This window comes from Conger conger, chromosome 15 (genome assembly GCF_963514075.1).
Source record: "Conger conger chromosome 15, fConCon1.1, whole genome shotgun sequence".
In the NCBI taxonomy this organism is placed as follows: domain Eukaryota; kingdom Metazoa; phylum Chordata; class Actinopteri; order Anguilliformes; family Congridae; genus Conger; species Conger conger.
The window spans coordinates 35586300-35730478 of NC_083774.1; the positions used below are offsets into that span (position 1 = coordinate 35586300).

At 43.1% G+C, this 144179-nt stretch overlaps 1 pseudogene; it reads right to left on the bottom strand.

Annotated features, from left to right (window-relative positions):
* Positions 1 to 35489: 35489 nt before the first annotated feature.
* Positions 35490 to 83321, bottom strand: LOC133111117 (uncharacterized; annotated as a pseudogene).
* Positions 83322 to 144179: the final 60858 nt, after the last annotated feature.

The following is a 144179-nucleotide window of genomic DNA, read 5'->3' on the forward strand; positions in this document are numbered from 1 at the left end:
AGCATTCTGTTGAGGGAAGAGAAAACAAGCACGGCTCTGAGGATTAGTGAATAAACGTGTTCATATCCGAGTGTCTCTGGCTTGGACAGCATTTGCTAATTCGGCCTTGGGTGATGTGTTTTATGGTCAGTGAGTTACGAGTTTCTGAAAACGTGTCAAGCTGACCTTTCGCTAAAGTGCACTGGAGCTGTGCCTGAATTTTGGCCAGAGCACCATTCCATCCTTATCCTCGCCTTGGGAAATTGCTGTGGATTCACATGAATCAAGGTATCTAATAGGCGCCGCCGCCCTATCTATATTTTAAGACTGTTAGTCCTGTCTCAGTGAGTTTAACTCCGACACAGCCCCCTATTGTCTTGACACAGGCAGCCATTTTGTCCTTGTTTCGTGCGCTGTTGGTTGGGCTAATTTATTCCAGTCTCAAAGGGAACCCTCTGAGGGGCACATCTGAGCAGCTCCACTGCCCTTGGATAGGTTTACTCTATACCTCTACACTTTAACCCTTTTGCGCTTAAGTTTGAAAATATTTCCAGTGGCCACACCGTGAGTTTATTTTCCATGTTAAAATAAAAAGCAATCTTCTTGCTTCAAAATTTGCAGAAAGCAGCTTAACTTAAAAATACATACGTGTTTACCAATTCTAACAAGAGCTCTGGGAAGCTATTATGTCTTTTCAACAAGTGTCCACATGTCACAAACATAATCCAGTTTTATCTGCCAGATCCTTCATTAACTCACTGACATCATGCACATTGTGATCGAAATTTAAATTTAAATACATTCATTGGAAAAATATTAAGTGAAAGAAACAGAGAGCTGTTCCATCTAAACTGCATAAAAGGACTCTTCTCAGTGACAGCAACATTAGCCAAATGTATTTGTATTAGGTTATTTATTACAGGATTTGCATGTGCATGCCTATTAGTGGTCCATAGACAATACCCTGTTTGTTCTTTGAAGATTGGCCAAGCCTCCTTGTCAAACATTTTAACTATTCATATCATGGTCCTTCCAATGAGGTGTCTTTATGAAATCAAATAATTACGTATGCAAACAGTGAAGCAAATGGAGAATCTTGGCGTAATTCAAGGCCATTTTCCAAAATCATACATTTGCATCTCATTTATATTCTGTAAATACTGAAAAATTATTCTGTCTACAGTGAATTATCGGGAATGCTTTTTATTTTTGTAAATCTCTTGCTTGTCATTTTTTATGTTTGAATTGTAAATCTGATTATCCTTAATCCAGAGCTTTCATATGAATGGAATATTGGCAATACAATGCAAAGTATTTTAGTCAAGTTTTAGGATTTAGTTTTAGCTGCTATGATATGAAATGCAGGAAAGATTTCTAAGAATTGTCCTTCTCAAATAGGGGCACCAGTTAATTCCTTCAGCAAAAGATTGATAGAGCCTTCTTATCAGTCAGTTATCACACATTACTTCCCCAACTAATCTACAAACATTGCCACTAATTAAACACAGGCAATGATTGACAGCAATGTTCCCACACTACCACATGCAGCGTTCAGTGCACAGAGCAGCTGACATTTTAATCTTGTTTCGCGGTTCCAGGTTTCCCCCCCCCCCCCTTAGCAATGAGAAGAAGACATGAATAAATGCTGAAATTGTTAAAGAAGTCTAATCATAAGAGTGAAAGAATTTGCAGCAGCGTGCTGTAAAAATATGAAAGGCCAAGTTTTTGCCCATCAATCTACACTCAATAATGACACAGTGAAAACATGTGTAATCTATGCAATGAGTTGAACCCTATCCCTGTGACTTCACTCATTCAAACAGGACCCATTTCCTTGTTTGAATCTACTTTATTGTGAAGTTCGCCGTGCACCTGGTTCACCGGAAGCATGCGTAATTGATAAGACCTCTGACGACTCAGCAACTCAGGGCTGCCCTCTGGTGCGATATTTAATTATTGATTGATTTTATTCATAGTGCCAAAATAAATTGAAAAAATGTAAACATAAGTACTCCTTGTGGGGTGTGCTACCTTTCTGATTTTCGAGTGACAGTATCTTTGAGATGCAGTTTGCTCTTAATATTTAAACACAACCCATGCATAAACAAGCCAAACAAGGGAAAGTATGTATGGATATATTAATTGAAATACATGTTTCATCCATTATTTTTGTCTTCACACCTCCCACTTGAGCTCCTGGTTACTGAACCCAAGGAGGTCACCCCAGTTCTTCAAGCTTCTGGCTGTTCTTCGATAGGAATTAAGATAACCAGACGCCTGACATCCCTAGGAAAGAATTGTAGCAGGGATTTTAATTGGGAGTATCTTGATCGCTTTACCATTTGTAGTTGTGGTCCCTCCTCCTTTGATCGTTTTCATGACCAGGACAGGGTAGCTGGGAAAGGTCCTCACATTTACATCCCTTACAATGCCTGTCCTATCAACATTGACGCTGACCACTCTGGCCAACTTGTACTGACCTCTCAGGGCATGTTGGTCAGCTAGCCAGACCACATCTTCTACAGCAACATTTCACTCCCTGGTATGCCACTTATTTCTCACAAACAGATTAGGACCAGCTAACTGGCATCACTTCTTCCAGAATTTGCTGACCTCTCTCTGAATACTCTGGAGTCGCTTGTATGGATAGCCTTCAAACTGGAAATCCCCTGGGTCACCTCTTGGGCTGGCTCGTCCAAGTAAGAGAGAATTGTGGCTTATGTATTCCACAAGGTCTTCCCGGCTTTGGGTCCTGGCATCTATAGGTCTTTCATTTGCCAGGTTAGCGGCCATAAAAAGAAATGTCTGGAATTCCCCCCATGTAAAAACTTCATCTCCACCAAGGTTACTCAAGGCCGGCTTCACTATCCAGACTGCTGCCTCTGCTGCCCCGTTCCTGTGAGGAGAATCTGCAGGGTGCATTTTCCAAGACCAATCCGTTCAATGCTTGGCTGCTTCCTCCGCTAGCTAAGTTACGTTCAGTTGATCTAGGAATTTGTGAAGCTTCTCGAGAGCAGGTTTGGCCCCAACAAAGTTTGTGCCAGGATCTGACCACAGTTTCCTGTGGTATCCCCTCAGTCAAGTGAATCTTTGATAGGCAAGAAGGAATCCTTCCGATGACTGGTCACTGACAAGATCAGTGTGTATGGCCCTTGAAGCCATGCAATAGAAGACAATTCCCCAGACTTTGAGTTTGACTGTTTTTCTTACCTCATCTTTCACTTCGTAAGAGCCGAACAGATCCATGGTTGTGAACTCAAATGGCGCAGCTGGGCCTGTTCTCTCAGGTGGAAGGTCACCCATGATCTGTTGACACCGTTTTGCTCTGATTTGTCCACCATTTTCTTAGCGAGTCTACAACTTTTTACCACCCAGGCTTTTTTCCTCATCCTGAGAGGAGTTCCTGCTACTCCCTCATGGTTTGCTTTGTGGGCTTCCTGTGCCAACAATGTAGACACCCATGCTTCATATGGTAAGATTGGCACTGCAGTTTTGTCTTCATTGAACATCTGAATCCTGCCTCCACAAACTAAGAATCCAGAGTCAACATCTCTGTATACTGCCAATCTGCTTAAAGTAGCGTCTGGAAAAGTTATACCTTCCTGAGCTACAAGAAAGAGGTCTCTGAGCGCATCCTCATGCTCTTTCACCGTCAGCACAGCTTCCTTGCTCTTTTCCTAGAGTGACACTGCCTCCCACTTTGCTTGGCTTCTGGCCTTACCCTTCATCTTCACCCACTTCTTGGCAGCTTGCCATACCCAGACGATGATCCTGACCAGTCTGGTCAGTCTGGTTACTGAAGTTTCTCACCTCCACAAGATGTTTTATTGCCCAGCCAGCAGGTGTCCTTGCAATAAGATGTGGGTTTGCTATGGCTTCATCCTCTTGACCTTTGCTTTTAGGTTCTCATGCAGGGTCTGCAGGTGGTCCTCTCTTAGACTTATTTTTGCTCGAGCTCTTGTTAATGCTACTGAGAATGCCTTTCTCTGGAGTTTGTTCACACCCTCTCTGGCTTGTGTTGCAATCTCTCTCGCTGACTTTTTAGGCCACTCCTCCTCTGGCCACTTCAGGAACTCTGGTCCATTTTGCAATGTGGAATCCTCTTTCAGATCTTCAGGAGTGCCTCCTCTTGTAATGATGTCAGCAATGTTTAGATCTCCAGGTATCCACCACCAGTCTTCAACTGGGCCAGCTTTCTGGATCTCGCCAACTCTATTCGCAAGGAAAGTTTGGTATCCATAGATATCTCTTTGAATGGCTCCCAAGACTGTTTGACTGTCAACTAGATGGAACTATCGCTTGATATTCATTCCACCGTACTTCTCAATAAACTTCCTGATTCTGGCTGCAAAGACTGCGCCACAGATCTCAGCTTTGACCGCTTCTCCTTTCTGATCCAGTGGTGTCAGTTTGGCTTTTGATTCCACAAATTCCTAGACTTGTGCTCCACCTCAAGTATATTACAGCTCCATAGGTTCTATCACTTCCATCAGAGAATGTGATTCCCCATGGCTTTCCTCTCCAGTCAGCTGGTGTAAGGCTCCTGTGAAATTTAACCTGCCCAAGTTGCACATATTCCTCAAACAACTGTATGCCTTCTTCCCATAGGCCCTCTGAGAGTGGTTTATCCCAGGTTAGCTTTCCACCCCCTCCTTCCTGGAATGCTTTCCTGACAAGGATGGCCCCCTTCTGTTTTGCAGGTGTCACTAAGCCAATCAGGTCATAAAGTCCAGCTATTTGGCTCAACAAGTCCCTTCTAGTCAGTGGGTTAGGTGTCACAAGTCTCACCACCTCTTTGAGAAGAGCCTTGTCTACTCTCATCTTCTTTTTCTTTTTGGAAAAGTTGATTGAGGTCATCAGGTAGAATTCAACCTCCTCCACTTGGTACCCAATGCCCAGGGCTTTGTTGTCTTCATCCCGCATCTGATTTGGAATAATCAAGGCTTTGCTTTCCACCATTGATTCTCCTGTCCTCTGGACCTCTGCTGCAGTTCCTTGCCTCCCACTTTGCCCTGACCAGACGCATGGTTTGAGTAAGAAGCCTCCAGCTCTTAGAATTTGCTCAACTCCTCTTGTGATTTTGTCCAGTTGTTTCAGGTCATTACGGAAGTTAAGAGGTCGTCCACATAACTATCCTCTTCAAGGACTCTGCATTCCTCTTTCAAGTGAGAAAAGATGGTTAGCCTTGCAGTTTCTCGCATAGCTAGCTGTGCAATCCACCCAGCTGGTCTGTCCCCAATGTTGACTCTAGTGATGGCATACTCATCCATCTCCTCATCCGGACTGTCCCTCCAGAGAAATCTGTGTAGATCAGTGGTCTCCAACCCTGGTCCTGGAGAGCTACTGGGTCTGCTGGTTTTCGTTCTTACCCTGCAATTAACGATAATCAACTGCTCTAATTTAATTAATTAACTCACCTCACCTGGTTACCTGGGTCTCAACAGGTGCTGATTTTAAGGTGAAAACAAAAACCAGCAGACCCAGTAGCTCTCCAGGACCAGGGTTGGAGACCCCTGGTGTAGATGCATCTCACGCTCCTCTAGCCACACCGAATTGTACATCTTCTTGATGTCACCTAGCGCTGCATGCACACCTTTTCTGAACCTTACCAGAACAGCTCTGATTGGGTTGAGAATGTCTGGTCCCTTCAGCAGAAGATCGTTCATACTCAGTCCCTTGTACTTCTGACTGCTGTTCCACACAAGTCGCTCTGGAGTTGTTACTGAATGAGGGTTTGCTGCCACCAAATGGCTCACATACCACACAGGTCCTTTCCAGTTACCCATGATTTCCTTAGTGAGTTTCATGGCTGGGCTTCGTTCAATCATCTCATGGACGCGTATGCAACTTTCCATTCTGGCTCTCTTTTGAGTTGTCTTTCAGTCCTCAGGAATGTGGCCTTCACTACACTTTTGTTGTTATTCATTATTGTTTTCAGGTGCAGTGGGTAGCACTGCCGCCTCACAGCAAGGAGGTCCTGGGTTCGAATCCCCTTCGGCCGGGGCCTCTCTGTGCGGAGTTTGCATGTTCTCCCCGTGTCTGCGTGGGTTTCCTCCGGGTACTCCGGTTTCCTCCCACAGTCCAAAGACATGCAGGTTAGGCTGATTGGAGAGTCTAAATTGCCCATAGCTATGAGTGTGTGAGTGAATGGTGTGTGTGCCCTGCGATGGACTGGCGACCTGTCTAGGGTGTATTCCTGCCTTTCGCCCAATGTATGCTGGGATAGGCTCCAGCCCCCCTGCGACCCTGATTAGGATAAGCGGGTTCAGATAATGGATGGATGGATGGATGGATTATTGTTTTCAAGTGAACTCTACGAAATGTATTTTCATTGTGCCCTGCATTATCTGACACAACTACCATTTGTTAGGTATGGAGCCATGACACAGTATAAACTGCCCTCTGCCCGATGTTGGTGACATAATTTTCTCATATTGTGACATTTATCCACAAGACTAACAATTTGAACAAATCATGTGTGTTATTTTTTTTACCAACACTGTAATACCCCACGCTAACCCAACGACGGAATTTAGCGAGGGCTGAAGGTATCAGCGTGCTCGTCCTTCTGGTGTTGCTGAAAGAATACTAATAGGGTTAAAAATTAGTGGCCCCTATGCAGACAGTCTAGATCAGCCAATAAACAAACCACGATACAAAGGCAGTAGTACCACTCTGCCTTCCGCTCTTTACTGGTCCGGGCTGACCCAGAATCTCCACAATAGGGCCAATAGATTCACCTTCGTTTATCTGACTCCATTTTAGAATAATATTTTTGATCAGTTGTCCACATTTAGTGGATGTCGTATTTATAATTTTGACTTGATCGCTATTGGAATCCTGTACTGAGAAGAACTCGCTGAACAATCCTCTGCTGGTACCACCACATGTCACATTGTGCGTAATGTGCACGTCTCACGAACTGACTAGCTATCTGTAGTCATCAGAGGTCGCAGGAATAGCTACTCTTGGGTATATCTGTTTACAGCCTAGGGACCCAAGCAGACCAACTTAGCTACGGCTGTGCTCGACATGAATGAACTACCATGCGGAGGCGAGGGATTTACCAACATAGGTCTATGGGTGCTATACGCCGTGATACATTAAGTGGAAATAATCATCCTCCCTAGACCAGTTCGAGGGGGTAAACCACGCATTCCCTGTATAACTTTGAGTGTCAGTAAGCGAAACCAAACAGATCAAGTTTTAACAATTTATTTTACCAGGCAGGTTACATACACGTAATTACACAGTAGTTCCAAATCAAAAAACATTACAAGGAAACCAAATTACGGAGTCTTAAAAGTCATACCTTGTAATAAAAGCTACATACGGGAGTCTGGCTACAGACACCCTGTACGTAGAAATTATGTGCACTGTGTGCACGGGAGGCTGATTGCATTCTCCCAGATTGCTTAGTTTACTGTCCTTAAATCCAAAATCTGGCCTTTGATGTTAACCCTAAAAATGGGTCACCCATCTGTAATTTGGAGCCACGCCTCCCCAGGAAACGCAGGGGGGTTGAGGCACATGGCTTTCACTGGGGCAGAGCTCCACACAGTCTCTCCTGGTTGGTTGTGATGTCCAGGGTTTGCTGTTGCAGAAATAAAACCATTGCACCAGTCGCACTGAAACAATCAGAATAATATCAAACATGAATATTATCTAAACTGACTTTGTCATGAAACATCCAATGCTGTACACATCATTTAGTGACTGAGTAAAGAGGGAGAGAGCAATGAAGGGGGGTTCAGGAGAAGGTCAGGCCCTAACAGGCCGTGCCCTCTGAAACCTTCCCGTGCCGTAAAGGATGTTGCCCCGTCGTAACGAGTTTTACGGCTGGAGGCCTGAGTCTTCCCCCACAGGCTCCTGCCCTTATGGGTGCGGAGATAGTGGGGGTTAATGGTGCAGGCTTAAATTACTTTACAGCCACATATTCCACAATACCAGAGGAAGCCAGCAAGCTGACCAGCCCTGAGTGATAATGCCAGATGTCCAGCCTTACAACACATTTTGCAAAATGCACTGTAATATGAAAATGTCTGTGCAGGAATGGGAGTGCTATTGTTTCCATAACTCGGAATCTCAGTGTTACTATTTTTATTTCATTATTTGTATTATTTCCTTTCTCCAGATGAAAGAAAAAAAGGTGTCGCCTTGTCAGAATTGATGTGCAGAATATAAAGCAAAGATTTGCAGGGAGAGTTTGGAATGGCACGGTTCTTTGTGTATAACAGAATCCAAACTGAACTCAAACTACCTGAAAATAGGCCTGGGGGGGAAATTGAGCAGATGTACGTCCACGTATTAACCTCCTCCACCACTGCAGCAGAGGAACGTTTAGGCATTAAGACATTCAGCATGCACTTATTAGATGTCCCTTTGGATGAAAGTGTCAAAGTGCCAAATAACATGTAATCAAATGCAATGTTTGATGGACTGATGCAACCCTTTGCTGTTGTCGAGCACAGGCACCCTTTGGCAGGAAGCAACTGGGAACACTGCGAATGGACAGCTCACTCAAAACTGTCAACCCCGCAGCGGTTTAACAGCTTCCTGCAAGCCTGGCAGTGTTGCTTTCTGACTCAGAACTTCACAACCCGTGGGAGCAAGTGGGTGTCATACAGCCAGAACAATGTTAAATCTGTTCCGTAGGAGTGGAGGTCTCTGATGGAATCTGGAGGACGTTAAATGATGACAAACTAAACTGTTGTGAAAAGCGAAACTGCCAGAAGTGTCGAAGCGGTCGTTAATAGCTTTAAGGACTGGTTCAACTAGGCATGTTGGCTTGAACACTTTTTTAAATTTGGCTGTGGAGTTTATCAAGGGTGAAACCATGTGTATTGCTAATAGTTTGCAGCAGATGGTGTTCATAACGGTATTGATGAGGGAAACAAACTTGACTTGCTTAGCAATTTAGGCTTACATTCTGAACGATTTCACAACACTGTGACTCATACACTAGGTTTGGGTTATGTTTTTACATTTGCTCATGTTATTAATAATATGTTAATATGAGATGAGAGCATGAGCTTCATACTAACCAAAATGATGGACAGGTGAGTAGAATGACAGGACACAGGAAGGAGGTACAAATATGGAGGGGGAAGGCAGCGACACTAATAGAATACAGACAAAATTAATGAAGGTGAGTGAACATGAAAGACAGACTGACAGAACACGGTGGCCACGGAGAGAAACAAAGAACGGAAACGCTAGGAACTTAGACATATGACTGAGAAGAGAAATCACGGATCATGACAACATATTAAAGAGGAGGAGGGAGTGTCGGGCTTTGGAGAGTGACCTTGTTGACTGACCTCGAGTAACATCAAGCCCGACTCCCGGGGCTGTGCCAGCACGACCTTGGTGGGGGGAGATCAGTTGCCCGAATATCTACCGTGACATCCCGCCCATCAGCTGCCTCTTTCATCCCGAGTGATGTCTCGTTACTCTGATACACGTCGCCCGTGCGCTTCGAGAGTTGTCAAGCCGGATCCTCACCATGTCGCGGTTCTTGTGTTTAAAGGACGTCATCTCTGACAACAGCATGGATTTTCCTTTGGCTTTTCACATGTGGAGTATGTGATTATTTCTCTTTAGGTCTCAAGTGTCGGAAACATCAAAGCTCTGGGCTCTTTAAAAGTACAAATGTCACTCACATCAGCCATACACACGGATAAACAGCTGCTTTTTGAGTTTTTGGGGCCTGTGCATTCTGTGTATAAACTTGTACTTATACAGTGAATATTTGGGCAGTGACACAATTATAAAAGGGCTGTATTGCTACAGGATTTCTACTCTATATTAATGTAAATTCCCTCAAATAAAAGCTGGTTGGTTTGAGGGTGTACTGAGTGAACCCTGTAGGAATTACAGCCTTTTAACCTTAAGTCCCAAGAGCGCCATATGGCACTCTCAACCGTATACCTTTTCAACCGATCAAAATTACAGCTATACTATTGCTCCCTTGGGGCTTCAGACTGAAATGTGTTTCGTTAACTGAGAATTTCCTGTCATTTACAAATTTTTGATAAACAATACTTCTGCAAATGGTTTAAACATGAACTGACTGCAGTAGCCTACACCTTTACCAACCTACACAAGCTTTTAAAAAGAAAACGGGAATACATTAAACAAATGCCCTAGTTCCACTGGCGAAGCAGGAATCCTAATACTGGTATGGGACGTGTACATACACGGCGGTGAGGGTCTCAGATTCAGACCCCTGAACTTATCGGCGCTTTCGCAAAGCTCTCAACTGGAGAGGGGCAATCTGCCCACGATCATGTGCACTACTTGACTTTGAGAAAAGTCAGCAACCACAGAAACTGTATTTGTAAGGTATGATTCCACGCAGGCGGAGAGGTTAATGTGTTATTCTGTCTGTTATTCTTCTCAACCTCGGAGAGGCTTGGCCCATATGGTGGTGTGTTGACCTTCATTCATAGAACCTGGGTCACCTATATAACCCTTCGTTTTAGTGCCTATATCTTCTCGGGTTCACCAATAAGGAATGTTAACATTGTGGGATTGCAATTCTGGTTAGAATGAAAAGCAGCATGCACAGGTTTCCCCCAGGACTGACTTTGAATTCCCTTGCCATTTACCATTGACCAACTCTTGTAATGTGTACACCTCTGAACCTCTGAACCTCTTTATGACGTTATGGCACTGCACATACTTTTCACACTTATTTCCAACATTCCGCCTTATGGGCCTTATGCAAATGCTAAATGGGTTGTGGGCATTTTTTTCAACATTTAGGGTGAATGTAGGAGTGGACACTAAGCCTGTTCATGTGATTTATATTACACTGATTTTCACCAGTGTTGGGTTAATCTTAGAGGAAACACTTACATATGGAGATAACCAGAAACAGGCATTTAGTGTGGGTTCTATACAATCATAAGTGTCTGGCAAGGCTTGGTGGGTAAGACTGGTGCGGTAATGTAATTTGATAAATGAATGAGATGTAATATTTTTGCATACTAATCGATTTTGGTGCTGAATACAGATTTACAACCAATTCAGAGTGTGAACTGTTTTTTTATCACTTAAAAACCTGTGTTTAAGGTGTTGCAAACTTTAAGGTGTTGCTGGACTCTATAGTTATATGACATTATACCCTTAGCCAGCAATACATAATTAATTTGTATCTTCTTTGCTTGTTAACGTTACTTATTAGTATCCAAATACTGTTTTACTTGGAACTGTTGTACTTGAAATTGTCCTCTGGTGTACCTTTTATTATTTCTGAGAGTGAAACCGGCAGATATTTTAATAAGCTGGTAAAACACTGAAGAACACTGAACAACCTTTAAAATTGTCCCGGAAGAAAATACAATTAAATCCACCGAAAAAAGGCCCTGTTGTACTAGTATGTACTTTGCTATAGTTGAATAAACACTTTGCATTTTACTGTGTAGCCCTGAAGCGTGGGGGAGGAAAGCCACCACAGTTTGTAAGATGGAAGTTGAATTAAAACGTTTTAACTGTTACCCTGGTCTGGCCTGGCCTGATTTCTCATTTGGCATTCTTAGCGTTTAAGCGAGTGCGAGTCTGACAGCGATAAATGTCACAGCATTGAAACAGCAGATTCTGACTGCTGCTGAAAATGCACCAGTTTTGTGAATAAAGGCTCCCACTCGACATTATTGCACTTGCCGTTGAAAGCAATGGATATAACTGGAGCGATTTCCTATGGATAATATGTGTCTGAACAATGTGTTCTTCTGCCTCACAATTTAAAGTTCAGGGGCTCACTGTGATAGTAGTGAGACGGGTGCGTGGGGGTTGGACCCAAAATGCACGACTCAGAAACAATAGTAATATAAAGACCCCTCAGGGCTTTATTCGGGACGAATCCCAGGAGAGTAGTCAACACAAGCAAAGTCCATACACGTAGATCCAGCCAAACAAAAAGTAAACAAACAAAAAGCACGGTGCCGAGGGAAGAGGCAAACTCGTAGTCGGTAGACGTGCAGGGAGGTCCGGTAGCAGGAGAGCTGTCAGCGGGGCAGATGAACAGACGGACGGCAGGCAGAGGCGTAGTCGTGGACGAAGCGGGAGTCGAAACCATGAAACAATCAGCGGGGCAAAAGTACAAAAACGGTAGGCGGGGACGTAGTCAATAAACAAACGAAGGTCACAAAACAGAAATCAATAATCGATGGTCAGTAAACAGGCGTGGATCGTAACGTGTAATCAAACAGTAAATAATGCTCAAGAGTTGCGTGGTAAACAGAGGCAGACAATTTCGCAGTGAACAGTTGCGCGACTGGGCTATAAATGCAGGTGTAGACAGGTGTAGACAATTAGTTAGAGCGTAGCAAGGAAATGGAAAACAGGTGCGATGGATGACAAGTTTAACAAGGAGATTAGTAATCGTTAGTAATAAACCTATCCTGCCCTAGCATTAGTAAATTAGTAAATGACATGCACGAGAAACGTAAGGTAACATGAACACATGATTAGTCTTGTTAGTTTCTACCCAATCCTGATCTAGCGTTAGTAGTTTTAGTAAATAGACAAATAGAAACACTAGGGGAGTGAAGGACAGAACGAGAGAGAGAGAGAGAGAGAGAGAAAAGGCGGAACGCAAGGTTTGCGGAAAAACATGTAAAAGTGTATGCATAACAACGACCAGTTAACGTAACAATAAACATGCATCGAAACATAACACAAAGCGAAACTAAGACGATAATCACTCAACATAACCAGGTAATATAATCGTAACGAAACATAACTAGACATGACGAGAAAATAAATCGTAACAAGAAATAAACTAAACAACATGACGAACCTAGACTAACATAATACATGATAAGACACTACGTGACTAAGACAACATGATTAAACATAAAACATGGCGAGACAGACCTGAAACGTGACAAGTAGTTCCCAAACTATGATTATGAAACTGTTTCTTTCTACATCTGTGTATTCTGCTACATCTGAGCGCATGATATATAAATGTTTTTCGGAGCGATAATGCATTCAGGGTCATGGCTGTTTTAACACACACAATAGAAACACTTGGAAGGCCTTGTGAAGCAGAATGATATTTCTTAAAGAATATCAATGATAATGGAGTCCTACCTGGCAAACGGGACCAAGATGCAGCTCTGAAAATAGCTAAGCTCCTACCACAGGAAAACTAAATGAGAAAAAAATGGTCAAACAATGGATGAGGACATTTAAGAAAAAAAAAGAAGCATTTTGCAAATGTTGTGTTAAAAAGCAATATACACTCAGTGAGAACTTTTAGGTATTTATTAGACTCATTGGTTTTCTGATGCTGTAACCTATCCACTTAGAGGTTACACACATTGTGTGTTCAGAGATGCTCTTCAACAAGGCCTGTGTCGAAGTGTCCCTGAGCAAGACACCTAACCCCCAAAAGCTGCTGACGAGCTGGTCGGTGCCTTGCATGGCAGCCAATTGCCGTTGGTGTGTGAGTGTGTGTATGAATGGGTGAATGAGAAGTATCAATTGTACAGCACTTTGTATAAAGGCGCTATATAAATTCCAACCATTTACCATTTACCATTTACACTGGCCACATCAATAGAGAAGTGATCTGCAAACACCTGGAAAGTGGCACTGGGTGTCTTGAAGTCATCAGATCCCTGGTGTTACTTCTCGATTGCGGTAGCCTTCCCCTGAATGCCCGACCCACCATAAGAGACTTCCTCAGATAGCCTGGGCTTCATGGAGAACGTTCCCGTATTGGTCGCAAGCTGGCCTGAGCCCCACGGCTTTAGGTTCAGGGCGTTCATCTTCCGTGCAATATGAAACCTGGGGCTGGGTTGTAGCGTAGTGGTTAAGGTACATGACCCTAAGAACAATGGGACATCCAGACATCAGCAACTATTAGTCCCCCACCATATCACATGCAGTTAGTATAATAGCGTTGTATAATAGTGCTTGTCAGTCAGAGCTGTTGGTGATGCTGTTGGAGTTGGTGAGGACACATTATTGATACTACCATTGTTATAAAACAATATGGAGAGCGACTGTTAATGTATTACACTAAGGATAAATACAGGAGTTTGGAGATTTGGCTCGTCCCAGTAAGAGCTGTGGGAACCTCTGATAACCTGGAGTTCTATATAGGAGATCTTCGTGGTTGTTTGTGTATTTATCTTGCTTCCTCTCAAGTCTTCTGCACAGTCTGCGGAGCCTGTGTTGTCAGTTGACTTAGAGGGTTAATGTGTTTCATGTATTCCCGTCTCTTTTTAAAGTAATCCTGCTTCGTCAGGTTAATTAGATTGTTAATGTTTTTGTGTCTTCTAGTGTTAGGGTCAGTATTCCTGCTTCGTCAGTGGAATTAGAGACGGGATGTCTTGTGTGTCTTCCGTTATCACTTTGCCGTTCCTGATCGTAGGTTGGTAGGCTATAACGCAGGTAGGAGCATGCATAGTTTTCTCCCTGGCGCCGTTTGCGTACCTACTTCCTATTCACCTTGTTCCTACAACCACTGTAATCAGTAGGGTTTCCCTGCCATTTGTTATTTCCTTGCTGAAGTCAGATTAGATTTCTCGACTGTTTTGATAGGTTGTTCTATTGGTTGGCTAAGTGCCAGGGAGTTATTTATTACCTTTTTTGTTTTCCCCTTCCTCCTCTGGGGTGTATCCCTGGTCTCTATGGATGCCCCCAGAAAATATTAGTGGTTATCTAACATTTTGTGGGTAACTTTTAGGACCCAATCTCTTTGGTCCTCCGACCCTGCTCCCTTACAGTCCAGCACTGATTACACTTGTGAATACAGAACAAAAGTGTATAAACAGTTAATCAGAATCAGAATCAGAATTGCTTTATTTGCCAAGTAGTTTTCACATACAAGGAATTTGCTGTGGTTTGTAGGTGCATGCAGACAACATAAAGAATAATACTAAAATAGAAACAGATATAAAATAAAGTAGAATGTAAATATAAATACAAAAAATATATATATATATTTACAATACAAGATGATTCTGAAGCAGGGTATGTTAAATATTATTAAAGTGCAAAATCTAAAGTCTATGGGGGCGGGATAAGAGTCTGTGACAATGGGGGGGGGGGGTCCCGGGCCTTGTTGTTGTTGATCACAGGGAGACAGTGCGTTGATGTAACGTGTCTATGGGGGTGGAGCAAGGGTTCTGTGACAGTGGGGAGTCCCCCAGGCCTTGTTGATGAGGCCAGCTGCAGATGGGAAGAAACTGTTTTTGTCGCGAGAGGTTTTGGTCCTGATGGACTGCAGCCTCCTGCCAGAGGGAAGTGTTTCTAACAGTTTGTGTCCGGGGTGAGAGGGGTTGGCCACAGTCCTTCCTGCACGCCTCAGGGTTCTGGAGGCATACAGGTCCTGAAGAGATGGCAGATTGCAGCCAATCACCTTCTCTGCAGAGCGGATGACACGCTGCAGTCTGTCCTTGTTCTTGGCAGTGGCAGCAGCATACCAGATGGTGATGGAGGAGGTGAGGATGGACTCAATTATGGCGGTGTAGAAGTGCACCATCACTGTCTTTGGCAGGTTGAACTTCTTCAACTGCCGCAGGAAGAACATCCTCTGCTGGGATTTTTTGGTGAGGAGATGATTTTCAGCTCTCACTTGAGGTCCTGGGAGATGATGGTTCCCAGAAAGCGGCATGACTCCACAATGTTGACAGGGGAGTCTCTCAAGGTGATGGGGGTGGGTAGGGCTGGATTCTTTCCGAAGTCTACAACAATCTCCACTGTCTTCACAGCGTTGAGCTTGAAGGACTGCATCAGGTCACCAGATGGTCAATCTCCCACCTGTAGGCAGACTCATCCCCACCAGAGATGAGTCCAATAAGGGTGCTTCAGGAGCTTGACAGACTGGTGACTGGAAGTGCAGCTGTTGGTGTACAGGGAGAAGAGCAGAGGGGAAAGAATGCAGCCTTGGGGGGAACCGGTGCTGATGGTCCGGGAGTCAGAGATGTGTTTACCCAGCTGAGGAAGTCTGTGATCCACCTGCAGGTGGAATCAGGCACACTGAGCTGGGAGAGATCCACAAACAGGATCCTGGCGTAGGTTCCTGCAGAGTCCAGGTGCTGTAGGATGAAGTGGAGAGCCATGTTTACTGCATCATCTACAGACCTGTTGGCTCTGTAGGCAAACTGCAGGGGGTCCAGGAGGGGGTCTGTGATGGATTTCAGGCGGGACAGCATAAGGCACTCAAAAGACTTAATCACCACAGAGGTCAGGGCGACGGGTCTGTAATCATTCAATCAAGTCCTGTGGTCCTTGGCTTTTTGGGGACTGGGATGATGGTGGAGGTCTTGAAGCAATCTGGTACGTGGCAAGTCTCCAGTGAGGTGATAAAAATGTCTGTGAACACTGGAGACAGCTGATTAGCACAGTGCTTCAGGGTGGATGGAGAGAGAGAGTCTGGCCCGGCTGCTTTGCGGGGGTTCTGCCTCTTGAAAATCCTGTTGACATCTCTACCAGTAAGGACAGAGGTGTCTCTGAGGTCAGTAGCTGTGGAGTGGCCCAGGCTCCTGCTGTGATGGAGTTGGTGGGGGAGGAGGGGGGCTGGAGCTGGAGCTGGTGGCTGGTGTCACAGGGGATGGTGTCCGGACTGTCCCATTGACCTTCGAAGCGGCAGTACAACTCGTTCAGGTCTTTGGCCAGGCGTGAATTGTTCATGGAGTGGGGGGTTTTTGTTTTGTAGTTAGTGATCTGTGAACCCTTTCCAGACAGAAGTCATTGGCTGAGAACTAGTGTTGTAGCTTCTCTGAGTACAATCGTTTAGCTTCTCGCACCTCCTTGCTAAACTTGTACTTGGCCACTTTAAACATGATTCTGTCCCCACTCCTAAACGCCTCTTCCTTCTCTGACCTTAACTGTCTGAGTTTGGCTCTGAACCAGGGTTTGTCATTCTTGTAACTCACCCTGTGCGTGATGGTACACGGCTGAAAACATGCCAGTCAGTGCAGTCCAAACATGCCTGAAGATCCTCCACAGCTTCACTGGTCCACTTCTTTGATGTCCTCACAACAGGTTGAGAGAGCTTTCATGTCTGCCTGTATGCAGGAATCAGGTGGACCATGAGGTGGTCAGAGTCCCAGTGCAGCGCGGGGGACGGCATGATAAGCACTGCTAGCTGTGGTGTAACAGTGATCCAGAATGTTCTTATCTCTGGTCGGGCATTTAATAAACTGTCTGTATTTGGGGAGTTCATGGCTGAGGTTTCCTTTGCTAAAGTCACCGAGGACAATAACTAAAGAGTCTGAGTTGGTCCACTCCACACACAGTATCTGATCGGCAAGCATGCGCTGTGCCTCCTGCACGTTAGCCTGTGTGGAGTGATAACACTGACCAGTATGAATGAAACAAACTCACGGGGGAGTAGAAGAGTTTGCAGTTTATGAAAAATGATTCCAGATCAGGAGAACAACGTTGTAGGATCACTATGACGTCGTTACACCAGCCACTGTTAATGTAAAAGCACAAACCGCCTGTCGTTTTGCCGGAAAGTTCTGTATCACGATGCGCTCTGAAGAGTTGGAAGCCTGCCAGCTGCAGCGAAGAATCCGGTATCGATCCACACAGCCACGTCTCTGTGAAGCACAAAACAGAAGATGAGGAAAAGTCTCTGTTTTTACCCAACAGTAGCTGAAGTTCATCCAGTTTTTTTCCCAGTGAACACATGTTAGAGATAAATATTCCACGTAACGCTGATATCCGCGTCAGCGGAGATGCTCAAGCACACCAGCGCGTCTTCCTCTCCTCTGGCGTTTCACTGTATGTACAAAGGTGAGCGCACCTTTGACCACAATGTTCAGTAGTTCCACAGATGTGGCGATGAAAGTGGGAAATAAATCCGTAGGGGTTGTAGCCCTGATGTTCATCAGCTCTTCTCTGGTGTACGAGCTCCCAGAATTGTCGCAAAACACAAAATTAACAAACAAAACAAGACAATACAATGTGCACTGACACACCGAGGCGACCGTCCATGGCGCCATCTTGATTACAAAACTCCTAAAATATATTTATTTGATTTAATTAATTAATTATTATCAAATATATCATAAATATATATAAATGTATCAATTAAACCAACCAAATTCTTTGATTGGCCTACTTGGACCAACCTCGCACAACCCACAACCAGATTCAAATTAAGAAATGTATTAAATTGTAAAACAGATCCACATCTAATCTAGAGATGGGGTTCAACTGATTTAAAACAATGAAGGTTACAGATATAGACAAGTAACAGTCACAAAATAATGAATGAAAGAAAATACTGAACCACAGCTTGTTTCAATTTCAATGGGGGGGGGGGGGGTCCCGGGCCTTGTTGATGTTGATCACAGGGAGACAGTGCATTGATGTCAATGGTCAAAAATCAAGAGACAGCCAAATATTCCAATATGGCCAGGGATGAAAAACGTACACCTGACCAAGGTGCAGGACTACAAACTTCCAACTCAGCCAAAAACGAAAGAAAGACCCTATTTTATCTACAGAGGTGAACTGGGGGCGGGACATCCCAGGTTCCCTTGGCCCGTGCATATTAACTAATGATTAGGGGGAGATCCTAGAAGTATTGATGTCTTTCTTTGTATGTGTTGATTCCTGCCTATACAATACAACACATGGATTTCTTTAAAGGTTTTAGGGGAATTAACCCTTTCCTAGTGAGCATTATGGTGACATTGAATGTTAAGGGCATTTGGGAGTGACAGCTATAGCTACTAATTAAATGTTTGTGGCCACTATGATGAGAGACTTGATCAGCCAGTAATTTGCTTTATTGAAATGTTTACATACTAACAATGGGACTTGAAATACAATAATCAAAACCTTACACCCATGTGCCAAGCCCCTATACCATTTCTGCATAAATACAAGCACATTCTGTGTTTCCAATCAGATCACACTTGTTGCAAAAAACTACACACAATTCTCTACTTTTGGCACAATTTTCAAAAATCGAATTCCTTGTATTCACATGGAAAGCACTACTATTCACAATGCTGAACACAGATTTTCAATTAGCAAACCTTGGCCAACCTCGGCCCCTACAATGTTGCCCATGTGATCACATATGACATCTTCTGCATCATAATTCTACCAGCATAGATGGATTGGCCAGAGCAGCTGGGATAACATTAGTGGTCCATAACTGGTTTGTTGCCCACCCCAGATTTTTCTATATTTGTTTCCCAATGTAAGGGAACTGTGAGGTACCCTTCAGAGGACCCAGGGAATATGCAAAAACATTGTCTTTATTCAGTCCAATTAAAAGCCAGGTAATCTGTAATGTTTCTGTATCTGTCCTGTTTGTATTTATGCTTATTCTTGTTATTTATTAATTTTTCATACATCCTTGGTTATTGTTTTCCATTACAGTGTTCTCATTTGTTATCCCGTTATGTCTGCGTCTGAATGTTTACCAGCCAAGTCGCTCCCCTGTCTGCATGTCCCACTATTTGGGTGTTTACGGTAGTTTCGGGTTTTCAATATTCCTTCCAAACTCGCAATTCTTACTTCCTGCTTCTCTTGGTAGTTAAATGTTTTAAAGCACTATTCTTACTAACTACGACTAATCTAGATATTGTACAGTACTAATCCAATTGATACACTTACTGTCTGTCTAGCTAACTAACTAACAGTCACTTTTATTGGGTAGTTAGAAGTATTCACGTAACTAATTCACTAACGCAATCTCTTAGTGTTTCTGCACTGTTCTATACCTCCGCCTCCCTATGCTATCCCTGATTACTTGCTTAGTTTCAGCGAAGTGTTCGCACCTGTCTCTGACTATCACTACGTCTTCAATCTATGCAAATGTCTACTCCCTAATCCGGAGCCGTATGTTTTACATGTTTGGTCACGTGCATCCAGTCCGCGTTTTTGTCTCCCTCCTGTTATGACGTTGTTACCCTATTATGTTTCCCCACCTGTTGTCTATTTGTTTAGCCCACCTTTTTCCCAGCCCTGCCTAGATTGTCACCTTCCCTCATGTATTTAAACCTCAGACTCAGTTTCAACCTTTGTCAGAATGTTGATCAGTTATAGTGCCAAATTACTTGTATGCCTATTTCTTGAGATTCCTAAAGACACCCTGTAAAAAAGGCTTTAAAAAACAACTGAGATAAAAAGTAATAATTTATTTTAGCAACCCAGAAATTAACCTCTGGGCTTGCCTTTTCCATCTCCTTTTCAAACTGATAGACACTTAAATGGCAGAGACAAATAGTTGCAGCTGTGTTCCATTTTAAACACCAACACCTGGCTCAAATAAATCAATCAACCAATTAAATTCTGTGACCAACTCTGTGTCACGTTTCAGGTCTGTCTCGCCATGTTTTATGTTTATTTATGTTTATTTATGTTGTCTTAGTCACGTAGTGTCTTATGTATTATGTTGTCTAGGTTCGTCATGTTGTTTAGTTATGTTTCGTTACGATTTATTTTCTTGTCATGTTTAGTTATGTCTCGTTACGATTTATTTTCTTGTCATGTCTAGTTACGTTTTCGTACGATTATATTACCTGGTTATGTTGAGTGATTATCGTCTTAGTTTCGCTTTGTGTTATGTTTTGATGCATGTTTATTGTTACGTTAACTGGTCGTTGTTATGCATACACTTTTACATGTTTTTCCGCAAACCTTGCGTTCCGCCTTTTCTCTCTCTCTCTCTCTCTTTCTGTCATTCACTCCCTAAGTGTTTCCATTTGTCTATTTACTAAAACTACTAACGCTAGATCAGGATTGGGTAGAGACTAACAAACTAATCATGTGTTCATGTTACCTTACGTTTCTCGTGCATGTCATTTACTAATTTACTAATGCTAGGGCAGGATAGGTTTATTACTAACGATTACTAATCTCCTTGTTAAACTTGTCATCCATCGCACCTGTTTTCGATTTCCTTGCTACGCTCTAACTAATTGTCTGCACCTGTCTACACCCGCATTTATAGCCCAGTCGCGCTACTGTTCACTGCGAAATTGTCTGCCTCTAGTCTAACTACGCAACGCTTGAGCATTACTACTGTTTGTTTACACGTTACGATCCAAGCCTGTTATCGACCATCGTCCATTGATTTCTGTTTTGTTGACCACTGTTTGTTTTTTGACTACGTCCTCGCCTACCGTTTTTGTACTTTTGCCCCGCTGATTGTTTCATGGTTTCGACTCCCACTTCGCCCACGACTACGCCTCTGCCTGCCGTCCGCCTGTTCATCTGCCCCGCTGACTGCTCTCCTGCTACCGGACCTTCCTGCACGTCTACCGACTACGAGATTGCCTCTTCCCTCGGCACCGTGCTTTTTGTTTGTTTTATATTTGTTTGGCTGGATCTTCGTGTATGGACTTTGCTTGTGTTGACTACGCTCCTGGGACTCGTCCCGAATAAAGCCCTAACGGGACTTTATTTAACTATTGTTTCTGAGTCGTGCATTTTGGGTCCAACCCCCACGCACCCCTCTCAGAACAATTTCGCCACTATGGACCCTGCTGACTCTACTGCCATGTTCCACGCCCTCCAGGAACAAGGAGCCATCATCCGGCAGCATTCACAAGGAATCTCCGAGCTTCACCTGGAGATTCGTGAACTGTGTGCAGAGATGAGGAGGCTCGCCGTTGCGGTCCTGCCACAACCACGGGAGGAACTCACCCACCCACCCACCCACTTCCCCGGCGGTCAACCCCTCGGGAGCCTGGCAATTCCGGGAGCCCCAACAACCCCCTCCGGAGAGGTTCGGTGGAGAACCCGAGAGGTGCAAGGCGTTCCTACTCCAATGCGAGTTTGTATTCAAACAACAGCCCCAGACCTACAACAGCGACGACCGTCGGATTGGCTATGTGATGGGACTACTCAAGGGGAGGGCGTTGGATTGGGCTACGGCGGTGTGGTCCGGGGATTCTTTCCCTCCTCGTTACCCAGCCGTCGCTGACGAGATTCGAAAAGTGTTCCAACACGCATCCAGCGACCAGGAGCCATCCCAGAGACTGATTGCTCTGCGCCAGGGACGGAAGACCGCGGCAGACCACTCCATCGACTTCCGCACCCTCGCGGCGGCTACTAGTTGGAACGATGCAGCTTTGGCGAATCTCTTCCTGGCCAGCCTGAGCGAGACGCTCCAGGACGAGTTGGCGCGACTGGACCCCATCACTCAGCTTGACCAACTCGTGCGCACCACGATCCGCCTGGACAACCGTGCCAGACAACGCCGGTCGGAGAGACCGATCCTTCCCGGCAACCCGTACCCCAGGCAGGGGCCAAGTCCTCGACGAGAGGAGCAGCAGTCGGAGGGATCCGAACCCATGGACCTGTCCCGGGCCGGTACCAGGGTCTCTACCGAGGAGCGAGCACGCCGCAGAACCACCGGTTCGTGCTTCTACTGTGGGAGGCCGGGTCACACCCAGGCTCGGTGCTCCTTCAGGACCAGGCGACCAGTAGAGGTGAGAGCAGTCGACAGGCATGAGGGTGCTGACAGAGAGAACCATCGTCCCACGCTCACCACGCTGTTGATTCTTCCCGACAGAACAACCCGGATTAACGCGTTGGTGGATTCTGGAGCGGACGCCAATCTCATCGACGAAGTGTTGGTGTCCGAACTGAACATCCCCACCCTCCCTCTACCCCACTCTGAGAATGCGCGGTCGCTGGATGGAAGGACTTTCTGCCGCATGACGCACATCACTATTCCCTTACAACTGATCATTTCTGGGAACCATCGGGAGATGATCCAGTTCCGCGTCATCCAGTCCCCCAATGACCAACTCATCTTGGGATTACCCTGGCTCTAGAAACACAACCCCACGATCAACTGGAGTTCTAATCAAGTTCAAGCCTGGGATTCTAAATGTCATCTGTCTTGCTTGCGTTCCGCTCCGCCACCAGCAGAGGGAGCACTAGCTCCACCACAGACTCCCAAGCCCTCCCTGGAAGGGGTTCCCACACCTTAACATGACCTGGGCACGGTGTTCTCCAAGACTCAAGCTCAGTCACTGCCGCCCCATCGACCCTACGACTGCGCCATAGAGCTCCTTCCCGGTTCATCACTCCCCTCTAGTCGCCTATACAATGTCTCCAGACCAGAAAGGGAGGCTATCGAGAAATACATCCGTGACTGCCTGGCTAACGGACTGATTCGCCCATCTTCCTCTCCCGTCGGTGCTGGATTCTTCTTCGTCCAGAAGAAGGATGGCTCCCTACGCCCATGCATCGACTACAGGGAGCTGAACAACATCACGGTGAGGAACAAGTATCCTCTGCCCCTGATGGACTCCGCGTTCCACCCACTTCACGAGGCCACCATCTTCACCAAGTTGGATCTTCGCAACGCATACCACCTGGTCCGGATCCGTGAGGGCGATGAATGGAAGACCGCCTTCAACACCTCTCTCGGACACTTCGAATACCTGGTCATGCCATTCGGCCTCACCAATGCTCCTGCCGTGTTCCAGGCCCTGGTGAATGATCTTCTTCGGGACTTGTTGGGTCGCCATGTGTTCGTCTACCTGGATGACATCTTGATCTACTCCACTAATGTCAAGGATCATGAAAACCACGTCAGGCAAGTTCTACAAAGACTTCTAGAGAAAAAATTATTTGTCAAGGCAGAGAAGTGCGTCTTCCACTCCGACACAGTTGAGTTCCTTGGGTTTATCCTTGAGAAGGGACAGATCAGGGCAGATCCCAAGAAGATTCTGGCGGTCACCGACTGGCCCACACCCACCTCACACAAGCAACTCCAGCGCTTCTTGGGATTCGCCAATTTCTACCGAAGGTTCATCCGTTCCTATAGCCAAGTAGTCTCTCCTCTAACCAAGCTCACGTCCCCAGCGGTGCCATTCCGGTGGAGCCCCGAAGCTGAGACGGCCTTCACCAAGGTCAAGAGACTGTTCTCTTCCGCTCCCATCCTGGTACACCCCGACCCCACCCGCCAGTTTGTGGTCGAGACGGATGCTTCCGACACAGGGGTGGGAGCAGTGCTCTCTCAGGTGGCGGCCGCTGACAACCGACTACACCCCTGCGCCTTCTTCTCCAAGAAGCTGTCCCCGGCGGAGAGGAACTACGACGTTGGAAACCGTGAGCTGCTGGCAGTCAAACTGGTGCTGGAGGAGTGGAGACATTGGCTGGAGGGGGCCAAGAAGCCGTTCATCGTTTGGACCGACCACAAGAACCTGGCATACCTCCAGACAGCCAAGAGGCTGAATTCTCGACAGGCTAGATGGGCGCTGTTCTTCGGGAGGTTCAACTTCTCTCTGACCTACCGTCCAGGTTCGAAGAACGTTAAGCCCGACGCCCTGTCCCGTCAATTCAACACCTGTTCTGAGCGTGAGGTCCCCGAGAACATCCTTCCTGCCTCCTGTCACATGGAAGATCGAGGCGGTGATCCAGAGGGCTCTACGGGAGGATCCCGATCCCAGGTCTAACCCCGGATTACGCCTATACGTTCCCTCAGCCGCTCGGACACAGGTGCTGCAATGGGCCCATTCATCCCTCCTTTCCTGCCATCCCGGCTTTACCCGCACCTTGGCGGTGCTGAAGCGGAGATTCTGGTGGAGTGCCATGATCCCCGACACCAGACGCTTCATCAAGGCTTGCACCACATGCGCCAGAAGCAAAGCATCTCACCAGGCCCCTGCTGGACTGCTTCAACCATTGCCGGTGCCCAGCCGACCCTGGAGCCACATCGGAGTGGACTTCGTGACCGGACTTCCCCTTTCTGAGGGTAACACCACCATCCTGACGGTGGTGGACCGATTCAGCAAAGCGGCACACTTCATCCCCCTGGCTGGATTACCCACCGCCCAAGAGACCGCGGATGTTCTGGTGAGAGAGGTGTTCCGCGTCCACGGACTTCCCTCAGACATCGTATCTGACCGCGGTCCCCAATTCATTTCCCAAGTCTGGAAAGCGTTCTGCGTGGCCCTCGGGGCCACAGCTAGCCTCTCTTTGGGCTACCACCCTCAATCCAATGGCCAAACTGAGAGGGCCAATCAGGACCTGGGGGCCGCTCTACGCTGCGTATCGGCCAAGAACCCAGCCGGCTGGGGCAAGATGCTTACCTGGGTGGAGTACGCACACAACACCTTACTCTGCGCCGCCACCGGGAAATCCCCATTTTAGGTCTCCCTGGGCTACCAACCTCCACTGTTCCCTGACCAGGAGGCCGAGATCGCTGTTCCCTCCCTCGCCATCCACATGAAACGATGCGCCAAGGTTTGGAGGGATGCTAAGGCCGCGCTGTTAAGCACGGCAGATCGTAATCGGCGTTTTGCTGATCGCCACCGCACTCCAGCTCCAGCCTACAAACCAGGTGACTCCGTCTGGCTGTCCACTAAGGACATTCCCCTCCAAGCCACTTCTCACAAACTGCAACCCCGTTTTATTGGTCCCTTTAAGATCAACAGAATCAGTAATCCTTCCTCTGTAAGATTGTCACTCCCTGCTTCCCTTAAAATTCACCCCACATTCCATGTGTCTTGTATTAAGCCTTTATCCTCTCACCCCATATGTCCCCCGGATCCCCCGCCACCTTCCCCCCGCATTATTGACAACCACCCTGCATTCACAGTTAAAAAACTCTTGAACATTCGTAAGAGGGGCCGTGGGGTGCAATACTTGGTAGACTGGGAGGGCTATGGCCCTGAGGAGCGTTCCTGGGTCGCTCCCAGTCTCATTCTGGACAAATCGCTCATCAAAGACTTCCATCGTGACCACCCTGATAAATTCCAAGGACCGCCAGGAGTCGGTCGTTAAGGGGGGGGTCCTGTCACGTTTCAGGTCTGTCTCGCCATGTTTTATGTTTATTTATGTTTATTTATGTTGTCTTAGTCACGTAGTGTCTTATCATGTATTATGTTGTCTAGGTTCGTCATGTTGTTTAGTTATGTTTCGTTACGATTTATTTTCTTGTCATGTCTAGTTACGTTTTCGTACGATTATATTACCTGGTTATGTTGAGTGATTATCGTCTTAGTTTCGGTTTGTGTTATGTTTTGATGCATGTTCATTGTTACGTTAACTGGTCGTTGTTATGCATACACTTTTACATGTTTTTCCGCAAACCTTGCGTTCCGCCTTTTCTCTCTCTCTCTTTCTGTCATTCACTCCCTAAGTGTTTCCATTTGTCTATTTACTAAAACTACTAACGCTAGATCAGGATTGGGTAGAGACTAACAAACTAATCATGTGTTCATGTTACCTTACGTTTCTCGTGCATGTCATTTACTAATTTACTAATGCTAGGGCAGGATAGGTTTATTACTAACGATTACTAATCTCCTTGTTAAACTTGTCATCCATCGCACCTGTTTTCGATTTCCTTGCTACGCTCTAACTAATTGTCTGCACCTGTCTACACCCGCATTTATAGCCCAGTCGCGCTACTGTTCACTGCGAAATTGTCTGCCTCTAGTCTAACTACGCAACTCTTGAGCATTACTACTGTTTGTTTACACGTTACGATCCAAGCCTGTTATTGACCATCGTCCATTGATTTCTGTTTTGTTGACCACTGTTTGTTTTTTGACTACGTCCTCGCCTACCGTTTTTGTACTTTTGCCCCGCTGATTGTTTCATGGTTTCGACTCCCGCTTCGCCCACGACTACGCCTCTGCCTGCCGTCCGCCTGTTCATCTGCCCCGCTGACTGCTCTCCTGCTACCGGACCTCCCTGCACGTCTACCGACTACGAGATTGCCTCTTCCCTCGGCACCGTGCTTTTTGTTTGTTTTATATTTGTTTGGCTGGATCTTCGTGTATGGACTTTGCTTGTGTTGACTACGCTCCTGGGACTCGTCCCGAATAAAGCCCTAACGGGACTTTATTTAACTATTGTTTCTGAGTCGTGCATTTTGGGTCCAACCCCCACGCACCCCTCTCACTCTGGTGGCTGGTGAAGGGCCACTCCTTCACACACCCCTTTGACTTTGATTTTCGAACTTGCCTTGCCCTCTTGTTTTGTTTGCCCTTCTGCTTTTTTGATTATCTGCTTTGTTTTAGTGACTTCGGTTTTTGCCCTCGCCCTTTTGTACTTTCGCCTGATTTACTGGATTTCTGACCTTTTTGCCTGTTTTCTTGACTATTCTTTTGCTTTCTGTCTTTGTCTTGGATCTCCTGGCTTACGAATTCGGAATAAATAACTACGTTTTGGATTATCCCCTGGTCTGCGTCTGGGTCCTCAGTGCCGTGCATACAGTCAATAATCTGAAAATCATGGGCTGAAGTACAAAACGGCTAGGCAAAAACAAAGTCGATGAAGGTGGAAGGAAAAAAGTCAAAATAACTAAATAATCAGACGGCAAACAAAACAGAAGGCAAACTCAAAGTCAATGGCGAAGGGTGTCGTTCATGAATCTCAAATGGCTTACAAAGAATCGACAACTGAAAATTGATCAACGTTCTGATGAAGTATCAAGCAGAGACTGGCGTTTATATACATGAGGGGAAGTGACAGACAAGGCAGGGCACGGGAGTGAGGAGGGCTGAACAAAAACAACAAGTGAAGAACATAATGGGGTAATGAAACAATAACAAGGGGGAAACAAAAACTGTACTGTGGATGCACATAGACCAACATGTAATACAGACGGCTCCAGATTAGAACATGGACATTTACACAGAGTTAGGAGATGTAGTGATAGCGAGAGACAGGTGCGAACACTTTGCTGAATCAAAGTAATCAGTGAACAGAGAGGAGGAGTTACAGAGCAGACTTGAAACCGGAGATAACGTTAGTAAATTAGTTTATGTATAAATCTAAATTACCCAAAATAAGTGACTGTTAGTTCATTAGTTAGGCAGACAGTAAGTGTGTTAATATAATTAGTACTGTAAAAAATCTATATTAGTATTTATTAGTAAGTATAGTGCTATACAACATGAACTAGCGAGAAAAGCAGGAAGTAAGGAAATGCGAGACTGGGAAGGAATCGTTGAAACCCGGAAATCTCCGAAACCACCCGAATATTGCAGCATGCAGACAAGGGAGTGACTATGGCTCGAAAACATCCTGACGCAGACATAACAGGGGATGACGAAATGCAGTAATGGATGATAAATAGAAAACCAGACATGATAATGAAAAATAATAAATTACATGGCAGGAGCGGGGTCGGAGGAGTTGGGTTCTAAAAGTTACCCACAAGACATAAGATAACCACTGATATTTTCTGGGGCATCAGTGACACTCTAGCTTCCACTTTATTCTGGTATGTGCTAATCTAGAACTCTCCCAGAATCGTGGCTGTCAGTGAATTAACCAATTTTAAGATCTGGAATCTTGATAGACGCCAACTTGAAGTTTGCGAGACCACCCCCACGCACGCACGCACGCACGCACGCACGCAATGGCTGACCCCCCAATGGCTGACCCCCCAATGGCTCCACTACAGGCTGTAATGATCTGCAGACCACTGTGAGCTGGCCCCTAGTTTCCTATGGCCAAATGGTGAATGAGGAATTTGTTCCCTGACAGGCACTTGTATAAATTGGCAACTGGTAATTCTAGTGACATTTTCAATTGAGGCTTTTGTTCTTGGGTCATGCATACTGTGTGCTGTGACATGTCATATTCAGAAATGTCAATGATTAGCACTGCCGTTTAAAGGATACAAATAATTACACTGACAAGGTAATTATTTTTCAAAAATCGAATTAAAAAAAACTAATGGACTGTATTACATTATATTTTGAAATAAAGTTAAATTGTGCGTGGGCTGGGTGTTTGAGAGGCCTGCTTTAGAGAGAGACCTGGAGAGACTCCCCCGAGTGTATAATTATGAATACACACTTCACTCAAAATCTTCACCAGGAAAAGTAGACATCATATGTTTAGCTCAGTGAACCAAGGACAAAGATCCCATGTAAATCAAGCCCATCTACAAAAACAAAATGATTTTTGGACCAGATGCTCATGCAAGCTCACGTTCTGATACACATATATTTGCACATACATATATTGTCCCTGATAATACATCAGCTATTTTTTTTATAGAATGACGTGTATTACCGTATTGCTTGAACTGGTGACATTTCCATAATGGAAGATAGCATTTTCACAGTGATAAGAGAGATAAGAGAATATGCATAGGGAAAGCATCCTTTGAGTTTGCATGGCATGTGGTAAATCTAATTTGTATGCCCCGACCATGTCAATGCAGCTAGCCAGCCTGCAGAGAGCAGAAAGATCCTACCCCCTGCACCCCCAACTCCTGGGGAGGTGAACATCAAAGGAGCACCCACATCAAACTGGAGACAGCATCTGGCAATCAAGTGATCCTGAAGCAAATTTCAGTGTTGCAGATGGCAACATGACAATCAGAGGAAGTGGGGATTCGAATTCAGAGCATGAGTACAGTGGAGTGCTTTGGACTGAAAAGCAGGTGCTGTACATGGACATTTGTCCATCCTTGAAGGTTTGACAGCTCAAAGCAGATGACCCACAAAAATGATGTGTTATGTAAATGAACAAAAATATTTTGTTAGGTTTTGTCCTGTAGCATTTGCGGATTAAACTGTCTCAGTCTAAATGTGAGCCTGTTATGTTAGGTTGCAGGTGAAGGACTGTTCATTTGTGAACAGACCCATTCCATGCCTCGTAGAATCAGCCTTTATACCAGGAACCTACTTTGCATTCATTAGCATTTACTACAGACGCACAGAGAGAGAGAGAGGGAGCAGTGACCTCCCTGAACGTGTACAGGTGGAGAGCGCTGCGATCCTCAGTCCGTATCCTCTTTTTAATGGCGGAGGTGTTAGAAGTGCACAAACAAAGCACCTTCGAATGTATCATTCACATTATTAACAGTGCGCCCCAGTCCTCCATCTCACAGATAGGTAAACTCCCAGACTACTGGGAGCTCATTCGATTAAAGAGACAGTTTGGGATGACATGGCTCAGGCAGAAAGAGCAGTCGCCTGGCAGTCGGAAGGTTGCCGGTTTGATCCCCCGCCCGGGCTGTGTCGAAGTGTCCCTGATCAAGACACCTAACCCCCATTTGCTCCTGACGAGCTGACCGGTGCCTTGCATGGCAGCCAATCGCTGTTGGTGTGTGAATGGGTGAATGAATTGTACAGTGCTTTGGATAAAGGCGCTATATAAATGCCAACCATTTACCATTTACAGTTTACTCAAAAATTATATTCAGGTATGTTTCCGTTTAATCAGAGTAGTGTCTATCTGTGGCAACGCCTACTGGTTAAGTACGCACACACCTGGACTACATTGTAAACGTGTGCTTCTTTCCACAGTAGGTGGCTGAGACTGAGGAACTGCTGTCACTGTGTGAGGGAGAGCTGAAAAGCTGCAGTTTGGTTTGCTTTATTTAGCCTTTCTCGTGAGGGAGACGGGTGTAGATTTTTGGTTTATTTTCACTCTCACGCTCTCTCTCCTCCTGGCTCCTGTGAACAAATTAAATGCTCATGCAATCTGGAATTTTCATATCTCCCTGTGTCCGGCTCTTCTGTCCCTCCCAGGGTGTGGCGCGGTTTGTGACACTATCGATCCAGATAATTGCAGGGTTGCATTTTCTAAATATTTGCTATTCCTCCTGGTAAAGCAGACCATATGGGGCCTTCTCCTGTGGCATAAAATCGTCAAAAATGAGTATATGGAAGAAAAAAAATCTTTCCAAATATAACGGTTAAGCACAAATAGCCACAGAATTTAATGTCTGCAAGGTTCCATTGATATAGTTTACTTCTACTGAAGTACAGAAACTATGCAGCAGGCAGACTGGCTACTATGTGAAACTTGAGTGGTGGTGACAGGATGTGGTGGGATATGTTTTTTAACTTGTTTGCAACTTCATCAAACCACATAACCAGTCAGAATTTAATGGTTGGGACCCGTTAATATCCCGACCGTGAATTTGTTTAATTTTGGAAATGAGAATTGAGCAGTGCTTCCAGCTGTCTCAGCACCTGCACGTTTCAGAGCTCGACTGCCGGCCTGGGACACATTTAGCAGTGCACTTCCTCCTGCCTCTCACAAGCAGGCTCACACAGACAGTGTCATCGCTCTGTATCCAGGGTTTCCTGTAGGGAAATCTGAATGGGGAGTTATTATGCAGAGTCTTTATTGAAATATGTGAATAGGTCATCAGAAGGGAATGAGGTATAATGCATTCTGTCCTCATGACTATTCCTCTGCGTTGAATTATATTATATTTGCGCATTTGCTCACGCTTCTCATGGGTACTTCTATTCCTGTGTGCCCTCGGCTCAGCGCAGCAGCCATCTCTATGGCGACCGGCGAGTTTAAACGTGCGTTTCTGGGTGCCGTGCCGATATTACGCAGAGACCGGCCCTTACTCCTCGCGATTCCATCTTTCACACAAATGTACATTTGCACAGTTTCCCCCGTTTGCTGTAGGATGAGATGCATTGTGTTTGTAAAAAGATTTCAGACTATGCAGTCGCCTTCATGTCTTTTACTTCCTAGTCCCCCATCCACTCTCTGCTTCCTGTGTTTTAAAAAAATGTGTTCACTTAACTACTTTAGTTGAATATACCATGTGGGGGATTTTTATTTTCGAATATAAAGCACCATTTTATATTTTTTTATTTTTAACAGACAGAAGCTATCTGTGTGCACTAAAGTACAAAATAATCTGAGAAAGAGATGCTTTAATTGACATTGCATCAATACTGCTGGTTTCCTGTTTCCTGCATGGTGAATATTGATTGGTGTTTTGATTGCATCCACATGAAAAAAGAAGGCAGGTGTAGAAACCATTGCAGAAGGCTGCAGGGAGCTGTTGTTTTGCATGGAGAGCCGGATCAATGGTGTTTAGCTTTATCGTCATTTGCTCTTTCTCCCAGAGCAATCCAATAACTGGGGAACACAGACATTATCAACTGGCTTTCTGGGTTTATTATCAGCGCTCTGTCAGGGCCATCGTGTATGACTCCCAGAGCGGATCCAGGACGCAGCCGTTCCTTCAAGTGACATTCAGCGAAAGGCAGTGTCAACACACGACTAATGCACCTTGTCAACACACGAGGCTCGGGGTGCTTGCTGTCCGACCCTCGCTGCACGAGCCTTTTCTGCAAGATCTGAACAGAGCGTTCCTTAGCAACGCCCCTGGAGGATCTTCAAGGGAGCCTTCACCCACCCCCCCACCACCAGAAAACACTTTGCAATAGACTCACACCCTCGGCTTATACATTGAGGCTCGGTGCCTGGCCTTTCTGTGACTAAATATTTGACAAATAAATGTCAAACATTTAAACTGAGACACAGGCAAAGGAGGCGGTGTGCATCAGATGCATAATGGTCCCTGGACCACCCCCTAAGAAGCCGATGCGTGGCCGTGTCTCATGCTGCAATGAGCTCCCGGACTGTCAGATCTGACGCTCTGGGTTCTCGGACTGCCTCTACGGTGTTCTCTCAGACCTGTGTTGTGAGAGCGGGGTGTTGTGCCCGTGTGCCTTTGTCTCCAGTATATGCTCCTGTCGCCCTTTGGAGTGGACTTCCCACCTCTCCTCTTCCTTTTTCTAGTCTGCATTCTCACACCGACTCTTCACCCAGTCTACTTTTCTCTTGTCCACACTAGTCCTCGGGTGCCAGACTTTTCCTCAGTTTTTTGTCCTCCAGTTTTTAAGATAGTTTCAGATCTGCCTAGTCATGATCCCGTAATGCATTCCAAGCACAGGAGAATTTTGGCCCTTTGTTTTTCATTTCCTATGCTTGAGCACAAGGCTCAACCTGGCACTTTGGAGCGGCTCCAAGCCATTTCTGCAAAGTCCAGCAAAGCCCCTGAAAGGCCTAAAAACGGCCAATGTGTAAATCAGGACGGATACGAACCCTATGACAGTTTGAGATTTGACGCACACCATAAAAAGCCATCCATTGTTATTGATTGAATAATTGAATGATTGTCTTATTGCGGGCTGAACACAGGAAATAGTTATGCAATATGTCATTAGCCCAGGAAGGATCTGAGCCACCTCTAAAGCCTGTCTGGGTTGGATTCAGCTCGTATCGGATTTGAATCTTTAGGTTAGGGCGTGACCCTAGTCCTGTCACCGAATTTGAACCATTTAATAACTTCTAAAAACAGGCAAGCAAGAGTCACTAGGAAGGTGTGCCGTAGAAGAACTGGTCACAAGGGTGGATAGTGCAGCGGGTTGATTGTGCATCATCTCCTGTGATGTCATTGACACTATAAGCATGTCATTCAAGTTAATAATCTTGTCTGAAATGACAAATTCATACAGTGCAAACCTAGCCACAATGCATTGGTACCAACTGACCTGCAGCTTGATTTACTTTTTTCATCTGAAATATATACAAATGTAGTATCTGAGTCGGCAACAAATTCATTGTACTTGTAAAATTTTTAAGTCACAAGAGGTTACATTAAAAAAGTAAGCCATCCTCCCTCAGACCCATTTAAATGAGGAGCAGAAGGTAAATACAGACCTGGGCACCACATTGTCAATGATAAATTTGCAAGCTTAATGCACCATTAAATGGCTTATTGTTTCATGTCCATTGTTTTCCAATTTGGGTGATATCAGTTCTCCGCCAAAAGCCTATTTAAAATCATTTAGAGAAAATGGTTGTTTCATGTGTAACCATGAAACTGTTCTACCACTTCTATCCTTTCTCCTTACCTTCACAAAACAATTACCGTTAAATGAGATTTAAAGTTCCCTTGGGGATAAACAGCCCCTTCAAAATCCTGATACATTTTGATCTTTTTCCCCCCTGGAAGGAAAGATTCGCTATTAATTTCCAGAGAACAGCTCTCAACTGTAAAATTCACTTAACACATTTGTGCAGTTACCTTGTTTATTTTGAAGATGAATGAATATCCAAGCAAACAACATGCCCCCCTTACTCCATGTACAGTAACGTAGAACAACAAATTAATTATACTGGAAAAAGTAAGAGAGTTGCAAAGGGGATCCCTGGAGCATTCTGTCTGGATACAATTTAAATCCACTCACATTTAACTGGGGACATTTAACAGTAAAGCCTGTGCATTTGTCTGTGTGTGTCTTCGCAGGACAAATAGTAAATCAGAGCAGAATAAATAGGTTATCGGCCATGCTGCATCCCAATTTAAAAAATGTTTTTCAAAAATGTGGTACACAGAGAGTGAACCCGGTTTCAGGTGAAGTTGTTTGTGCCACATCCTCCCGTTTATTTTTTAGAAGTGTTTTGGGTTCATACTCTTTGAATTTGTTGAGTTTATAATCTTAGCATCAACAGCAGGAATGCATTAAATGGCATCGTGAGTCAGTATGGGAAGGCGATTGGATTCAGACACAGGAGGTCCTGGACAAAGCTCAGGTCATCCCCTCAGACTGTGGTCATCTGTTCTGTATGGAGCTTTCTGTTCTTCCTCCTGGCAATTATCTACTTTTGGCTCAAGTCTCATAAATGTAATTTATTGTATTCACATGAAGCAGCCCATGTATGTTACCATCGGGGAAAATGTTTGTTTCAGAGCAGGCTGCTCTGTTCCTTGCCCACCCCAGATTTTCCAACATTTGTCTCCCACTATATTCACCATTTCTGAATCTAATTGAGGAACATTTATCTGCCTGGCCCTTCTACAGGCAATGGAGGAGACATGTGGTGATATGCCTATATTTGGGGGGGGCCTGACTGGGACCCACAAGGTCAGGTGTTCGATCCCCGGTCGAGCCACAATAAGATCCGCACAGCCGTTGGGCCCTTGAGCAAGGCCCTTGAGCAAGGCCCTTAACCCTGCATTACTCTAGGGGGGATTGTCTCCTGCTTAGACTAATCAACTGTACATCGCTCTGGATAAGAGCGTCTGCCAAATGCCATTAATGTAATGTAATGTAGAAGCATTCAAAGGTTGGATACGTCATGCCAGGAGATGCCTTCTGTTGCTTGGCCTGGGAAAACTGCCTGTGTGTCATGGGTTTCAGCCTGCTCAGCTACCTTCTGGGTGTTGCCTCCTGGGCTTGCTAGAGGGCACTCCCACCATGTTTTCTGGCTCTCCGGCAATTAGTATGCGTGATCATTTGCAGGGGTGTTCTCCCCTATTTAAGCTTTGCTTTCCCCTGTTTTGGGGCTTTTGTGTCACATTCTGCCTCTTCCGCAAAGCCGGGTAGACGTAGACGGATGACTGCTTTCCTTTTAAAATGAAAAGCTCATGATAGGCTCACCGACGCACCCAGGAAGGAGCAGAAGGCCTGCCAAAACCGGATTTCAAGGTAGGGGCTATAGTCAGATGGTCTTGGGGAAGGCCATGGAGCCAAAAAACGTGTTTCACCACCAGTCGGGTGGTCTTGGGAGCAGACGGCAGCCTGGGAATAGGGATGAGCTGCCTTGGAGAACCAGTCCACTACTACCAGGATAACGGTGTGACCCTCTGACACAGGCAGACCGGTCACAATATTCATGGTGATATATCTGTATCTCCACGGACGGCTTGGGACGGGCAATGGCCCGAGAAGACCGAGGGTTGGGAGCTGTGACCCCTTGTAACACAGGCTAGCGAGGGTGATCAGGCCCCAGCTTGTGTCTAAGTAACTTGTGTGGTCCACGGATCACCCCGCTCGACCCAAGCCATCTTGATGCCTTGATGACTCTGTGGCATCGGTGATCTTCTTGATGGCTCTCCTGCTGTGCAGTCTCTTGATCCCCAGCATCTTGTGTGCCGTGAAGAGGGACTGGCCCTTGAAGCCTCTGCACCTGGCCTCAATGGGGTTGCATTAGCTCCTCTTACTTGGTCCTCTTCCTCTCAAAGGCCTTCTCCATCCGGTCTTCCCAGGGAACAGTCAACTGCAGCAGGACCACTTGCCCTGTTGATTCCGACACCAGAACCATGTCTGGCCTGAGCGTAGTCCCTGCGATGGTGTCTCCCTAGGTCCACCTTCAGCTGCCAGTCCCATGTTGTTGCCAGGAGCCCCCCTGCCTAACTTGGGCCCTGTTTAGGCTTCTCCCCAGCCTTGAAAAAGGTGATGGAGTGCTTTGCTTGGTGGTTGCTGTTGCCTACTCATGGAGATCCCTGCACTGATGACCTCTGCAATGGCCCTCAGCACCTGGTCGTGGCGCCAGCCCCTCTCCCAGGCTTTTGGGTAGCAGCTCAGGATGTGCTTCAGTGAGCCTCTTCTGTGGCACAGTGGGCATGCTGGAGTATCTGCCAGGCCCCAGCAGAAGAGATTGGATGGGCTGGGGAGGACATCATAGGCCAACTGAGCCAGGAACCTTATCTTGTGTGGCTGAGCCTTGCAGAGCTCTGAGCACAAGATCGTCCGGCCCACTGCCTGCTCTCATCAAGTCCATACCCCCTGCTCCCGTATCCCTACTATCCTACCAGAGGGGGCTTCCTCCACTCCCGCATGGACCTCTTCCTGAGGCCTTCAGTTGCTGCCAAGCCCTGCATGTCCTGTTGCCACTGCTCCCACCAACACACTATGCCGCAGCTGTGATTCAGCCTGGTCAACTGCCTCATATACCCTCCACTTCCTACCTGTTCTCACTTCTATGCCCGCCGAGAAGACTTGTGATTTGTGATGTTGTTTGAGTCTCTATACACCCGCACCTCCCTTGCTCGGTTAACTATAAACTCCTCTGTCAGACTACTGAAGTCGTAGCTTGTTCTTCCTCCCATACAAGGCAATGCTGCTGAGGCTTTGTGGTAGGCCCAACCACCTGTGAAAGAAGTGGCCAACCTTCCACTCAAAGCCTTCGATGGTGGTCAGTAGGACATTGTAGACCAACAGTAGCCAGAGAAGTCGTGGCAAAATTCTGTGCTGGTAAATCCATGTTTTGAACTTGCCTAGCATCGCTTCCTCCCATTTTGTAATGGTATGGCGTGTCAGCACCCTATTATGGTCTGCTCTCTCCCCTTCAGAACGCGCTTCCAGCGACGTGGCCCTCCACAGCGACGGAACCCCACCAACCTCTGCTACCCCTCACTGACCCCCTGTGACAACTTCACAGTTGCAGGGGGGCTATGGAACTGCCAGTCTGCCACACGGAAGGCTGAATTCATTACTGGTTATGCCTCCCACCTGTCCCTACAGTTCCTTGCCCTCACCGAGACCTGGATTACACCAAAGAACACTGCCACCCCCGCTGCCCTCTCATCCTCCTTCTCCTTCTCACACACACCCCGGCCCCGGCCCTCTGGCCGTGGAGGTGGCACTGGCTTGCTGATCTCCCCTTCATGGAAATTCTCTGCGTTTTCCCTCACTGACCTATCCCTATCCACCTTTGAATGCCACGCTGTCTCAATTACTCACCCTGTTAAACTTTATATTGTTGTTGTTTATCGTCCTCCAGGTGCCCTGGGAAGTTTCCTTGATGAGCTTGACACTCTACTCAGCTCATTCCCTCAGGATGGCACCCCACTTTTCCTCCTGGGAGATTTCAACATCCACCTGGAAGCCTCCCAGTCTGCTGCCTTCTTACCACTACTTCACTCCTTTGACCTCTCTCTGCAGCACTCTCCCCCAACTCACAAGGCCGGAAACCTTCTCGACCTGATCTTTCTGAGGAACTGCTCCTCTTCTAACCCCACTGTTACCCCTTTACACAAGTCCGATCACCACTTCATTTCCTTCTCCATCCCCCTAGCCCCTCTACCTCCCTCCCCTTCTCTCACCCCCACTGTTGCTGTCCGATGTAACCTCCGCTCTCTATCACCCTCCTCCCTTACCCCCAGAGTCACCACTTCCCTCCCTCCTCTTGAATCCTTCTCCAAACTACTCACTGATTCCATGCTGCTTTCCTCTCTCTCCTCAGCCCTTGACTCTCTCTGTCCTCTTGTCTCCCGGCCTGCTCGATCCTCCCCTCCTAGCCCATGGGTTTCTGACCTTCTACGTTCCTCCAGGCCCAGCCTACATGCAGCTGAGAGGACGTGGAGGAAACCTGTCTTCCTACCAGTCTCTCCTGGCGGAATTCTCCTCTGCTATCACCAATGCCAAAAGAAATTACTTCCAAACAAAAATCCAGAACTCCACTTCTAACCCTCGTCAACTGTTCTCCATTTTCTCCTCTCTCCTCAGCACACCTCCCCCACCATCTCAGTCCTTGCTCACTGCTGATGACTTTGCGGTATTTTTTGACGAGAAGGTCGCAGATATCCGCAGCACCTTCGCGACCACCACCACTTCTATGCCTGCCTCCATTTCTGTGTCTGCCCCCTGTTTCTCCTCTTTCTGTCCCCTTACAGATGCTGATGTGTCTCGCCTCCTGCTCTCCCACCGCCCTACTACTTGTGCCCTGGACCCCATCTCCTCAAACCTCTTTCAGGCAAAACCTCCTCTCTGTCCTCTGGCTGCTTTCCCTCATCATTCAAGAGGGCCTACATCACCCCGCCCCTAAAGAAACCCACTCTAGACCCCTCCTGCATTCAAAACTACCGTCCGGTATCTCTCCTTCCTTTTCTATCCAAATCCATTGAACGAGCCGCCTCCAACCAACTCTCTTCCTTCCTCTCTCAGAATAACCTGCTGGACCCCCACCAGTCCGGCTTCAGACCTGGCCACTCGACGGAGACTGCACTCCTCTCTGTCAACGAGTCCCTTCAGGCTGCACGAGCAACCTCTCTCTCCTCTGTCCTGATCCTTCTTGTCCTCTCTGCGGCATTCGACATGGTCAACCACTCCATCCTCTTAGCCTCCCTGGCATCTACAGGGATCTGTGGCTCAGCCTTAGAGTGGATCCAATCTTATCTCTCTGGCCGGTCCTCCCAGGTGTCCTGGGCTGGAGGAGTGTCAACCTCTCGGCCCCTTGTTACAGGAGTCCCCCAGGGCTCAGTCCTCGGACCCCTCCTCTTCTCCATCAACACGAGATCCCTTGGCCCCGTTATCTCTGCTCATAGCATCTCCTATCATTGTTATGCCGATGACACCCAACTCTTTCTCTCCTTCCCCCTATCAGACACACAGGTCTCTACCCATGTATCCGCCTGCCTGAGAGACATCCAGAGCTGGATGGGCAACCACCATCTAAAGCTCAACCCAGGTAAGACGGAGGTGATCTTCATCCCTGCTTTAACCTCTCCCTTCTCTGATTTCTCCATGTCACTAGAGGATACCACAGTGACCTCATCCCCTAGTGCAAGAAACCTTGGAGTGGTGATGGACAACAGGCTATCCTTCTCCAAGAACATCGCTATGGTGACCCGGGCGTGCAGGTTCTTCCTGTACAACATCCGGAGAATCCGACCCTTTCTCACCACCAGCTCCACTCAGCTCCTTGTTCAAGCAATGGTCCTGTCCCGCCTGGACTATTGCAATTCTCTGCTGGCTGGCCTTCCCTACAACTGATCCAGAATGCTGCAGCCCATCTGGTATTCAATGTTCCCAGACATTCACATGTCACCCCCCTGCTCAGCAACCTCCACTGGCTGCCTGTTATGGCTCGCATCAAATTTAAAACTTTGGTGCTCGCATCAAAAGTTTTAATTGTTGTATTGTTGTATTCTAGCTGCCAACTGTGGTATGCTAGTTTGAAAGTTGATTGTACTCTTCAAGGGTTCTGAATTTCTGTATGTTTACACTGGGACTCGGAACTGTACTGTCCTCTCAGGTCCACTTTTGCACTTGTTCTTGTGTTTGATTTGCACTTTGTTGTACGTCGCTCTGGATAAGAGCGTCTGCTAAATGCCACGTAATGGAATGTAATGTAATGTAATGCCTAGCAACCTTGATATATCCACTACTGTGAGCCAGGTTCCCAACTCACTGCTGGTTGCTTGGAGTGCCGTGGTGTTCCTCAGGGTGCAGTCAATGGTCTTGTCCAGGCTCTTAACTGGCTTGGCAGATGTTGTGATGACTATCAGATCATCCATAAATGCTCTGATGGGGGGTTGCCGCAAACCTGATTTGGGCCTCTGCACTGCACCTCTGCTGACTTCCCCGCATGTTCATGGCCAAGGCAAACAATATCACTGAAATGGTACATCCAGTGATTATGCCCTTCACCAGGTGATGAAAGGCAGATGTTGCTGTTCCAGAGGTGATTCTCAAACTGAAGCAGCTATAATTGTGCAAAATGAGGTCCCTGATCTTGCCTGGAACATAGTGTCGGTCGAGTGAGGTTTCCACCAGTTTGAGTGGGATTGACCCGTAGGGATTGGCAAGGTCAAGCCACAGGGCTGCCAGGTCTCCTTTGCCTTCCCATGCCTCCCAGAGCAGCTTGGTGAGAACTCCGTTGTGCCCAATGCATCCTGGCACCTTCGGGACTCCCCCCCTTCTGCACAGAGGTGTCAATGTATGCATTCCTTAGGAGGAACTATGTCATTCATTGGGTGACAATACTGAAAAATACTTTGCCCTCAACACTGAGATGTTTCTGAACTGCTCGATGGTACTTGATTTCTCCTCCTTTGGAATCCAGACACCCTCTGCATACCGCCACTGCTGGCCCACCTTCCCTCTCCTCCAAATTACCTTGAGGATCTTCCATAGTCGCTGCAAGAGTCTGGGGCACCTCTTGTGGACAACATATAGCATTCCACTGGGACCAGCAGCTGAGCTAGTTCTGCCAACTCGGATGACCTCCTCGACCTACTTCAGGGTTGGCTCCTTGATGTTAAAAGCGAAGGTGGGTCCTGGCGGAGTTATTAAAGTGCTGTGTGGCCCACGGTCCTGCTCCCTTGCACTGCCACTGTAGGCCCACGGTCCTGCTCCCTTGCACTGCCACTGTAGGTGGTGCTGAGGTGCTTGTCAACCTCATCTTGAGAACAGGCAAGTTGGCCGCTTAGTTTTTGGGTCTGTTTCTTTCATTCGCCTCCCCATACCCTAAAGGGAATTGCTTTGGCAAGTAACAATCACCAGGGATGTAGGGTTTGAGTCCAGGAATCAGACACGAGTTGTATTTTTCCCAGACTTGGACCAGTTGTTAAAACTTTTTTATTCTTAGTACTAATCTCTATTCCCTCTCCTTCTGCTTTACTGCTTCATTGAAATTAGGCGTGGTCAAAGAAACTTTAACAAATCTGCTGAATCAGTTGACTATTCACTTTGAATTTGAATGAGAACACCATGGTCATGACACATTCAGCATGATTAATTCATGACCCGGTCCCACTACTGTCAGCTGAAGTCATAGTTGGAATTATCAAGTACATTTGACATTACAATATAATGAGGAAACTTAGAATTTAATGTGCAAGTGGCAGTGTAATGTAACCTAATATAACCCTAAATCTCTAAAATTGCCGATAAGTGCAAGCATTACACGTACGAGTCACTCTGGATTAAGAAGCGCAATTGTAATTAAAATGTTGAATGCAGCTGAAGGACAGAATGATTAAGAGGTAAGCCAATGGTGATGGGGAAGTTTGATTGGAGTGTGGTAGACAGTTAAATAGTTAACTTTCTCGAGTTTCTGAAAAGATTGTGTGCAGTGATGTCTGTAAGTATTTGGACAGAAGTTTAAAGGGATGTAATTACTACACAGTTCACTCTGTATGGATGCAGACTGTCAGCTTTAACTTCAGGATATTTAGGTCCATATGAAGTGAACAGTGTAGGAATTACAGCCCTTTAAAATTGTGTCACTGTCCAAATACTTACGGACCTTATGTATGCTGTGCAATGTTATATCAAATGCATAGAGGATAAAGTATATAATTTTCTGTGCACTATGTGACTGACCTTCAGGATACGAGAGATCACAGACTGGAATGTTCTGCACAAAACAATTCTGCAAAGTATCTTGTAAGAAATGCGTAAAGTATACTTGAAGTAATTTGGCAAAAAATAATTTTCTTAATGAAAAGGAGAAGCCTCTTTTGCCTCTATTTCCTGTAGGTGTATAAAATGTATTAATGATGGTATACTGAACAGTACCTATACTTGTGTGTGTGCGTGCATACATGCGTGCATGTGTAATATATTTCTATTTACTATTCTTCAAAAGAGAAATACTGCATTAATTGTTTTGAAAGAAGTAAAATGTGCATTATCCATTGATACGGATCAAGGAAGATCACCTGTTTTTCTTCAGTGTCACTGAAGATAGAAGCTTCTCCTTCTGAAATGATCCAATTACTGTTCTGGTTGTGCATGGCACTGAATTTCCATTTTTCCAAATGACCGTTAAATAAAGCTTTGTTCCGTGTCACTCATGATCATGTGCCAACTGAAGGAAAACTAAACTTGCACTTGAATCTTATGCTTCTGTCGTTTTTATTAACGAAAGCACAGCAAACAATCGGTTTAGACTGTTTTTTAATCCTCTGTGATAGTGTGCACTAGTAGAACAGTCTGAACTTAATTTAGTGAAAATTACAACCATAATTTTCATTGCCTCACTGGAGAAATGGCAATTTCATAGAAATAATTTATGAAAAAACTGCTTCTTTTTCCTGACTACAGGTTATTATTAAGATTAATTTTAATGCTTGAAGCAATTTCTGCTGGCTTACGGTTGTGATCACATCACACTACGGTTGTGATTCTGAGCTGGGTGGTGAGGACATTTGCAGATATTAATTTGATTTTCTGAAATGCCACACTTAATTAATGGATACCAATGTGTTTGCATTATAGAATCTTTGTAAAGTCTAATCGGCTCAAACTTGTAAATTACACATGGGCTTATATTAGCATTTCTTTTCTACCATTGTAGGGCTGCTCAATTATGGGAATAATTGATTGTCATGATTATTTAACATGATTACTCATTGACTTTGGGAACAACATGCATTTATCAAACTTTAGGTTTCCAAGACCATCTGGCAACCTCCACAACAAAAAGTGGGATGATGTGTGTGTATGAATGAGCAGTTTTTAAGGAATTAATGAAACAAATGTGAAATTACTATGTACTGTATGTACACATTGTTACATTGTACTTGTACTAATGTTGACCATCATAATGTGCTAACCGGCAAATTTATTTGGATTAGTTTGTTTAATCAATTTTTTTATTCACATTTGCCTACAGCATTTCCAGCCAAAAGAGTAAACATGGCATGCAAGTTAACTATAATTTCCTAGAACAAATATACAAATTCTAAATACATTCTGCTTTCTCCCTGTAGTATATTACTTGTAGTAATATACTATACATAACACGCACTATGAAGAACATAAGACACATAAAAACATAACCATAAGAAATGTTCATAAGTTTTGGTAAGACAGTGGTAAGATGAGTATGGGATTGCAGCCAGACCACCCCAAAGTCTGGTGGTATCAACTCAGTTTTTGGGGTTTTTTTTTGCAAATTAATTTTCTGAAATGGCTACATCCCAGTGTCCAGTTGTTGCAGTGATGTTCTCAATGTGGCGGTTGCAAACAAGCATGAGTGCAAACCTGCTGACAGTATCTTCCAAATAAAATAACCCAACTGAGAAAAGTAAGAAACTTGAGCTACACAATCAATGATCACTTTATTAGGTAGACCTGTACACCAGCTCGTTAATGCAAATATTTAATCAGCCAGTCATATGGCACAATTGGCAAGAAATGTGATCTAAGTGACTTTGACTGTGGAATGATTTTTGGTAGCAGACAGGGTGGTTTGAGAATCTCAGAAACTGCTGATCTCCTGGGATTTTCACGCACAAAGACTGTAGTGCGTGAAAGTCAGAGTTTGCAGAGAATGGAGTGAAAAACCAAAAACATTGAATGAACAGCAGTTCTGCAGGCAAAAGTGTGTTGTTAATGAGAGAGCTCAGAGGAGAAAGGCCAGACTGTTCAAAGCTGACAAGAAGATGACAGTAATGCAAATAACCACACATTGCAACAGTGTTATGCAGAAGAGCATCTCTGAACACACAACGCCTTAAACCTCTAAGTGGATAGGCTGCAGCAGCAGGAGACTTAATAACGTAGTCTAATAAATATAATACATAGTAAAGTGCTCACTGAGTCTGTATACATACATACAGGCAGAGCCCGTTCAAAAACATTTTTTTAAATCAGACTTGTAAACTCCTTTGGCAGCCCTCCTGAGGGACTGTCCCTGGCATTGCACTACTTCTGCACTTAATGTGTTGCACTGATGTAAAGTACATTTGTTTGTTTTACTGTAAGGGTGCGTGATGGGTATGGATAGGTTGTTCTTCTGTCTCTGTTCTTAGAGCCACTGATAATATGATGCTGTTCCCATAACTGATACCACCGGTTGCTACTTTGTCTGTAAATGTTAAAAGCATCTGCCTCAGATAAAATGGGCACATTTTAAACTCCTGGTGGCCTTGTTATCTTGTTTCTTTCTCCACTTTTAAAAAATGCTCTCTCCCCCGGTTCCCCATTGTACCGTCCGTGGCTTCAATCTATTTGCTGATCTGACAATGGCTGCACAATGACTCCTGTTCGCTGAAAATGAACAAGCGCTATTGGCTTCGTTAGATCTATACTCCCATGGAAGCTACACTGCAAAGTGGCAAAAGGAACCATTTGGAATCAATAGAACATTCAGCTGCATTTCAACGACTCACGGTAAGAGAGTGACCTAGCTTGGCCTTTGTTTTAAGCGAGAAAAAAATGAATATGCTATATTAATGCAACATATTTAAGGATCTTAAGATCCCTTATTACATTTACTTCACATCCATTCTACCCCTACTCACACCAGGCTGGCCAGTGGAGGATGCCCCTCCCAACCCTCTCCCCGACCCCCTAAGGCCAGGTTCCTCCCAAGATTTCTTCCCATTTGGGAGTTTTTTCTCTCCAAGATTTTAGATTTTGTTTTTCTCCCCACCAGGGAGTTTATTTTTAACCTGGCCCTTTCTATTTGGGAGTTCAGGCCTGCTTTTGGCTCTTCTTTGTGCTTCTCTGTAAAGCCTATTTTTCTGTAAAAAGCACACCACAACTAAATTTGATTTTATGTGAAGATCTGGGCTTTATAAATGACAGCTCAGAACTGTATGCTGTGTTAGTGTGGGCTTTATTCACTTTTAATAACCACAGTTGATGAATCAGCTGCTGGCAGGCGTGAAAGATGTCTTTGGTCCCCATCACAGCTTCTGACGGAGCCAGTTGAGGCGAAGTGTGAACTACGCAGGCAGGAAGTGGTGTGGTAAACGCACAGTGGCACAGGAGGTGCGGAGGCATGGCGGTCATCACCTTTGAAGTTCATCTCCCTTTAATGCCAGAGAGAACGCCAGAAAAGCTAAGAATGTTCACTCCTGTCTCTCCAGAGCCGGTTCTCTACAACCAAGTTGAGAAAGTGCCAGCCCACTTGCTTCTTAAGGGAGATCTCAGATCTCAGTCTTCCAATAGTCAGAAATCCAATAAATGTGTTAGATTCTAAAAGATGTATGATAAATATACTGGCTTCCAAGATGACTATTCTGAGTGGTTTTCAATAGGATGTATGAAAACAATGCTAGATTCACAAGTCCTATAGGACATCTGTATCGACACCTCGGCCCCTTGCCACAGGAGTTCCCCAGGGCTCAGTCCTAGGCCCGCTTCTTTTTTCTCTTTACCCTCGTTCCCTTGGCCCTGTGATCACTGCACATGGTCTATCCTACCACTGCTATGCAGACGATACCCAACTCTTCATCTCATTCCCACCATCTGATACACAGGTTTCAGCCCGTATCTCTGCTTGCCTGAGTGACATCCAGAGCTGGATGAACAACCACCATCTAAAGCTCAACCCAGGTAAGACTGAAATGATATTCATCCCTGCCATTACCTCTCCCCATCTGGATCTCTCCATTTCCCTAGGGGATACCACACTTACGTCATCACCCAGTGCAAGGAACCTCGGCGTGGTGATGGACAGCAGACTGTCCCTCTCCGAGAACATTGCGGCAGTGACCTGGTCATGCAGGTTCTTCCTATGCAACATACGGAGAATCCGCCCCTTTCTCACCCCCTACTCGACCCCGCTCCTGGTCCAAGCGATGGTTCTGTCCTGCCTGGACTACTGCAATTCCCTCTTGGCTGGCCTCCCAGCGTCCGCCATCAGACCCCTCCAAATTATCCAGAATGCAGCTTGTCTGGTCTTCAACCTTCCCAAATACTCACATGTCACCCCCCTGCTTACTTCTCTCCACTGGCTGCCTGTCATGGCTCGCATCAAATTCAAAACATTGGTGCTAGCCTTCCAAGCAGCTTACCTACAAAAAATCATCAGACCCTACACCCCTGCCAGACCTCTTCGTTCAGCCTCCACATGCTGCTTGTCATCTCCCCCTCTGAACCTCCACCTCACGCTCACGACTACTGTCTGTTCTGGCTCCACGGTGGTGGAACGAACTCCCCATTGAGGTCAGAACTGTAGAATCTCTCCCTACCTTCAAGCGCAAACTGAAGATGCACCTCTTCAAGCAGCACCTCTCCCCATCCCTCCCTACCTCCCTGTGAACCTTAATTGCTGTCTTTCTGTGATTTACTTTTTTGTGTATCAGTATTTTTTGGCTAGGTAAGCAGTGTTTGGCTAGTTAAGGGGTTTGGTCATACTTTTGCGTTGTTTGTTTGTTTGTTTGTTTATGGGTATGCACTTTGTTGTACGTCGCTCTGGATAAGAGCGTCTGCCAAATGCCATTAATGTAATGTAATGTAATCTGATAGCAATGCTGGCTTCCCTCGTGTCCAATAGACAGCGATGCTAGTTTATGGAAGGTGTTTGATGGGATGTATTATAGCATCGCCTCCAGAGCACCCCTGCCCCTGTATTTCATCACACTTCACCTGGTCCTTATTAAGCCCAGGTACCTTGGCATCCAGAATGTTCTTCCAGTTGAGGTAAGGGAAGACACTGAGGCCTCACACTGCCATTCAGATTGCCGCTCAGTGTGCGGACCAGAACTGTCCCAAACTATAATTATTATAATCTTGAACCGAAGAGGGGCCTTTCCCTGTACTAAGTCTTTTTTTAATACTTTAATTCTTTAGCGTGAGCGTAGCTCGTACAATGCTTTTTCCCTGTGACATGTAACCAGTCTTCCACTTTCTGCAAGGTCCACCAAATGGTTTTAAGAATTCATCATTTTTGAATGTGCTGTCCCAGCACTTTTCCAGGAGCTGTTTTCAACCATCACAGATACATTTCCTATGAGCCCCAGGATGACTGGAGGAGATGACGTTGCGTTAAAAAATATATATTTGCCAAAGTCAACTATAATGCCTGCTTGCTCATTTTAGAAAACTAATCTCACTTCTTTAGTTTTACAGAAGCTAATTTTACACAATTCCAATCTGGAAATGAAGTAATCTTGTTTGTCAATCTATATACTATACTACTACTATTTCTATAAATGAATAAAAAACGGTCTAACTAACAAACTTTTTTGTATGTATTGTGTATAGTGCAATGCAGTGGATGTTTTTGGCACAAAGGATACACCATAGATTGCAGAAGTTAATTTTGATAAAATCAATGCGACAGTTGTGGAAACTGTGTTTTGTGATTAAAAGTAATATTACATATTATTGTCTTGTTGTTGGACTCTATTTTTTGTGATACATAGCTGGCCTAATGTTAACAGTTGTCGGTCTAATAACGTGAGCTACTGTCAATTGTGCAATGTCTTGTAAATGGTAAATGGACCGCATGTATATAACACTTTTCCCGAATCGATTTGCAAGTGATGATTCTCATTCACCCATTCATACACACACTCACACACCAACGGTGAACATTCGCACACACACTCACACACCAACACTGAACATTCACACACACACTCACACGCCAACACTGAACATTCACACGCACACTCACACACCAACGGTGAACATTCACACACACACACTCACACACCAACACTGAACATTCACACACACACACACACGCCAACGGTGAACATTCACACACACACTCACACGCCAACACTGAACATTCACACGCACACTCACACGCCAATGGTGAAAAGCTGCCATGCAAGGCTTTAGCATGGCTGGAATGGTGTATTGACCAATCCGCTTCCAGGAGCGAAAATATCCGCTCTGTGATTACAAATCGTTTCATTACATTATTGGCATTTGGAGACAATCATCCCCTGGAGCAATGCAGGGTTAAGGGCCTTGCTCAGGGGCCCAATGGCTGTGTAGATCTTATTGTGGCTACACCGGGATTAGAACCACCAAGCTTGCGTGTCCCAGTTATTTACCTAAATCACTACCCTACAGGCCGGCCCATGTTTCATGTGGTTTTAAGAATTCATCATTTTCAAATGCGCCTTCCCAGCACTTTTCCAGGAGCTGTTTTGAATCATCACAGACACATTCCTAATGGGCCCCAGGATGACGGGAGGCTGTTCATTTCAAACCCTGGGAAGAGCTGACATTTGTCAACTGGGTGAGACACGTGTGTCTCAACCCCACCCCCATGTAGCTGGGGGTTCGATCTCGATCTGCCATGGCTCTTTCTGAACTGCGTTCCCCGCTCTGATATCCCCCAGTAAAAATGAAGCAAAACCACCGCATTCAGGATTACAGAGGTTCATTTTGGCTACAGAAGACGTGGAGGACTGCAGGGATTAATAATGCAATTGCTGTATCCCATGTGAGAAGCCAAGCCAATGTTACTTTTCTACCTAAATCACAGGACCACATTCAACTACGCACACGCACACACACACAATAAGCTTTATGGAGGGAGCAGCATCAGAGGTGGTCATTTCAGTGTTTTAGAAACACCTGACGGAGGAGGAGAGGGAAGCGGATAAATGTAAGTTTGAGTGCACAGCTAAATGAGCGCTGGCCCAAGGAGACAGGGCAGTGGACTGGGCAGTGCAGGAGACGAGTCGAGATTACTGGGGGGGATTCATGGGGGGATTCATGGGGGGATTCATGGGGGGGGGGCACTTTCAGTTCTCTTCAGTGCTCTCTTCAGTGCTCCCTGCAACTCCTCCTCTGTACCGCAGTGTAAGCCGGTCATAAGGAACATTTGGTCTCATGCGCTGGTCAGCTTGCTGACTTCCCCCCTCCTACATTGTTAGCCCCCACCATTGGCACACATGCCTGTGGGGGAGAGCTAGAGAAGGATTTTCTCACATTCCAGAACAGGAATATTGGAGATGGTATAAAGATGTTTCATGATAATCCCAGGTCAGAATATAGTGATGTTTGGTGTTATTCTGATTGGTTCAGTGCGACTGGTGTAATGGTCTAGTTTTTGTAACAGTCTACCTTTGATATCACAACCATTCAGGAGCCGAGGGGAAACTGGGCAAAAGCTGTCTCTAGAAGCCAGGTGTTTTAGCCCCCTGCCGGGTGGGCCTGGCTGTAAATTATAGATGGGTGACTCACTTTTTAGAACTAAGGCCTGGATTTCGGAGATAATGAGAAGAAACCAAACAGTCTGGGATGTCTCCTTTCCTTTCATTCACCCAAATCAGGTTTATCCAAAAGGTATATTACCATGAGAGGCACAAAGACATATTTACAGCATAATGCAGTTATCATGAAAACTCCCAACTACAGCATTCATAGATATGATGGGGCGGCCTGTAGCAGGAAGGGCTGCCATCTGTGAAGAGCCTGTGAGCTGGGGGTTGACCATTTGTGAGGTGGGGGTTCTGGTGTGTGTCAAAAGGGACAAAGGACAATACTGTTTGTAGTACCTTTTGAGGAGTTCCAGACCAGTGACGCCAAGATGATAAAGGAGAGATATATGGTGGGTGGATGAGCGGTTCCCGGGCAATTAGGCCATGTGGGCCATTAAAACTCCCGGGAAAGGAATGTGCCTAACATCTTATGGCCCCACACCTGGTCACTTCCAGGGGGAAAGACTCCGGGCAGTACCACAGTGCCCTCCTTTGGGCACTGCTGTCATTACCCCAGGGACTACTCTCTTGAATGAAAACCTCAAAACTGTTGTTTAGATGGTAAATAGACCCGGTAACACCTTGAAAACATTGCCCATGTGATCCTTGTATTATTGCATTAAGTCTTATGTAATGGTAACAGGAATTGCATGTAAAATGGATAATCAGGAGGGAAGTTTCATGATAACTGCACCATAACAAAACATTAGGATAATCTGTTTGGTATGGATGTGATCCAGTAAAGTCAACGAATCAGATGAGATACATTTCATACCAAATGGATTTTAATCAACCATAGTTTCAATAACTCAAGGGAAAACCTACACGTCCTCTCCTGGTAATCATCTCATTTTCCCTACTCAACAACCCCCAACGGTGGGGGTCTAAATTCCAGATTTGACCACCCCTCCAGGTTGATTTATGGCACTGCCGCCTGGTTTCAAACGTGTGATTTGGCATAAAAGCAAGGGAGACAGACCAATCTGGGAAGATCGTATTCGACTTCCCACACAACATGTCTTATGTAGGTATGCGTGTATGTAAGTATCGGGAAGATCGTATTCGACTTCCCACACAACATGTCTTATGTAGGTATGCGTGTATGTAAGTATCGGGAAGATCGCACTCGATTTCCCACACTGTGCATACTTTGTATATGTGTGTAGCGAAAGCAGGCTGGGTAAGATTTCACTCTATTCTATTTATCTTTAATTTGTCTATTGACTGTAATTGACTGTTTTATTCTACGCTAACTGCCTACCCGTCTGGAAATAAATTATTTTGTTTGTAACTTGCGTGATCTCCATGACTCTAATTCATCTTGTACCTTTTCAGCCTAAATTACAACTGAATATTGAGGGGGACAATGGGGACCAAGGACTGACCGATCGGCAGTCCCGTGGTACAGGTGATAGTTCTAAGCTGTGAGGCCAGCAAGTTTCTGCCACCGTAAAGGGTCGGCTATGCAAGGCTCTTGTGGTTTGATGTGAAGGGAACCCATGGGCGTTAATGCGCCGGTTTCTGTCGAACTATCTCTAAGGAGCCCAGTTAATGCTACGCCGACCTGGGCTCACAACTATCATGACTGTGTTGCATGTATTGTGTTGACTGGACCCTCAGCCTCTGAGTTCTACACCGAACTGAGAGCTTGGTACCCCTGTGATAGTTCTAAGCTGTGAGGCCAGCAAGTTTCGGCCAACGTAAAGGGTCGGTTAGGCATGGCTCTTGTGATTGGACGCGAAGGGAACCCATGGGCGTTAATACGCCGGTTCCTGTCGAATTAGCTCTAAGGAGCCCAGTTAATGCTGCGCCGACCTGGGCTCGCAACTATCATGACAGTGTTGTATGTATTGTGTTGACTGGACCCTCAGCCTCTGAGTTCTACACCGAACTGAGATATTCAGCAATAATGTTAAATCGCGAGAACATATATTGAGTAATAGTGGCGCAGGTACGAGTCGAGTGTAATCACTCCCGAGGTTCGCGTAAGTTGCACGCCCAAATTTCTAACTTATATATCTTAAATGGAGTCAGATCAACGAGTGGAACGAGAGTAACCACTAAGCTTTCAAAACGGCCCCGTTTACGAACGGAGAATATTAGGAATATTACTGATCTGTTTCAGGCCAGTTGTAAGCGGGATATGGGGCAGGTCAATCCATATCCGACCCGTGGCAACAGACCCAGTATATTCCTAAACATAATTGTGCTCTGTTCGTGTGCGGAGTTTGTTAATTAAAATCTTTCATTCAACAGCCAGGAAAGAACACGTCGTCCCTTCACCTCCAGCTATTCCCTCATTGGTCTAGCTGTGCAGGTTCTACAGCAGAAAGTGCTTCAGCTTTTGTTCACGTCACCTTGAAACCTATGTGTGTCCATTAATTACCCCTCTTTCCTGGTAGACAGGGGGTGGGGGTAGATGAGGGTGGGGGGTACAGGCCTGCCTCACAGCTTCTGCATAATTAAAATGTGCTTCTTCAAAGAGGAACATGAAATAATCATGTCTCAAGAACAGGGGGCACTTGGAAGTGTTCCCGCAGTGTGTGTTATGGATAAAATATAATATGTACTGTATGTAAGATATAACCTGTGACCTGCTGTGCATCAGAGGAGGTTTCTCGAAGACAACAGGTGAAGCGGCAGGAAAATAAAAGAACATGCATATCACACATATTTTTCTTTAATGCCAAATTATCATCACAGTGGCTGCTCTCTTTGTGAAGCCAGTAAGGCAGCAGTAAAGGTGGGCTTCAGTAGAGTTCCACTGTATGTGAAGGATGAGTCATTTTTGGAGTCAGAGTGAGTGTGGGGTGAGACGGATGAAAAGGCATTGGGAAGGAAACGAGCAGGAAAGTCAATAAAAAATCAATAAAATGTCATACGGGGCAACAAGGAGAGTGAGGGCAGAAAGGAGAACTGGGAGGAAAGAGCAGACCTGGGTCATTGAAAAACAACAAACATGGATAGGAGAAAGTTTTTGGCATTCATTGCTATGGTAATAAACTAGTGACATTGAAGTCGCAGAGAATGAAGATGGTGGTGCTCCCAACAAAATAGATTTTGGGAATTTCTGATGTGAAGGGAGACGAGATTCAGGGTATTTTGAAAAAAAAGAGTTTTGTGGGAGTGAAACATTCATAAAATTGAGCTGGTTAAGAAGGGGTTTAAAAATGGGATTTTATATATACAGTACTGTGCAAAAGTCTTAGGCACCTATATAACATTCTGTACAAATAAGATTATTTCAAAAATAATTCAGTGAAAGGCCCTAAATAAACATACTATACATTTTACATTACATTTTAGTAATTTGGAAGAATAGCTAAAAACGTCATCAAATCAATATTTTTTGTGACCACCCTTCGGTGTTAAAACTTCTCTGAGATAGCCAGCGCTGTCCTGCAGTTCTATAAGACAATCAGCAGGGAAGTTGTTCCAGGCATGTTGGAGAACACACAGTTCTTCTGCAGACATTGGTTGGATCCTTGCTTCTGATCTCAGATAGCCTTGATCAAGTTTTTATGTTAAAAAAAATATATATATATACACACGTGGACAAAATTGTTGGTACCCCTCTGTTAATGAAAGAAAAACCCACAATGGTCACTGAAATAACTTGAAACTGAGAAAAGTAATAATAAATAATACTTTACAGAAAATTAACCAATGAAAATCAGACTTTGCTTTTGAATTGTGGTTCCACAGAATCATTTTAAAAAACAAACTAATGAAACAGGCCTGGACAAAAAGGATGGTACCCCTAGAAAAGATTGAAAATAATTTGACCAGGCGGCACGGATGGTGCAGTGGGTAGCACTGCCGCCTCACAGCAAGGAGGTCCTGGGTTCGAATCCCCGTCGGTCGGGGCCTCTCTGTGCGGAGTTTGCATGTTCTCCCCGTGTCTGCGTGGGTTTCCTCCGGGTACTCCGGTTTCCTCCCACAGTCCAAAGACATGCAGGTTAGGCTGATTGGAGAGTCTAAATTGCCCGTAGGTATGAGTGTGTGGGTGAATGGTGTGTGCCCTGCGATGGACTGGCGACCTGTCCGGGGTGTGTTCCTGCCTTTCGCCCAATGTATGCTGGGATAGGCTCCAGCCCCCCTGCAACCCTGTTCAGGATAAGCGGGTTCAGATAATGGATGGATGGATAATTTGACCATAGGGACATGTTAAACTAAGGTGTGTCCTCTAATTAGCATCACAGGTGTCTTCAAACTTGTAATCAGTCAGTCTGCCTATTTAAAGGGTGACAAGTAGTCACTGTGCTGTTTGCACTTTGTTGTACGTCGCTCTGGATAAGAGCATCTGCTAAATGCCACGTAACGTAATGTAATGTAACGTAACGTAACATGGTGTGTACCACACTGAACATGGACCACAGAAAGCGAAGGAGAGAGTTGTGATACATTTGGGTATAAAACCCTGGCCCGCGAAAAGCGAGGCGGCGGTTGTTCGTGTACTCGGTTGATGAAGTGCATGTTGGAGCCATTGGGGAAACTTTGGGGTAAACCCTGAAACAGACTTACAGAATCAGGAGTAATTATCAGCCCGGCAAGCAGCTGTGTGTAACTCACCTAGTAATTGGTGCTAGCACGGTGCTCTCGCGGGTTATTTGTCTTTCTCAAGTTGTATCTTCAGTATCTATCGAAACAGCGGTTGAACAGTGATGCGGAATCCATTCTACAATAAACTTCTTTACTCTCCATAGACTCCTGTCTTGCCTGCCATTGCCAACTGACAAAGAACGTGTGCACGCTACTGGAAATCCCACATAACAAGGGCATGGACTTGTTACACTATCATAGCCAGCAATATAGGCAGAGCTAGCTAGTAACTGTCTTCGATCATGCTGTAACATTAGCTAGTATGAACAGTAAAGTTAGGCAAAAGTTGTCACCTATGGTTGGTTGGTCATGTGACTAGCTAGCAAACATATGTTTAGCTAACCGGTGTAGTCAGCAGCTATTGAAATAATCTTGTGATGGAGCTCCCCAAGTCCTAACCATAAATGTTACTAAATGAAAAAAAACAGACCCTCGATCACAATGAAAAGAAGTCTGACTTTCTTGTTTTTATCTTTGTTTTTTTAACGCCATTTTTTATATGGTGGTTGGTCTTTATTTTCTACACGTCCTGGAGCACCTGTTAAGATGTGATCATGAACACTACTATGTACCAACATATTGAAATAACAAAACAATGTACCCCCCAGCTTACAAGATTTACATTTTCATTTAAAAATGTTACTTTTGAATTTAATTCACTGATGATTATCTGCTTATATAAGTGTCAGATCTCGCAGACAAGGACCCAGATGCAGACCGGATGTAGCAGGCAAAAAGTGAATTATTTATTTCCAACAGGATCAGACAAGGCAGTCACTCAGAATCCAAAAATGAAAATCAAAAACCCAAAACTCAGAAAAATGCCAAAAAAACAGATGCAAAATATTATCAAAAAACTCACTCAGAAAGCTACCATAAACAGAAAATCAAAGATTTATCAAGCGCACATGGGAACAGAGCAAAAACGGGTAGAATCTCTCACCAAACATTCAGGCAGGATCTGGCAAGGGCTGAACAGAAGGGAAGAACTTAAATAACAGAGGGAGGCTACTAATGGGCAGGAGACAATGAGGAACATGGAGGAATCAATCAAAACAATGAGTATGCAAATGAACAGAAGGGGGCATGGCTAACAGAGGAAGGTGAGGGCGGGGTTCAGGACAAAGAAAACGCAAGTACATGGCAGGGCAGACAAATCCATACAAATAATACAGACATGAAAAATAAGTTACAAAAAAAAAATAAAGATAATAAACAATGATACATGAGTTCAGACCCAGATCATGACAATAAGTACACATATCATAAAATGAAATAGTAAGTGTTTATAGACAAGTTTAAAGCATTTTCAATCATGAAAAAACTGGTTTAAGCAGGTGGGTTTAATGTTGCGGCTGATTGGTGTGTGTAACACACTATATTTACTGATTACAGACATCTTTATATCAGGGGCCACTTTATCTAGCGTTCCAAACACACAGATATTTTGAGGATAACTTTGTTGTATTAAAAGGTGCTGATTTGAAAAGCTATAGCAACTGCATCTCTTTCATCTCTTCTCTTTTTGTGCTTTCTTCGTGGAGAAGGTGGAAAAGAATGTGGTTCAAGGGGTTCAAGGCTTGTTGGCTAATTCATTGAAGCTCTTGCTGCTATGATGTTTACATGTAAGGGCAATTATGTATTGGATAAGTAACAGTCTTAAACTATTTGCAGTTCTCTATTCTTTTAAAATGGTCAAAAATTAAAACTATATTAGTCATTAATGGTTTAATTTATTATGGCAAAAATAGCTGAGTTTATTCAGAACGCAAGTGGTATATTGTAAAATGCACATTTTGAAATGGTTTAATGGTTCTTAACACAAGATATCATCGGTCAGGGCAACCACTGTTTATATAGATAGGATTACGTTACCTTCCGGTAAAAAAAAGTCTAGAAATTCAACACAAAAACTGTGAGAGATAAAAAAAGCCGAAAAAGACAGGAAATTCACAGAAGCACCGAGAATATTATCTTGACCTATGCACTGACAAGGCTTCCAACACACAATGCATTAATACCCGCTATGGGTAGTGTAACTATGGTGGTCTACCATGTACCACTAACAACATGTACCACTGGGATGGCTGCTGAGGATTCAATCAAATATTCTCCTTGAATCAACAACCAAATAGATTATTTTCAGAGTAATTCATTATTTTCAGTTTTTGGGTTGATATATATATATATACACACTGCTCAAAAAAATTAAGGGAACAGTTAATCATCACAGTGTAACCCCAAGGCAGTTAAACTTCAGGGATATCAATCTGTCCATTTAGGAAGCACAGGTGATTGTGAATCAATTTTACCTGCTTTCTTTCATTTCTTCCCCATTCTGACATTTGGTCTGAAAAACAGCTGAACCTCTTGACCACATCTGCATTTAGTTGCTGCCACGATTGGCTGATTAAATATTTGCATTAACAAGCTGGTGTCAATGTATGCTCACTCAGCACTTTATTAGGGACACTATACAAATACTTGGTAGGGCCTCCCTTTGCTCTCACCGGCCTAATTTCTTTGTGGGATGAATTCCACAAGATGTTGAAAACATTCATTTGAGATTCTGTTCCATGTTGACATGATTGTAGCATGCAATTTCTGCTGATTTGTCAGCTGCACATTCATGCACCGAATCCCTTCAATCTCCTCTTCTGGAGGTGAAATGCATGCTCAATTGGGCTAAGGTCTGGTGATTATCTTAGCCAGTGTAAAACCTTCCATTTTTTCTCCCTAATGACATCCTTTGATGTGTTGGCAGTGTGTATTGGGTCATTGGCTTGCTGCATGATGAAGACCTTCCCAATTTGTTTGGATGCATTTCTCCATAAATTGGCAGACAGAATGTTTTTGTAGACTTCTGAATTCATCCTGCTGTTTCCATCATGAGTTACATTATCAATAAAGATTAGTGTGCTCACTCCAGAAGCAGCCATGCAAGCCCAAGCCATGACACTTCCTCCACCGTGCTTCATGGATGAGCTTGTATGTTTTGGATCATGAGCAAATCCCCTTTTAATCCACAATCTGGCCTTTCCATCACTTGATAGAGGTTAATCTTGGCCTCATCAGTCCATAAAACTTGATTCTTACTACTGATGAGTGATTTGCATCTTGTGGTATAGCCTCTCAATTTCTGCTCTCTAAGTCTTCTTCAAACGGTTGATACCTTCACCCCTGCCCTGTGGAGATTGTTTGTGATGTCACAGACTGCCCTGTGGAGATAGTTTGTGATGTCACTAACTGATGTTCCTGTGTTTTTCTTCACAGCTGTCACAATGTTTCTGTCATCAACTGCGGTTGTTTTCCTTGGTCGACCTGTTCGATGTCTGTTGCTCAGTACGCCAGCGGTTTCTTTGTTTTTCAGGGCATTCCAAGTTGTTGTACAAGCTATCCCCAATGCAATCCAATCGAATCCCCCTCTTTTGTAAGCTTCAAAACTACTGGCTTATCTCCAAGAGATAGACCTCTGGTCTTCATGATGGTTAATCTTTTTCATCTTTAAACACAAATGCAGTCTTCACAGGCAAAACCCAAGACTAAAACCAAGAGTGGACATTCAGAACTATTGATTGTTTAACCAATCAATCTAACAGGACACATCAGGGCAACAAGAAACACCTGTCAGTCACATGTTCCAATAATTTTTCTCACGGAAAAATTGTGTGGTCTGATACAAAAGTTCTTTCACAAATCTAGATAAAAAATACCAGGAATCTGGATCTGTCAACTCATGTACATCTTTTGACCTCAAAAGGGACTGTTTATTGTTAAAACCTTATGCACATTTTCTGCTCCTCAGAGATGGATGCATAAATATGACCTTAATATCCATGAGTTCATCTATTGTCTTATCCAGCCCAATCCCATCATAGTGACAAACTAAAAAATCGGATTGGTTTAACACGTTGGTGTAACATCAATGTCTTTTTTTTGCCCAAGAAAGATAACACGTCTGGTACCTCATATTAGCACTGCTCCTGTGTGGGTGTCTGTCTGTGTGTGTCAGAGGCACGGATGTTGTCAAGTGTTGTCGTCTATCCTTACACAACTTTTCAAACATGTCTGCCCAGATTTTCTGACTGGGTTGTGTTAGGGTGGGGGCTTTCCTAATTTTTTAGGAACCTATTTGTAGCTAGCCAGCAAACTAGTCAGTCTTTGCATCTGTTTATAGCAATACATGGTGACAGTAAAAGGTTTTACAGTAGCTGAAAAAAAAAAATCTAACTAAAAAAATGACTGACGTAACTAAAGCATGTATGAAAAAGTAATGATGAGGATTATCTATGCTGTAGGTTTATACAATACTCTGTACATCAATTGTACTTATGGAACTTATTTGAATATTCTTTCCCAATAAAAAAAAAGAAAAAAAAAAAGGAAACTGTCTTTGTTCAGATATACACAAGAAATACTTAGTCTTTTCCCTTTATAAACCGTGGCTCCTGAAGTCCTTGTGCTCCATTTTTGTCTATTTATTTTCTACTTCATTGCAAGGATTACAACTACACTTTAGAGATTCAGCCGTGAGCCATGTGCTTATTTGTTTTGCAGGCAGCATTGCGGTCAGTTCCATTTTGATTTGGTTAATCCTAGTCCAGGCGCTCGTCATTTCCCGCCTGGATTACTGCAACTCCCTCCTAGCCGGTCTCCCAGCGTGTGCCATCAAGCCCCTCCAGCTGGTCCAGAATGCTGCAGCCCGCCTGATCACCAGTCAGCCCAGGTCGGCTCATGTCACCCCACTTCTCATTGGCCTCCACTGGCTTCCTATTGCCGCACGCATCCGTTTCAAGGCCCTAGTGTTGGCATTTCAGGCTGCTAAGGGGACTGCCCCACCTTACATACAATCCCTGATCACTCCCTACTCCCCAGCTAGACCACTCCGGTCTGCCAGCTCTGGTCGCCTTACGGTTCCCTCTCTACGTGCACCTGGCGGTCGAGCTGCACGTTCACGCCTGTTTTCCGTTCTGGTTCCTCAGTGGTGGAATGACTTGCCTACCACTGTCAGAACAACAGAATCCCTCCCCCTATTTCGACGCAGACTCAAAACCCACCTTTTCAAACTCTACCTTAGTCCTCCCTCCTGATTTCCCCTGCCCCTCCTTTCTGATATCCCTATCCTTGTCTTGCCCCCCCCCCCCCCCCCAAAAAAATAAAATAAAAATAAATAAATGCACTTCTGATGACAACTATGTTTAGAACAGCATTTCCTGTGTATTTTGCTAGTTTCTGGATGTGATGCTCTGACTTATGGTAGAACCTATGCACTTGTAAGTCGCTTTGGATTAAAAGCGTCTGCCAAATGACTAAAATGTAAATGTAAAATGTAATGTAATTCAGGAAATTAATCGCTATTTTATTGTCTCATGGAAAATCGCTGTCGAACATTATGGGCACTTTTCAATTCATGAATCAGATTTCATTTAATTTGACTAAATCAATGGTATTGACCACAGATCCATTTGCTGGCCAAGCAATCCGAGTGACTCGTCAGTCAACATGTTGGAGCCATGCAAAAATGATAATGTTTAATAGCACACAGTCAACGTGAAACTGCACCTGTAGATCCTGGGGCATCCTTTCCATGGGCTTCTATTTGAGTATGAATCTTTTTAATGGATTATGTAAGTACAGATATATTGCAGATGTATAATGGCTTCCAATGCTGATTACAAACTATTAGACTTACAGGCTACTGTGTCCTTCATAGTAGCACCCCTCTTTCTCAGTCCCATTTCAGTTGAATGTTTTTGTTTTTCATGGGAATTGTTTTGGCCTGTCGATGACTACTATGAAAGGTTCTATAAAAATACATGTATTTATTATTATTATTATTATTATTATTATTATTATTATTAATATCTGGAGTCAGTTTTATTAATGTAAACATATACACAGAATTCACTCTGGCCCACTCTGCTTTTCTTGCATTCCAGCTCTCTGAATAGGAATGAAAAAGGGGGTGTTCAATGCTCAGTATTTACCAGGCCTGACATTTTACATGATAGATCTCGGTAATTACCTGTGCCCAACCCAGCTCTCTGACCGATGAGCTTATATTAAATGTGATATAGCCTGAGTATATCACAACCAGCCCTCACAAATGACCTGTTAATCAAACCGAAGGTGAAATAAATAAGCATTTAATAAATCTACTCACTCTACTCAAAGGCGTACCTGCTTAAGCAGAGCAATACGTTTCTGCAGACGCTCGGTAAATTCACATGGCTGAAAGCATGAAGCAAATTACACTTCAGATTAAGTCCCCGTAGTACGAAAAACAAGGGGGGAGGTACATTTCAAACTGAAAGTGGACTCCTCAATCTCAAAACACTGTAATTTACCAGTCAAGTGTGCAAGGCATCCATTACTTATTTATACAGAGAATAAGCATGAGAAATCAATGTGCGCACATGCATTAAACATCGCACATATAGATCTCCCCGCTTGCTTGCAGGCGCGTGATATACCCTTGTACAGAAACCGCCACAGAGTCAACCTCTCACACTTCCGGTCCTGATTGATGCTGCACAGCCGCACGCATATCAAATCAACTCTACGGCTCTGGGTTGCCAGGTTTTATTTTCGGCTGTAATACAATTCTGGCTTTCCAATTCCAGGGTAAATCTGCCAAGCGCAGGAGACTGAGCTGCCCATTTGAACTGAACCGAGGGGTGGGGGCGGAGAAGCTTCCACAAGCCGCCTTCATCAAATGTTTATGTTCAGCTCCAGCTCAATTACAGTATGTACACATCTCCTTAATAATAAAACTTCATTAGCAGTGAGGGTCGACTAGCCATCATTCCTTTTCACTTTAAATTGCATTTTGGATCAGTACTTAAGAACACATATTAGAACATAGTGTGGACTACAGTAAAGTAAATTTCAAGGCCAACCATTAAATTGCAAAAACTGTTGACTGATAGTGACTACATATAAAGTCCTGTGTGGTATGGTTTTTCTGCCGTTATGATTGCCCATGCAGGAATAGTTATTTTGGAAAGTACTGATTTCAGCAATACTTTGTATTTTCTATTATTAAGTGACTGACATACCATGTTAAAACATGCACGTGCGAGATGGCTTACACAGCAGGTAAGACGCGGGTTCAGGTTATAGGAGATTCTGAGCTGTAACACGATGGCACAGAACCTCTATGCCGAGTAATCTCAACTCCATGCTAGCTCGCTAGAATAACGCAAGCAATTCATACAACAGTGGAGATTGCAGTAAAAATGTTAAGTGTCTTAGTTAAAATGACATAGCAGTCTTCAATTGAACACCGCAAGTACGATACAATACTTCTCTTTATGAATCGCTGGCAGATTTTCCAGTAGCTCACAGGTTGCTCATTTAACATATAAAAGTACTAACTTGCTTCCTTATTAGGTTAATCTCAGAAAGCATTTAATATAACATCAGCTAATTGTCATCTGCTATAGTTTGTTAATTTGGATTGCCATTGCTTTAGCGACAACAGTTCATTATTATTTTGGAACAGGCACATACTACATGAAATAAGGTCATGTCAATGTCCTTTTGTGAGACTGTTACGCTTCGGCAGAAACTGTTCTTGAGATTGTTGCCAGAAAAGGTTTACGTTTTACAATAAATAAATAAATTGCGATAGAGGACTACTTTTGAAGGACTCTCTCGTCTGAGTGAATATTTCTGAGGACTTTGTTTTCGTAATATTTAGAATAATTCCCAAAAGGGTTACCTTCCAGAAGAGAGCAGCATATTGCGTAGTCAAAAGGGTTCAAGAATAGTCACCATTGTATTTTTGGTATGACATTTTCAAGCTTGTGCTAAGAAATGGGGCAATATTTAAGGGGTTAAAACACTGTTTTAGTGCATGGATGGGCCCCTCACTCTGGTATTTCTTAAGGCTCTGTTCTGGTGCATGGGTAGGCCCCACAGTCTGGTATCTCTTACACTGTTCTAGCACACAGATAATGTGGGTGCTTATGTGTATATATGTATTTAGTCTTTTTTGTGTATATATTTCTGGATGTGTGTGAAATCCCGCTGACTGCTTCAGCAGGTCCACAGGAGCGGTAAGCGTTGTGAAGTGCAGGTCATTCGGAAGTGTGGGTGAGAGGACGCCGTCGCACAGATGCACATTGAAAAGGGGGCAGAAGTCGAACGGCTGTCTGAGGTAAGGCATTTGAAAAGGTTAAAGAGGCCTCCACCGGCCAGCAGGTCTCCCCGACGAGGCTTGTCACCGTGACAGAGGCTTATTACCGGAGCTGCAACTATCAGGTCACTCTGACAGAGCAGGACAAGCAGGTCACTGGAGAAAAAAAGATCCTGCTCCTGACAAGATATGACTCGACAGTACAGACTCCCTCAAAGCAGAGAGGCCTGAGGTTTCATGACAGCTGGACAGTTCTGAATGGGGCCCTGAGCCACTCGGCCAAAAAACACTGCTTGCAGTACAACTGTTGAGAGGACATCTTCTTGGTTCAACATTGCTGCTGAAGCCGGGTCTCGACTGATGTAATGAAGGATCCCAAAATGCTTTTGGAATGAGTCGGGGTGCTAACCCAGGTGCCCTGGTGAAGCTCTACTGGCTCAAACAACTGCTTCTATCTGACCACCTATTTTAAAGAAAATGAAAAGAAATGAGCTATACTGTTTACATAAATAATCAAAGCCCACACATTAATACTTGTTCGACTTCATCAGCAGGGTCTCGACATCTTGGTAAAATTGCAGGAAGACTTTATGAAGCAAGATACAGGGAAATATTTATAAGAGGTTATATAAGAGTCGGATCTGTAAAGTAAAAATCTGTCCATAGCACCAAGAAAAATATGACTGCTTTGGAGGACTCATGTCTTGTGGAGGTCTCGTTTTTGACGGTTGCACAGTGGTTGGTTTGACAACTACTGGCTATTCGGTGTGTTCTCTTTATTACTGGGCTGAAAGAGAAGACATTGCAAGATAAGCATTACTGACAGGCTCTCCTGTAAGCTTGGGATGGGGGGGACGCAAAGAAGCGAGAACCATGGGAGGTTTTGGGGGCGGGGGGAAGGCTTTGGGGGGGGGGGGGGAAGGTGGGAAGAGATGAGCCGGAGGATGGTGGCTTTTTATCCCCATTGATTTGCAAATTGGAAAGGAGCCGAATCAAAACTTTATCTCTGTCTGTCACACCGAGGCGTCCCCTCCCGCAGGGCCCTGCTGAGACTGAGACGCGCTCCGCTATCTCCCCAACGCTCCGCGGCACACTTCACACAAGCGCCGAAATAAACAGATATATGAATAAATCTTTTTTCCCTTCTTCCAATCCCATTCTCCCTAGAGTCACTCCACTCTTCTTGTTATTAACCTGACCTGGTGCTACCTCGATTATGACTGCCCGAGTCGTTCATTTGCGTACCATACTTCACTTTTTCCTCAACAGTGAGGTCTATTACCTTTGAACAATGAGGCTCAAGTAATACGAAATCTGCTTTGGAAAGAAATGCTGATGCACTCGATGGTGGATTCAAAAACTGCTTCCTTAAGTTCTCTGGGGGCAGAGTTTAGAGAGCATTTTCTGAATAAACTTTAAGAAAAGAAACTCCCATTTTAAAATGGAATTTCTCATTTCTACCAAGAGGTAGAAAAAAGCTTTTTGATGACCTCCACAGAGTATACCAAAGTTGGCCATAAACTGGCAAAGGAATGGGGAAAAATAGTTTCATGATGAAAATGATAATGGCCGCAACCTTATTGCTAACAAAAGTGGCTATGAGGCTGTCCTGCTAAACTGGACAGTCTGTTGAAACATTTATTGCCAGTTCACAAGCCAATTTCCAAAATCATGAGCTTTTAAAAATGTTTTAGGTAACTGGGAAATGCCTTGAAGAGTAGGCAATGCTTTCTCCTAACTAAAATGGTTGAGATGGTGGTTGAGTGGTTGAGAATTGGTTATACCATTTCTCATGAGCAGAATCTCTTGAATCCCACAGGCATTGGTATTGTTCAATACTGTGGTGGTGCCCTATAGATACATGAAATCCTACCCAAACCAGCAGCACATAATTAAAAGGAGCACATAAATCATACTCTTCACCAGCAGCATATAATTCATACTTTTTTTGTTTGTAAAACATGCTTAGTTCCCAAATAGAACATTATTGGACTTTTTCAGGCACTCTAGGGAAATGCGTTCCTTAAAGAATGAAAATCTACCTCCACTGTACCTTTATTTATGAGAGTTTTGAACAAGTTGCTTTCATAAGAGAGCATACTGTCCATTTAGAGCATTTTAAGTGAGCACGGAGTGTGACTTCCTGATGGATTATTCCCTGATTTGTCTTAAAAAAACATTTAGACAGAGCTGTACAAACCAAGTCCTTTACGTCTTCATTAAATACCTAATTTGTCATGCTCAGAAGGGTATTATGGCCTATGGACATAGATTTAATATTGCGACCAGAGCCCTCTGGGAGGAATAAAAAAATGTTGACCTTCTGATAAATCTTCAGATATGCAGCTGAAAAATAATCTCATGTCCTTTCAATATTTGAGGGAAACACAAACACATGATGGGATGCTCGTCTCAATTTGGGCATATATTTTTCATTAGCACTCAAACCCTGACCGATTGATATAGTATGAAAATCAAGTCTTCGGGAAATTCCCAAAACGTAATGCTGGTGGTCAGTTTGCCTCCACCCGCACCGTTATGTTCCATAAATAAATGCTGAAATAAGTTCAGGTGTGGAACACTTTTCACCAGTAAGGCCACAACAAAGCCATTAACCTCAAAAAGTGTGTCTCGTTTCGTGTCATGTTATGTTTCATGTTTAGTTCTTGTTACAGTGTATTTTCTAGTCTTGTCATGTCATGTTATTTCGTTTATTCATGTCACAGTTTGTAAACTTGTTATGTCACGATTTATGTTTGTTTTACGTTATGTTGTTCCATTCATTGATTAGCATGCACTTTTTCTTGTCTTTCCGCAAACTTTGCGTTCATGTTTTTTCTCTCCCTTTCTGTCGCTCACGCTTCCCTAATTGTTTCATTTTCCCTGTGTCTTCTTACTAATCTACTAACGTTAGATCAGGATTGGGTAATACTAACATTCTAACCATGTGTTCATGTTTATCTTACAATTCTCGTGCATGCCATTTACTCATTTACTAACCCTAGGTCAGGATAGGTTTATTACTAACGATTACTAATTATCTTGTTAACTTGTCAATCCTCCACACCTGATTTCCATTCGCATGCTGCTCTCAAGTTAATTGTCTGCATCTGTCTACACCTGCGTATAAGCTTAGTTTCCATGTCATGTCTTTGCGAAATTGTTGCCTCCTGTTTGTCAGTGCACTTTTGAGTGGTTTGTCAAGCTATTGTCTACCTGTTAAGATCCAGGCCTGTTTATTGACCAAAGTAATTGACTGCCTTCTTCCCTCGGTACTGTACTTTGGATTTGGCTGGATTACATGTGTATGAATTTTGCTGACAGGAATTTATCACCCCTCTGTTGTCTGAGTTGTGCATTTTGGGTCCAACCCCCATGCACCCGTCTCAAAAGTCACACTTATAGCTGAATAGCTTGGAGTATGCAGGTCATCTTATCAATCTAATCAATCTTGTCATAATCCTCCTCACCCACACACACCAATTAATCTAAAGTTGAAATGGATGAAGGGCAACTGGACCAATTAATGTGCCCTGTGCTCCTCGTTGACTTGCAGCATTCTATGCCTGCACACTCGACAGACAGGCAGTCCTCTGCCAAGAAGATTCTTTCTATTTGACCATTTTAGAGCTGTGCTATTTTGGATGACAAGGCAAACACTCGCTGCCTGGGCAAACCATTTCTAAATATTTGTACGGCACTGCCAAATGATGTAATTTCATTTGGACCAGCGACGCTCCCATATTGTGACCTGGTTATAAAGTTGCGTTTGTTAGATGCAGTCTGTTAGAGTCAGTCTGAAGTGAAACATTGCACCAGCAAATAAACCCACACTAACAACATCTAGGCATGTAGCAGCTTGATTTTTGAATAAAAGAGGAAAAAGGCTTTTATTTAGTAGTCTCCAATAATTGATCCTGAATGATTATATTTTATACAATATAATCATTCATTCATTTTTGAGATGGGCGAGTGAGAGATCTGTGCTGGGATGAGTTCTTCAAGATATGAGCACTTCAGTGCTGGCACTCGCCGAATACATAAACTGATCTGAGGATGTTTGAGGGGGTATTTGTAGTTTTAGTCATAAGACGCATTAAATCTCTTTGAAACTGCATGGTAGTTGCTCTTCAGTAGTAATGACAGCCATTGTGCACTTCCTCAAGATGGAGGGACCACTGAATTAGTGAGCGTCCATTCTCCGGCAACATGAAAATCAACCAAATAACCTTTCCGTTATCTCCCAGAGGCAGGTACGGGACTTCCATTAGGCAGACTATATGAAAGCCAACATCAAAGAAAAAACATAAAGGAGGGAGAGAATACATGAAATGATACATGTGTGACTGGCATGCTGGTAGTTCAGAATCAACATCAGCACTTACCAGTGTAACATTTCTGCATGGGTAAGCTATTTGAAACTCTAAAACATTCAACAATGGAGCTTTGAGAAGCTGTGGCAAGAATAACTGTAACCCTTCCTTGGGGTGTAAGACTCATTATTGCAGCGTTAAAACAGATGTTTGTTTCTTTGTTTTTTGCTGGAAATAGGAACAGTGGTTGGGAATAGTGATGTTAAATTAAACCTAATACACACTACACAATTTGTGTTGTCACAGACCTCAGTAATATTTGGCCTATATACTATGCTTGTGGATATTGAATAGCTTCAAAAGCTCTCCAATTACTTGCTGTGTTATCTTTCTGGAGACAGGGTGCGTCCAATGAAAAAGCATTTTTAAATTCTCACTGACAATGTGTGTGATTGTATTGTATTAGCTAGCTTCTGCACTCATTCTCCTTCTCTAATTAACCTCTGGGTAGACTAGCACATCTGCCAACGACATCAGCATAATTAAATATCTACACCTTACAGCAGGTGATTGAGAAATTAATACGGGAAACACAGTCTCACACTACAAACCGGTGAACCAAACCAGAACAAAAAAATAAACAGTGAAAGCCATTTCAATGCTTGCACACAGACATCTTACTGGCCCCACGGTTGTAGCTCCACACTACTGCTGTGTATAATCATTGGAGTCGGTCGATAGCAATGACAAATCAGCTCAACGCACTTCTGAACAAAGGAAAAACACTTGGCCCTTTTGCCTTTACATTGCGCTCATTCACCGTATGAATAAGGAAAGTGGTGCGAATCGCACTGGAATGAAGTTAATTTGCGAGGTAATTTGAGCCAGGCTCAGATCGTGCAAGAGACTCTCGTGGATCATTAATTCTGCTGATACAATGGGGTAATGAGTATAACCTTGCCCTGCCTCAACCGCCAGCTGCTGCTTGTTGCATATTAATCTCGGGACGCTAAAAGCACGGGAGGATAAGATTTCAACGTCTAAATGCTGAAAATGGAAAAAAAGTAGTCACGCTCCGGTAAATCGATAACCACTGGAACCCTGTCCTAATATTTACACAGCAAACACAATGAAAACTGTTTTGATTTATGTCCTCTTGCGATTCTCGCTGGGGCCCCCAGTAGCCCGAGCGAGCCGTATAAATCACAGAGCGCCGGTAAAGCAGAACGTCATTTCACACGGTCCGGGTTTTGACATTTGCTTATAGGTCTAATTTTCAGACCGAAACAAAGGGTCCAACAGAATAAAAAGTAATCTTTTTGGACCGATGGGAATAGGAAGCACACAGAATGCAAACTGACTTCCCCCTTACTCAACATTTCAACAGGTTAAATAAATCATCTCCAGCAATGGTTTAAGGCGTATGCCTTTAAACTCACTTTGATGAAAATAATAGAAAGAAGAACAATGGAAATTTGAGGGAAGAAATTTGTACCGTGGTAATTATTTATATGTAAGAAGACATTAATGGACAAAACAGTGTCTAAGTGGCAGCAAAGCAATGTGGTCAACTTGCATCTGCCAGGTATCACAAAGTACCATGAGAAGCAATTGTGAATGTAAAAGCCCTGATTTGCAAATGTGATGCTTAACAAAAAGAATAACAAAGCAGAAGTACTGATGTGCTGTATGCGGCGGTGAAATGAGGAGAACGCCAGATACAATGTGTTGTTTTTTCCCCTTCATATTGTAAGAAAGGATGTATAAAGGAGTCATCCTGAGACGGCTGTGGGAGGCCATCACCACACCTCACCTGCCTGCCAAACGGCAGCCTGCTGTCAATGTGGCTGGAAAAGTACATAAAGGAGACTGCTATGCATTTGTCAGCGGTTGGAAAGAACAACCCCCCCCTCTTCATCTTAACATGACATTTACAGCAGGGACGGTGTGATACAGCTCACCTTTGGGAGTAATGACTTTAGGGACCAGTTAAGTCGCCCATGCGAGCCCCTCTGTAATGATGGCTCTGAACATCTCTATGCCCATATTGAGCCTCAGAATGAAGCATGTGATTCATTTGGCCTTCGGTGATGACGGTCAAGGTGAGAGACCGATTCCACTTGAACCGCTGGCCGGTTTCGATTCGGGCGGTTGCATTTTGAACAGGCATTAGAGTTTCCAGTCAAGAGCTTTTTTTAAAATCAATCTCTGCAACTAAGTGGATAATTATGTAATCATTTCTCGAATCAGGATGAACCTATGCATTTCAAATTGTATCAAATACAAACCTTTTGTTAATTAAACGAAATGTGAGGCATCATTCCTTCAGTGTTATTCAGTCGATCTGTACGCAGTTTGTGAATGCAAATATATTATCAGCCAATCCTGTGGCAGCATGCATAAAAGCTTGGAGACATGGTTCAAGTGTTGTTCAGACATAGGGAATAATGGGGAAGAAATATGACTGTTGATGTTGAATGATTGTTGGTGCCAGATGGGGCGGTTGGAGTATCTCAGAAACTGCTGATCTCCTGAGATTTTCATGCACAACATTCTTTAGAGTTTACAGAGAATGGCATGAAAAAACAAAAAAAAAATCCAGTGAGAGGCAGTTCTTATGATAGAGGTCAGAAATCTGTGGACAAACTCTGTGGTTCAAGCTCACAGGAAGGTGACTATCTCAGATTACCACAGTGGTATGCAGAAGCCATGCAACATGTCAGCAGCCGAAAACCAATAAGTTAAAAACTAAATTGTAATAAATACAAAATCACAAGTACTTAATGTAATCTTTACAACTTTCAGATAGAAGCCTAGGCAAAGAATATATTTTTTATTAAAACTACTCAGAATGTAGGCGGAAGCAACTTTGAATAAGTTCATCAATAAAGACAAAGAGAGCTGAAGTGTGACATCACTTCCACTGAGTTCAGTGCCGGAAGATAATTTCATGAATGAATTTCCCCATTGGGATTTAAATATCCTTTGATTATAAGGAGCCTGTCTTTACTACAATTGATTGATTGATTCACAATTCCATGCACTTGCAGTAACCTTATTCTTTCTTAGTAGACCTACATTATATTGTAGGCCTCGCAATACAAACTTTAAAATACAAAATACAAATGTATCATTATTTATTTTTACAATATTAGCTTAATACACATTGTTTTCTCATAAGAGGGTACGATTTGGGAAATCAATGGGAATATACATTACATTACATTACATTACATTATTGCCATTTGGCAGACGCTCTTATCCAGAGCGACGTACAGTTGATTAGACTAAGCAGGAGACAGTCCTCCCCTGGAGCAATGCAGGGTTAAGGGCCTTGCTCAAGGGCCCAACGGCTGTGCGGATCTTATTGTGGCTACACTGGGATTCAAACCACCAATCTTGCCTGTCCCAGTCAATATAGGGCTACAGTTTTAGACCATGTCAGTGGAAAGTGGATATTGGTTTGTTTGTAATGCGATGTGGATAAATAAACCCTTTCTTTTTTTCTCTAACTTTTCTCTTTTCTTTTCTTGAACAAGGAACACGAGTCAACTTGGGTTTCACTTTATCAGGAGCATTGAAATCTACAATGCATACACACATTAGCACTCTAAGTCTGGTGGGGGTGGGGTGGGTGAAGACAATAAAGCAAACTGATCTGAAACCTCACTTTGTCACTCACAAGTTCCCAAGACCGCAAAACCCACAACCAAAAATGAATACTTGTTTTTTTGGTTGCTTGTAACGTTACATCTCTGTCAAGCTTTGCAAGCGAATATCAACCCCTGCTGAAAAAGTGCTTAGGCCAAACTGTCTGGGCGTGGTAATGAGAATTGTCAATTAGCTGTGATTGACAGACCATTTGATTGTTACAATAGCTAACTCCATGATACATGCTCATCTTGGGAGACTGAATTTTCAGAAGCTATCTAACTTAGTATATCAATTATCGATTGCTAAGGTAAGGATGCTGACTCATCTAATGATAATTTTAGCTAGCTAGCCAAGTTGAGACAAAAGCACAACTATAACGTCCTTATGAACGTGAACTAGTTAGCTAACGTTATCGATAACGTCACCTTTTAAAAGCAAACTAGCTAGCTAACATTAGCTGAATGAATATAACCAAATATATTCCTTACAAGGCATCTAATTAAAGTGACTTTAATGTTAGTCAAATATTGTCTTGCCTAGAGGCCAGCGGTACAAACTATGGGTCACAAGTTATAGGGGAGGGATAAGGTGAATGTTATCCTCATGTGACGCACTATGAGGAGAACATATTCAAAAAGTAGGCATATTTTAGACTTTCATTGTGTTTCTTCAATGCCCTCTTGAGCAAATTGCATATAAAAAGCAGAAAGTGTAACCAACCACCATGTTACTGCTTTAAAGTTAAGTTAATGTGGGTTAAAGTGGTGATAAAACTTGGAAGAAGTGCTAGTGTGTCGTTGGCCTTTACTGGTCACCATATGTGGTTATGATGTAGCTATACTAAGCCAATAGCACTAACCCATACAATGAGCTTTTTTACAGTACTTGGTCAGTAGGGCGATAAAAATGCAAGCATTCGATTGCGGTCTACGGCACCATAAATATCTGTCGCGCCTTTACCCTCACATTTTCCACCTGGTCATGGTTGTGTGAAAAGCAAACCTGACAACACTATGGATTAAATGCGCTGAAATTCTATGCAACTGCGCCTACTGTCGGAACCCCACGGAATTCTTACCAGAAAAGCAAACCAGCCTATGAAACAGAAAACCACTGTACTTTGTTCGAACAAAGGTGACCTCTTTCTTGCTGAAAATAAAAAGTATATCTTTTTTCCTATTCTTTATGTTATGAAGTAGAAATATCTCTTGAGATTTGAGTAGAAACAAGAACAAGATGGTTGATCAGCGAGGGCAAGAGTCACATTAAAAAAAGTCCTGGCTGTTCATCTATTTATAATTCACATCCTGGAATAATGGCTTCAGCCTACTGCAAAGCTCATTAGAGCCTTGCTATTCTAAAATGCATGTGGTGCATTTTTCTTAAACACCTGCGCTTGCATATAAAATATGTGTCCTTCCCTACACTCCTGCTTTTCCTCACATAATTAACAACCTGCCCAGTTTACTATTGGCAGTCTGAACTGCCCAGTTTACTATTGGCAGTCTGACCTGCAGTAGCAGTCAAAAGGTCAAAACAAGAGCTGATTTTACATTTGAGCTAGTTCATAGATGCCTTCTTACCCATTTCTTGCAAGTGAATTCGCCTCAGCTGCCAGCCATATTCTCTTTGGAAAAAGTGAATCTATGTCATCGCAATTAGCAATAATAGCACTTGCTGTAGCTCAGTCCATTTCTCTTTCATTTTCTGGATGAGTTGGATTGCGACAATATGTGCCACAATGGCAGTGTGGAAATAAAGGCATTTCTTCGCGCAAAACTAAAGTGAACAGGTTTTTAAGCCTGTCCCCTAAGAAAGAATATCTTGGTGAATTACATGGTGTATGGGACAAATTAACATACTTAATAGGACCGATTAACACTCCACAAATTTCCAGTTCCAACAATATGTGGAAATGTTTTTTGTGGATCTGAAAATGAATTTGGTCTTCACAGCCTGAGAACGCTATATTTGACACTGTATCAGAAAGGTTAGGGGTCAAAGAGCAATATTTACATGAATATGTAAGATCTCCCTTTTCCCCACCTCTTGAGAGCTTACAGTATGTTCCTTTAAAAAAACAAAAAAAAAAACGACGAGCCGAAAGGCTTCTTAAAAACCCAGCTCATCTTTTTTAGAAGGCATTCCATCTTGATTTTGATTCACTGATTCCCATCAGTGCTTAATGAATATGTAATAGAGGGGTGTGGGATTAATCACTGGAGGGTACATTAGACTATATTTCTCAAGGACACGCTGCTTCAGTGATGAAGCAACCCAGGGACAGGTCCCCATACCCTCCAGGTGACAACATGAAGTGTCCCTGGCTCGCCTCTTCCATCAGAGTCATATGACTATATGCAGTCATTAAACAGCTGTCATTAAAGGCTTTGCCTGTGAAACATCATGTAAAATTATGCAGCTAAATGCTAGACACAGGCTCCTTAATGGAGCTGACATAAATCCTGGCAGTTACTGGTTAAGCAAACCACGCCATGATGAAATTTTACTAGCCAATGTACTGCAGGGAAGGTGAGAATATTGATGTCCGTAGACCATTGTAGCCCATGTTATTTACAGTTGTCTTGAACAAAATAGCAGTACAACATCAGTAACCTGATGAACCACTGTTATTAGTAGTAATGATATTTCTGCATGGCAAATACTTTACTTGTAGATGCAGTGGTGTAATAGAAAAATGACTATCATGACATGCATGCTGCTTGTTCTGAGTAATTGACTCATTCATTGAAAGGGGTGTGTTCAAAATAATAGCAGTGTGGAGTTTAATTAGAGAATTCATTCATTCTGTGAAAAATCAGGTGTCATTAATTGTCCTTTATTAATGAAGGAGGGAAGCAAATGTTTCACACATTGTCATAAAATATATTTCCTTCTGAATTGTTAAGTAAAATGTCCAAACATTCCAAACATTGTTCGGAGAAATAACGTCATTTGATTAAAAAGTTGATTGGAGAGGGGAAAACGTCCAAAGATGTGCAGCAAATTATAGGATGCTCAGCTAAAATGATCTCAAATGCTTTAAAATGGCAACAAAAACCCAAAACAGCAGAAGAAAACGAGCAACTACTGTTAAAACGGATCGAAGTATAGTCAGAATGGCAAAGATTCAGCCATTCATCAGCTCTAGAAAAATCATAGATGATCTACAATTAACTGTAAGTGCTGTTGCAGTCAGAATACGTTTGATCGAAGCTAAGCTATCAGCAAGAAGCCCCCATAAAGCACCATTGTTGAAAAAAGAATCGGTTAAAATTGGCCAAGGATCACATCGATTTGCCCAAAGAGAAATGGCATAACACTCTGTGGCTGAGAGTAAAATTGTTATTTTCGGGTCTAGTGGTCGTCAACAGTATGTCAGACGACCCTGGGGAACTGAATTCAATCCACAGTACACTGTGAAGACAGTGAAGCATGGTGGCGCAAAAATCATGTTATGGGGATGTTTTTTATACTACGGTGTTGGGTTCAGGTACCAGGGATCATGGATTGTTTGAATACATCAAAATGCTTGAAGAGATTATGTTGCCGTATCCCGAAGAGGAAATGCCCCTGAAATGGGTGTTTCAACAAGACAATGACCCTAAACACATGAGTAAGCGACCAACATCTTGGCAGGCTCTCAGAACTGGGGATCCAATAGCGAGACCACGACGAAATTCTTGAACAGGATGTACAAGTGAGGGTCAAAAGCAATCAGATATAGCAGGGATAAGGCAGTTCGTAAACAATAGTCCAGGCAATGGGTCAGCTTTCCAGCAAACCGATATGTCAATGATAATCCAAAGAATAGTAGTCTAGGCAATGGGTCGAAAACAAACGGGCTAATCAAACAGAAACACAATCCAGAAACAAAAGTTGAGAAAGGGAGGTCAGGGACGAAACAGGCCGTAACATATCTATCGGAAACCGCTGGAAAGTACTGTATGAACACATAACAATCTGGCGACAAACAATACTAACAAAGGTGTTTTATATACACAGGTAACAATGGGGAAAACAATCAGGAAGTGAAACAGGTGAAACGATTTAACAGGGAGACTACGGTGTGCGCGGAGGTAACAAAATACGGAAACGCTAACGACAAGAACAGAATGCAATGCATACAAAAAACACGAAACCTCACACATCTTGGTTCCAGACAAAAAGGATTGAGGTAATGGAGTGGCCAGCTCAATCCTCCGACCTGAACCCCATTGCATCCAAAATGCAGTTTCTGAAGCAAAACCTAAAAATTCACAGGAACTGTGGAATGTAGTTTGTTCATCCTGGGCTGAAATACCTGTTTTTAGGTGCCAGAAGTTGGTTGACTCGATGCAGCGCAGATGCAGCAGTTATCAAAAACAATGGTTATGCAACTAAATATTAGTTCAGTCATTTAAAGTTAAGTTAAATCTTGAAAAATGTATTCAGTTTATACAGTTTGAAGAGAGTTTGAAGATAATTTTTTTTTTGAACAGATTAATATTCCTTTTCTTTGCTTCCTGTAAAAGAATAACAGACTTCATAAAATTTGCTAATGCTTTGATTTGGAATTGAATGTGTAATATTTCCACAACATTTGAAATATTGAACTAAAAGCTATTAAAAAATATTTGAAGTGCTATTTATTTGAACACAACCAAGGATAAAGTTATATACTTTCATTTCCCAAATTACTATAAGAAAGTCAGCTACTCTATGTAATGCATCAACAAAACGGCATGGATTGGATGAATCATAGTGTAAAACCCCACGCTAACCCAACAACAGAATTTAGCGAGGGTTGAAGGTATCAGCGTGCTCGTCCTTCTGGTGTTGCTGAAAGAATACTAATAGGGTTAAAAATTAGTGGCCCCTAAGCAGAGAGTCTAGATCAGCCAATAAATAAACCATGATACAAAGACAGTAGTACCACTCTGCCTTCTGCTCTTTACTGGTCTGGGCTGACCAAGAATCTCCACAATAGGGCCAATAGATTCACCTTCGTTTATCTGACTGCATTTTAGAATAATATTTTAGATCAGTTGTCCACATTTAGTGGATGTTGTATTTATAATTTTGACTTGATCGCTATAGGAATCCTGTACTGAGATTTACTGTCCGAACTGTCCAGCTGTCTGCTGGTACCACCGCATGTCACATCGCGTGTAATGTGCACGTCTCACAAACTGACTAGCTATCTGTAGTCATCAGAGGTCGCAGGAATAGCTACTCTTGGGTATATCTGTTTACAGCCTAGGGACCCAAGCAGACCAACCTAGCTACAGCTGTGCTCGACATTAATGAACTACCACGCGGAGGTGAGGGATTTACCATCATAGGTCTACGGGTGCTATACGCCGTGATACATTAAGCGTAAATATTCATCCTCCCTAGACCAGTTTGAGGGGGTAAACCAAGCATTCCCTGTATAACTTTGAGTGTCAGTCAGCGAAACCACACAGATCAAGTTTTAACAATTTATTTTACCAGGCAGGTTACATACACGTAATTACATACTAGTTCCAAATCAAAAAACATTACAACGGAAACCAAATTACGGAGTCATACCTGGTAATAAAAGCTACATACGGGAGTCTCCCAGATTGCTTAGTTTGCTGTCCTTAAATCCAAAATCTAGCCTTTGATGTTAACCCTAAAAATGGGTCACCCATCTGTAATTTGGAGCCACGCCTCCCCAGGAAACGCAGGGGGGTTGAGGCACATGGCTTTCACTGGGGCAGAGCTCCACACAGTTTTTCCTCTGGTTCCTGGTTGGTTATGATGTCCAGGGTTTGCTGTTGCAGAAATAAAACCATTGCACCAGTCACACTGAAACAATCAGAATAATACCAAACATGAATATTATCTAAACTGACTTTGTCATGAAACATCCAATGCTGTACACATCTTTTAGTGACTGAGTAAAGAGGGAGAGAGCAATAAAGGGGGGTTCGAAGGGAATAATGGGCCCAACAGGCCGTGCCCTCTGAAACCTTCCCATGCCGTAAAGGATGTTGCCCCGTCATAACTAGTTTTACGGCTGGAGGCCTGAGTCTTCCCCCACAGGCTCCTGCCCGTATGGGTGCGGAGATAGTGAGGGTTAATGGTGCATGCTCCTGGGTTAAATTACTTTACAGCCACATTTTGCCACAATACCAAAGGAAGCCAGCAAGCTGACCAGCCCTGAGTGATAATGCCAGAATAATAATTTAATAATTAATAATAGTTAATAATTTCCGCCTTACAATAGTGAAACAAAATCAGAAGATCAACGATATTGTAAATAATCCAGTCCAACATGGAATTTGACTGGCAGCTGTCAGCTGCTAAAAACAAACTACCATAATGAAGACCCATCCTTCTACATGCAGTGGCTTCAGAAAGTCAGACCTTCATTTTTTGCATACTTTATTGTGTTGTAGATTTAGAATTCTTTGCAAATGCAGAATGATTATAGAGTTCACCAAAGTCCATTTTAATTAAAATTTGGAACGCTGTATGTGCACGGGAGTTGAGCATAGCAAAAAAAACCCAAAAAAACACCAGTATCTCTAAATGTAAATTTTTCATTGTTTTCCCAATCACTGTGAAGAGGCGTGATAGAAAACTGTGAGAAAAACATTTAGACTAGAGGGCAATTCCATTCCAACTCCAGGAGGTCGCACCAATTTCTATCTTTTTCTGTGTGTTGGCAGACAATTATGAGATATATAATTCCTGAAAACTTTGGCTTCATACTATATATGGCTTTACGTCCAAGGTATCAAATGAGCCACTGAGCTGCTGTCAGATATGCAGTAGATACTACAGGAATTGTTGCTCATGAATATTTTTTCCACTGAGTTCATCAGGAAAATTTATCAGGAGAAACAATTCTTGTTTTTACAGTTACGCTACAGAGAAATCAACATCCTAGCGCTATGTATCCCGATCTCTCGTCAACCTAGCAAGTCAAAATGAAAATATATTTTCTGAATGTACATTCTGCTTTATTTCCAGGCTCAGTTTATTTGCATGCTCGCTGCGTTTGAACAGCATTCTGCTGGCAGAGTGGAGTTATACAGTCAACACCATTTCCCAGATCCAATGTCATTGCAAACCTCAACCCTTCACACACCAGTTGGCATATTGACCCCCAATCTTTTTGATGGATATCTCTATTCAAGTAAAACAAACAAGCTGGAAGCAAGTACCTTTTTTTTTTACACTTTTGAAATATTTGAGGTGTCTGCCATGTAGAAATATCGTATGCTCCCTCAGGACCCTGTTAATATTAATGCCTGTTATCACATTCCCAAAGAGTGTATTTCTCTACTGAATCAAGAGTCAACTTCCTGTCAAGAACATCTGAAGTTCATCATTTATGTGGCTTTAGTCCATTTGCTTTTGGATGTTTGCTTCCTTAGTTAATGCACAGGAACATTTTGATAAACTAACAGCTAAGCCCCATGTGGTTGCTATGGACAGTGTGAATTAATTGTGTGAGAGCAGCTGGGGAGGAGATAAAGGAGGAGAATGGAATCCCATTGATTTTTCAAAGCATTTTATCCACAACAAAATGTATTATAAATTACAGTGAGAGAGCTATCATCGAGGCCCAGTGAATTCACACAGCTGGGTATCGCTGTCGACCGTAGTTTATTCTAATGTAAGTACATGTATGCCAAGACGTGAAGTTAATTCTGCAGTTTGCCGTATATGTACTATATGCAATGCATATTGGTTCCCAGCAAAGCAACCCGATTTTTTTCAGCTCTGGGTATGGCTTAAAAGAATGATTACGGGTGAGCTGTGAAGAAGGTTATGTGTTTAACGGTTATAAAAAGTATAATTGCATTGTGCAAATGTATCTTCTGTGTCTCTTGGGTGGTCATGAATGCACATATGTATGAATAGCATTTATCATTGTATAACTGTAATAATAATTGTCTTCATAGGTTCAGTTATCCTTCATATCACCAGGCAATTTAAAAAAATGTAGCACAAGATATAGTTTGAAGGAATGGCAAGTCCTTCAAACTGGTACATTCTCCCCAACTCATTGTGTTAAAGTAACATAATAAATATGAAGTGACTACCTTGTTAAAATCTATTTTAATACACTCATGTTTTATTTAGAATATATTGATGTGTATGAGGGATTGGCATTTTCAGTATTTTCAAGGTAAATCATTTAATCGACCAAATAAAAAACTATTTTTAGAACTCCTATAATAGGCTGTGCAAAAGCATGCTACAATAGGCGGTTTCAATATGTCAATATGCAGTATAGCACTGGTAATATTTCCAAACTCCAAATATTTCAAAGGCATGACACTGACAAGGGGTGATTGCATGAAAATGGCAACTCTAAACATCAATGCAAGATGCAAATAGTCCAAATGCGGGTAACAGTGAGGTTTTGTGGGACAACGCGGGACAGATTGATAATGTCAATTTTAGGATACCAACGCAAAATGTATATCACTTAAATGTAATGTGTGTGTAGCTAAGATACATGTCCAATCTGCAGTTATAATCTTGCCCACTAGTCAATGCACACAGTGTAATATGCTTGAATAACTCATTCAAAATTATTACAAAACCAGTTGGTAACATTATTTCCATGGCCAAGGGCGGTTTTTATTGATACATAATTTAGATCCGACATGCAATTAAGAATAATAATGAACGTACAGTCAGAAAAAACATGATAGCTTAATCACATCCTTCTGAATCCTGAACCTGACTTTATATTTAGGCATAAAATTAAATAAATGTTTTTGTACAGATATTTGAGCGAGTGAGCGAGTATGGAATTTTCCGAATGTGTCTGTTCAACCAACAAAATTATCCATATCCGTTCTCATACTTGGAAGTGAGCCTTACATAACTGGGACGTGGTGTCGTTTAAGCAGTCCCCCGTACTACGTTGCAATTTGCAGTAAAGTACATTGTAAAGCAAGACTTTCATCTGAAGCACAACTACTCCAGTTTTATGCAGTTCTACTGCACTGTTATGCAGGTAAATCTTTATTAAATGGTTTATCTGGTTCATCAAAAAATGGAAATCAATTATATAAAAGTATGTAAAACGATGCATGTATGTGCGTGAACAATTTTACAAGGAACACTTTTGGGTGAGCCATTAGTACAGCAGTTTGTATCAGCACCACTATCTGCGTTGTTGTCAAATTTCTAATTTCAGTCTTGGTAGTAATTATAGCCTTCAAGGGAGTTTTTTTAAACACGAATGAAAGAACTGTGTACTGTACTGTGTGTGTGTGTGTGTGTGTGTGTGTGTGTGTGTGTGCGTGTGTGCGAGTCTGCATGCAAGGCTGATGTTAGGCTAATGATGCAGTTTTGTTTAGCATACTGCCAAATCTCTCCAACAAACTGCCTGCTTGTAAAATTAATGGTGCTGCTGACAAATTATAACTGTCAGCAACTGATAAACAGTACACAAAATAAAATAATGTATGGTTTACATAGATGCCATGCAAATTTGCTAGTTAAGAACATATATCCTTAATCTACAATCGGAACACTCTCTTGATATGCACAAGAGACAATGTGAGGAAAATAACAGCAGGCAGTAACTTGTGACTTTGTCTGTCTGGCTATCATCTTTAGGTAGAAATGCATCCATAGAGCACTCCAAAATCTGTAACAGGAAATAAAATAAAAATAATAAATTCCAGTGTTTACTCAATGCAGTTATTCAGCTAGCTAAATCATAATCCTGATTTGTGATACTGGACGTTTGTTTTTGCAACTTCCCAGTGAGACTTGCATGCTTCTAGGTGTCGCAAATTCTCCTCCACGCGAAAACTGAAAACTAATTTGGCAAAAGATGCCAAAGGCTCTCTGAAGACCGCCTGGGACTGGACTCAAGAAGGCATTTGTCCTTGTGTAATTGCATGTTCTTTTCTTTTTGCTAATATTAATGTTGAAATATTGCTGGTTGATAGGGTTGCCACCTCAGTCCTGTAAAAATCCTGGACACACACGAAGCTGGCAAACTGAGTAAAACAGACTTTCAGTCGCTCTTGAGGGTGTGCAACTACCTTGGTGCCAATTCCTCTTTCATTACAAAAATAAAGAGTGTAATTTGTGAAGGTTAATAACGTCTCTACACCATTTGTTACATTATATTTAGGAACGTACACTGGATACGCTGTCTACAATTCATTAAGCAATACTAAACGAAAATACTTTGATTCCGGGATATTTCGTTTCATTATTTTTTCTGGGACAGTCCCGGATAATCTAGGACGGTGGCAACCCTACTTCTTGATGTTTTTTGACTGAAGAGCACGTTAGTCAAACAAACTGTGATACCAGGTAATGTGCATATGAAAGAAAGAGCTAGAGCTAGAAAGATAATATTGGAAAGTAGTCTAAGCAGCAGAAAATGCCAGAGATTATAATTAGATACTAATCAAAGTCGATTATTTCTTGTTTAAGTGGAGAAACGTATACTTTTCTCCACTTTAACATTGGACAAGGGGTCCGTGCAGTGCGATGTAAAGCATGATGCCTGGTAGCCCTAATTGGCTCTTCGCTGAAGGACAGCTATTGTAACTAAAGGACACAACCTGAGGAATGGCATGGAATAACATAGGCTATGACATGTAGACAGAGTTGGCCGCTAATACGCGACTTTTGTGCTTTTTCCAACGTGAAAAAGGACGTTTTTGGCTGGTATTAAAAAATCTGGTTGCTCATTTGCATGGGAATGTGTCACACCCATTACTCCTCAAACTGGGTGCTGGTATCTGGCAGCTAGCATTCTGCTGTCAAGCCTTCCTACACAGTAAAATGTAAATTTATGAAACTACGACTCTGGGATTATAACAGGACCATATGTACTCTGCAAAATTGGATTTGATGAATTAGTTTTTATATTGCCTAATATGTTTAATTTATAAGTTATGCAGACTTATTGGTTTCATTTCCAAGATCATCTGGGAAGTAGCTTGCTTGGGGACATGAACTTTTCAACTCCCAGTGACCGTGAGACTGAGGTAGGGCCCCCATGGTAACTCAGGAATGCTGTTTGGTAAATCTGTCAGACCACAATATATAAATCAGGCAGTGCTTTCTTGGCAAAGAATTTACAGCTACACAGCTCGTATTTTGGATTGATGGTTTTAAGAATTTCTATGCTGATTGGGGCCATGCCTTTTACTATGTGATGGGTCACTGTGGCTGTTAGCTCTTTCTATTTTGACCTTAAGGTATAGCTCGAGAAAATTAGCCCAACTAACCACTGAAAAACATACATAACCTGTCCCAAAAATGATGGTGTCCTGAAATGGGGGACAACAGTGCAGTCTGTAAGTATTTGGACCATGGTACAATTTTTGTTTTTGGCACTGTCCTCCAGCACATTAAAACCATGTATATCAAGTTAAAGTGCAGACTGTCATCTTTAACTTGGGGGTATCTGCTATGAAAACCTGAATGTACCTCTCTATTATGTTCTATTGTTGCCTCACACTGAATTGAACCCATAGTCCGGCACTCTTTTATTTTCATTGATTTTCTAGAATGATTACACGGTGCATGAATGTGTTCCGATTTAACTCTGATGTTTCATTCAAAGGGAGGTGGTGGGTTGTGATATGAAGCTGACATATTAATATAAAACAGCTTTTGCCTTGTGCCAGTACTACTTTCCTTGAGCACAGCAGTCTCAGGAATACGAAAATGAGATCAAGTGTAACGTTTTTAAGAGTAATCAGATAAAATATACATGATGAGCCATGTATGCAGTTGGTCCAAACAGCTCTGACCTACTGAGGTATGGACTCTACAAATCCTCTGTAGGTGCCCTGTGGTATCTGGCACCAAGACGTTAGCAGCAGATGCTTTAAGTCCTGTGTGTTGTGAGGTGCATCTGTCCCTCCACTGGCTTGTCTATAATATTGCTGTAACATACGATTTAGCTTTCCTTTCACTTTTATTTGCATGGTTTAGCCTCTCCCCTTTTCAAATAGTAGATGGTAGAAATCACATTTTAGTAGAAGGTAGAATAAAACAATGAGATTTATTTGTACTACTCAAGGGAGATGCAGGTTGGACATTTCCCATCTTGCACAGCGAAATAGTGCAAAATAATTCTGCAATCCACTATTAGAGTTGATTAAAATAATTTTGCTACATTTGCATTTGCATCTGGTTGATTTGTCCGGTTTTGATTTAATTCAATGTGTTCTTTCAGATGTTCAGCTGCTATATCTTACCTCATCACTACTGGAGAGGCCTTCAAGAACGCCACTCCCACACAGTGACATGCACAACTCACGTATTATTACTGAATGATAATAACATCCTCTCATATTCTTTGGCTCCGGCAGCCAGCCAGTCTATTCATTGATGGGTTACATTTTACGTGTTTTCATGCCTTCTAATGGAAAATTGCGTGCCATTTACCTGGCTTTGTTCCTAACCTTAACCACTATCCTTTGCAATCACAGTGAAAGACATGCTTCATTTTCAGCAACTGAATGAACTGCTTGTAATTCAAGGAAACAAGGGTAGTTGGGTCACTGCAAAGCTAAGAGTGAGCAGTTGCCATGTAGATCAGCATTATTATTTAAAATGATTGTTATTATTTTATTTTGAATTATTTCCACGCAGTGTTTATACAAAATTTCCATACTTTTTCTACAGAAATGCAAATGTCTACCTATAGTGTTTGCTGTTATTGTAAAAGTACACTTACGAAACTGTAGCCTAGTAGCTAAGTTACATGACTAGGACCTGGAGGGTTGGTGGTTCAAGCACCGGTGCAGCCACGATAAGATATGCACAGTTGTTGGGCCATTAATCCTGCATTGCTTTAAGGGGGGCAGACCCCTGATAGTCTAATCAACTACAAGTCTCTTTGGAAGAAGGGTCAGGTAAATAACAAATCATTTATTTATTATTAAATCATCTTAATTTAAGTTTGGACATGTCATAACTTTGCAGTGAAAAATGAGCTGTGCACTAACTTGCGTGCATCAGTTGTGACTGGTCCCTTTAACTGAGACCGTGCCAGTCGAGTAATTTACTGCACGTCTTGTGTGGTCGTCTGAATTTCTATTAGTGAGAGAGACGGGAGAAATACAGTGAGAGAGAAAAGAAAAAGGATATAAAGGGAGAAAGAAAAAAGGAGGAGGGATAAATAGACAAAGGAGGGAGGGAGAGAGAGCGTCTCTGCACAGGGAAGGTTGGAACAGAGCTCTGCTCACAGGGGGTTGGGGGGGTTCGTCCGTCACCTCGGCTGTCTACCGCCAGCCTTCTGCAGGGGGAAGCGTTGACCGGGCCCCGTCATCACATCCAGGGGGCGGGGCCCTGTCATCACATCCAGGGGGCGGGGCCCTGTCATCACATCCAGGGGGCGGGGCCCTGTCATCACATCCAGGGGGCGGGGCCCTGTCATCACATCCAGGGGGCGGGGCCCTGTCATCACATCCAGGGGGCGGGGCCCTGTCATCACATCCAGGGGGCGGGGCCCTGTCATCACATCCAAGGGGCGGGCCCTGTGATCACATCCAGGGGGCCGGGCCCCGTCATCACATCCAGGGTGGCCGGATCCAAAGCGCTGTCAATTGATGCTTCTCATTCACCCATTCATACACACACTCACACACACCAACGGCGATTGGCTGCCATACAAGGCACCTACCACCACAGGGGGGGGGCATTGCTGTCGCCGGGCGGGTCAGGAAGGGTCTGTGAAGGCTGCCACCATTTTGTGAATAAACCAAGCTAGCCTTTCCCTTCTCCCAGGTATGATGACGTTTTTTCAGCTCAGAAACAATTTTCTGTCACTTTTGGTCAAAGGCAGGATTAAACCCCAGAGTCCTCGGTGTGACAGGCAAAACGTTATTTCACTCCCTTAAATCCCTGGCCGCTCTTTTCCCCACCCGCCAGTCCCTGTCTTTTTTTAGGTGGCAAACCTTCTCGTCTCCCGACGACCTGCGGAATTCACGTTTGCCTGCTCAAAGTAGCGGCTTGTTCTAAAAATGTCAGCACCCTCCCGGCTAGAGATCCTGGAAGGGGCAGTGCAGGCAGCTTGGTGCAAGCATTTCAGAGCGGTTCAGAGCGGACATTTTGTCACCCTTCTGTTTTCTCTCGGCTATTTTTCTGTACAGGTCTGTCCAGGCAAACAAGGCCAAAGGGGCAGAGCTTCAATGCGTTGACAACCCTTTTATCCATTTTCACATAGACATAAAATGGCCTGGTATGTCATGGATTCGGATATTTAACAAATAAAGGAAAAACAGGTGCACGGTACAGAACACAGTCCTCAATTCATTAATTCCAATCTAACAGAGCGGACAATTTTAATGAAAAATTCAGGGCTGCAAATTGTCCAATTTTAAAGGCTACGTATGCCCTGTGGCAGGAATGCTGAGGTTCCGACAGTAGGGGGCAGCTGCGTTGAATTTTGACCTGGAACAGGAGGTCATTTGTACTACGATTACCCATAAGCCATAGTGGTTTATGTTTGTTTTTTGCACAACCACCACCAGGTGGCAAATGTGAGGACTCTAATCCATAGCTGTCGTGAGCCCACCCTTGCCGGTGGGATGGACTGTATTTTCCCCGCTGTAACAGAAGAGCAGGAGATTTTGTAGAGCAGGTTATTGATCCTGCCCTGGTAGGCCTCCCGCTCTGGTAGGCTACAGGATGTGCTCTTTTGTTTAGTTTTTTTTCGTTTTTTTCATTTTCTTGAAATAACTTATTTTCAGTGAAATCATCTTCAATTTATACAAGGTAGCACAGTAGCTAACCTACAATATCACCAGAGTGTTAACCATTTCTTGTTGAATCGCAACCGTTTTCTTCCAAGCTTTTGCAGATTATCCACTGGTTAAGTGTCCCACCATGCCCATCCCTAATCCTAAAACAAATGCGGCGTAACAACAAAACAACAGGGAGATGATTAGCCTTTAGAACAAACTGCATAGACTCCAAAAAGTCATTCAACTCTAGATTTGAAAAAAAGCAACTATTTCATTTATACAAATGGTTAAACCATCTTACCACATACAATACAAACTCTATTTATGAAATAGATATCATTGTTATCGTAGGGGAGAACTGTACATTTTTTAACTTACTCAATTACTAAAAACTGTCAAATGTCACTTCTGAGAGTGTACACTTTTCTGCTACAATAAGTCATATTATGTTTGAGGTGGGAAACAGTTTGTGTACAATTTAAACAAATGTAAACGTGTGTGCAAACATTTGTAACAGAGGTGTGATGCAGTTAAATCGTAACAATTAAAAATAACTGCATGAATCATTGATATCTGCATTATTCTCCAGGATAAAAACACTTGGTTCAAATCAGCATATTTTGCATGGATGTTGAAACCAGCAAACAATTACGAATGCTATTCATTTTTAGTTTATTGCTAGAGATGGTTTCGGATTTTTGTTGCTTGCCTGCATTCTGTGAAAGAGACCCTTTACAAAGAAATCTATATTTAATTTTGTTTATTTGAGTTGTGTATAAACAGAAACAAAACATAACCATGATTCAAATTATGTTGTTCATTTGATTACCACAGAACTGTTCCGAGAACTGAATGCGAGTTCTGTGTTTACTGCACATTCCCACCTCATCAAATTCCCTATGGTACGTTTTGTTTTGTTTTTGGTACTGTTTTTACTTTCTGAAACAGACCTTTCTGCTCTATAATGATAATGCAAGCTCCGCATGATGAAAAATGTCACTGCTGCCCCCCTACTGTCAGTATCTTGGAGTATTCACATTTGCTACTTGGTGGTGGTTGTGCAAACAACAAGTAGTTACTGTGGAAAAAATACTCTGCAGATGTCCCGAGGGGGGAGCGCCGAATTAAACATATTGAACACTGAACCACTATTTTATCCCCGGTTTATGCGGGAATGCTAGAACAGAGCAATGCAAAATGAACCAATGTACGGAAATGCAAGTGAGCACACTGAACCGCAAAGCCCATGATCCTCTCATTCATCAGTCTGAAACAAGCTGGAGGCAATTAGTTGACTTTTGAAGGTATGAACTAAAACATCTGCATTATTAATAGCTTGTCTAACGCTGGGGTGAAAATAGACAGGGTCGTGTTCTCAGAGTTATAAATAATTGTGATGCTTATTTTAAATTATATTCTATGGTGAGAAATTGTGTATTTAGAAGGTGGGAAGTAGCAATTAAAAGCCTTGAAAAAACTCATGTGTTATCAAGTCCTAAATTAGTCATGTTGCAGCATATTGGTCTCTTGATCAAAAACATATGATATATGATTCTAGAATTACAGGAAATGGATCTTGACAAATTAGATTATTGAAGTGCGTACTTCAAGTCACAAGAGTTTTTTTTCAAAGCTCAGTCACATACAGCTCAAAGCATACCACCTGATCTGTTAAACACGGTGTAGGTAGTGTTATGGCTTGGGCATGTATGGCTGCCACTGGAACCACCTCACTGGTGTTCATTGATGTTACTGCTGACGGCAGCAGCAGGATGAATGCCAGTATAGAGGCATATCTTATCTGCTCAGATCCAAGCAAATGCATCAAAACTGATTGGACAATGCTTCATCATGCAACAGGACGGTGATACCAAACATTCAACCAAGGAGTTTTTTTGGGCCAAAAAGTGGAATGTTATTGACTGGCCAAGTCAATCACCTGACGTCAATCCAATTCAGCATGCATTTCACCACAAAAACAAGCTTGAGCTAAAGATGGCTGTAGTACAAGCCTGGCAGAGCATCACCAGAGAAGATACCCGGCATTTGCAACAACATATTGGATATGATGACTTTATTTCAGTTTCAGTTAATTTGTCCAATTATTTTTGGTCCCCTAGAATTGGGGGGCTATGTATAAAAAGTAATTCCTACATATTCAAACACATTACAGCTATCCAGAAAGTATTTATTGGTTTGCTTTATGTAATGCTGGTAAACCCTCCCCTTCCATAGTGTGAATATTGATGCTGTGGACATTAGTTAACAGTCATTGATTGGCAGACCTACCATCCAATGGGAATGCAGTTTTCATTAATTAATTGAACATTCATTATTTAGAAATCAAAATCACCTAGTGGTCCTTTGTAGAAATATATAGATAACCCCTCAGAGAAATGAATCACACTCATAGGGATATTTATTTTATTTTATTTGGCATCCATAAGCTATGAGCAATGGTGGGATCTGAGGGACTGGTTATATCTGCTGAGCCTTGTTGCTCAGACGTGTTTGAGTTTGCCTTGCTGTGCCACTACACAGCTATAACACTATATATATTATAGCTTCCACAGAGCTGGGACACAGTTGTCCAGTTGCTGCTTCACCAAGATGTGCCACTCCTCTTCCATTTTCAGATTGATCATCAATCATTACTGGGGATTGTACTACCTCCACTTAACGTTGCTTGTTCTTAAGGTGCTTCATACATGAACACACAATGATTTACAGGTTACCTATTATGACAGATCTTACCAAACCATGCCCTGCCCCTATGTATGACTATTTCAGTCAGTTAAGGTTGTTGATTTAATTCAAAATCCTTTCCTCAACTTATTTTAAAACAGCAGAACTATGACTCGTTGGCCAATTAATTTCCACAAATGCTGTTTTATGTATGACTATTTCATTTGATTACATTTTGTCATTCAAGATCCTTTCCTAAAACTTATTTTAAAATTGGCCATTTACTTTGTCTTTCCACAAACGCTGCAGATTTCACTTTCAGCAGTAACTACATCAAGTTAACATTGTTCAGTTTGGCCTCAACCCTAGAAATGCCAGAGCACCAGGAAGAGTTTTGACTTTACAATTAAAATGACACTGTACAGTAAATGCAATACCCTCCTCCTTCCATGACTAGTCCTAAATGTTTGGGCTTAAAAAATGCGTTTTCAAAGTGTAAATCAATGGACTCAGTAAAGAAGTAAAGGCAGCTTGTGCCAGTTTCTAATTTTGCACATAATCACACAAAATGAATTCATTGCAATCGTGAGATGGAGTTGATTAAGACTTCATGGTGGGGATGAATAATTGAGGTTTATAACCCAATGGAGGAAACGACTTTGATATATTTATTTCATTTCATTCAGTGCTGAATTTATTACTAAAGAAATTACTTTTTTAAAAATACTGTACTTATTTAACTACTTTTTACATTTTGTGCCTTTTCTTCTGTTTAATGTGATGTCACTGCATTTTTGGGTCAGAGTTGTATGGCACACTTAATGAGGGATCTCCATCTCCTGTAGCGGAACAAAACACCCGGAAGAGTACAGGTGCGGAAAACCTACATTAGAAATACGACACTGTTGCCCCTTACTGTCGGACATCAAGTATTCCAGACAACGATGGATTAGAGTGCTCATATTCGCCATCTGATGGTGGTTGTGCAAACAATTTCATACTGTGGGAAAAACAAAAAATATATATGTGAACTTGCCGCCCAGGAGATCTCCTGAAACACAAAACCACTGTATAACCTGGTTGATCGACACTCACTGAAGACTAAATACATATTCATTTTTCGTGCTGATTTGACTTTGACACAGATTTTATTACTAATTTAAGCTTTGTATAACCTGCTCAGTTGTCACTCTTTCGCATTGTAGGGAACATGGCCAAGTTGCCAACACCCCTACTCATTTGATAAATGCTGCGGGGTCTTCAGAGACAACGTTGAGTCAGGGACACGGTTTACCATCTCATCTGATAATCAGCAGCTTCCACAGCGTAGTGCTCCCATCATTCAGCAGAGGGATTGGCTTTCTGCTCTTCCAGCAACCAGCTTTTCCCAGGAGGTCTCATCCAAGAACTAGCCAAGCCCACTGCAGCAGTTTGCTGCAAGAATACAGGACAGTATTTCTGCTAGTATTAAAAGTTTTAAGCTTTAAGCTTTAGGTTTTTTTTTTGTATTCTAAGACTGCCTGAGAATAAGATATCAGTGATGTTCTGTTCATCATCCCTCTGGTTTCCTGGGTAATTTCCTGTAAAATATTCAGCTTCTGCACAATTTCAAAAAGCAACAAATGGCATCAGTTGGCATCAGTTGGCAGAGTAAATAGTCAAAAGACCCATGCATTGTGTAGAGTTGACTGGTGTTGACTGGTGTCACTGTTGTCAGCTGGAATGAGTTTTGACAGAAGAATCATGCTGGACTGGATTTAGCTGGCGGCCATCTTGTGTCATAGCCCTGATTGAGTCCCCCCTGGGGTGGCTGCAGGGGATATGCCCTCACATGACAACAGAGCAGACAACACCGTGTGACATGTTCCTCCGGGCAAAACGGCACCACTCCCAATCAGCAGGACAGGAACCTTACAGCTCAGACATAATATATGTATATTTATTCTGACACATCCTGTAAACTGGCCTTTTAGGCACCATAAAAAAGAAACGTCAAAATATGACTCCAGTAAATCAGTCAACCCTGCACCCCAAATACACAGCAGTGAAATTAATAAAACATATTTTTCTATTGTATAAACTCAAATATCTTAACCCCTTAAGTCGCACTGGCCTGAGTGGGATTTTTAAAAAATTTTCAAGTTGCAATTTTTGATCAATATAGTCACAGCATATACTGTTTGCATATACTGTTTGAAAGTGTTAAAACTCATGGTTCTGTCTGTATAAACTATTTTACAATGCCCTCGCTTTAGTGACATGTGGGGTGGAAAACCAAGTCAGGGGGGCCTCTCTGCATTGTTGGAATCCACAAACTACACAAATCAGGGTAATGTCAGCGTCCTTTTCACGGCGAGGATCCAGTGAAACAAATCCATAATAGTTTATAATTCTCAGAATGGCATCGATAGAATGCCCATTGTTTACTTTTCTACGGAGGAATTATAATTTTTGTGCATATGTGTACAAAAGTACTTCAATTATCTACATTTTATATTGGCTCTCTCGAACACAATCAGGGCTACTGTGAGGTTCTCTAAGCAGTCCCAGTAAGGCATTCACATGGTATAGACAACGTCCCTCTCTCTGAGCAATCACCAACAGTATAACTTTTGCTAATTGTCCAGTCAATTAGGAGTATGGTATTTGAGTAAGAACTGAGTACCAATTTAGCTAACAAAATTACGTTTCCAATGGTGTATCGTTTGTTGGGCTTGCATAAAACACAGATCTTTTCGTTTTCAGTGCGCACACTGAGTCTAATCAACTGTATGTCGCTCTCGATAAGAGTGTCTGTCGAAATGCCATTAATGTAAAAAGGATGATGTTTAACAACAAAAAAAAAATATTTTGTGATGACGAAGTCTAAATGGAAGATTCAAGAGTTGAGGCCTCAAAAGAAATCGCTCATCTGAATAGTTCCTAGGAGGACAGTGAAAACGCATATGACTCCACACTAGAGGGCATTTCCAGTGGCCATATTTAACACCCGTGAGCATCTAAATACATTCTCAAACTGATATTATTCTGTACGCTTAGAAATAAGGAGCTGGCCTGCTTTTGAATAATAAATGGCATGTGAAATTGTGGGGATGTGTTCGACTGGTTGTTGGGGGTTGTGTCATGCCTACCGGTTCCCTGATCCCTGTCCTTTTGTTCATGTGTTTCCCCAGTTCCCCTTCTGTTTTACTTTTCCATGTTGTAGGTTGGGTGCGGATCATTTTTCCTTCCTCACACTGCCTTCCCTGCCAATCCATCTTCTTCTAAGTCAACACGTCTTCTAAGTCTGTCAGTTCTAGTGACCTATTCAGTTTGTCGCCGTGCCAGGCTTGTCTCCCACCTGTCCTGCTGATTCCTGCCAGTTTGCCTGCCTGCTCGCCCTCCTGTTCCCTGCTGTCTTCACTGATTCCTGCCAGTTTGCCTGCCTGCTCGTCCTCCTGTTCCCTGCTGGTCCTCCTGTTCCCTGCTGTCTTATAATAGCAAATAGCAAATAGCAATATTTTCACTATATACAGTAATTTGCACATATATTGTCTGCCTATCAGTATCATAAGTCTAGTGTTGGCCTGGCCCATCCATCCTGTCTTCCGCATTTGGCCATAGATTTTCATCAACATCACACCGAATGTTCTTGCCATACACCGAGGAAAAAAATCTTATCCGGCCCTGGATGAGTTCCACTGTTATGTCCACACACCTAGCAGCCTTTGCATCTAGAAGTGACATCTGGTTATGTGGGTGGTGGTCATAAACCTTCCATCACCATGCATAAAATAATTATTCTATGGGGTTGAGGAAAGGCGAGTATGGTGGCTGGCATAACGACATCATCCTAGGATGGGCCGTAAACCACTCTTTGTCCTGCCGGGAGTGGTGAAAGGCCACATTGTCCCATACAATCACATATGCTGGTGCATTTTGCCTCTCTTGCTCTCTTTCTGCTGAAAGCCTTTCAAACAGTTCATCAAGAAAAACAATAAGGTTGCCCTTCTCCCGATTACATTCCTTCCACAGCGGCGTCTTTTTGCCAAGTTGTCCATATGTCACACCATATGTCACAAATTGTATAGCTTACTGTGTTCTGCAAATCCTGTGCTTGTGTGTGCTGTGTTGTTCAAAATTACCTTCGATATCTTACCTGGACATATTGGTACCTGAGTTCCTTGACATGCTCAGAGTTGTTGTCAAAGGGGATAGTGTACAACTGTTTCATCCTGATCTGATGTTTCTGTAGCAACATACTTGTAGTGCTACAGTTTTTTACAATCGTGTTAACACTTGTCTCAATACCATGTCCTCTTTTTCAAAACTCTTCACACAGTGTGCGTTTGAAACACACACCTGAGCACATCAGTTAACCTTTGGTGCAAAATGCACTTCAACCACCAAAACACTTAATATTTCACCCAAAAGTGACTCCTGCTGCCATAACTATAGCATATGCTTTCTCCCATAAGACTACTTTGTCACTCAATGTTCAATGAACTACAAAACACAAACAACTTGGAGCATTGCTAAATACATATATTATGTGTTTCCCTTTCCTCTATTTTTGCATATGCAAATACTTCAAGCCAAGCAGCTAAAGAAACTTTTGATCTGTTGGTTTGCCTCTCACAATAGATGTCATGACTGAGTATGGTAAATTTACAGTAAACTGTAAATTAATAAATGTTTTACTGTATCAGAAACCCAGAATAACATGTTTTACTGTGTCATGTAAAACAATATATGATAAAGAAACAAATCACAAAAGCAACAGTATTCTTTAGGGCATTTACTGTATTTTGCCATTTGTTCTCACAGTGCAATATACTGTAATTCAGAAAAGAAAAATACAATCCAATCAATTACTCAAAATAATTACAATCAATAACAAATAGCAAATACCAATATTTTCACTATATACAGTAATTTGCACATATATTGTCTGCCTATCAGTATCATAAATCTACTGTTGGCCTGGCCCATCCATCCTGTCCTTCGCATTTGGCCATAGATTTTCATCAACATCACACCGAATGTTCTTGCCATACACCGAGGAAAAAATCTCATTGCGTGCCTTATCTGGCCCTGGATGAGTTCCACTGTTATGTCCATACACCTAGCAGCCTTTGCATCTAGAAGTGACATCTGGTTATGTGGGTGGTGGTCATAAACCTTCCATTACCATGCATAAAATAATTATTCTATGGTGTTGAGGAAATGCGAGTATGGTGGCTGGCATAACTACATCATCCTAGGATGGGCCGTAAACCACTCTTTGTCCTGCCGGGAGTGGTGAAAGGCCACATTGTCCCATACAGTCACATATGCTGGTGCATTTTGCCTCTCTTGCTCTCTTTCTGCTGAAAGCCTTTCAAACAGTTCATCAAGAAAAACAATAAGGTTGCCCTTCTCCCGATTACATTCCTTCCACAGCGGCGTCTTTTTGCCAAGTTGAAACCGGCCTCATCCACATAGATGAATGTGTGTCCGGTTTCACTGGCCTCAAGTTCCATGACTCTCTGCAGTAAATTAGAGAATACACAAGGTACCATATGTCACAAATTGTATAGCTTACTGTGTTGTGCAAATCCTGTGCCTGTGTGTGCTGTGTTGTTCAAAATTACCTTCGATATCTTACCTGGACATATTGGTACCTGAGTTCCTTGACATGCTCAGAGTTGTTGTCAAAGGGGATAGTGTACAACTGTTTCATCCTGATCTGATGTTTCTGTTACGTTTGGGTTTCGCAAAATGTTTTTGGACCCCAAAGCAGAGACAGTGACAACGAACGAGAGGATACAAACTAAAATTTATTCAAGAAGAAAACAATAACAAAAAAACGCTGGCGTGTAGGGGAGGCAGCGGGCGGACCGGACTGTCGGCACCACAAGCCGGGATAGCCACAACGAGGGAACCAGCGTCAGAGTTCAGAGGGTTCAAACAGGAGGCGAGGCATACAGGCTAACTGTGCACGGGAGAAAACGGAGAGACACCGGTAAGTAAAAACGTACTGGTATCTTTGAAACAAAAGGAAAACGCGAGAGACAAACCACCGCGAAGAAACAAGCAGCTGTAATACTGACTAGCCGTAATACTGACTTATCGTCGGAAATAATTCGGCACCGGAGTGGAGTGAAGCCAGGCTTTTTATTGGGCTTTTTTATTTAGCGGGGTAATTGGATGATTGCTGCCAGGTGTGCCTCGTAGTTGTACCAACAGTCCAGCCACGCCCACTGCCACACACCCACACTGCCAGGGGGGAAACAGAAAAAGGAAACAGAAAACACATGCAACCAACACCAAAACCCAAACCATAACAGTTTCTGTAGCAACATGCTTGTAGTGCTACAGTTTTTTACAATCGTGTTCACTTGTCTCAATACCATGTCCACTTTTTCAAAACTCTTCACACAGTTTGCTTTTGAAACACACACCTGAGCACATCAGTTAACATTTGGTGCAAAATGCACTTCAACCACCAAAACACTTACTATTTCACCCAAAAGTGACTCTTGCTGCCATAACTATAGCACATGCTTTCTCCCATAAGACTACATTGTCACTCAATGTTCAATGAACTACAGAACACAAACAACTTGTAGCATTGCTAAATACATTTATTATGTGTTTCCCTTTCCTCTATTTTTGCATCCACAAATATTTCAAACCAAGTAGCTAAAGAAACTTTTGATCTGTTGGTTTGCCTCTCACAATAGATGTCATGACTGAGTGTGGTAAATTTACAGTAAACTGTAAATGAATTAATGTTTTACTATATTGGAAACCCAGAATAACTATTTTGACTATTTATGTAAAACAATATATGATAAAGAAACAAATCACAAAAGCAACAGTATTCTTCAGAGGGTTTACAGTATTTTGACGTTTGTTCTCACAATGCAATATACTGTAATTCAGAAAAGGAAAAGACAATACAATCAATTACTCAAAGTACATTACAATCAATAAGAAATACATACCAAAAAGCAATATTTTCACTATATACAGTAATTTGCACATATATTTTCTGCCTATCAGTATCAGAAGTCTACTGTTGGCCTGGCCCATCCATCCTGTCCTCTGCATTTGGCCATAGATTTTCATGAACATCACTCCGAATGTTATCTCTTGCTATACAAACATCTCTTTGCGTGCCTTTTCCAGCCCTGGATGTGTTCCACTGGTATGTCCATACACCCAGCAGCCATTGCATCTAGAAGCGACATCTGTTCATGTGGGTGGTGGTCCTAAACCTTCACATATACCTTCATAAACTTCATATTGGTATCTGAGTTCCTTGACACCCTGAGAGTTCCTGTCAAAGGGGACAGTGTACAACTGTTTCATCCTGATCTGATGTTTCTGTAGCACTCTTGAAATGGTTGTAGTGCTTACACTGCCAGTGTTTGGAAATATGTTGTTGTCTGCGATTATGTTGTTGCATATTTCTCTTAGCCTGATGCTGTTGTTGACATTGACCATCCCAACTATTGTATCCTCCTGTTGACATTCTTCCCCTCCCCTCTGTGACTGTGTGAGGTAACCACTGGGTCTTGTAGTAAGTCAAAGACAAATGTGCACTGATACATCTGCTTTTTCTGGAGACTTCTCAAATCACAGTACTGCTGTAATATACACATCAATTGAACTCCTTCAGTCAGAATGCTGCAAATACTGTATAGTACCTGTTGGTTTGTCTGAACATCCTCACTATTGAAGCCACTGTGGATCTAGGCAAGTTTGGTTGAACCCTCAATCTGCTTCCCTCAGGGACAGACCATGATTTACCACATGATCAATGACTGTGGCTCTGATTTCATCAGACACAATTGTTCTTGCTCTTCCGTGACGTCTTCTTCCTCTGCCTCTGGCTGCATCCATTTCCCCCACACAGGCTAAAGAATGCAAATGCCAATCCAAAGGTGGTGTCACGTTTCAGGTCTGTCTCGCCATGTTTTATGTTTATTCATTTTGTATTAGTCTTGTATTGTCTTATCATGTATTATGTTAGTCTAGGTTCGTCATGTTGTTTAGTTATGTTTCGTTACGATTTATTTTCTTGTCATGTTTAGTTATGTCTCGTTACGATTTATTTTCTTGTCATGTCTAGTTATGTTTTCGTACTATTATATTACCTTGTTATGTTGAGTGATTATCGTCTTAGTTTTGCTTTGTGTTATGTTTTGATGCATGTTTATTGTTACGTTTACTGGTCGTTGTTATGCATACACTTTTACATGTTTTTCCGCAAACCTTGCGTTCCGCCTTTTCTCTCTCTCTCTCTCTCTCTCTGTCATTTCACTCCCTAATTGTTTCCATTTGTCTATTTACTAAAACTACTAACGCTAGATCAGGATTGGGTAGAAACTAACAAACTAATCATGTGTTCATGTTACCTTACGTTTCTCGTGCATGTCATTTACTAATTTACTAATGCTAGGGCAGGATAGGTTTATTACTAACGATTACTAATCTCCTTGTTAAACTTGTCATCCATCGCACCATCGCTTACCGTTTTTGTACTTTTGCTTCGCTGATTGTTTCATGGTTTCGACTCCCGCTTCGCCCACGACTACGCCTCTGCCTGCCGTCCGTCTGTTCATCTGCCCCGCTGACAGCTCTCCTGCTACCGGACCTCCCTGCACGTCTACCGACTACGAGTTTGCCTCTTCCCTCGGCACCGTGCTTTTTGTTTGTTTACTTTTTGTTTGGCTGGATCTACGTGTATGGACTTTGCTTGTGTTGACTACTCTCCTGGGATTCGTCCCGAATAAAGCCCTGAGGGGTCTTTATATTACTATTGTTTCTGAGTCGTGCATTTTGGGTCCAACCCCCACGCACCCGTCTCAGGTGGCCCCTTTTGTATATGTGATACCGGGGCACCTGGGTAGGTTGTTCACTGAAATGACAGCCAGGTGTTTCAACAGTACATATACAGCAGTAATAGTGGAAAAATCTCTTCAGTGACAACTACATCTATATTTACCCTATATACATGCACATTTCAATGCAAGTATGATTACTTTTGTATAGATGGTAACAAGGCTGCAAACAAAAAATAAAATGAATAAACTGAATAAACTTTCTGCTCAAATCAGAAGGATCTGTCTTAAGTATTTCAAGCATATAGTTTCATTTTTCTGCCAAAATGCACCATATTTCCTTCCACAATGATCAGAATTTCATTGGGTTTTGAACTGAAAGTTAACTGTTTTGAACAGAGTATCTAAATGTCTGCAAAATTTGCTGTATTTGTACAAACATTTGCTGGTAGTGAACACTGACTGAGAGAGGTATTCATGAATTTTGGAAGAAGTGGTGATTGAATGCCATTAGTATCAAAGCAATGCAAAAATATCCACAGTTTATTTCACATAGTCTATTGATATGGTGAATGTGTTAAGTGTTTTGAAAAAGTGGACATGGTATTGAGACAAGTGTGAAAACGATTGTAAAAAACTGAGACTATTCAATCATTTGCAGTTTAATTTAATGGTTTTTCATACAGAATGTGAGCATTCTGTGCGTACACTCAGTGCAGGTACCAAGGGTAAAATGGTATGGGATTGTGTTGTATTGAATGATCTGATTTACAATCTACAAAAAAACAAAACAACTACCATACTGTTCAAGGACATATATTTTTTATTTACTCCAAATGTCAGTGTGAATAAGCAAGCAAGCAGTGTGGAGGCACAATTTCACTCAACGCAAGAATAATCCATGACTGCATCAGAGATGTCCCCTGAATTTCTGGGTCAATGTTTGCTTGCGTGTGTGTGTGAGCAATGCGTGTGTGTTTGGGCATATGTGTGTGTGAACATGTGTGTGTGTGTGTGTGTGTGTGTGTGAGCATCTGTGTGAGCATGCGTGTGTGTGTGAGCATGCGTGTGTGTGTATGTGTGAGCATGCGTGTGTGTGTATGTGTGAGCATATGTGTATGTGTGAGCATGCGTGTGTGTGTGTGAGCATATGTGTATGTGTGTGTATGTGTGAGCATGCATGTGTGTGTGAGCATATGTGTATGTGTGAGCATGCGTGTGTGTGTGTATGTGTGAGCATGCGTGTGTGTGTGAGCATATGTGTATGTGTGAGCATATGTGTATTTGTGTGTATGTGTGAGCATGCGTGTGTGTGTGAGCATGCGTGTGTGTGTATGTGTGAGCATGCGTGTGTGAGCATGTGTGTGTACGTGCGTGTACTCTGAGAATTAAGGCCAAAATATAATTTCCCCAATGCCTCAAATTACAGGGATGCATTTTATAAAATAAGGTGTTTTTCCCTCTCTCTTGCTGTCTTATTAATTTTCTTACAATCAGCGGCTATCACAGGGGTCGGCAACCCTGGGGAGAGCCACAGGGTGTGCTGGTTTTTGTTGTTACTCAGCACTTAATTGATCAATTAAAGCAGTCGAATACTCAGTTAACTGGCCTCACCTGGTTTTTTGGGTATGAATCAGTTGCTGGTATTAAGGCGAAAACAAACACCAGCCCACCCTGCGGCTCTCCAGGACCAGGCTTGCCGACCCCTGGGCTATCAGAATCAGGTGATGACATTTTTCCTCAGAAATACTGATTAATCCCAGTTTTCAATAGCAGCAGATATAATTATCTGGAGGTTGTCAACTCCTGGGTAGCAGACTGGTGGTGGTGGGAGATGTCCTGTAAAAACCTTGCCATTTTGATTGGTCTGTCAAAATGCAATATGCAATCAGAGGAAGGGACAGTCTTTCAATGTTAAGTTACAGGCATTACAAAGCTAACAGGGCAACATGCTACTCTGTGGTATGTTTAACTATTTATGTGCTTTTGTTGTACCCATTGCCAGACTTGTGATGGTCAGTATCTGGCTCTCATGGGGAAATTGATATAGAAGTGATTGAATGTCACAATAAAATTCCTTTAGATTAACAAAATTTAGTAAAATGTTATTGCCAGTTTCACTTTCATTTCATTTGCAATAGTGCCAATGTTTTTGACACCAATGGTGTGAGGGAGCGGGGGCGGGAGACCAAGAGTGACCAGGACGGGCTCACAAAGTTACCCATGATATGTGGGATAACCACTAATATAATCTAGGAGCCCCACACAAGCGTGTGGGTCCACTACCGGAGAAGGGCAACACAGAAACTCCACAGGACACTTCCGCAACAACACCCCGGTGTGATGTCTAGTTACGGTTAAGCCAATGGTGTGACAGTGGGAGCAAAAAACTTTCACAGTATAAGAGCTAGGACAAGCATTGTCCGGCCCCTCTCTTTGACTCTCTTTTCCCTTTTTTCTTCACCTCATCTGGGCTCTGGCTCCTGCAGCTGCATCACGCCCTGCTCCCGATACTCAGACAGAGGCCTCTTAACGGTAACTTAAAGTGGCCGATAGTGAGTGTAAACTGTTATACGGAATTGATACAACAACTCTCCCATAGCATGGTAACTTTTCCACATGGAAAAAGGACCAGCGGACATCTTTCAGCGACCAAACGGACCAGACAACATCAGGCAGCACACGGCTTTGCGTACCGTCCCAGGGCATGAACTCACGGATCCATCACCGCTTCTACAAGGACAGCACCTCCTTTTGGATCCAGCAATGCGGTGGATTCAGTGAGACTAAACAAGCTTTCCAGGCACAGCCAGTGTTTAGTCTTGACTGATATTGTGAATCTGTGTTTTTATATTTGCTTTGTGTTATCGTTTGAATGCATTCTGTTGGCCGTATGTGTACATGAATAGATTTGCCGTCTTTCGTGTATGTATAGAGTTAAACTACGCAGGTAGTCTCTCTGCTCTTACAGCTAACACTCTAACACTCCCTCCCAGAACTCTAGTTACCCTAGTTACCTAAGCTAGCTACTTTTACCTTTCCTTTGTTCAAGAGACACATGTGCTTACATGCGCTTTCGCGCCCATGCACACACACCTAACTTATCTTAACTTCCCGTTAGCTCATCACCCCATTTATGCTCTGTTTGTACGTCTGTTTAATAAATTGTCTGTTTTGTTGTCACATAGACATGAGAGCCAAATCACATCAGTCTTTCAAAGAGCTTCAAAACTTCAGGTTATCAATATGTTTAATCATTGTTATTGCTTATTTTAATTAATTATAATACTAAATTTGTGGTTAGATATTTCAGATTACGGTAATTTTATGAGTGATTACTTTTTGCAGCTATACTGCTACATAATGTTAATTGGTGCCATCTGTGAGGATCATTAGTATGAAATGTTGTATGTATCAATCCTAGCAATTTACACACAATTTGTGTATTTATAAAGTCATATTTACAAAATTAAAGAATTTACAGTGACATTAAAAATAAATTGTGATGGCATTTATACCTTCTGTGCCTTAAAGTACCTAAGGTATAAATGCCATCACAATTTATTTTTAATGTCACTGTAAATTCTGTAATTTTGTACTGCAGTAATCACAAAAAAGCCCCCTGAAATCCTGGTTGGACTGCATAATGTAATATGTAAACCTACCTTTTATCTTCAGGATAAATACACTACTGTAAGTATGCACCTGGGGCTCACTGCAATTCTTCTGAAGCCTCAACACAATAAACATTTGTGAGACCACATCTTAATGGCATCAGGGACTGTGTTCTATGGTCAGATGAAACTAGATCTGAGGTTTACCGGCATGTTTCTCAAACGCATCTCTCTTGAACTGAAAAGATTAAACTCATGTTGGGAAGAATGTTGTCCCTTGTCATGAAATATGGAGGAAGGTTTGTTTCCCTTGCTGCCTTTGTGCCTTAGTAGGCATTGAATTTAAACAAGGAAATTTCAGCTGTGAACTTGGTGGTCACGCAGAGTCTCAAACTAAAAAGAGCACGGCGACACGATGATGATGTCCAAATCTATATACAGGGAGCACATAATCAATATTCTGTGACTGACAGCCACAATCCATTGATCACAGTTTTATTAAAGATTTGTGCTGTATTCTCAGAAAATGAGCTCCCAGGACAAGCATTAAAAGACAAAGGAGCTCAGTGACAGAGTGATAAAAATTATTTGTCTTGCAAAGAGACCCACAGCAAGGCAGCAGGACTCATTCTCAGTGTCATGAAGTGTCAGTTAGTTTAGGTGCTGAGCAGAAGGGCTTATAATAAATGATGAGTGCTCAGCTTGTAACTCTCGTGAACGCCGTCATAAACGGCGATATACAATGAAGGCATGTCAGAGCTTGAGTCCATGAAGAAGCTATGAAATGTGGATGACACACAATGTGAAAATGGTTGTCTTTTTTTGTTTTTACTAAAGTAAAGTTGGCAGGAATAAAAAACGCTTAATATTTTTGTTTATTTGCATCATGTTCTATTTCCGTACAGTTGTGAACACCAGGAGAGCCACATGTTACTTGGTAAGAGAAAGGTTTTGTCGATGTAGCAGCGGAATATCTGGGAGCGGTTTGACGAGACACAGGGGTGAGGCGAACAAGTGAAGTCGAACGTTTCTCTGCTTGTTATTTTACGAGCGACTTAACCGGAGAGAATTAAACCGCTTGAACGATGGCAGTTTATGCTTACAAGCTGTTAATATACCCTGCTCTCTGTAACAAATCATCGGATGTACCTGACAGAGCAGACTCTGAATCTGTTCACTAGATATCTAAAAAAAAAGGAGGGAAGGAAATGCTTAGTTGGAGGGAGGGGGCTTGAAAGAGAAAGTGTAGCAGATTGTGCTCACACACTCTGCCTGCTCCAGTGTTTGTGTCCAGCTGAGCCTCTGTTCAGCAGACCTCCATTACTGAGCCCTGCCCAGCCTGACCTTCACTAACGGGCTTCCAGCAGTCTGCTGCCATGTACAGACACAGCACAGCCATGCCACGTTTCATATAGGACACAGCACAGCCATGCCACGTTTCATATAGGACACAGAACAGCCATGCCACGTTTCATATAGGACACAGAACAGCCATGCCACGTTTCATATAGGACACAGCACAGCCATGCCACGTTTCATATAGGACACAGCACAGCCATGCCACGTTTCATATAGGACACAGCACAGCCATGCCACGTTTCATATAGGACACAGCACAGCCATGCCACGTTTCATATAGGACACAGCACAGCCATGCCACGTTTCATATAGTACACAGCACAGCCATGCCACGTTTCATATAGGACACAGCACAGCCATGCCACGTTTCATATAGGACACAGCACAGCCATGCCACGTTTCATATAGGACACACCACAGCCATGCCACGTTTCATATAGGACACACCACAGCCATGCCACGTTTCATATAGGACACAGCACAGCAATGCCATGTGTCATATAGGGGGGTTATGTGTGTAATGTTGCAAATTTCATGTGCTTTATTTCCAATTCCAAAATGGCATAATTGCAAGAATTTTCGCAATTGTTATTTAGCCAATTGTAAAAATATATATAATAAATAAATATATTTAAGCAAAGACCCATTACGGGGGTCCAATGGTTAGGCGTTAAGATCTAAGGCAGGGGTTTCAAACTAAATTCCCAGGGGGCCGCAGTGTCTGCAGGTGCCGAACAGCCGAAAAACCAGGAGCAACTACAGCCCTCCAGGCCTGGAGTTTGACGCCTGTGATTTGAGGATTAGGATGAGGGGAGATGGAACAGAGTGGTGAAGACGGCGACTCTGGGGTGGGGTATGGTGATGTCCAGGGCCCCAGGGCCCTGCCTTTTCATCACAAGGGTACCCCATCCATTCACCTTGACTGTGTTTGATGAGAACCTGCTTCAGTAATGCATCAGCTGCAGGGGTAATGCTCACCGCTACTGCCTACGGTCCCAGATTATGAGCCTGGAGGGGAATCTCCTCACAGCGCCAGTTCAGCTGGATGCGAGTTGTCTTCTTCTCTTTTTCTTGGCAAGAGAGAAGTCTAGTTAGAAGAACTTGCATTTCAACAGGAGGTGAGGGGTTTTAATGTTTTACATGAACAATATGAGGGTTTGTTTGTGGTTTTACGCATGTTACAGTATTCCTTACCTTCTTTATTTATCTTTATCACATTGAACATGTTCCAACAAGGTAATAAATAATAATACATTTCATAAGATCATCCATATGACATTTAGCAGCACGAGGTAGCATTTGGGCGATACATTTGAGTCAAGGTTTTTCGGTGCCGTTCTATCACCGATTCCATTTTTGCTGCAAACCTTAATATCAAATATTAAACAACCCAGCAGAACAAAAGGGGCGTATGGGGAAGATGTAAGCAAGAAAAGAAAAAGCAAGAAAAAGCTTTTAAAGCAGGACTGGCAGGAACACACTCTGTACGTTAATGCACGGCCGCCGGCGATGTGGTGGTTATTTAGACGCGGGGCTCGGCTGTCTCCGGCGGCAGTTGACAGACGGCCTCGCTTTAGGCGGTGTGGAAAGGTTGTGCCCGTGGAAAGGCAGGCGGCGAGGACTTTGACCAGAAATAATTGCTGCAAATGTTGCCTGTTGTTTATGTGCACCCGGCCCTCGTTGGGTGAATCAATCACTGCAGGTAATGGCATTTTCACAGGGAGGCCCAATGCCAGCTGAGGGGAGCAGGGGGTTACACGCGTAACCTTAGAGACCGCTCATTCCTCATGGCCGGCAAGCACCGTATGAATTATGTGCTCAGATTTCACTGACGCACTCCCCATAAAAAAAGGGGGAAAAAAAGCACTGATGTTTAATGACAAATCTGAGGGTTACTTCTGAAGAGATATTTAAAAAAAAACAGGGGACTGTGTTTTATTTATTTTTTCTGACCGATGGGAGAAAAAAGTTGCAAAGTTTCAATTTGATCTTTATTTGGATCATTTGACATTTTTTCTGAGAACATTTAGATGCTTATTGTTCTTTTTCAGTTCTTTTTCACTATATACATTATATGTGAAATACCAATTGTTTACTTATACCTTTTAAAGTATTTGGTGTGTAACCCCAAGTGAATGTTTTTATACACATGTTTTAAGGATTAAGCCTGTATTATAAGCCAGTGTTTTTATACATGTACTGTATTTTTATCAATAATAAGCACAGAATTCTAAGAATTGAAAAAACAACATCCACAATTTTTAAACAAATATATTGTTTATATGTATTGATATTGACGGTTAATTAAATTGGAGTACAAATATACAGTGGGCTCCAGCATTATTGGCATAAACTGTTCATGAATACGCAGAAAATGGGCTGTAAATGCAAAAAACCCACATCATTTTGATATTTGTCAATAACTATTATTTTCCAACATGCCTAAAGTAGTGCACTTTATTATGGATTCAATAGAATCAACCAAAGTCTTACATTAAAAAAAAAGAAAAAGAAAATAAAAATTCCCAAAACAAATGTATATTTATATAAATAATTATATCCCTGGTTTAATACTTTATGCAAACACCCATGGCAAAGATGACAGCCATGAGTCTTTTCCTATAATTTTTTGGTTCTAGAATATGGTTAGAGAACAAATTTGGTGGGATTTTTGACCATTCCGCTATGCAGAACTTTTCAGAATCATTGATATCCGGCCATTGGAGAACATGGTTGTTGTTTTTACTTAAAGGTACAATAGGTCAGATTTTTGTTAAAACATTGTTGCAAGACCATTGTAAAACGCTTCCTATAATTGAAAAAGGCTCACTGACATGTTGACTGTACATAATAATTACAGTAATTGAACACAGTAATTCAAGCTCATTGTTTGATAATTGGTTCTAATTGCCACAGCCAATGGCGTTTCAATGTCAGCGCATTCACAGGGAAGGGGGAGGGATAAACAGTATTGAGGTTTGAGCGTGTTTGTTGCTGTAATTCTTCTCTTGACCATTATAGGTCCAAAATTACCTACTCTACCTTTAACTATTTCTGTGTGGATTTTGATGTATGTTTGGAGTCATTGTCCTGCTGGCAATACACCTATGGCCAGATCTCAGCTTCTTAGCAACCAGATTTCCTAGTACTACTGAATTCATTTAGCCATTGATCTTAAATAGTGCCCCTGGACAACTGGCAGCAAAACATCTCCAAAACATCAATGACCCACCAGCGTATTTGACAGTAGGTATGAGGTGCTTCTCCTTGTATGCATTCCATTTTGGTATGTTTTTGGTATGTTTTTATACCCATTGTGATGGTTAGTTTCCATTTGTGCCTTCTGAATTTTCAATAAATTCCAAGTCATCCTTGAATGAAAATAATGATGATAAACAGATTACCTATGGGCTCCTGAAATGCTTAACAGTGTGAGTGCATTAATGATTTAGCTTGTGTCAGAGCGAATGCAGTCAGAGCTTAGCGTACGTAGCAGAAATTCTATTTACACTATCTTTTCATTCTTTTATATTGCCTAAAGCAAAACATTTTTTAAAGGCAGGAAGCATTGTGATTTCATTCGACATGGAACATATTTCATAACCAGTGGGCTCAATTGTTAATGAGTAGAATCATGTGCACTTCTCAGTACAAAGTCATGGAAGGCATGACTGGGGCGGCCTGTAGCACAGTGGTTAAGGTAAATGACTGGGTCGGTGGTTCTAATCCCGGTGTAGCCACAATAAGATCCGCACAGCCCTTGAGCAAGGTCCTTAACCCTGCATTGCTCCAGGGGAGGATTGTCTCCTGCTTAGTCTAATCAACTGTATGTTGCTCTAGATAAGAGCATCTGCCAAATGCCATTAATGTAATGTAATGTTAACCATGTAACCAATACTGCCTGACAGACTTGATTGGCAAGAAATGTGTCCAATCTGCAATATGCTACAAAAAATGCCAATGAGCAGCTCGCTCTGAATAACAGATCAGCGGCTCTCGTTAGACTTTGGCGTGTTGCGAATCCCGAAATGACCAGAGGCGTCTGGATGGTCCGGAAAACACGGCACACAGCAGCAGGCCACCAGCAGCACCCAGCCTATGGCACTCTCCATCTTATACTTTCCACCAATCAAAATGACTGCTGTACTGTTGTTTTGAGCCCCGATTAAAATCCTGTTCGGCATTATAATTCCAATGGAAAACCTTACTCACCTTAAATTAAAAACTGAGTCATAAAAATACCAAACAGCTCAGGCGCTTCTAAAATTCCACTTTCCACACGCCACGCACTGGCGGGAAATTACAGTGTGCTGAGTCAATGATTCACTTTTCAAAATTAAGTAAAACTGGATGGATTTTTTATGCATTAAACAATTACGACACACAGGATGCAGACACAGATCACATTTTTAAATTAAATGACCACAGGCACATTGGGCGCACAAGCATTGCATTACATTCATTTACCCAGAGTAGGTGGCAATGCAAGAGATCATCGGTGCATTAATATGGAGCAATATGGAGAACTAATTCAAATGTACAGTGCTGACCAACTACCAAAAGTCCTGAATGCATGCAGATTGTGTCCATTAAAAAAATAATAATATATAAATTAAAGCATTAAAATACCACAGCGGGCCACTTTAATAGAAGCAGTGGGAGTGCTGGAGGGTAGTTATGGGAAGCAGTCTCCCTGAAGCAGTGGGAGTGCTGGAGGGTAGTTATGGGAAGCAGTCTCCATGAAGCAGTGGGAGTGCTGGAGGGTAGTTATGGGAAGCAGTCTCCATGAAGCAGTGAGAGTGCTGGAGGGTAGTTATGGGAAGCAGTCTCCATGAAGCAGTGGGAGTGCTGGAGGGTAGTTATGGGAAGCAGTCTCCATGAAGCAGTGGGAGTTCTGGAGGGTAGCTATGGGAAGCAGTCTCCATGAAGCAGTGGGAGTGCTGGAGGGTAGTTATGGGAAGCAGGCTCCATGAAGCAGTGGGAGTCCTGGAGGGTGGTTATGGGAAGCAGTCTCCATGCAGTTCTTCCCCTCTGAGCTGCTCCAGAGTGTGAGAGCCACAGGGCTTGCTTCTGTTTTCACCTTAAAATCAGCAACCAGTCCCGTCCCAAGAAACAAATACAGTGAAAAATGTGGGCACCCCTGGTCAACAAGTATTTTCAAATTAATATCTAACTGGACAGAAGCAAACATGACTTCTAAATGGTACAGCGTTAAACACAACACATTTATTCAAATTTTAAAGGAAGGAAAAAGGCCAACGTGCAAACGTTTGGGAGCCCTGTCAGTTATATTTGCGTTAAAGTACTAATAGCTTGTAAAGGCTTCCTGTAGCCAGCTAGAAGTCTTCTCGCTTTTGGATTTCCCCCCCCCATTCTTCCTGCCAGAAGACCTCTAGCTCAGAAATATACTTTAGCCTCTTTGCATGTACGGCACGTTTGAGATCTCTCCACAGATTGTCAGTAATATTCAAGTCTGGGGACTGTGGTGACCATTCCAAAACAGTCATCTGTCTTTCCTGGAGGTACTTCATGGTTGATTTTGAGGTATGATTTGGATCATTGTCTTGCTGGAATACCCAACCTCACTTTAACTTCAATGTCTGGACTGAGCTTCAAAGATTAGCCTCTATAACGTATCGATATTTGGTGGAATCTATTCTTCCTTCCACTTGCACAATATTTCCTGTGCCCCTAGCTCCCACACAGTTTAGTCCTGCAATTATACTCACCTGACTCATTGATGCCCTAACGGCTAAATCACCAGGGTCTGGGCCTTGGTAATCTACTTAAAAAGTAACTAAGAATAATCCAAAAGGGTTCCCAAACTTTTGCACAGGGCCATTTTCAGTTTTTATATCACTTATAAACAGTAAAATAAATACAAAATAAGCTTTAAAATTTGCAGAAAGGTTTCATGTTTAACTCTGTACCATTGAGAGTTCAGGTTTGCTTTTGATAACGTTGAAGTACTACAAAAAGAAATACTTCTCATTTTCTCTAAATGGTAAATATACAAAGATAAGCTATTTGCTTATATAAAACTATAAAGAAGAAACATCAAATAATGTATAAACATGCTTTGCACAACAGGATAAGGTAAAAAAGCTAATCGTGTCTGCATGTATTTGGTGTGTGTATAGACTGATTCTCAGTGAAACATGTCATGATCTTGCATCATATGTTTGTTGAAACATTTTTCTTTTAAATAAATAGGCAGAGTCGCTTACTGAATAAAGATGGGGACCAAATCTCTTGGATGAATAAATGCAATTTCTACAATTCACCATGGAGAATATACGAACATCGAGAGTTGACAATGTATTATTTGATTTTAGGCAGCAGTGTATAATTTTCCAACAAGACAATACAAGAACAGTTTGCTGATTATATCAAGCTCATGTTTTCATAACAGGCAGATACAAATATTAGGGCTATGATAAAGACCACCAAATCATTTAAGCTATTCAGTGACACTTCATGGCATGGAATTGAGTAGCTGGGACTTAAAATGTTTTATACATTTTTGAATATCGGGAGTCTGTAAACACTCAATTCTGGACTTGCCATGTCATTCACCCGATCTGAATTCAGCTGAACATGCGTTTCATATACTGAAGAGAAACATTGTCGCCGAAACAAGCAGGAGCTCAAGATGGCTGCCGAGGGTTGGTCTGACGAAGTACTAACATGTACAAATGACAGAATTTTTATACATACCCTGCCCCCCTTCCATTTCAGGGCAACATAGCATTTGTGACATTAATATTATGTAAATTAAAATAGCTCTCCCACTAATTGCTTAAAGTTCTTTTCAGCATATGAAACACACTTGGCTCTTGGCATCACTCTGATATAAGTGAACCATGGTCTCATCAGTCCACAAGACCAGAACTCTGTATTATCTTTTAGGTACTTATTCACAAATTGTAACCTGGCCATCCTTTTCTGTGACTAACTTGTGGTTTGCCTCTGTAGTTCTGTTTGTGATGTCCTCTGAGGACACTAGTTGCATCAAGAAATGAGACTTTCCACAAGCTGTGCAAGCCATCTTAATGTTACTCTTACTGAAGTCCATACCAGCCATTATAAAGTCAGAGGATGATCGGAAACACTTAAAAAGGTCTTCATCACACATAACACTGTCAGGGCCCAGCAAAAACAGACACTTAAACCAGGGTTTTCCAGCCTTATCTGAAAAGGGCAAGTGTGAGTTCTGGTTTTTGATTTTACCCAGCACTACAACCCCTGATTCCACTAAATGACTAATCAGGGTCTTCAAACAAGACCTTGATAAGTACAACCAACTGTCCTTTTGGGGCTAAAACAAAAACCTACACCAATATGGGCCCTCTTGAAATAAGGCCGGGCATGCCTAACTTAAACAAATAACATTACAAATCCAGAAAGTAAAGTATCCCCTTAAGAATAAATTGTACAATGGGGAGAAATTAACAGGAGATTACTAGAGAATTTGAGATTTTATTAAATGCATCTTTGCTCTTTAATTCAGCTGAGCAGGAAAATATCTATCTGTCCAATGTGGAGCCTTACATGTCTTTGGCTCGGAGTTTGACAGCTTTAGCAAATGGTGTTTGTCCTTCTGTAAAGAGGGGAGGGAACAGAAGCACCATGCGCTGAATAACACACGCAGCGTGTGTAAGGAGAGCCTCGGCACGTAGAGTATCCGCGCTCTTGCCCCTTCTGAGTTATGTGCACACTTTAGCCGTGAATTTCCTTCAGTCAAACGGCTTCACCTGAAGGAGAAGGGTTTACCAGGGGTTTTCCTCCTGGCAGAATGAGTGGGTAGTGTCTGACAGTGCAACAATAATGCCTGAACTTTATTCTGAGAGGCATAAGCTCTGCTTCCATCTCACCGTAGGCGAAGAAGTCAAGAATTGGCAGATTTGTTCGCGCCACAGGAATCTTTTAAGAGTTGATCCGTTCCTCCACTCTGCCTTTCCCGGAGGCTGTGCCTGGAGGCGGTCACGGGTAAATGGCTGGAAGGCAAAGATGCTGCTAGTTTCTCATTCAAACTGCTTGTGCTACTACAGCGCCCCCTGGAGCGATGGGGTGTCATTGCGGCCTCCTGAGCCAGACCCCTGCCGTGCCTCTCTCGCAGTGACAGGCTGAAGCCTCACATCATGGAGACAGGGCCGTCTGTGACGCTGGCGGGGTCCCGCTCGTTTCTGCTTCTATGAAAAGCGCCGTCGCCGGTTATAATCGGCCCGGCCGGTTTATCCGGGAACGGGTCATTCGGCGTGTCACGGGAAAGGCTCCCCGGGGAACCCTGCTCGCGTCGTGTGACTGGCACAAGGAGAAATGGTGGCAATTACAGGCGGGAGACGTGGCTGACGGCTGGGCTGAAGGATCGCTACAATGTGCAGATTGTGACTGCAACCTGGCAAGGCTCCTGTGGCCGGATTACAGAGCGGGTGAGACGGCAGTTTGGCAGAGAGAGAGATCGGCCTGCCGGGCTCATCGCTCTCCTGTGACTCATCAGTTACATTAGCGCCATGATTCCCAATTATACCACCATTCATTGCCCACCGCCGCCCCCGTGCAACATGCTAGAATTTCTTACAGGAAGCGGACCACGCATGGGCATACAAAACGACTGCAGGAAGTTTGTGAAAGCGACCACAACTTTGTGTCTAATACACAGAAAAATCGCTCCCATGGAACAGAGAACAAAAAAAGGAGGCAAGAACTCAAACCCCAAGCAGGGAGCAGCTCAGAGATCCATCACAGACTCTAATACACTCTTAAATTATACAGCGGCGATACGTTTTCACTGTGCATATTTCTCACCCTAATGAAATGTCAGATCTGACAGTTTTATTATGCTTCTTTGTGCCTCGCTTGTCAGCGGCGGATGCTGCGGAATGAATAAGAGCGGAAACGCGAGCTTCACCATCGTTGGGCGGGAGCTCTCCCGCCTTCTCGGGAAAGGCGAAACAAGCACGCATCCGTTTAAGAAACGATTCACTTCTTCTGACGCTTCTTCCTCCAGACCGCTGCTAGAGGCTGAGGAGCATGTGCCAGCTCCCATCCCTCACACGCCTCTCTCAGAGATGTCAGTGAATGGAAGAATAAACCGCAAACCCTGAGAAGAACTGAGAGGATGGGTGGACGACAAAGATGCGAAAAGAAAATGGAAAGCGCAGAACCTTAAGTTTTAGTCAAACAGTGCGCCGTTCCAAAGAACCAAAGGCTGTGAGAACACTGTGCCTCAGTTTTGAAAAGGGAGGTTCTGCTCAAAAAGGGATTTTATTTCTGCAGTGTCTTTATTTCCGGTTTGCTTCCTTCAAGGACCATAGTGTGGCTTTTCCTTCGTTAGGAATGCTTCGTAGGCAAAAGGAACAGCCTGTGCGGTTTGAATGGGCATGTGGATAAAAACCAGCAGTATGGTCCTGTAAGGCAGAGTGGCTGGGATACCCTTTAACAGATGCACTGTTACACACCGTCAGGGAGAAGGGCGTTCCTCTGGTGGTGGTGCCATGAAATGCCACAGTCCTTTCTCTGCGCCTATTTAGAGTGCAGGAAGGGATGACAAGGGAAAATACATCTGTTCTCTTGTCAATCTCCCTGTTACAGTACTTTCAGGGTTCAATTACTAAAATTCTTAAAGCATGAGATGTTTCATGACAAAGCAGGTTTAGGTTATATTCATGTTCAGTATTATTTTGCTTCTTTCAGTGTGACTGGTACAATGGCCTCATTTCCACAGCAGTAAACCTAGGACTTGGTAACCATCCAGGAACTTATGGAAAACTGTGGAAACCTGCCCCTGTGAAGCCACCTGTCTCTATCTCTTGACCAGCACCCACCACCTAGAGAGCAATGTTTCTATATCTGAATTGACTAAATTTGGATTTGGACCATTTCTAGATGGAGATCAAAGGCCTGATTTCGGCTCATAAGCAGGAGAAACCAAGCAATCTGGGAGACTGTAGCTAGAATCCCATGCACACAGTGGATGTAGTTTTTATTCAAGACTGTAATTAGATTTCTCTTGTAATAATTTTATTAATATTTAATTTGTAATTGAATTGTGAATAACTAAGTATAATACCTGGTAAAATAAATAGTTAAAACTTTATCTGTGTGGTTTCACTTCCTGGCACTCACTGTTACACAGGGAATGGGTGGTTACCCCTTCGAGTTGGTCTAGGGAGGATGCAAAATCACAGCGTATTGCTCCTGTAGACATCTGACAGTAAATCAATCGGTTCTGCTTGTCAGTTATTCATGTCGAGAACAGTCATGGCTGATGTTGGTCTTCTTGGGTCCCTGAGCCACCATCGGCCACACCCAAAAGTAGCTATTCCTGCGACCACTGTAATGACTGCAGATATCTAGCCAGCTCATGAGACCTGCACATAACGGCCAATGTGACATGCGGCAGGGCCAACTGTTCAGGGAGCCTGTTACAGTACAGGATTCCTTTTTCGATCAAGTCTACATTATAAATAAGAAATCTATCGAAGGTAGATAAGTAAATTCTAAATTGGAGTCAGATATAACGAAGGTCGATTTATTGGGGGCGGCACGGATGGTGCAGTGGGCCTGGGTTCAAATCCCCGTCGGCCGGGGCCTCTCTGTGTGGAGTCAGCATGTTCTCCCCGTGTTTGTGTGGGTTTCCTCCGGGTACTCCGGTTTCCTCCCACAGTCCAAAGACATGCATGTTAGGCTGATTGGAGAGTCTAAATTGTCCGTGGGTATGAATGGTGTGTGTGCCCTCCCTGCCTATTCCTGCCTTTCTCCCAATGTATGCTGGGATAGGCTCCAGTCCCCCTGTGACCCTGTTCAGGATAAGCAGGTTAAGATAATATATGGATGGATGGAAGGATGGATGGATGGATGGATTTATTGGCCCTATTTTGGAGATTCTTGGGTCAGCCCGGACCAGTATAAAGCGGAAGGCAGAGTGGTACTACTGTCTTTGTAACTTGGTTTATTTATTGGCTGATCTAGTCTCTCCGCATAGCGGTCATTAACATTTAACCCTATTAACATTCTTTCAGCAACACCAGAAGGACGAGCATGCAGATACTTTCGCCCTCGCTAAATTCCATTGTTGTGTTAGCATGGGGCTTACAGTCCAAATAATCGTCAAGGACTGTTCATTCCAAAGACACAGATGGTAATTTCCCATAAAGTGAAGTCAGGTAATGGGTACAAAAAATACATAAATGGTTAAACATATCACTTAGCATTGCAAGGGCAATAATAAAAGGGTTTACAACATATAAAATGATTGTAAACTTGGCAGGAAGAGGACACAAGTGCATATTATCCCTGCGGACAGTAAGGTGATGAGGGAGAACATAAGTAACCCAAGGATAGCAGTTTAAGAATTGCAGAGATTGGTTGTGTCTTGGGGTTACCAAATCTAAAATAAAAAACCTAATATGGCACCTCCATACCAAAAAACTATTTGGAAGGGTGGCACGAAGACAGCCCTTACTGAGCACAATAAACAAAACCATGGATCTTGGATCTTGGTTAGTTTTCTAACCCTCACTCAAAGTATGACTGGAAGATGTGTTATGGACAGATGAGACCCAAATTTCATTTTTTGGCCATACACACCATTAACATGTTTGGGCGGTAAAATGGAATGCATACAAGGAGAAGCACCTCCTACATACTGGCCAATTCGATGGTGAGTCTTTTTTAGAAGGCATATAAATACAGCAATAACAAAGATTCATGCTTAATTTCTGTGCAGTTTATGGTTGCTTAAATCAAGTTGATTGGAAGAGAGACAAGCCTTTTTTTTGTTTGCCAAAGAGTATTACCCACCAGGGAGAAGAAAAGCAAAGGTTGTCAACAGAAAAAGGAGCAAGGTGGATTTACAGTTTGAGCAGGCACGATCTTACACCAGAAAAAATTCAATACATTGTCCATATCACTTTGTCACTGGTAAGTTTCATTTTAATTAATTCTATAATATAACTTCCTCACTCAAGCTAGCCAGTGAGCTGAAAAATCCCAAGGACCAGTTTTACCAACTATAAAGTCCAAACTAGCAAGCTACAATGTACTTTACAGCAAAATCAGCAAATAAATGTTATGGCACCCTGATTACTTGTATATCCTAAATGGTTATATCCTCACTCTTTTGGACGTAAAGTCGTTACGAAGACAAGGGGATTATCAATGTAGAAAACGTTATCTCCTCGTGGTAAACAACTTCATTACAAGATTCAAAATTCTTTATTGTTACTTCCCATTATACAGGTATAAGAGAATAAAATGATTTGGTTTTGGCTCCTCGACATTTCAGCAGCTTAGTGCATTAAAATATCAATAGTGGTAAATACACTCAGTGAGCACTTTATTAGGTATTTATTAGACTTATTTACTGCTGTAGCCTAACCAGTTACAGTTATGATGCGTTGTATGTTCAGAGATGTTCTTCTACATACCACTGTTGTAATGTGTGGTTATTTGCATTACTGTCACCTTCCTATCAGCTTTGACTAGTCTGGGCCTTCTCCTCTGACGTCTGTCATTAACAAGGTTTAAAAAGGTTAAAAACGTTTTTTTGTTTGTTTTTTTGCACCATTCTTTACAAAGTCTAGAGTATCTGTAAGGCATGTGATGTTACAATCCCTTGTTCCCGCTGGAAGGAGATCCTTGCTCTCAACTCGCACAGCGTGTTGTCCATGGATTGTATGTTGGCTAGCAGAACGCTGGGAAGTGGAGGGGGGCTAGCATGCCGGCTGAGCCTCCCCAGCACCCCGGCTCTTCTCCCTCCCCTCCGTCGGCACTTCCGACGGTGTGGTAGCGCCTCTGTAGGGCCTCTGCGTTTCGAGTGAGCAGGGGCTCCCGGTGGAAAAACTCTGGATCAATGAAAGTAATCGTTGAGTCTCTTATGTCCAGCAATCTGTCTTTGTCATAGCCGCTAACTTTAGAGGGAAAAATAAGTCTAAAAGACAATAAAATAACCAAGAAGCTGCGAGGTGCAGTAATGAAGTTTGTCCCTTAGATCTTCAATTTTTCTGTTACAGTTCAACCATCCAACCTTTATATGAAAACTGATATAGGACTGGGCACCATCAGAATAATTTTTAATGGATGCCATGTCATCTAGGCCTAGTTTAACCCTGCGTATGACCACAGAAATGAATGGGGTGCCATGGGTTGTTACAGCCGCCTGTCCTCCAACACGTCATTGTCAAATAAATCGTCACGTTTAAGAAGGATCCATGAGTGACTGCGTCTCTGTTCATTATGACGCATCACAATGTCATCATTACTTTATGACAGTACTCCGTCTAATCCCATTCAAATTGAAAAGCACACAGAGGCCGGCACTCCAATATTAAGAGTTAACTTCTTTTATGATATTTTTATTTCCAATTTCAGCATCTTTCATGTGACATCATGTAACACCTCAAGTAGTACATTTCCTTTGCTAAGAATATTGAATGGTGTTGAAGATGGCATTTTCTGAAACATTCCGCCTTCATAAAACAATTAACTCTTGATGAATCATTGGGAGTGAGGGCCTCTGTGTGCTTTTCAAGTACCCCCAACAGAATAGATTTTACACAGTGTTTTTAAGAGCTAACCCTTAGACCTAAGAGTCTTTCCTCCAGGCGGCCATTTTGAGGCCCCTCCTGCCGCGGCTCCATCCCGCCTGCACTGGGTTGAGTGTGAATTGTGTGCAGGAGATAACGAGACTGCGGCACGCAACCCAAAACCTGCTGGTCTATCTGTCAGTTTAAAACCCCCCTGCAAAGTCAGCCTCCAGCATCGCTTTTAATGCGCGATTGTTCTTTCTCTCCCTTCACCGCCCAGAACAATGCATCGGAATCAACGTGTTATAATTTTGACTCGCGCTCGCATTTCTAGAGCACCGCAGGCATACAAAAGCCTGTTTTGTTTTGCTTGAATGAGCCCACAAAGTCTCCTCAGTACATTGCACGTTGTGTTTTATCTCTTTTTCCTTGTGTCATCAGATTTTGCTTAGCATCAGTATTTTATACTCACTGTATGGCACTGTGAAATAACACAGCACGTCCAGCTCTGTGTACCGTTTTAAATAAAAACTAACGCTACCGCAAGGCGAAAAAAATAAAAAATAAAAACGGGCAGGCAAAACCATTTTTTGCATTCAGATTACACTAGACTTTTTCATTCAACAGTTTCTGTTTACTGTTTGCAACTCAGTGCCAAATTATTACAGGATATCCTGTGTGCTCAAATAAGGCTTCCTCTACAACCGTAGCTTGTCTGGGTCTGTCGACACAACAATGTCCATATCTGTATATGTTCCGGCAAAAAAAAAAAAAAAAAAAAAAAAAAAATTTTAATAGAAAAACAAACGGTGTGGCTTAAAATGGAACTTTCACCAAGGAAGAAATATTTGACAGTTGTTCAGCCCATTGTACATTGGCATCACAACTGTTGTGCTTTCAAAGCACACAGCTTGTTACTGAAGCATCATTAATCATAAAGTATAATAAGAGGCACTTTGTTTTTAAAGCTGTTTCTATAAACAACACTAACCCAGATGTTCCCAATGTTATATACAGCTACAATGTATAATAGTGTCTGAGTAGCACCCGGGCTAGCTGCAGCTGCACAGTGCAGGTGATTTGCGAGGAAGCAGCATTGGCATCACTTCTGAATCCAAGACAAACTTGTGGATAGCCTGAAGTGAACAGCAGAATGTTGAAGTTGCTAACCCCTGCTGATTTTATTTTTGGTAGCGATCAATTTGCAGTCAAAGACATGCCAGTGTAACTACAACCTGGGAGAATCATGCAGTCTCTCTCTCCCCTCTGGGTGTGTTTCAGTTCTGCCTTCTTTGCTCTCAGCTACAGTAGAACTTCAGAGACACAGGCCCCTTGGGAATGAAGATAAACTGAAACTCTATAATGTTCATAACTTTTAAAGTGCACTCAAACATTTTTATCATAATTATTCTTTGGAATGGTTGGCCTACTCTAGAAAGCAGGCCCTCATTTTCATATTTTCTGTTTATTTTTATATTTTTAGGAATTTGTATCTCTCTGGTATGATGGCAGTGTCATGCTATGTGTAGTATTATGGTTCGGGAGCGGGGCTTGATGGCAGTGTCATTTGTCATGAAGATGCTGTGTGTAGGATTATGGTTCGGGGGAATAGGGCTTGTTGGCAGTGTCATTCGTTATGAAGATGCTGTGTGTAGTATTATGGTTTGGGAACAGGGTTTGATGGCAGTGTCATTCATTATGAAGATGCTATGTGTAGTATTATGGTTCGGGGGAACAGGGTATGATGGCAGTGTCATTTGTTATGAAGATGCTGTGTGTAGTATTATGGTTCGGGGGAACAGGGCTTGTTGGCAGTGTCATTCGTTATGAAGATGCTGTGTGTAGTATTATGGTTTGGGAACAGGGTTTGTGGCAGTGTCATTCGTTATGAAGATGCTATGTGTAGTATTATGGTTCGGGGGAACAGGGTATGATGGCAGTGTCATTCGTTATGAAGATGCTATGTGTAGTATTATGTTTCGGGGGAACAGGGCTTGTTGGTTGCAGGTCCCCAGGTCCTGTTATGTTCTGAGTTCTGTCTGTTTGTTAAATTATTGTAATTCTTGTAATTTATTATTTTTCACATCTTATCTGGTCTTTTTTTCATTCATACATTACCCATTCATTGCATATCTCATTCCCCTGTGATGTCTGTGTATGAATGTTTCTGAGCCCGAGTCACTGCAAGGTGCTTCAAGGTGCTTCACTATTCGGGTGGTTTCGGTAGTTTCCGGGTTTTCAACATTTCTTCCAGTCTCGCATTCCTTACTTCCAGCTTCTTTCGCTAGTTAATGTTGTAAAGCACTATTCTTACTAACAGCTACTCATTTAGATATTATACAGTAGTAATTATATTAATACACTTACTGTCTAACTAATAAACTAACAGTTACTTAATTTGGGTAGTTTAGATTTAATCACGTAACTAACTGACTAATGTTATCTCCTATTTTCCATGCTGTTCTATAGCTCCGCCTTCCTATGCTATCCCTGATTACTTGCTTAGTTCGCACCTGTCTCTCACTATCACTACGTCTCCAACTCTATGCAAATGTCCACTCCCTAATCCGGAGCCGTATGTTTTACGTGTCGGTCTGTGCACCCAGTTTGCATTTTTCTTTCCCCCTTGTTATTGTATTACTGCCTGTCATGTCTATAGTTGGCACATTTAATTTGTGAAAAAAACATTTGACATTATCAGAAAAGCGCTCTCTTTTTGCCCAGTCTGAGTTGTACGTTGTATATCTTTTTTTTTGTCTTTTTCTTTTTTGCTGCTGGTTGCTTGTCTGATTTTGTTCTCTTGTCCTCCTCGTCCGTCTCTCCCCCCATTTTATAAAACCAACAAAATAAAAAATAAATAAATCAGAAGTATTAGGCGATTACGAGTAGCTAGTAGCTAGCTGAACTTTCCCACGGTGGGGTCGTTGAACTGAATGCATGCGCCAGCCTGACGGCCCGTGTAGCAGTTGCTAGGTGATAAGGTAAACTTTTGTATTTCTGCTACCGATTAAAAATAAGTATATGCATATGGCCTGTGACATTTTTACTTATTTACAGACACGGGATTGGATGTCTAAACATAAACGGAAAAAAAACAGAATAGCAGTAGAAGAATCCGGTTTTATTTGGAACTTTTACATTTAGAGGTAGCCTACAAAACACCAGGACAATTTATGTCCCGGGAAAGAATAATCACCTGTTGTTTGATTTGTCAGCCCTCCTCACTCCCGTACCCCACCTAGTATGTCACTTCCCTTCATGTGTTTAAACCCCTGTCTTTTGTAGAACCCTTGTCAGGACGTTGATCATCATTGCAGTTGCAGATTCCTAAGCCTGTTTTGTATGAGATTCCTGAGACACACCTTTGCCCAACCTCGAGTTTGCCTTTGCCCTTTTGTTTTGTCATATTCTGAGTTTTGGTTTTTGACATTTGTTTTGTATTTTCGACCTCCCATTTGCCGTATCCTTTTTGTACTGTCGCACTTCTGATTTTCAGTTTTTGATCCTGGACTGTTTTTTACTATTCTTTTGGCTACTCAATTTGGAACTGTTGTGTGTTGGATCTCCTGGCTTTGACTTCTGGACTGAATAAACCATGTTTCTGATTATCCCTTGGTCTGCACTTGGGTCTCGGACCGAACGTAACAGGTCCCAAGTGGAACACTGTTTTAGTTCCCTTGAGCAAGGTGCTGAACCTGAATTGCTTTGGTATACTGTATATAAATGGATGCAGTGTAAAAAAAGAGGTGTCACATCTGCTAAATGAATGTAATGTACTGTAATGTAATGCAAATTATGCATTGTTTCATTTTCAGTTCACAAGAACAGAGCTGTTTTCTGTTTTTCTTCACAAAATTTGGTTGCATTAGTAACCATTGAACAGCTGCCTGTATTAACTATGTGTGTGTGTGTGTGTGTGTGTGTGTGCCCGTGAATAGCATACTTTTGTAAGCAGCATTACGTTTGTTTGCCTCCTAAAATCCAACCCCACATCCATGTCGTATGAGGTGGTAACAGACAATTACAGGATTTGGACTTGCTATAGATAAACCTGGCTCTGGTTAACCTAATTTTTAAATGAAGTTATAAATGTGATACAGGTTGGTTAGAAAGCATCGGGGTGAGTAATAGCTTTTTGGACACTTTGGGCATGCTTTATGAAAACATACTCTCATATATGTGAATAAAACACATTTGAAGGTAAATCTTCTGTACATTTTGTATCAAGAAATCGGTTTTAATACAGAAATGTGATTTTCGAATGTGTCTGGACAAAAAGATATGTAGATGTTTTATATTTGGAGAGATTTGGAGAGACTTGAGGACATCTGGGTGCAGTTTTGGGAAAAACTCATTTGAATGCCTGTCATTATCTTTACCATATTTGGTACACAAGTTGGCATCAAGTTTGTGTACAAACATATATATAAATAAATAAAAAACATAAATTGTACCACTGTCTAAATGCTTATGGACTGCACTGAATGCGATGTCTTGAATGTATAATTAGCACAACAGTAATTAAGTCATGGAGCGCAAAGAAGATGTTTTCTGTTTGCATGTTAAAAATAACCTAATGTCTGGCTGAATTACTCTGTGGGACTGAACACCCCCCCCCCCCCAGGCTAAATGAATGTAAATACACCATGTTAACTGCAGAAAACAGGACTGTGCCTTATTCCTGTGGTACGTCCATCACATGTTTATGTTCCCTCGGCCAGCTGTGCACATTTCCTTGTCTTCTGTTACAAACATCGGGTTTGCCTGTTCAAGGCAGGGGTTATTTTATTTTGTGTTGCTTTAGATTGAACAACCAATCAATTAACTCTGAGGAGGAAGGAGAGTTTTTTTTTTTTGAATAAGCCCTGTGGGTGTAGACTGAAGTGGACACACTAAATTGGCCATAGGTGTGGGTGTGTGGGTGAATGGCAGGGCGGCCTGTAGCGTAGTGGGTAAGGTAAATGACTGGGACACGCAAGGTCGGTGGTTCTAATCCCAATAAGATCCACACAGCTGTTGGGCCCTTGTGCAAGGCCCTTAACCCTGCATTGCACCGGGGGAGGATTGTCTCCTGCTTAGTCTAATCAACTGTACGTCGCTCTGGATAAGGGCATCTGCCAAATGCCAATTATGTAATGCAATGGATTGGCCATGTGTCACTGCATGCTGGGATTGGCTTCAGCCCCCCCCCCCCATTCCCCTGCATGCCCATGACCCTGGACCAGGGAAATGGATGGACAGATGGATGTTCTGATGTAATTTAGCTATTTCTGGGTATTTCTTTCTCTCCATTTAATAAATGAGAAAACTGTAAAATGAGACAAAAATTATTCTTTATTGATTTGCATGATCGATGGGTCAATTGTGCACATCTCTCTTCCAATGTGAAAGCAGTTCATGACCTTGCTGTATGATAACTGGAGGAATATTAATTTATTTATAACAACGGAGATGCATGTTGGAAATAGTATTTTGCAATAGAACCTAGTCCAGTCTTAAATTTCCCCCCAAAATAGGATTTAGCTGCACTTAATGGAAAATGCAGTCACAACAAAGGTATTTTCCAACAGCACAGTTTCTCTCATTTCTACCATATCTGAATTATAATGCTTCAACATACGATTAATATTTTCTTCTTCATCAGGACATCTAGCCATGCCGATCAATAATGTGTGTAGGAATTATTAAGGTGCAATTGATCAAGCTTAGAGACCCACACCTAACCACCCCATCTCTCCCCTCCCACCGCTCCTAGAAGTGCAACCCGCCTCCACTCCGTTGCCCAGATCACCCCTCCAGCGTGTCCGCCATCACCAATAGGCCCGTCCCGCCGATTTTGCTCCTTGCCCACATCCCGAAGCGTGAAAGCCTGTAGAAGATGAAAGTCTGGCAGGGAGGTCAGTTTCGAGCGCTCTCCAGCGGCACCCAGCCGTTCTCCAGAACCTTCCGCAGCGTGTATTCTCAAGTGCAGTCGTATCCCGAGGAATCAAAGCCTCACGACAGAACAAACAAACCTCAATCCCGGTGGCAATTCCCATCTGTCCACAGGGCACTTGCGCTTGTTTTCCCAGAATATGTGTACCCAGTACAATAATACAGCTTCAAAGCTGTGCATGTTTGCCTTGCTGTCTTCAACATAAGGCCCTTTATCCCACATTGATCCCAGGAGGATTGGCCCCTGCTTAGTTTAATCAACTGTAAGTCACTTTTATCCAAAGTGTCAGCTAACTAACTATAATGTAATATAATATGTACATATTGAGGATTTGTAGTTTGGTTTTTGCTTTATTCACTTGCCTATGTTGCGTGAGGGTAGCAACAAAGGTTCTCCATACCTGTCTCTCTCTGACTGTTCTCTACTCCAAGAGCATCTCATACAGTCAAATAATTGTCTTTGTTGCTATTTCTGTAGCATAAGGGGGTTTTTACGGATCGGGTTGCTAGCAGCATGCCCAACCCTCATCCATTACTAGCTTTGGGAGATTTTGGAAATTTATTTTTTTAGTTCTCTTCTGGAGGCTGGTGGTTGGACCTAGAGAACAAAACAATTGAAATGAAATGTTACAGATAGTATGTCTGCAGAAAAGCACATTGATGTTATATATTTAATACATTGGTACATTGTCAAATTGTGTCTAGTGTTAGGACAGACATCTTTGATGAACTCATCAAATGAACTGAACCATATTGTGGTTCAGGAGTACATCAAGTTCCATGTCATTCGAAAAGATGAGGCACACACCTATTTTCATAATTTCTGAACCTCAGTGCAGGCCTTATCCTTTTTTCTTATCATGGCATGGCATGAATGGGAACAGTGCCAGACAAGCTGGTCGCTATCTTCAATCCAAGCCATTAAATTTGGTATCAAATAACACTGGAATGGGGTGTATGGACAAGGACAGAGTCATAACAGGAGAAAGACCTATTTCTGCCAGTAGCCTTAGTTTACAAAATGAAAGAAGGAAGATGAAAAGAAAAGCAAAATAAGCTGTGATATTTACAAAATAGGTATAAAAGAGTGAGAAGGAAATGGAGAATAAACCATCCTGAAGGAGAGGAAAAAACTTCATAACACACCCTTACCCTAATGGGATTTTGTCATGCTGTTTTTGTTCTTGGTGTAGACACAAGGTTTAGGCTTTGCGATACTTCTTCTTCTCTGCACGGTGAATACATATCAGTAGATCTGATGACAGATTTCCATTAATGGGACAATCTGATTTCTCTAGTTGAGTGGAACAGCCTCAATTTAATATCCAATTCATTTCCTTGTGACAAAAGGAAATCCAATGGATTTTGGCTTCCTCCAAGTCTCAACCAACCAACCTTTAAACACTTTAATGTACACAGTGAAAAAATAATGTACGCATTTAATTTAAGAGCATAAAACTAAATGTCGATGGATGCAAATGGACGCTAAAATGCATTTTCTTTCAACGTATGAACTACAATCAAAATAGCTGAGGAGTATGTTGCTTTGCAGGGGCCACAGGGCTGTAAGCCAGCTAAAAAGCCCATATCATCCATAACACCCAATAGCCCATATACCTCATGAATATGTACTGTATCTGATGCATATCACGGAGAATACAGTGTGAACCTTTTTTAGGGAAGGGTTTCAGTTACATTACATTACAGTAATGGCATTTTGCATTTTGCATTTGATTAGACTAAGCGGGAGACAATCCTCCCATGGAGCAATGCAGGGTTAAGGGCCTTGCTCAAGGGCCCAACGGCTGTGCAGATCCTATTGTGGCTACACCGGGGATCGAACCACCAAATTTGCTTGTCCCAGTCATGTACCTCATCAGGCTGGCCATTGACTGTGATGCAGATTCCAGTTATCATCAGAATTAGAGGAGCACTAGCTTCCGCGATGTGACAAGTGACTCTGGTCTTTTGGGGGATCGATTTGACTGATGTCAAATGAGGATGCGTGCTGCTGTGTGAAAAGGATATTGATTGGAGGGGAACGGAAAATGTACAGACATTTGATTGACACTCTGACATTAAATCTCGGAAAATCTTGTTTTCCAGAAAGTGGATGGGAAAAGTGGATGAGAATATATACTTTAAGACATGTTTATATGGCTATGAAGAATTGACTAAAGTGGATTTTTTATTTCAGCTTGTCTTTAAGCATGATTTGGGTGAAGTGTGCACTATAATAATTTTATGTTGGGTTGAAATTCTGTTTTCGGGCTTTGTTCTGTTTGCACATTATTATAATATTCCAGATGAGAAATTATCAAAACAAAGAATAGAAGTGGAATCTGCACCACAGTCAATATTATGAAGTCAATGTCCAAAAGAAACAAGAAAATACTTGTGCTCCAAAAACAAAAAAAAGCAAAAAACTAGAGAAATCAAATTGGATAATACTTTAATTGTGAATGAAAACAAAAAGGTTACAAAATGAGTGCAATGAGTGAACTGACTCTGGAATATTAATAATAAACTGCCCCAGTGAAAGCCATGTGCCTCAACCCCCCTGATCAAATCTCGTTTCCTGGGAAGGCCTGGCTCCAAATTCCAAATGGTTGTAAAATGCCAGATGGTTCATTGGTTCATTGTGGACCCATTTGAGTGGTCAACATCAAAGGCCTGATTTTGGATTTAAGGAGACCAAACCAAGCAATCTGGGAGGATGCAATCAGACTCCCGTGCACACCGTGCATGTCACTTCTATGTACAGGGTGTCTGTAGCCAGACCCCCATATGTAGCTTTTATTACCAGGTATGACTTTTAAGACTCCGTAATTTGGTTTCCTTGGTAATACTTTTATGTATATTTTATTTGAAACTAGAGTGTAATTACGTATGTAACCTGCCTGGTAAAATAAATTGTTAAAACTTGATCTGTGTGGTTTTGCTTACTGAACACTCACTGTTACATAGGGAATGCTTGGTTACCCCCTCGGGTTGGTCTAAGGAGGATGCAAATGTATGCCTAATGTTTCACGGCATATAGCACCCGTAGACCTCTGATGGTAAATCCCTCGCCTCCGCGAGGTAGTTCATTCATGTCGAGAACAGCCGTAGCTTGTTGGTTTTCTTGGGTCCCTAGGCTGTAAACAGATATACCCAAAAGTAGCTATTCCTGCAACCTCTGGAATGACTGCAGATATCTAGCCAGCTCGTGAGACGTGCACATAACGCGCAATGTGACATGCGGCGGAACCAGCAGAGGATTGTTCAGGGAGCCTGTTACGGTACAGGATTCCTGTAGTGATGAAGTCCAAATTATAAATAAGACATCCACCAAATGTGGATAACTAATCTAAATTATTATTCAAATGGAGTCAAAGGTGAATGTATTGGCCCCATTGTGGAGATTCTTGGTCAGCCCGGACCAGTAAAGAGCAGAAAGCAGAGTGGTACTACTGTCTGTAGTTTGTATCGTGGTTTATTTATTGGCTGATCTAGACTCTCCGCATAGGGGCCACTAATATTTAACCCTACAAATATTCTTTCAGCAACACCAGAAGGACAAGCATGCTGATACCTTCGGCCCTCGCTAAATTCTGTCGTTGGGTTAGCGTGGGGTTTCACACAGGGATTACCTCCATCTAGGTTGAGCTTTAGATGGTGGTTGCCCATCCAGCTCTGGATGTCTCTCAGGCATTCAGAGATATAGGTAGAGACCTGTGTGTCAGATGAGGGGGAAGGAGAGAAATAGTTGACTGTCATCGGCATTGCCATGAGCAGAGATAACAGGGCCAAGGGATCTGGTGTAAATGGAGGACCAAGAACTGAGCCCGGGGGGACCAAGGATTGAGCCTGAGGACTGAGCCCGGGGGGACCAGCCCAGGTCACCTGGGAGGACCGGTCAGAGAGATAGGATTTAATCCAGCCTAAAAAGCTGTGCCACGGATGCCTGTAGATGCCAGGGAGGATTGGAGGACCATGTCAAAGGCTGCAGAGAGGTCAAGAAGGATCAGGACAGAGGAGAGGGAGGCCGCTTGTGCAGCCTGAATTTATTCATTGATGGGGAGGAGTGCGGTCACCGTCAAGTGGCCAGGTCTGAAGCCGGACTGGTGGGGGTCCAGCAGTTGATTCTGTGAGAAGGAAGAGAGTTGGTTGGAGTCAGCTTGTTCAACGGATCTGGATAGAAAAGGAAGGAGAGATACCGGATGGTAGGTCTGTATGCAGGAGGGGTCCAGAGTGGGTTTCTTTAGGAGTGGGGTGATGTAGGTCCTCTTGAAGGGTGAGGGAAAGCAGCCAGAGGACAGGGAGGAGTTAACAAGGGGGGTGAAAAACTGGAGGATGTCAGGTGTGATCGCCTGAAGGAGGATTAAGGGGATAGGTGGGGTGGTGGGAGAGCGAACCTTCTCATTTCCGAGACGCTCTTTAAAAGCGTGATTCAGGCCCTGAATGAGGAGTTGAGCCGCTGGCACCTCCACCTTCCTCTCCTCCTCAGGGATCATGCGCAGCTGACAGCCTAGGCAGCAGGCAAGCCAGGGTAAGCTTTCCACCCAGGAGGCTGGAGATTTCTCCACCATACAGCAGAATGTCTTCTGTAGTTCCTGGTTGAGAGATGCTCTGTCTGCCCATTGGTCTGGGTGCGGAAGCCAGACAAGGGTTGGGCCTTGGCGCCGATGAGTGTGCAGAAGGCCTTCCAGAACTGACTGGGAAACTGAGTGTCACCTCCATGGGAAGGCTGTGCAGGCAGAACATATGGAGGACTAATTGCTCGGCCATCTCTTTGGATGATGGAAACTTGGGTTGGGCGATGAAGTGCCCACACTGGTCTACCACCGTCAGGAAAACAGACAAGTCTAGCGCCATGTAGGACTATAGGTGATGAGGGAAAGACAGTGGTTGGAGGAGTCCCAAGGGCCGCTGGTTACTGGACTTCCCCCAGGAACACTCGGGACAGGCGGCCATCAGCCTAGGTGAGCCAGCATACAGCTGACCCCAGGGTGACAGGCGAGTTGGGACATGTGGGCCCACTCCAGGACCAGTGGACGGGCCACTTCAAGGATGAACAGGCAGTTGGCCGGAGTGTTGTCGGGGACGGGACAGCCCCTCAGGGCTTGCTGAAGATGTCGAGCTGTGTGGCAGTGACCAGGGTACAGGGAGGCAAGATGGTGGCAGGTTCTTTGTCAGTTTGGGGAGGTGAGTACAGTAGGGAGAGAGCATCAGGCTTAACATTATTGGAGCCAGACCGATTGGTCAAGGTGTAATTGAAACAGTTGAGTTTCTTAGCCAACCTCAGATACTCCAGGTTGTGGTGGCCAGTCCAGACGATGAATGGAGTGCTGGCCCCCTCCAACAGATGGCCCCATTCTTAAAATGCCAGCTTGACTGCCAGGAGTTCCCGGTCGCCAATGCTATCGTTCCTCTCCGTGGGCAAGAGGTGGTGAGAGAAGAAGGCACAGGGATGGATCTTGTTGTCGGAGGAGCGCTGGGACAGCACGGCTCCGAACCCAGTATCGGAGGCATCCACCTGCGGATGAGAAGCATCTCTTCAGCTCCAAGAAGGCAGAATTGGCTGCAGGTGTCCAGCCGAAGGTGACTTTGCTGGCAATCAAGGCTGACAGGGGAGCAGCAACCGGACTGTAGTTTCTAATGAATCTCAGGTGGTAGGCATTGTGGAGATCCAACTTGGTGAAGAATTGCCATTTCTGCGGAGAGGAGAAGGCAGAGGAAATGAGTGAGATGAAACCACACCACCAAGAAAACCACAACTCTGGCTGGAGATGATGAGTCACCAATGTACTTCTCCATGGACAGGGTCTCTGAAACTGACAGGGAGAAGACACAACCAGTCCACTTGGGGATTGTGCTGGAGGAGCCAGGGTCCGCCCAAAACCACAGGAACCAGAGGAGACTTCATGATGTAGAAAGAGTGTCGAGGACCCGGCCCTAGGCCCCCCTGATGAGAGATTGACAGAAGATGGGTTAAGCAGGAATGCATTGTTAACCCCTCGCACACGCCAATGGGGTAGGAGTAAAAGCTCCCGTAAGAAGAAAAATATGTGGTTCAGAGAATGAGCAGCCATGCTTGTCAGTAGAGGAGTCTGAAGTCGAGGGACTTAGATTTAGGGTTTTAAGGAGCAAGGTTAAAGTTCTGACTGAGAATACCCCAACCCTACAGGGGAGGGGCACAATGCCTGGCTAAAGAAAAACAAAAATAAGGAAAACGGAAGGGACGTCAATACCGAAAGAAAATTAAGAGGCTTCACGGGCCTCTCTGAGGACAACACAAATAATTTATCGAATAGATTTAAAGGACTGACTATAGAGGAGTTGAATGATGAATTACACTCAGCTATTAGCTGGATGACCTTTGTAGACCCCTTAAGGCGCCACAAAAAGGGGCACCTGAAGAGGGTGTTGGGATGGTGGCAGGCTTTAACGTCTGGCTTGCATGAAATCAAAGTTTGGAGGAAGTCAAGGAGAGATTATGAAACTGACACAGACACCAGTGATGAATAGGTTCATTAAAAACAACATAAGGGCTAGTGTTTTTCCACTCATATATTAAGATGGGGGAAATTCCCAAACCAGAGGGGCCCATGACATAAAATATTGGGGATATGAGGTATGAGAAAATGACAATTGGAAAAACAGAAATAATTAATATGATCATTAAAAAACAGGTTATATAAAAGATAAATGTCTTCCCGCTTGACATAATGGGGGCATTTCTTATCAAAAAAGGTACACTTTTGTATGCAAAAAAGATATATAAGGGATAAGTTTTTAGACCTTAGAGCAGGATCCCAGAATTTGGCTTCAGAAGATATCTACGAGCTGTTGAAGGGAGAGCAACGCAAGACAGTCAAGCTGGAGTGGCGCGCTCCCTCTGCGCGCCACTCCAGGATATGGATATGGAGAGAGGAGTGACGTACGCGGTGCGGACTCAGGTGAAGAAAGAGCCACGCAGAACAATTATAACAAAGCTGGAGTGGTAATTATAATCTATATTACTTGTAGAAGTAGGAAAAGTAACATATTATAAGTTTACTTTTATATATCTTTTATTTCTCATTAGGGTACTATATAAAGTAGAAAAATGTAGAGAAATTATCATATTTAGATAAATATAATATTATAGGAATAGTTTCTTTTTAAACGTCAAGAAGGGGGAGCTATAGGATAAGGCTAAGGCCAAAGAGGATGGATATAGGAAGGGTGTACCTTGATTTTTAAACATCGTGGTGGAAAGGTAATTTAGAAAGAGCTAAGAGGGGTATATGTAACTTGCATGTGATTAGCAAACTGCAAAAGATGATATGTACACTGTAATCTGTATAACTCTATTCTTTTGATTGATTATAATAAAGTATATCTTACTATAATCATATGTGATAAAGAGTCTTTAGAGGAATACATTGAATACAGGACATCGATTACCAGATTTGCATCACACCCTTCACTTCGAGACTGGGCTGGAAGTTCAGTAGAACTTACCAGGGCTCCAGGACGTTCGGAGTACTTGAGTTCGTCCCCGAGACACCTCATTGTGAGGTACTGCTCGTGGGAACGTGAGGTCTGAGCTCGGCAAGGGGTCCGTGGCTCACGACAAGACATAGCCTCCTGGTGGTTTCCGGAGATCTCGGAAACATATGAATGAAGTGAAACAAACTGACAGGGTGGCTACATGTACTCAGAGGTAACAAAAACACGGAAATGCTAACAACATAGACAGAATACAATATATTGAAAACGTGAATCGGGGGCGACATGGCTCAGGCCGTAAGAACAGTCGCCTGGCAGTCGAGGGTTGCCGGTTCGATCCCCTGCCCGGGCTGTGTCAAAGTGTCCCTGAGCAAGACACCTAACCCCCAAATGCTCCTGACGAGCTGGCTGGCGCCTTGCATGGCAGCCAATCGCCATTGGTCTGTGAGTGTGTGTATGAATGGGTGAATGAGAAGCATCAATTGTACAGCCCTATAATTGTACAGGCGCTATATAAATGCCAGCCGTTTACATGAAACCGAACAGTCTTCTGAATTGACATGGATTTTCCAATACTAATGGTTGACAAAAGGAGTCTACATGCTTGTTACCTCATACTCTAGTGAAATCACTTTGATTTGATTTACAATAATTGTATTGGCACCTGTGGTTTTCACAAGAAAATAGATTACTTAATAAAAAACATTGAAACATGTATAACATGTACATTTACCCAAGTAATAAATTAAATTAAAGAATATAGTTTTCCCATATGTTTGAACACAAAACACTCAGTGAGCACTTTCTTAGGTATTTATTAGACTTATTTTTCAAACTTATTGGTCTTCTGCTGCTGTAGCCTATCCACTTAAGAGGTTTGATGCATTGTGTGTTCAGAGATGCTCTTCTGCATACCACTGTAACACTGTAAAGTGTGGTAATTTGCATTACAGTTACCTTCCTTGTCAGCTTTGACCAGTCTGGCCCTTCTCCTCTGACCTCTCTCATTGACAAGGTGTTTTCGCCCACAGAACTGCTGCTCACTGGATTTTTCACACCATTCTCTACAAACTCTAGACTGTCATGTATGAAAATCCCAGGAGATCAGCAGTTTCTGAAATACTCAAACCACCCTGTCTGCCATTATCAATCGTTCCATGGTCAAAGTCACTTAGATCTTTCCCATTCTGATGGTTGATGTGAACATTAAAGTGCTCAGTGAGTGTAGATGGATAGACTATATTGGCTTCACCACAATCAACATGGGTTACAAACAAGACAATAGTAAAACACAGGAACAACAGTCAGAGTACAGTATAATGTACAATGAAAAAAGTTCAATGTGTGAGAAGTATAATGTGGAGATTCTGCAAATAATTTAAAAAAGTATAATGTGCAAAATTTAACAAAAGGGAGAGCTAAAGGAATGGCTCAGAATAGCTAGCTATGCATTTACTAATTACACTAATTACACTTCTAATTACAAACTATTTCCTCTAGACATTTCAAAACAGATATGTTTCATGTAAAAAAAGTAACAGAGAAACCTTAGTAAACAGGGAGAGAGATTGCAGAGACCATAATGGAAGGATTTAGTGATGCTCACGCTCTATGCTTGTAAGTCCATTGTAATGCCTATATGTTGTGCTGAATAATTTAGCATTTTCATGAATGTCCTTGTGACATGAAATGCATATAATCAGCAGGAAACAGTGCAGGCAGCAGCTCAATATTGTATTTTGCCTTCTAATTTAACCAAATCAATTTTACATATGTTTTCTACCATTGCGTTAAGAGGCAATTGATCTGCAAGTGAAGACCTACTTCTGTAATCTCTTAAGGGAACAATGGTTTTTTTTTTCTTGCAGATGCAGATGTATATCATTTGAAATACTGAGGATTCCACACAAGGGAAGAGGGGAATTGTTTCATGTGAACCTTTGAAAACCAGAACAAAAACCTGAGCCCACTACTAGAGCAATGAATATAGAACTTGATGGTGGTCAAGGAGCACATGCAGTGACTATTGGACAGACTGTTGCATTGTATTCCCCATATACTGTAGGTAATGAAACGGTAATTAGGAAGTGATGTCATATGGCTGCTCTGTTAGTAATGCTTTAATAATTATTTTTAATGTGGCCTGTTATAATCCCATCATTCCTGACACAACTACACAGAACATTCCCACCATACTGATGAAGGAAAACTGGGATAACAAGTGTCGAGGACCCGGCCCTAGGCCCCCCTGATGAGAGATTGACGGGGGATGGGTTTGGAAGGAATGCATTGTTAACCCCTCGCACACGCCATCGAGGTGGTAGTAAGAACGCCCGTAAGAAGAAAAATATGTGGTTCAGAGATAATGAGCAGCCATACTTGTCAGTAGAGGAGTCTGAAGTCGGGGGACTTAGATTTAGGGTTTTAAGGAGCAAGGTTAAAATTCTGACTGAGAATACCCCAACCCTACAGGGGAGGGCCACAATGCCTGGCTAAAGAAAAAAAAAAAAGGAAAACGGAAGGGATGTCAATACCGAAAGAATAATAAGAGGCTTCAAGGGCCTTCCTGATTATAGCACAAATAATTTATCGGATAGATTCAAAGGACTGACTATAGAAGAGTTGGAGGATGATTTACACTCAGCTATTGGCTGGATGTCCTTTGTAGATCCCTTAAGGCGCCGCGGAGAGGGGCACCTGAAGAGTGTGTTGAGATGGTGGAGGGCACTAACTTCTGGCTTGTATGAAGTCAAAGTTTGGAGAGAGTCCAAGGAGAGATTATGACAGGGAGACAAATACCAGTGATGAATAGGTTCATTAAAAAATTACATAAGAGCTAGTGTTTTTCCACTCGTATATTAAGATGGTGGAAATTCCCAAACCGGAGGGGCACATGAGATAAAATATTGGGGAAATTTCTTTTGAGGTATGAGAAAATGACAATTGGAAAAACAGAAATAATGAATATGATCATTAAAAAACAAGTTACATAAGAGATAAATGTCTTCCCGCTTGAAATATTGGGGACATTTCTTATCAAAAAGGTACACTTTTGTATGCAAAAAAGATATATAAGGAATAAGCTTTTAGACCTTAGAGTGGGATCTTAGAATTTTGCTGTTGAAGATATCTACAGGCTGTTGAAGAGAGAGCAACGCAGGACAGCTGTAGTCAAGTCCTGGAGTGGCGCGCAGAGGGAGCGCGCCACTCCAGGATCTGGATATGGAGAACAGAGTGATGTACGCGGTGCGGACTCAGCCCAAGAGTTGTGGCAGCGGGACTGATGTCGAAGAGGTGTTCATGCGCATCCCTCATCATACAGAAAAGCTGGTGAAAGAGTTAAAGGGCTTTTAAGACATGCTTGGAGCCGTGAACTGCACCTGGAGGCCAACAGACGGGACGCGGGGTTCCTCCACGCTACAGAACACCTTCCTGCTGGACCCACACAAGAACCTGAAGCCTCCCCCCCTAACCTCAGTGTCAGTGAGGAGAGGCATATGCTGCGGCTGCACTGCAAAACCCCCGACGTGTTCGAAGACATACCAGTGCACATCCCATACAACAGGCAGGAGAAGTACGAAGTGCAAAGTCACGTCTTTCAAAAGTCTGGGTCCTGATCCTGCCCCAGATTCCCAAACCAATGCAGCTGTTCAAAGAGCTCATCAACAGCAAGGCGGAAGGATCAAATCCCACAGAAAACGAGATGGCTATATTTAGTGCATGGGTGGTAATTATAATCTATATTACTTGTAGAAGTAGGAAAAGTAACACATAGAAGTAATACATTATAAGTTTCCTTTTATTTTTATGTCTTTTATTTTTTAGTAAGATACTATATACGATATAAATAAGTAGTAGACTTTAGGGGTGTTCGTACCCATTGTATTAATGGAAGTTCAGTAGCTTTTATCTCTGTGAAGGGGGAGCCATAAGATAAGGTAAAGGCCAAAGAGGAGGATGGGTATTTGAGGGGTGTACCTTGATTTTTAAACATCATAGGTGGAAAGCTAAATTAGAAAGAGCTAAAGGGGTATATGTAACTTGCATGTGATCAGCAAACTGCAAAAGATGATATGTACACTGTAATCTGCATAACTCTATTCTTTTGATTGATTATAATAAAGTATATCTTACTATAATCATATGTGATAAAGATTCTTTAGAGGAATACATTGAATACAGGACATCGAATACCAGATTTGCATCACACCCTTCACTTCGAGACTGGGCTGGAAGTTCAGTAGAACTTACCAGGGCTCCAGGACGTTCGGAGTACTTGAGTTCGTCCCCGAGACACCTCATGGTGAGGTACTGCTCGTGGGAACGTGAGGTCTGAGCTCGGCAAGGGGTCCGTGGCTCACGACACAAGGCACCCTTCTGTTCTAAAATGCCATGTTTTTAGTATATGCAGATGAAAGGGATATAAACAGCAGTTGTAATTTTGCAATGAAGTTTCCCAATTTCAAAATTTCAATCATTGGTTTTCCCACTGCTGTTTGTAAAGTAAATTTTAGCAACATTATCGGAAAGAACACGGGGGGCAAATTCATTTTATAAAACAGAACCGGCTCCAGTCTAGGCTTTGCAGGTAATTACCAGATGAATTGTCGCTGACCTGGAATTAAAATGTAGAGCAGCAACAAAGCTCATGGAGTCGGAGTAACCCAGAACGCACGGAGAGGCGGATTGTCATTCTGAAAGTCTGTTCTGAGGTCTGATGGATTTTTACTGAGTGAAGAGGTGATGTGTAATCCACCGCCAGCTGCAGCCGGCAGCAGCAGGATTTCTCCTCCCTGGTATATTTAAAATAATAGAATCCCACATCCCAAAGCGGGGCCGAGTGATACTGCATCAACTCAAATGAAATGAGAAACACTCTTTTCCCCGTTACTTCAGGCCATGGCGGAAACTGCTTTGAAATTATCTGGCCGAAATTATCTGAAACTTCTTCCACTCCTCAGATCGCATTCCCGTGACAGAAAGCTTCAGAGTGCCATACTGCTCAAAAAAAGGTCTATGATTTTTACCACTCGGATATCCGGCATAGAAGCTTGTGTGGTGTGACTTTTCTGTTGTGATCTATCCAGGCCAAATGATCTTCCTGTCAAGTGATATTTGATGTGGTATCCCGGCTATTTGAGGGAGAAGGCTGTATTGGGAAAATTGATTACTGATCTGAGTGTTGGGCCTTGAATTAATTTTCTTCCTTAAAACATTGACTCACATTTAAATACACAAACATACTTTTTTTATTGAATTGCCTTGGCCACAGTACTCACCAAAATCATATATGCTTTTATAAAGTCCAAAGACATGCAGGTTAGGTTAATTGGAGAGTCTAAATTTCCCTTTGGTGTACTCCTGCTGTTGCCCTTGACCAAGGCCCTAGCCTCCGAACTGGAGTAACTAGGATGGATTAAATGCAGAAGGCAATGAAAATACAATTTCATCTAATCAAATCTAATCTAATCTAATCAAAAAATTTAATCATTACAAACTGCAGTTTTTTTCACCCTCTATATTTTAAGTTTTCACTTTGCATGATGGGTTATTGAGTGTAGATTGATGGGTAAAAATAAAATTAAATCTACAACACAATTAATAAAAAAAAAACTGAAGGGGTCTGAATACTTTCTGAAGCCACTGCATACAATATATGAAAGTGATACCTTAATTTTGTGATGAACAAAGTAGTTTAAAATGGTTTGTAAGAGGAAGTTGAATTTTCTGAAGAGAAATTAGAGAGCCGGAGAGAGAATTCGATAAACCTGCCCAATAAGAATCTTTTAGGAATAACCGGCCGTTGTTGAAAAGGGTACTTCACTACAACATTTATCAAAGCCATCTTCATATTGCAGCATATAATTTCAGTGTATAGCTTGAACATTCAGTTCTGCTGTGGGTTGGTAGCATTTTCTGTATTCAGCGTCAGCTAGTTATTTAAGCAGTTGTATAGTGCACCAGCGGCAGCTGGGTGCAGCAGCCTTGGCTACTTGCCTCGGCGTACGAAGTTGCAGGTGTACAAAGTCGAGGGTGTCTATCTACGGGTGTCCATCAAGACTGTCTGAGAGCGTGATGTTTGATTTTGTTTTTGCCGCCTGCCCGCATTTCACTGCGTAGTATTCCTCTCCCCAGGTCCCAGTCAGGTAGGAGGTTCCCGCCAACATGGGCAGAATATCTCAAACCTCATCTTCCCTCCCAGATCCGCTGGTATTGATCTCTGTGTGGCTGGTGGCCTCTGGAACTGTCTGGGAGCCTATGCCTCCCACATCAACCTTGACTTTAACCACGTTTTGGTTAAAGCAAGGTTCTCTCACCAGAGGCTGCCCTTTCCTCTGCCTTTTCTTTTTCCCACACACCCAGAACCTCTGGCAGAGGAGGTGGCACAGGTCTCCTAATCTCATCCTCATGGAGATCTAGTGCCTTCTCCTCATCCTTCGCCTTCTCCTCTTTTGAATTTCATGCAGTTTCTGTTACTTTGCTGTGCAAACTGTTTATTATTGTTGTTTATCGCCCCCCGGGTCCTCTGGGGAGCTTCTTGGATGAGATGGACATCCTCCTTAGCTCCTCACCAGTCAATGACACTCCCCTCATCCTCCTGGGTGACTTCAATCTCAACCCAGTCTACCTTTCCCTCCTTCCTTTCTTCTTTTGATCTTACCCTCACACTTTCCCCTCCCACCCACAAAGCAGGCAACCTTCTTGACCTCATCTTCACAAGGAGCTACACAACAACCAACCTCTCTGTAACACCACTCCATATATCTGACCACTCCTTCATCTCTTTTTCTCTTCCACTCTCCTCTAACACCCAGCCATCTCTCCCACCATCTACTGTCACCTGTTGGTGGAACCTACACCACCTGTCTACCTCTACCCTCTCATCTATAATCCTCTCCTCCCTACCATCTGCGGAGTCTTTCTCTCGAATGTCTCCCGATGATGCTGCTACAACTCTCATGTCCTCCCTCTCATCTTCCTTTGACTCTCTGTGTCCCCTCACCACCGAATTAGCTTGGGCCTCCCCCCCCAGTCCTTGGCTTTCTGATGCTCTATGAGCTGTCCGAACCTGTCTCGAAAATGAACGCGGCCGCCTCTAATCCCCGCAAACTGTTTTCAACCTTCTCCTCTGTTCTGCCCCCCCCACCCCCCTCATCACTCACACCTGATGACTTTGTCTCCTTCTTTGAAAAGAAGGTTGACGCCATTCGCAATTCCTTCTCCCAACCCTCTCCCCCCGCTGACCCTCCTACCTTCCCCAACTCCCTAGCCTCCTTTTCTCCCCTCTCTGACTCCGACACATTTAACATCCCACCGCCTGACCACCTTTTCTCTCCTCTCTAATCAACACCTCCCTCTCTTCCAGCACCATGCCCTCTTCTCTGAAGAGGGCCAGAGTCACTCCCCTGCTCAAAAAACCAACTCTTGACCCCTCTGCTCTGAGCAACTACCGGCCTGTCTCTCTTCTTCCCTTTCTCGCCAAGACTCTGGAACGGGCCTCTCCTCTGTCCTTATCTTCCTCGACCTGTCGGCTGCCTTCGATACAGTCAACCATGAGATTCTGCTCTCATCGCTGTCTGGGATGGGTGTCACAGGGTCTGCACTCGCTTGGTTTTCCTCCTACCTCTCTGGTCGTTCCTACCAGGTGACTTGGAGGGGCTCAGTCTCTGACCCTCACCCCCTACAAACTGGAGTCCTGCAGGGCTCAGTTCTTGGTCCTCTCCTCTTCTCGCTATACACCATATCTCTTGGTTCTGTTATCTCTTCCCATGGCTTTTATTATCACTCTTACGCAGATGACACCCAACTCTTTATTTCCTTCCCCCCCGATACCCAAGTCACCACACAGATCTCTGCCTGCTTGGCTGATATCTCTGCGTGGATGACTTCCCACCACCTGAAGCTTAACCTTACCAAAACTGAGCTTCTCTACATCCCTGCTAAGTCCTCTCCATCAATCGACCTCTCACTGACTGTTGAGGACTTTGTAGTTTCCTCCTCCCGTACTGCCTCACCCTGGCTCCACAAGTACCCTCCACTGCCAGAACCTGCAGGTTCTTTCTGTACAATATACGCCGTATCCGTCATCTCCTGACGGAGAAAGCCACCCAGCTCCTAGTCCAGGCGCTCGTCATTTCCCGCCTGGATTACTGCAACTCCCTCCTAGCCGGTCTCCCAGCGTGTGCCATCAAGCCCCTCCAGCTGGTCCAGAATGCTGCAGCCCGCCTGATCACCAGTCGGCCTAGGTCGGCTCATGTCACCCCGCTTCTCATTGGCCTCCACTGGCTTCCTATTGCCGCACGCATCCGATTCAAGGCCCTAGTGTTGGCATTTCAGGCTGCTAAGGGGACTGCCCCACCTTACATACAATACTTGTACTCACTCCCTACTCCCCAGCTAGACCACTCCGGTCTGCCAGCTCTGGTCACCTTATGGTTCCCTCTCTACGTGCACCTGGCGGTCGAGCTGCACGTTCACGCCTGTTTTCCGTTCTGGTTCCTCAGTGGTGGAATGACTTGCCTACCACTGTCAGGACAGTAGAATCCCTCCCCCTATTTCGATGCAGACTAAAAACACACCTTTTCAAACTCTACCTTAGTCCTCCCTCCTGATTTCCCCCGCCCAAAAAAACTAAACAAAACAAAAAAAAAACCCTTTTGCCCTTATGATGACTATGTTTAGAACAGCATTTCATGTGTATTTTCCTAGTTATGGATGTGATGCTTTGACTTGTGGAAGAACCTATGCACTTGTAAATCGCTTTGGATTAAAAGCATCTGCCAAATGACTAAAATGTAAATGTTAAATGAATGGAATGAAAACATGTACAGTCTGATGTACCCAAAAACATGAGTTCAGAAGCATTATAAAAGCAGCACTTCATCTCCTGAAGTGCCGTATTGTTGCCCGTAAGTTTTATTTATGGACAGGCGCACTAGATGCACCATTACACCGCTGCTCCCAGGCTGAAGGTCAGCACTCTGGGATGCGTGGCCTCAGATATCAGCTGTACTCTCCACTGCAGGCTGAAAAGAGCAGGAGGCCACACAACGCAGAGTGGTGGGTATAAATAGGCTTTAAAATGGTGGCAGCTACAACCCCTGGCACATGAACCTGAACATGCTGGCTTGGTGCATTTATTTTAAAGAATAGATTTTTTTTTTTTTCATATCAAGTAGAGGAAAGTAATATGAAATCACTCAATGCTGAGGAAAAAAATGAAATTACAATTACAATTACAATTTGTTGCTCCTCCTCTCGCTTTTATAACAGCCTGAATTCTTTGAGGCATGGACTGCACTAATGAAAAACAATATTCTCCATCAAGCTGGTTCCAACTTTCTCGAATAGCAGTTGACAGATCAGCTTTGCAGGATGGAGCCTTGTCATGGACCTTTTTTTAAATTTTTTATTTCCACCATTAATTTTCAATCGGATTAAGATCCAGACTGTTTGCTGGCGATGTCATTGAGTTGATATGCCTTTCCTGAAGAAAAACTTTAACAATCTTTGCTCTGTGGCAAGATTTATTGTCATCCTGAAAAATACCTGACTCATCACCAAACCTAATTTCTATCGATGGAATGAGAAAAGTGTCCAACATTTCAGTGTGCACCTGTGCATCTCCCCTGGTCCTTTACCTGACATGCAACCCCATATCATAAATCACTGGGAACGTTTGCTTGTTTTCTTCAGGCAGTTATCTATGTATGTTTCATTGGAACGGCACCAGACAAAAGTTCCAGCATCATCGCCTTGGCCAATGCAGATTCGTAATTTATCACTTGAATATCACTTTCATCCAATCTTCCACACTAAATGGTTGGCATTTATATAGCACCTTTATCCAAAGCCCTGTACAATTGATGCTTCTCATTCACCCATTCATACACTCACTCACACACCGACGGCGATCGGCTGCCATGCAAGGCGCCGACCAGCTCGTCAGGAGCATTTGGGGGGTTAGGTGTATTGCTCATGGACACTTCGACACAGCCCGGGCGGGGGATCAAACCAGCAACCCTTGTCGTGAGCCACGGACCCCATGCCGAGCTCAGACCTCACGTTCCACGTCCCACGGAGATAAAAGCTACTGAACTTCCATTAATACAATGGGTACGAACACCCCTAAAGTCTACTACTTATTTATATCGTATATAGTATCTTACTAAAAAATAAAAGACATAAAAATGAAAGGAAACTTATAACGTTGAGCTTCTATGTACTACTTTTCCTACTTTTACAAGTAATATAGATTATAATTACCACCCATGCACTAAATATAGTCATCTCGTTTTCTGCGGGATTTGATCCTTCCTCCTTGCTCTTGATGAGCTCTTTGAACAGCTGCATTGGTTTGGGAATCTGGGGCAGGATCAGGACCCAGACTTTCGAAAGACGTGACTTTGCACTTCGTACTTCTCCTGCCTGTTGTATGGGATGTGCACTGGTATGTCTTCGACCATGTCGGGGGTTTTTGCAGTGCAGCCGCAGCATATGCCTCTCCTCACTGACACTGAGGTTAGGGAGGGAGGCTTCAGGTTCTTGCGTGGGTCCAGCAGGAAGGTGTTCTGTAGCGTGGAGGAACCCCGTGTCCCGTCTGTTGGCCTCCAGGTGCAGTTCATGGGTCCAAGCATGTCGTAAAAGCCTTTTAACTCTTTCACCAGCTTTTCTGTATGATGAGGGATGCGCATGAACACCTCTTCGACATCAGTCCCGCTGCCACAACTCTTGGGCTGAGTCCGCACCGCGTACGTCACTCCTCTCTCCATATCCATATCCTGGAGTGGCGCGCAGAGGGAGCGCGCCACTCCAGCTTGACTACAGCTGTCTTGCGTTGCTCTCTCTTCAACAGCCCGTAGATATCTTCTGAAGCAAAATTCTAAGATCCTATCCTAAGGTCTAAAAGCTTATTCCTTATATATCTTTTTTGCATACAAAAGTGTACCTTTTTGATGAGAAATGTCCCCAATATTTCAAGCGGGAAGACATTTATCTCTTATGCAACTTGTTTTTTAATGACCATATTCATCATTTCTGTTTTTTGTCTCCCTGTCATAATCTCTCCTTGGACTCTCTCCAAACTTTGACTTCATACAAGCCAGAAGTTAGTGCCCTCCACCATCTCAACACACTCTTCAGGTGCCCCTCTCCGCGGCGCCTTAAGGGATCTACAAAGGACATCCAGCCAATAGCTGAGTGTAAATCATCCTCCAACTCTTCTATAGTCAGTCCTTTGAATCTATCCGATAAATTATTTGTGCTATAATCAGGAAGGCCCTTGAAGCCTCTTATTATTCTTTCGGTATTGACATCCCTTCCGTTTTCCTTTTTTTTTTTTCTTTAGCCAGGCATTGTGGCCCTCCCCTGTAGGGTTGGGGTATTCTCAGTCAGAACTTTAACCTTGCTCCTTAAAACCCTAAATCTAAGTCCCCCGACTTCAGACTCCTCTACTGACAAGTATGGCTGCTCATTATCTCTGAACCACATATTTTTCTTCTTACGGGCGTTCTTACTACCACCTCGATGGCGTGTGCGAGGGGTTAACAATGCATTCCTTCCAAACCCATCCCCCGTCAATCTCTCATCAGGGGGGCCTAGGGCCGGGTCCTCGACACCCTCCGACTGCCAGATGACTGCTCTTACTGCCTGAGCCATGTTGCCCCACACACTCCATGATTTCTTCTCTTTAGCCCACTGCAACCTTGCTTTCTTCTGTTTAGGTGTTAGTGCTGGTTTTGCTTTTCTGTAAATCCAATTTCATTCAGCCGATTTCTTACAGTTCTGTCACAAACATTGACTCCTGTTTCCGCCCATTTGTTTTGTTGTGCATTTTCTATTTTCAAGGCATATTGCTTTGAGTTTTCTATCCTGACGCATTGTCTTCCATGGTCTACCTGTATGTTTTACTTTTATAACCTTTCCATTTTGTTTTATAATTGCACCAACTTTTTGACACAGCTGACTGGGAACAATCAACATCTTTTGCCACACTCCGTCTTGGATTTCCTTCTTGAAGGAGTTTCATAATCCTTTCCATTGTTTCAATTGACAGCCGTCTTCTTGGAGCCATGTTCCCCTTCAATTAGCCAAGTCCAACAGCTCGTTAAGGTCTGCAAACACTCCCTTTTAACTGCAGACTAATTCATATTCAGACTTGTGCTGGTATTTGTTTTAGAAATACAAATTACAAAGTGATTCCATAATTTTCTCCTCAACATTGAGTGATTCCATACTTTTTTCCAGATGAAGTAGAGGAAAAAAATATGTCATTAATTAAAATATTTTAATCTAATTTGTTTGAGGTATGTTTCATGAAGCCAGAATGTTAAACAAAATTAGATCTGTGATTTGTTTACTTGATATGAAGTAGAAAAGCTGGATGAACATTCTCTAAGTTTGCTGATTCCATAATTCCATAATTTCTAGTTTTCTGGCTGCAGGGACAACATGGTGTGACATTAGAATAGGAGCAATTGCTCCTGGTTGGTACCTTGCATGCCACACAGTGTCAGGGCTCAGAACAACAGGACCCAGTAGCAAGACCACAGAGTAGAGTTCAGAGTTTTTATTGTAAACTTGGTAGCAGAGTATACAGGCGAGGGTCAGCAAAGAGAATCAGCTGGGAATAGACGTCCAGACGTTGTAAATAAGAGTCCAGGCAGAGGGTCATTACACCAGCAAACGGATAGCGGGATAATCCAAAACAAAGTCGAAGTCACAGGCAAAGGGTCGATAGCAAATGGGCAAGCCAAACAAAAAAGAATCCAGAAATGAAAGTCGAAAAGCCAAAACGGGTTGATAAAATATGGTTCAAAACAAGACAGACAGGTAAAGCAAAAAGCGGAAACCTAGGACAAAGCAGGTCGTAACAGGAATCAATCAGAAAATAACGCTGGAGAGTATGGTCAGGACACATAACAATCTGGTAACGAAAGCCAGAAACAAAGGAGTTTAAATATACATAACTAATGAGAATACAAACTTGACACAGGTGATACGAATGAAGGAATGCAAACAACCAGGAAACAGACTATGGTGTGCACAGAGGGTAACGATAAACAAACACTTTCGATTCCCGGTCCTGCCAAAAAGCCAAGTTTGGCCGGCTCTCGTGGAGTGTCATAATTGGCTTGCTGCTCCAGAGGGAGGGACTTGGCAGGGTTAGCAGATTGCCGTGCACAACAGCACCCTGGGTGCCTTGGAATCACGGTCACGAGCATGAGACGAGACGTTAACCACACACAACTCATTTGTCCGGTTTCGCAATGGCATTTAGCAATAAGGCTGTATGGCAGAATGTATCAGTGTATTGTCCAACTCTACCATGATTTAAACTGAGCTATTCTGTCAACAGCCGAGTCACATTCCTAGGCTGCAAAATATGCTATTTTTTGGCTCATTTGTCAAGCCGATAGCCGTGCAAAGCTGGTGGAAAGTTGGGTCCTGCAGCTGTATAGCCTAGCCTAGTTCGAACTCTGTCGATACACAAAATTAGTTTCTGGACAAGCTCCCAAGCCTTGTTGAAGAATGACAGAAGAGACTGTTAACCTGACCATAATCAATTAAAACCCTGTTACAGATTTTTGCGTAACATTTAGTATGATTTAGACTATTCATCATGGTCGTTGTGTACTACCACCACTTAAGTGCTGTGCTTCTGGAGTTACAGAGTGAGCAAATGATCCAACTCAACCACCTGAGGGTATCACTCCCTGACATCTTTTTGGTCTTCCCACGTCAACTACATTTATAATCCACAACCATGAAAATAGACTAACCAGCTAGAGTAACTAACCAGACTAGTGAGTTGATCATAATCCTTCAGGTTCATTTTTAACATCATGTTGCAGAAGCGATGTTAACGATTTCATTTTCTAGGCTCAAGGTGTTAGCTGTTGTTAGCCACAGTCTTCTTTGTGGGTTTTAAACCCGTTTTCTGCACGGTAAACTACACAATTTTATTGAGTAGAGCATTTTACAGGATTTTCACAAAGACACTTTACAGAAAGTTTTTATTCTCTTGTTAATCTTGTTGCTCGTGATATATGTGGATGTGTTTAAAGTACATTTTTATTTGTCCTGATTATTAGCATAATATTACATTTAAAAAGCAGTAATTGTTGTTGTTCTAGAAAGTACTTGATTGTAATTAACAGTAAAACACACAGGCTCCCAATGGCCACAGAAATGTGCTTTAATTCTATTTTCCAGGCATAGATCAGCTTGATTAGCTTAATTATTCAGTCACTCAGATGCAAATTAGGTAGTTAACCGTGTTTAATTTAATTTGTAATGTTGTTCCGTAAATGTATGAACAATGCAGGTTTGCATTATTATAATTTGCTTTGCCTTTGAATTATTCATTATCTTTCAAATGGTTAGTTTTAGTTGCCAGTTGTCAACACACTTTTATCAATTTGGAGCCTACTGATTCACTCCAGTGTTTAATTTTATCAGTTTAAAATAATTGAACACTATTTATGCAATTTCTCCACAAAATGTTTGCATTGGTAGCAATATAGCAGAATAATTGTGCAAATTTGTGGTTGGAAGTGGAAACGAAAACCAGCAGACACTGGAGTAATCCAGGACTGAGTTTGGGAACCACTGGTAAATAACCCTGTACATAGTTTAATACCGAGCAGGGGCAAGCCAAATTGGTCAGGCATGAGGAATGCAGCTTTAATCGGTTGATCAATGAAATTCTCACTATGAGGGACCTGATGGTTCTGCAATCAGCCCTATAGACCAGTGGAGTGTCCATCGCTTTGCCACATCACAGCATAATAGCACAAATCAGGCAGGTTGAATTAATAGGGTTGATCGCATCAAACAAATGCCATGATTGTTAGAGTGAGAATACGATTAATGTACTTGCCATTTAGCATAATTCATAAAATGACATCAGTAACTGAAATCTGAAAGAAAGGGAGGAGGTGGTTTATCAGACGTGTACTCAGAAGAGGGTTACACATCGCTAGAGGGTTACACATCGCTAGAGGGTTACACATCGCTAGAGGGTCACACATCGCTAGAGGGTCACATATCTCTAGAGGGTCACACATCGCTAGAGGGTCACATATCTCTAGAGGGTTACACATCGCTAGAGGGTTACACATCGCTAGAGGGTCACACATCGCTAGAGGGTCACACATCGCTAGAGGGTTACACATCGCTAGAGGGTCACACATCGCTAGAGGGTCACATATCTCTAGAGGGTCACACATCGCTAGAGGGTCACATATCTCTAGAGGGTCACACATCACTAGAGGGTTACACATCGCTAGAGGGTCACACATCGCTAGAGGGTTACACATCGCTAGAGGGTCACACATCGCTAGAGGGTCACATATCTCTAGAGGGTCACATATCTCTAGAGGGTCACACATCACTAGAGGGTTACACATCGCTAGAGGGTCACACATCGCTAGAGGGTTACACATCGCTAGAGGGTCACACATCTCTAGAGGGTCACACATCGCTAGAGGGTCACATATCTCTAGAGGGTCACACATCACTAGAGGGTTACACATCGCTAGAGGGTCACACATCGCTAGAGGGTTACACATCGCTAGAGGGTCACACATCGCTAGAGGGTCACATATCTCTAGAGGGTCACACATCGCTAGAGGGTCACATATCTCTAGAGGGTCACACATCACTAGAGGGTTACACATCGCTAGAGGGTCACACATCGCTAGAGGGTCACACATCTCTAGAGGGTCACACATCACTAGAGGGTCACACATCGCTAGAGGGTCACACATCGCTAGAGGGTCACACATCGCTAGAGGGTCACACATTGCTAGTGGGTCACACATCGCTAGAGGGTTACACATCGCTAGAGGGTTGCACATCGCTAGAAGCACGGATTTGAGATGGAATAAATCAGATGTGATGTTTAAATATGGGTGCATTTGGAATGTAATTTAAACTTTAACATTTTCCAGATGAAATGAGCAGTATATCCTGGGGTATTTGTCAACGTTTGATGACCAGTTGTGCTTTGGAATTAGGTATGGATCCAAACTAGAAATAAATTGGATCGTTTTATTATATCCTTCTTTGGCTTTATCCTTAATTCATGCCATCCGTTCAGGCCAAGTCTGACCCCTTTGTTTGACCACGAAAATGAATGGGTTGCTACCAGTTGCTACTGGTAATGAAGGCAGCAATTTGCTTAAGTAAATGTGACGGAGTAAAAGTAAAGTGTTACTACC